The 144,179-nt window shown below is 34.8% G+C and overlaps 1 protein-coding gene across 1 annotated transcript; it reads right to left on the reverse strand.

Annotated features, from left to right (window-relative positions):
- Positions 1 to 18,636: 18,636 nt before the first annotated feature.
- LOC143640684 (uncharacterized) lies at positions 18,637 to 109,168 on the reverse strand. Its single transcript, XM_077108342.1, is given in 4 exon segments — positions 18,637 to 18,700; positions 19,736 to 20,677; positions 20,679 to 21,263; positions 109,041 to 109,168. Coding segments are annotated over 4 exon segments (1,719 nt in total).
- Between the last annotated feature and the right edge of the window lie 35,011 nt (positions 109,169 to 144,179).

The following is a 144,179-nucleotide window of genomic DNA, read 5'->3' on the forward strand; positions in this document are numbered from 1 at the left end:
ATCTAATATCCTTATAGTATTAGTTAGCTAAATTTACTTGCTATTTACCATATGTTCACCTATTTCTCCTTCTTACTCTTATTTTTCAGTTGCTTTTCCATTTTTAATCCAATGGAAAGCCTAATAATTCTACAACATATCTCCTGGTTTGTTGTGAGATTCAAATATTCTAATGACCAATGGATCCAAAACAGTTTGGAAAGGTTAAAAACACATTAGAGCTGTGAGATGTCATTTTTTCTCCTCTCTCAAATAGTAATCATCTGTTCTAACCTAGAAAAGAATGTAATTGTGTGTATATAAGTAAGCAATCACACTAGGAATACAGGAAATTCTAAAAGAAAGAACTATATTGGAACAACTGCTCTAGTGAAGCAAAGAGAGCGGTGATGAATTGGAGGAATCACAGGTCAGAACAAACGTTAGCATTCCTGTCAAGAGCTGGGGCGTCTCCCCAGGCCTCCCGCTTGGCTGTACCATCCAGGAACCAGCCCTTATTCTTGTTTTCTGTTGCCCTTTTAACTGACCTACTCCCTCTGGCCATTCCAGAGGCCTTCTCTTTGGTCTCCAGTTTCCTCAGAACTGAACACTTTTCTTTTCTCTACGTGACCTCCTCCCTCTAGCCTACATTTCTGGGCTTTTCTTGGATAAATAGATCTCTCCACCCAGAACCATTTAATTTCCCCTGAGGAAGAAAAGCTCTGCCTACCCACTCAATGAGTCAGTGATATTTTCCAAAACGGCCTCCATGTGGCTCTGCGAAGCTCCCTTGCTGACACAGCCATAAGACTGGCCACCTAGCTGCAAAGGTACACGTGCCACACAACCCGGTATCCAGATCACTAGGTACACAGGAGAGACTAGAATCACTCATGGTCTGACTCCAAATACTTGCCAGACTAAAATCATAGGTGAATATTTGCAGAAGAAAAAGTGATCTATTAAAAGACTCCCCAAGTCTGAAGCCAGCTCCTTAGTGGGATCCTGGCCCTGCAGGAGTGTTTTTGACAGAAGTCACTTTCCCCACCCTTAGGAGTCAGTGGCAATGCTGGCACTCAGAGATGACTGATTTTGTGTGGTTATTCAACTCCCTCTGAAAAGCAGGGTCCACGAAATGAACATTTTGATGTGCAGATGTAGAATGCAAATGGATAGGCTTTAAACATTCAAATTGACAGAACTCTAAGAGACAGGGAATGTCACAAAGCTATAAAAATGTTCAATTCTGCTCTTATGTGAAAGTACTAGACACTGAGCAAAGATAGATTTTTAAAAAGGCAAATATAGCCAGAAATCTCCAAAGCTGTAGTAAATTAAGAACTGAGTTGGATTGGGGTATACAAATGAAAACTGAATATTAGATCAAATACTTGTGATATGTCATTTCTTCCATAGCTTTAATTATTGAACACGCTGTAATTATCCTGAGAGTTTCTCCACGTATGAATAACTTGAATATCACTGGCTTATTTCATACAAGAAAAATAATTCACTGAAGCCCAATATTTTCTTTGTGTTAAACAGAATTATGGCCTTGTGGGTGTTTCAATTTGGAACTTTGTGCCTTTAAATTTGTTTTACTAAATACAGTCTAGAAATGTTAATTATTTCTATCTAGCTCTGTGTTCAGTTCCTACAATTATCAAGAGGAATTAGTGACTGCTAACAGCTCTTACATATCAGACCAAGAATTAAGTATCTCTGTGCACAGAGAACCAAGATCCCAATTATAATGTGTGACCCAGACCACAAATAACTGCTGTTCAAAAGAAAAATACCTTGAAAATGGTGGCAACAAATTTCTCTCTTAACTATATACCTGCCCAGCATAAATAGAAATCATATGAAATAAGCTAGAGGACCCATGGTGTCTGAGTTTCCTCTAAATTTAATTGTCTGAACTAAATCAAATTTGATTTCTTTCTCTTTTGTCTTAAGGATGAAATATTTGCTTTATCCCATTTACACTTTGAGCAACAAAGTTGCTTTTATTTTGTACTAAAATAAGTGCTATTTTTTAACTCTAGTAATCTAATTTTAACTGTTCTCTACTGCTATGAAAAACCAAAATTCCCAGTATGTCCTTGTAATTTCTTTCTGAATTTTTCCATCCCAGTTGTGAAACTGAAAATTAGAACTTCTATGTATATTTTTCAGAAACTGTACAAAATCATCAAAATTCTCCTAACATCACAAACATAACAAAATGTACCATCTTTTAAAATGTTTTAAATGCATGGCTCGTAAACAGTGCTTCCCATAACTCTCACAATTCACTCATTCATCAAAGAATGATCAGCAAAAACATTCTAGACCACTGATTTTGAAGCAGAGAACTTGAAAATGTCCAAAATACATCTGAAAGCACCACAGAATACCCAGACCCTAGCTGAGAAATGCTGATTTTCAGTTACAGCTCTGACCAGACAATTCCTAGAAGACAAAGTGGTCACAGATGCAGAGCTGACTTTATGTCATCCAAGTACAATGACACAAATAATAGATCGGTATACTTATAAAGAAATAGAGAAGAGTCCAAAAACAGGATCTGTTGGGAGTTTCATGACTTCAAATCCAGAATCTCTGTTTCCCCTCCATTAAAACGCAGCTTCTACCTCTGCCGCCCCTGGTCGCCCTAGGTAAACCGCCTTCCCATTTTATTCCTCATACCTTTTGCTTTCTTGCCAGCCCACATGCTAATTCAATCAACTGACAAAACATGGAATCTTTTAATGTCCTTTATGTCTTTACCTAACTGTTTTAACAGATGAAATAATTTGTAACAGTTGTTTTAATGTCCTCCTCTGCAAATTGTAACATTTATCTTTCCTAACCTTTACATCAGTTCCAGATGATTCTTCCCCTTCTTTTCTTTAATATATATATCAGTTGTAGGTGGACACAATATCTTTATTTTTATTTATTTATAGATGGTGCTGAGGATTGAACCCAGGGTCCCACTTGTGCAAGGCAAGTGCTCTACCACTGAGCTACAACCCTAGCCCCTTCTTCCCCTTCTTATAGATCATGTGTCCCTGTATCTTTGCACAGATACTAATTTTTGACTGGATGCCAGGCATTGTGAATGTTCCTTTGATGGGTGTTGGGTCTTTTTGTATTCTGATATGTTATTCTTGAGTTTCATTGGAACAGGATTGTTTTACCTGGAAGCAGGTTGATCCTTTCAGATCATACCTTCAAAATTTGTTGGGTGGGACAAGAGCAGCGATCACTCAAGGATCAAAACACCCCTCCACTGCTGCCAGACACTCCCGAGTACCCAGTACAGCTCGTGATGCCTCATAAAGCTTTCTGTTTTGACTGCAGGAAACAGTCGTTGTATGCTCCGGGTTCCTCCTCAGTGAGAGCATGCACTGTCTCTAACCCGTTGGATGGTTGTTCCCTGGCCTGGGGTAGTGTCTTCTTAGCCAGAACAAATGAGGAGACCTCTGTAAATTTCAAGTGCTCCCTCTCCCTCTCTGCCCCACCACATCCATCTTCTCACACCAGAAGGTCTCCAGTTTTCCTGGGCTCCCCCTCCACCAGCACCTGGAGATTGCCCCCACAGTAAGCCTGGACAGGTGCAGGCTCATCTTACTTGTTCCATCTCTCAGGGAACACTGCTTGGCATTGCCTCAAAAAAACATTATTTTCTGCATTGTGCTTGCTTTTCCTGGTTGTTGTGTGAGGGAGGGTGAATTTAGCCTCTATTATTCCCTCTTGGATACACGTGGAAGCCTGTAGTCATCTCACTAAATACTGAATTGAATTACACCAGAAGGAATTAAAATTCAAGAATCGAAGATAAACAACATAAAATAAATTCCTAGATAAATGGTACTCCAAAACCATATCAAAGCGTAAGCTGATAATTTAACAAAAGAAAATAAAAATTAGTGCTTCATGAGGTCATTTAGGATCTTTCTGGGACTACATGTGGCTGTTATCTTCTTAGTTGTCTCTAACCAACCATACTTCCAGACAAATCTTTGCTATTCTCTTTTGAAACAGAAAATGGGGACACTGAAACAGGTGACAATACAGATTTGGGGCCATATACATTTAAAAAACTGAATTAAATTAGATTCTCTTCATAGTTTATTTTTTCCAAAATAAAAAATAATAGCTGAAATTATTTTAGAATCTGAGGAGTAATAAAAATATTCTTCAACATTATAATAATTACCATATTGAAAGGCTTTCTATTGATCTGCATTCATTTCTCCCTTAAGTCTAACACTAAACTTCTTTATGATTTACCTAAAATTTTATAAATATTCATTTTGAAATAGACAATGCTCTAGGGTGAATTTTCTATCTTTAATCTGTTGTGGGGTTTTTGTTTTTGTTTGTTTGTTTGTTTTCTAATGAGGAAATTCTCAGAATTCTTGAGCTCCTATCAGCTCTCTATGCCCTACTGTACACTATCCTTCATGAATTCTGCAGACCTGGTGACTTACCAACTAACCCCTCCTCGATTGGTGCTGGAGAAAGTGAATCAGACAGCTAAACTTAGTGAGGCTGACGTGGGCCCACCCCTCCCAATCAGCTGGATGAATTACAGTTCAGGAAGACTGTACATGTAGCTTGACGGTCTAGAGAAGAGAACAGCTTAAAAGACACAAGCTGAGCAGGTAGAAAGGAGTGTGCTGTGACAGTGCCAACTCCACACCCAATCAGGCTTTCCTCTTAGGTGATCGAGACAACCTCCTCGAAGACTTGCTGGAAGCAGGAATTGCTTCTCTGCCAGCCCCATCTTTTAGTAACCAAGGATCCCCTCTGTTCAATTCCATCCCCTCCTACATTCAAAGAAGAGTTGGTCTTTCTTATTTTATAAATGTTGCCAGAGGCGTAGAGTCTTTTTGTTTTTTGTTTGTTTGGTTGGTTGGTTTTGTTTTGCTTAATATCTTGGATATCTGTTTCATGCAAAGTCACAAATTCCCACATTTTAATCTTCTAACCATAGAATATATGAGAGAAGTAGTTCTCCTTTAAATAAAAAGGAGTTTAAGACAAAGAAGGACACTTGTAAATTTTCTGTTCTCCCTCAAACGTCTGAAGCATAGATTGGTCAGATTATAGCCATAGCAAGACTCCCCATGGACACCTGTGAAGAATCTCTCATTGAGACCGAATTCTACATGGGGAAGTCTTGGTTCCAGAATCAACCTGGATCTCTGTCAAAAGCATATGACTTTCAAAAAGTATTTTCCCAGAGTGTTGTTGTGTTCCAAAGAAGGCAAAAGACTTGAAAGCAAGCTGTTTATTGTGTCTCTGTAGTGTGGGTTGGGGAGGCAGCAGGGGGACATTGGAGACTCTCAGGCTATTAGGAGCTTGACTTCTCACAGGCAAGAGCACAATCTAAGGTGTGGAGAAAATAAACCCAGCAAACTACTGCACTGGAATAAAATTTTACACTTATTGATGCAGTTTGGGGGATCCACAAGAGAAGTCATTTTGAAATTTGTAGCTGAGAAAATGTTTTCATTCTATGGGTAGATTCAAGTTTTCCATAGCTGAGACCTTGGATGACAAAAAAAGCATAGTCACTCTCTGATTGGGAGTTTTAGGAGCACCAGAGGGAGTAAGTCCTCTTGCCACTGAATTCAGGCCTGATGATCAGCCTCAAACTCTTGTGATGTGACGTTTCTTGTTCACTGAGCAAGTGCTCAAACTATTGAGACTACTGTGTAAGAAAGCTGTGTGTCAGCTCTGTGCTTGAGGTCAGCTTTTGGTGTCTTTATATTACAAAAACCCTAGGACCTCCTCCCCTTTGATTTTACATGCTTCTACCACACAACCAGAACTACTTTTACCTATTAGTGCAAGAAGGCAAATTAGACAGTTGCCCTGCACACCATATGCCTCTGGGGAAACTTGCAACCTTTTGGATTCTCCATCTCCACAGCATAAGGCAGGAGTGATGGTAGCTCTTCAATAATTAACTACCTAAGTATTGAGCAGAGGTCTGTGTGGTGTCTGGAGATATGACAGCCCATAAACAGAGAAGCCTCCTGCTCTAGGACTTGCTAATCTAGTCAAGTATGCCCTTTGTAACTCTCAAATGCCAACACAAGTAGAAAACTCTTCCCAGAGTTCCTGGCACACAATATTTGCATGTTATGTTTGCAGTATCATTTTTGTTTGGTGTTGGTGTCAGCAGCAGCATCACCAACATTTTCTTGAAGTTTTTTTTTTAAGTTAGCTGCTTATATAATATGATTGCAGGAGTCTCAGCAAGACCCATAAAAAGTGTTCACTCTTATTCCCTTTACGTGAGTCTTTAACAAAGTAGCCAAATCTAAAATTACCTGTGGGCAGCAACTTATCCTGGGGAATTGGGAGCTATATACATGAGGGAAGGTGCCTGGATTTGGGAGGAAACAGAAACTTATGGACTTTTACAAAGTGAAACACTATTAGAACTGGGAGGTCTGTGTTAAAATATGGACAAACTTATAATATTATTTGGATTTGAGTTGTGGAAGTATATTTCAAGCTTATTCTAAAGCTTGAAAGACTAGAGAGACTAAAGCTCAGGCTGATTCCAAATATTAGAAATTTTACTAAGGCTTTTATGTATATTCCAAATAAGGATCTTTAATTCAGAGTAGGCCAAGGATAAAAGACACTAAGTAAATTTCCGTTGATTCTTTGTGTATTTTAACCATAAATGTAGTTAATAGCAAACTATTGCTTCTTCCCACTTGTCATGTTCTAGCACTTTCCTCAATCATCTGAAGTTTATTTCCTAAGCACAAAAGACAAATGCCAAGAATTACATTTAAGATGTTTCATTGCTGCTGCATAGAGATAACAGGTGTGCCCTTTTCTCTTTAGACTCAACACAACAGAGAAATCAACATCACAAAGGCAGAACACAGTAAAGTTTGAGGGTTTTTTGTCTATTTTAATGGGTTGAAAGTCTAGCTTCCTTGTATTTTTTTATTATTTATCTATTTTTTTAGTTATAGATGGACACAGTACATTTATTTTATTTTTTGTGGTACTGAGGATTAACCCAGTGCCTCACACGTACTGGGCAACTGTTCTACCACTGAGCCCAACCCCTGCCCTGAGAGTCTAGCTTTCCTATAAGCACACTGAAGGGATTTATAAGACAGAAACTGAATAGACAAGTATTTTTTTTTGCTCCAGGAAATTGCTTAGCTTTCCTTTAATTAAAACAAATTCTTTTTTAAAGGAAGAAACATATTTCTGATTTTTATATTTTTCTGCATCCAAGAAGGGACTAATAATATTTGGCTTCCACAGGAGAAGCATAAACAGAGAAGTAAACATGGCAAAGTTTTACATCTCAGCCCTTGGGATGAATTGAGCAATGCCTGAGTGAGAAGGTCAATCATTTAAAGGCTGCAGCTGCTCAGGAATTATATCCTATGTAAGCAGCTCCCTGACTGATGTGAGGGAAGGCTCTGATGAGTCATTCCTGATGATTAATTCTTAAGAATCATTGTCCAGTAGTCAAACACTTCCATGTGGGAAAAATGTGCTTATGACAGTTCTTTTTAAGTCCTTCAGCTTGACTAGACCTGAGGGAGATACAACACACACAGGATCAGTGGCTTCTCCGTGTTCTGTGTAGTGAAAGCCTTCCTTCCTTTCATGGAGGATCACATCAGAATTTAGAAAGGAGATGGAGATAGAACATAGAAAAACACCCCAAACTTTATGGACCAGTGAAGTAGGAACAATATGCCACAGTCAATTGACAGAAGTCTCAGGGAGGGAAGTGCCACATGATACACTGATCCCACCTCTGAGTTATAAATCACTAACTTAAAACATATAACACCCACACCCCCATGCTTATTAAAGAGTTATTCACAATAGTCAAGTTATGAAAGTAACTTAAGTTTATCAACAGATGCATGAATTAAAAAAAATGTATGCATATGTATGCATAGGCACATATACTTATAAAAATTATTCTCCCTTAAAAAAGGAGGAAATCTTGCCAATTGTTACAGCATGAACAAACCTGGACATAAACCAGACTCAGAAAGACAAATACTATATGATCTCATCAATGTAAGGAATCTAAAAAAACTGTCATAGCCATTATCACAGAGAGCAAAATGATGGTTACAAGGGGTTAGGGCTTGGAGTAGGAGAAAGGCAAGATACTGTCAAAGGATGCAAACTTTCAGGTACAAGGTGAATATATGCCAGAGGCCTAATGTACCACATGTAGACTACTCAGAATAATTTATTACTTGTCTGAAATTTGCCAAGAAAGTAGATCAAGTGTTCTCACCACATGAAATGGTTAACTATGTGAGGTGGTGGATAAGCTACTTAGCTTGACTATTGCTGTGCTTGAGTGTCCTCCCAAGGTTGATGTGATATAAACCTGATCCTTAGTGCAAATATATTAGGACATGGGACCCTGAAGAGGTGTGCAAGTCCTGAACGAATTAAGGCCTTTACTACAGGAGTAGCTTCTTAATAAATGGAGATTTGCTTCCACTCTCTGCCACCCAATTCTCTCCCTGGACCCTTGTTTTATTCTGTCCCCCCTCACTGCCCCTGCTATCATGAAATGACAAAGAAAGATGTGGCCCCTTTATCTTGGTCTTCCCAGCCTCCAGAACATGAGTCAAATACATTTCTGTTCATTATCTATCCCCAGTCTGTGGTGTTTTATTATAGCGGTATAGAATGGACTAAGACAATTATGGTAAATATATAAAGAGATCAAATAATTTATACCCTACTCTGTACCATTGGTCTACATATCTATTTTTATGCCAATACCATGGCATTTTTGTTACCATAGCTTTGCAGTATAGTTTAAGGTCTGGTATTGTGATGCCTCCTGCTTCACTTTTCTTGTTAAGGACTGCTTTGGCTAATCTGGGTCTCCTATTTTTCCAAATGAATTTTTTGTTTTGTTTTGTTCCATGCTAGGGATGAAACCTGGGGCACTTTGCCACTGAGCTACATCCCCAAGCCCTTCTTGAGAGAGGATCTTGCTGAGCTGTTGAGGCAGGCTTCAAACTTGCTATTCTTCTGCCTCAGCTTCCCAGGTTGCTGGGATCACAATCTTGCACCACTGTGTCTAGCATGAGAGAAATTATTTTTATGAAAGCAAAACAGGAGCTGCTAGAGGACATCTCTCCTCCCCGGCCCCTGAAAATTACCATTTTTGTTTTTCTGCTTTTGTGACATTTGCTTTCTTATGTTTGTTTGATACCAGGTAAAGTGTGAACTTCCTAAGTGGTTGGTGGGGGAGAAGGGGAGAGAGAGAGAGAATATATAACCTTGCTTCCCGGATTTGTGTTAAAATTATGTTCCTCCTCCTTTCAGATTATTCTTTTCACCTAAAGTTTTATTCTATCCCTATTTCCTTAACGATTTACTTCAACACTGTTTTATCTTACTGTAGTGTTCATTTTTAAGCTGATAACTCTGACATCACTAGCAATTGAGTTTCAAATGCTACATGTGCAATCAAACTCACCCTGCTGTAGAAATAATCCTTTTCACTCTTTTCAGATACTGGAGGGTAATGCAAACTAAATGGAAACATCTTACCCTTGTTTAAGACACAATGCTTCTTGGTTCCTGTTTGCATCCCATTGATTCAGTCTACAGGTGCCCTTGACTTAGTACCAATCTTGGGTGCAACAATACTGAAGAAGACACCACTCAAGATTCTTTCATTTCTTCAAAATGCTGCTGAAGTAATGCTGTAATTGTAGTAGACAATTACTCCTCTGGAAAAAGGGCACTGACTTTGGAGGTATACAAGACCAAAGTAGAAATGCTTTATTTCATGCCACTTTGTAAATCACTGTAATCCCTCCTCAAAAGAAAGTATGTGAACATCTGTTTCTATTGCTAATGGCCAAATATGTACAAAAGTAAAACAAAACTGCAAAAGAATTCCCACTTCAATTGCAGTCTAGGAAAAAAAAATCACATAGAAATAAACATGTCGTCATAATGGCAAATTTTCAATAGTCTGGGGAATCCAAAGTACTGGTGATAAAGTGGGGCTCTAGGAACTCGGGTGCTATTAGTGGGAGCATAGGATGTAGGGAAAAAGGCATACGCATACATCAGCTGTACCAATTTGCAGTCCCGCCAGCAATCTAGAAAGCAGTATGGAGATTCCCTGGAAACTGGGGATGGAACCACCATTTGACCCAGCTATCGCACTCCTTGGTCTATACCCAAAAGACTTAAAAACGGCATACTACAGTGACACAGCCACATCAATGTTTATAGCAGCACAATTCATAAAAGCTAAATTGTGGAACCAACCCAGATGCCCTTCAGTAGATGAATGGATAGGGAAACTTTTGTATATATACACAACGGAACATTACTCAGCAATAAAAGGAAATAAAGTCATGGCATTTGCAGGTATATGGATGGAGTCAGGGAATATCATGCTAAGTGAAGCAAGCCAATCCCAAAACCAAAGGCCGAATGTTTTCTTTGATATGAGCTTGCAGATGCATAATGGCGATTGGTGGGGGGATCATGGGAGGGATGGAGGAACTTTAGATAGGGTAATGAGGTCTAACTCATTCCACCAGCATTCCTACTTTCCCCACTCCTTTCCTCTCCCTTCCCTTTGCCCTAAGTATATGTATAAGACACAAATGGTATGAAAATACTTTGTGTACAATAAGTGTCTCAAAACATTGTGTTCTATATGTGTAATACATAATGGCAGAATGCTTTTCATATAACAAATTGAAATTAGAATTTCAAGTGTAATTCTACTCAATTACCTAGAATACAGAAATAACAATTTTTACTGGCACAAATTAAACTAAAACTAGTAACTTAAAGATCATTGAACTAGGATGTCATCTAAGACAAAACTGAATCTGTTATAAGCTTGATGCTAAGAGAAAATGGGAAGATGCAGACAAAAAAAAACAATTAAGAATAGTACAACTCTAGAAAGCAGTACAGACACCCCCCTCCAAAAAAAAAAAAAAAAAAAAAAAAAAACTAGGAATGGAACCATCATGTGACCCAGCTATCCCACTCCTCAGTACTTATTCAAATGAACTGAAACCTATGTTACTATAGTGATTCAGCCACATCAATCTTTATGGCAGCACAACTCACAATAGTCAAGTTATGAAACCAGTCCAGGTGCCTGAACTGAAATGAATCAAAAAACATGATGTTTATATACACAATGGAGTTTTACTCAGTCATAAAAAAAAATTATGGCATTTGTTGGTAAATGGATAGAACTGGTTGAATCAAGGTTCAAGTATTTCTCATGCAGAAGCTTTACCAAAATAAAAAAGGGGGTGTAACACCATGAAAATAGAAGGGAGATCAGTGTAATAGAGGAAAAGTCTTGCTTGAGGGGAGGGAAGGATGGATGAGAAATGGTGGAATGAAATTGATATATATATATATATCAATTTCATATATATATATATATATATATATATATATATATATATATATATATATATATATATAAACTTTACACTCATAAGGCACTAATTTAAAAAAAATAATAAATAGAAGGAAGACTAGAATAGAGGAAGAGGAATGGGGAGGGAAGAGGGGGTTGAAGGATTGAAGTACAAGGGACTAAAATAGAGCAAATTATATTCCATGCAGGTATGATTATGTCAAAATGAACCACACTGTTACTTGTACTATAATGCACTAACAAACATTAAAAACACTTACAGAATTCTCTTGCAAAGCAGGTCATTCACATGTCCGGTGACTCGGGCCATTCCTGAGAACATACATACCGCTACACAGACCAAAGCAGAAACCACTAGCCAAGTGTGACTACACAAGATTTAATTTGAATTAAAATTAAATAAAATATACCCAGTAGTAATGAGAAGATCTAATACCCAGGTCTTGGTATCTGTATTTCAAAAAATCATACTGTACAAGATAAATACATGAAGTTTTATCAAATTTTAAAAACTTTTACTTCTCCTATTTTAGATTTCTCATTCTCATTACCAAGTGTTCTCATATTAAGCCCTTGAAGCTAGAACTTTCTGGTTTTCATGGATTTCACTATTTGTTTTCTGACCCTTTAAATGTCAGTTGCTATGCTCCCGAATTTGCATTACTATATTTTAGTCTGATTCACAGCTTTCAATTAAAGAAAAGTTTTTCTCCAGGCTTCTTTCTTCCCTATTGTTCTCTTCCCCTGAATGTCAGGGAGGTGTTTGCCTTAGGGCACTCCTTTGGGACTCCTCAAGAAAACAGTTTCAAATGGAAATGAAGAGGCCTAATCTGTGCCCTTTAATTAAAGTGCTTTGTAAAAGTTGTGTCTTAATCAGACTCTTGGCCCTGTGTGTGGCTGTGAATTACATTCTCAGCACCCCAGGAAACTCAATAAAAATCCCATGTGTCTATCCCAATCTAAAAGGATGAAAAAGAAGTGTACTATTGGATGAAGCCTCTTGCCTTCCTCTGGTCAGTGTCCTGACCCCTATGAAGTCAGAACAGGGATCCTCTGGGTCAAATGAGCTGTTGCAAGCCCTCCAGTAGAAACCATATCAACTAAGATACATTCCTTGATTGAGTAGAACAAGAACAGCCAGGTTATACATTCTAATTTCTTGAGGTTCCCTTGAGCAGGGATAACTTCTGATTGGCTACATGTACTAGTGGTTTGAATAGGCTGAACAGAATTTTGGGTGGGTATCAGATTATTGCTTATTTCTAAACTAAGTGTGGTTTATTAAACCAAGCATTTACCAGAGCCCCTTATGCTGGAGATACAAGATGGAACTGATCCTTTGTTTAAATTCTTCTGGTTGTTGAGTGCACAGGCTTACCTTTGTTTGGGTGAGTTTCCAGCATAAAACACCTCACATGCAAATCTTTATTTGAAAGTGATGAAAATGTGCATGCATCTTGTGAAAACATTTCATACCTGGACTCACATACTGTGGATAATGACCATCCTCACCTCATTGGTATTTTGGATGCATAAGTGGGAACCAAAGGTTTTTGCTGCACAGGAACTGGGCTCAACCTTATCTCCTGGTGGTCCTAACCACAGGTGTGTGAGGAAAAAGACAGTCACATCATTTAGCTTTATCTTAGCTGATCTTAGCTCTATCTTTTGGCTTTGCCTGAAAGAGCTGGAGACTACAATTTTGTAAAACTTGAAAAGGTAGGTGGAGCAAGCTTCATGTATATCATGAGAACTTTGTAAATGTTTAATGATACAAGGTTGGTGACTTCAAATAAACTGAGAAAGTAAGAAGGCCCCCTTTAAAACTCTAATTCTTTTAACTAAGTCAGAATGATTTAAGATATTTCACTCAGAATAAAAGGCGTGAGTTTGTTGAATAGATAAACAAGGAAAGGGGACACTCTCATAGTAGATAATGGGTCCTCTGAGAGGAGAGAGAGACAGTGTTTCTTTTATGCAATTTACTTTTGTTGGGTATCCCAGAGAAGTTTCCAAAGAGTCCCACACAGGCCTACTACTTGACTTTGAACTGACAGCTGGATGACATCCAAGTGTCAAGTCCCCACGCTATGATAACTTTATGTCACCTTGGCCAATGCAACTGATTCTAATTGGATTCTTAACCATAAATTCTTGCAGATTTTAGAGCTAGGAAAAATATTTTTATTTCTATGTGTTTCAGAATCTGGTATGTGGAAAGAGTCACAAAAGTTCCTTTCTCAAGTGTAACATGGCTTCCTCTTATGGACATTTATTTTATATCTGAGTTTCTCCTGCAGGTAACAGACAGTTTACTGAGAAATGTGTTATATCCTGTCCACTTAAGGCAGGCAGGGTTACAGGTTAATTTCTTCATGAAGAGAAAAACATGTGGGGGTCAGCACAGTGATCCCCACTTTATAGAATTATTCCCTGAACCTCATGCTCTCACCACTCACATCTGTCCCCTATCATTTAGCAAGAAGTAGTTTAGCCTAAACCATGCTGTTGTTGATCCTATGTCCCAAAGACTGCACCCCCAGACAAACATAAGTTTTACCAGAGAACTGGATAGAAATGTGGATTCTCAGGTTGCAGCTCAGCTTTATTATATGAGACTCAGGGTGGCTCACAAATCTTAATTTGTATTATCCATTCAGTTCCACGATTGGGGCTTATAATCTGTGTCCTGATTTGGTCTCTCTTAAAAGAGCATTTTTTTTTTCACCATTTTACAAAAAAAAAAAAATGTTATTATGACCTCACTAACTTACACCTTAATGACCTGCATCCAAAATTGTCTAATTTCAGCCCTGGTTGACAGACCCTGAGATCCAAGGGGCTGGGTGCATGGATCTCTCCTGCTGAAATGTTTAGGGAATCATGTTGCAATGACCTCATTAAGACCTTCAACCACAGCACCCACAGCTAAGAGTCAAACCCTGTAAACATTTTAACCTTTACTTCTTTTCCAGAGATTAAAGCAATAACCTAATCTCTTGTTTAAAAACTCTAAAGGGGGCTGGATTTGTGACTCAGTGGAAGAGTGTTCTCATAGCATGCATGAGGCATGGGTTTGATCCTCAGCACCACATAAAAATAAAATTTTATAAAAATTACATCCACCTCAAACTAAAAAGAAAATATTAAAAAAAAATTAAAAATCTCTAAAGGTCATGTTACTTCACTGTAACCCTGATTCGATGGACTATGGTTTTCTTAAAAAAGATTCTGGATCATGATGTGCAGATCCCCACAGTTGCCCGATAAGACCGCTAGATGGCGAGTGTGATTTTTATTTTCTTTTCTTTTGTTTTGCCAGTGGAGGCGCTCTGCAGGTGGCTGGGGGCTTCTCTTGGTTGCTCCCATCAGAGTCCCTGAAGTGACCCTATGCTGAGGCAGGTTTTACTGCAGATTCCAGAAAGTGAAATGAAGCCAGGGTCTTTGACTACAGTACTACTATAGTACTGTAGCAGGAAATTTATTGAAAATGGTGCAGGTCCTCCTCCTCATACAGGACAGGCTAATTATTTGCCCACAGCCTGAAGTTCTGGTAGTGGCAGGGGTATGGTCATAGGCCTTAATAATACCAATCTCGAAGAGAAAAGTAGAGTCAATATTTTCTTCTCCTGAAAAGTATACTCTGGTTTTAATGAACACCCAGAATACATGGCCTGCCTTTTTTTTTTTGATGCTTTAAAGTGTTTATAAGGAACATAACTGAGAAGATTGGAAGATATCTCGAATTAGAATCCAAGCCTAGCTCTACTCTGGACTATTGTGGACTTTATCTGCTAATGTACCACTTCTGCAACCCACATTTACAACAATGGTGAAAGAGACTGCATGCAACAGGAACAGTGCCTGCACAATTCCCACATTCCAGGTGTGGAGCCCTTCCTTTCCTCCCACCTCTGGAAGACTTTTGTGTTCCCCAGCACTAAGATGGGGAAGGCATAACAGAAAGGAGGGGCTTCGGTGCCTCCCCATGACAAAGTCCAAGTGGCACAGGTTACAGATGGAGTTGCTCTGGCCCTTTTGAGGAGATTTATAGATTTACCATTGTCATAATAGTGCTTAGGATTTGTTTTAATCATATATAGGAGATGCGAATGAACACATGCACTGTCACAGAGAGTTAGAGTTTTCTATAAACAGTAGTGAAAAACCATTTGGGAAGCTCCAGGCTTGGTCAGGAGATGAGGGTGTGGGAGGTGATAGAGACCATGTAAAAGAGACTTTCTTCTATTCATGCAGGAAGAAAAGTTGATACAGCATAAGTGGATTTAGGGTTATTATGTTATTATAATTTCAGTGAACTTTAGGGGGCATGAGCCATCTCTGTTATTCTGGTAACTGGACATGCCATTATTTGGTCAGACAAAAACTGACTTTGGATGCTGGGAGCATAACAGGAAGGATATTGGTAGTATGAAAATTTTATTAGTTAATTTTCACATGAACAACATGGGAAGATGGCTGACTATCTCTAAAAATTAGCTCTCTCCAGAAGGTCATGACTGGGTGAAGTGGTCCATGCCTGGGTGAGGTCCATGCTTATAAATCATGTGATTCAGGGGACCGATGCTGGTGGATTGTAAGTTCAGGGTCAGCCTGAACATTTTAGTGAGATCCTGGCTGATGGTAAAATTTTAAAATGGACTCTATCCAGCCTTGTGTGTGACTGTGGAGCAGCAGGACTTTTTGTTTTAATAGAGTGTCTTCCAGTAAGCCTTAAATCTTGGCCAGCAGAGCAGAGAATTCTGATGCCTGTCAACAGTCTCTCCTCTGTCTTTGATCCTCAATTTGTCACCAGGTGATACCTGCCTGGGGAAAACTCAGGATATATGGGACAAAGCAGACTACTCAGATACAGAGAAGATGGCAGTGGCAAGGCTTTGAATCTCACTTTAGCTTTTTTTCTCGCGGATAGCATCTTGGAAGGGGAAAGTGAAACACTGCACAGAAAATTCTGGAATGTGCAGGAGCAGAAGTCAAAGGTTTTTCTTGTAGATGTCAAGATATTGTCCCAAGTAACCAGATCCAGCATTGGGTTGCAGAATCTGAAGGCCTGAAAAATAATTTTGTGTGTGTGTGTGTGTGTGTGTGTGTGTGTGTATGTGTGTATGTGTGTCTCTGTGTGCACAAGAATGCAGGTGAAGTTCTCAATGACTCACTATTCATTATTGGAAAAGAACAGGTGGAATGACTGCTTACTCGATGGGGTTTCTGCTAAAAAAGGATCTTGTCTGTTATTCAAGTAGGGGCATCTGGCTTGATACTGACAACTGACATGAGACTGGTAAGGTTTGTGAAGGATGGTAGAACTCTTTGACAGAGAGTTTGTAGCAACACAATCAGGCCCAAATTAATAATTCTCCTGTCTGCAGGCTTTAGGTTTCTCCTGATAATATGCTGTGTGTCTCCTTCTGCTCCTTCTCTTGTTTCTTTCCTACCTTCCTCATTACTGGGAGACAATCATTGTGCTTAAAGCACTGGGAGAAAAAATAAATTAGAAAAATATCAGTTTTTTTTTTTTTTTAGCTGTATGATCTACCCTGAGCCTCAACATGGTAAAACGTAGAGACCAAAGGCTTGTTTTTGGTAAGAGGCTTGCCCATGATGATGATGATTAGTAATCCTATTCCCTACTTGAAAATAAAAATGCCTCTAAAATGCCCAGTGTCCACTGGGTGTATCCACTGCCAGTATGAGTTCTCTGATGTTGAATAAGGCATAAACTTTTCTTAAAAGCTTTGCCACCTTCTTTACATTTGTATGGGTTTTCTCCAGTATGAATTCTCTGGCGTTGAGTAAGGCATAATTTTTGAGTCTGAATTACTGAAACTTTCAGCGGTTACGTGCACACTTGTTGTGAGAGAGTAATTGAACAGAGGCTACCAAATGAATCCCTGCATCAACAGAGGCATCATCTTAATATTGTGGGATTCTTATGGAGCTATTTCCGTGACAGTAAAAGTTAGTGGAGATATCTGTGCTTTATAGTACTATGGTGATCACTAAGTAACTATAGCTAATATAATTAAAAAAAATAAAATAATGCAATTGTTCAGACTTATGTACTGCATAAACTGAGTCTTATGACCACAAAACCTGAGCCTCTTTGTCTTTTTTTTTGGTACCAGGGATCAAACCAAAGTGCTTTCTACCACTAAGCCACATTCCCAAATCTTTTTATTTATAGTTAGGATCTTCCTAAGTTGCTTAGATTCATGTGAAATTGCTGAGGCTGGTTTTGGAACTGTGATTCTCCTTCCTTGAACTCCCCTGCTGCTTGGATGAAAAGTGTGTACCAGTGTGCCCAGCTGAAGTTTGAGTCTTCCAGAATACTGAAAGAACCTGAAGTACTGCAGTAGAAGAGATTTGCTTATACTTTATTAACCATTAAAAACATCATTACTTGGTAGAAGCAACTTGAAGAACCGAGGATGGGTCCAGGGAAATATGTAACTTTCTGAGATTTCACAGTGTGGCTTGGGACAGACCTGCCTTTTCCTGGGTGACACAACTGTATCCTTGTAAGTGCTACTGGAAGGATGGACTCATCAGTTCAAACGCTTTTCATTGACACAATTATTTAACCATTCTTTTTTTTCAACTGTAACAAAATTGTTTTAAAAATATGCAGGGCTGTGGTTTTCTATTAAGAGAAAAAAGGGCAACTATGTTTCATTAGGTATATATGACATCTGTTTTAGAGAACATCAGTGTTCTCTAAAACAGATGTCATATATATGCAAGTAGAGCCACACTTTGGTACAAAGACACACAGTTCTTCCTCTGGTGTGTCTAGTTAATGCAATAGTATGTTTAAGAGTGGAAAAAGTTAGTATGCTTCACTCTCGTTTGTGCAGACCCTTTGAAGTCTCAGGGGCTCAAAATCTGAATGGAGGCTCAGGACTCTCAGAGGTCATGGACAGGCCTCTTGATGTCTATTTAGTGTGAGCATTTATAGCCACTACATGAGTGGATTTAACCACGCCATGTGTTGCATTTTGCTGTTCAATATCTTTGTTTCTCCACCATCTGGTTTCAAACTTTTGAACTCTGCATTTGATGTAGAAAACTAAGATGTATCATGCAGGACATTTTAAACGCCAGAATCTGATGCCTGAAGTGTGACAAAATCATCTTTTGAATCTTTTTATGGACATGAAACCCTGAATAAAATTTTTTAATTAACTACAAAACAAAAGACAATGATTTCTGGGTTCAGGGATGCATGCCTTGCATCCAAGTAGTGCAGGAGGCTGAGGCAGGAGAACCACAAGATCAAATCCAGTCTTTGTAGTAAAAGTGATACCTTAAGCAACTCAGTGAAATTGTGTCTCTAAATAAATACAAAATAGGGCTGGGATGTGACTTATTCGATGAGTGCACCTGAATTTAATCCTCGGTATACCCCGAAAATAAAATAAAATAAATAAATAAGACATTGACATAGGACCATTGTGTCCAGCTGAGATTATGGAAAAAATATTGATGTGATCATAGAATTCAGGCATAAGATAATTTTATTAATGAGTTGGTTTGGTACAAGTAGGCCTTTACTTCCAAATATAGCTTTTGAAAAAAAAAAGATGATTTGAATTCAATCAATACAGAGAAACTGAGGAAATGACAATTGAACCTAGAGAGGTACACAGAAGGAAAGAAACCAGATCATCCAATCATGCTTCCTGTCCACTTCCATGGGCTAATGAGTAATGGCCAGTTGGGCAAGGGTTGGAATTTTATGGAGTCAGTTCTGTGGAGCTATCTCTGGGCAATGGTAATTTTTCTTTCCAGTATGAACTTTCTGGTGACCAATGAGGTTTCATCTTACAGGAAATGACTTTTACAGTCTATGTATTTGTGAGAATTGTTGCAAGTATGAACGATCTGTTTGTTGTTAACACTTGAAGCATACTGAAAATTTGCCACATTCTTAACATTTACATGGCTCTTATCCAGTATGAATATTTGGTGAACAACAATACTTTTCCTAATAGAATAGCTTTGCCATATTCTTTGCATTTGTATGGTTTCTCCCCAGTATGAATTCTCTGGTGTTCAGAAATGTGTGATCTTTGATAAAGAGCATTGCCATATCCTTTAAACTTGTATGACTTTTTCCTAGTATTAATTCTCTGATGTCAAATAAGTTACAATATTTGATTAAAAGCTTTCCCACATTTTCCAAATTTCTATGGCTTTTCTCTGATATGCAGCCTCTGGTGTTGACTAAGAAGTGACCTTCAATTAGAAGATTTGCTTCATTACAGATATTTGTATGGTTTCTCCCCAGTATCAATTCTCTGGTGTTGAGTAAGGCATGATTTTTGATTCAAAGCTTTGCCACATTCTTTACATTTGTATGGCATTTCTCCAGTATGAAGACTCTGGTGTCGAGTAAGGTGTGATTTTCTATTAAAAGCTTTGCCACATTCTTTACATTTGTATGGCTTTTCTCCTGTATGAATTCTCTGGTGTCGAGTAAGGCATGATTTTTTATTAAAAGCTTTGCCACATTCTTTACACTTGTATGGCTTTTCTCCAGTATGAATTCTCTGGTGTTTAGTAAGGCAAGATTTTTGATTAAAAGCTTTGCAACATTCTTTACATTTGTATGGCATTTCTCCAGTATGAAGTCTCTGGTGTCGAGTAAGGTGTGATTTTCGATTAAAAGCTTTCCCACATTCTTTACATTTGTATGGCTTTTCTCCAGTATGAATTCTCTGGTGTTGAGTAAGGCAAGATTTTTGATTAAAAGCTTTGCCACATTCTTTACATTTGTATGGCTTTTCTCCAGTATGAATTCTCTGGTGTTGAGTAAGGCAAGATTTTTGATTAAAAGCTTTCCCACATTCTTTACATTTGTATGGCTTTTCTCCAGTATGAATTCTCTGGTGTTGAGTAAGGCAAGATTTTTGATTAAAAGCTTTGCAACATTCTTTACATTTGTATGGCATTTCTCCAGTATGAAGTCTCTGGTGTCGAGTAAGGTGTGATTTTCGATTAAAAGCTTTGCCACATTCTTTACATTTGTATGGCTTTTCTCCTGTATGAATTCTCTGGTGTCGAGTAAGGCATGATTTTTTATTAAAAGCTTTCCTGCATTCTTTACATTTGTGTGGCTTTTCTCCTGTATGGATTCTCTGGTGTTGAGTAAGACAGGATTTTGTATTAAAAGCTTTGCCACATTCTTTACATTTGTATGGCTTTTCTCCAGTATGAATTCTGGTGTTGAGTAAGGCAAGATTTTTTATTAAAAGCTTTGCCACATTCTTTACATTTGTATGGCTTTTCTCCAATATGAAGTCTTTGGTGTTCAGTACGGTGTGATTTTCGATTAAAAGCATTGCCACATTCTTTACATTTGTAAGGCTTTTCTCCAGTATGAAGTCTCTGGTGTTCAGTCAGGTGTGAATTTTGATTAAAAGCCTTTTCACATTCTTTACATTTGTATGGCTTTTCTCCAGTATGAATTTTCTGGTGTCGAAAAAGGCATGATTTTTGATAAAAAGCTTTTCTACATTCTTCACATTTGTATGGCTTCTGTCCAGTATGAATCTTCTGATGTCGAATAAGGCATGGTTTTCGATCAAAAGTTTTTTTACATTCTTTACATTTGTATGGCTTTTGGCCAGTATAAATTTTCTGGTGTTCAGGAAGGTGTAATTTTTTATTAAAAGCTTTGACACTTTCTTTATGTTTCCAGATTTTCTCTCCAGTATGATTACTGTAGTGTTTAAAGAGGTTTGAGCAACACTTAAAGACATTTTCACATTTCTTCAGTTTGTAAGGTTTATCTCCATTGTAAAGACTATTGTTTTTAGTAACACATAGAATTTGAGTAAAATATTTTTCACATTCTTTTCTTATGGAGGATTTATCACTGCTCTGATAAAGGATTGAGTTATTTTTAAATGCTTTTACATATTTTTTTAACTTGTAGAGCTTCCCACCAATATTAATTCTCTGGAGTTCAGGAATTTTTGTAGTTTTATTAAAAACGATTTCACATGCCTTATAGCTGTAATTTGTCTCTTGATTATAAAAGCTTGGATAAATAAATTTTGGGTATGGATTAAAAACTTTTTACTTTTGTCATTGTAAAGCTCTTTTAAACGATCACATGGGTGATTTCTAGGATTTAAAAAAGAAGACAATTTTAATGTCTTTCACAGAATTTACATTGTTTTACACCAAATCTACTATGCTGTGAATTACCTAGGGTAGAGACAGTCAACAGGTCCTAAAAGATTTATCATAAATATAGTTCTCTTTGAGTATCACTGAGGGTGTTTTTAAAATTCTTTCCACTTTTAAATAAAGCAATATTAGGAAAGTACAATTACTCCCACAGTCATTACAATTCCATGCATTGCCACAAGGAGAAACTGTTCATTTCATCATATTTGTAAAGTAATTATCAGGGAGACTACTAAAACTCAGAAATTTCTTCTTCTCCTTCTCCTTCTCCTTCTTTTTCATCTAAATTGTCTAAAGAAATCTTTGTGGATATTTACTCAATTGTGAATTGTAAATTATTCCAGTGACTAACTATAGCATGAAATAGACTCCATTGCATTTTTTTTTTATTTTTAGACCCATGGTATAATTACAAATGCTGTTCAAATATATTCACAAGCACCCACAAGTCCTCAAATGTGACTGCCATATGTGTTGTTGTCTCTCTCCAGCTTAGCCAATGTCCCAAATCCCTACAGATCCACCTTGCCTCCAACACACTATTGACTAGTTTTAATTTGTGGAAAATCCTGCAGGCACTGGGACATAATCATTGTCCTGATGTGTCAGAGTATTCTTCATTAAGCCAAAGAACAAACTTCATCTGAGCTGGGCTGCTCAACTTTCCAGCAAAAATATCTATCACTGAGGGTGTTTTTAAAATTCTTTCTATGTAACTAGCTCACTGAAATAAGTTAGAGAATACTACTGATTTGTCAAAAACATATTATTTTAGATGCACAGATAAGTAATCTTAGGACCTCAGAAAAATCTAATGGCAACAGGATTTAGTTCACTAGAAACATGTATAGGATCCAGGAAGTCTCTATTTCTCACACTTGGAAAATTTTTCCCATTCCATCCAAAATCACAAAAATGCATAGATCTTTTGGGATATTCACGAGGAGTCTGGTCAAAATACCTGTTGATATGAAAGATGAAGCAGTACATGTCAGATAGAGCTCCTGAAAGATATCTATAAACTGTGCATGAAATTAAAAAAAAAAGCATGGAAGTCTTTAGGGAAAAAAGTCTGGTATCTCTGAACTCACAGTTGAAATCCAGCTGGTTTGAGACTATCCAGTGTATGTTATATACTACCTAGTTTTGTCTAAATTCAACATGACACTGGAGATGCTATCAACCATTGGAGCCATATAGCCACTTAGCATGACAGAGATGGGTGAGACATGTCAGAATGTCAATCAACCTGTCTCAAGAAAGATTCTTACTGTTGAAATCTTATTCCTATTTTGATGCACACTCCCTTAAATAAAGAACTGGAAAAATTATCTAGCAATTGTTTTTCAGAACTTATGTGGTCTAGAGAATCTATAAGATGTTTTACCTCTTTTAACATAAGTTCTTGCCAGGTCTTATATTCCTTTACTAATTATTTCAGATACTTATTTTTTTTTCAGATGGCTCATCACCTTCCAAAAAACAAATTACTCAGGTGGGATGCTTGATGTTCCATGACATGGAGTAATTATGCTAACTTTTTTTTTTCTTTTGAGAGAGAGAGAGAGAGAGTTTTAATATTTATTTTTTTTTTAGTTTTTCGGTGGACACAACATCTTTGTTTGTATGTGGTCCTGAGGATCGAACCCAGGCTACAAGCATGCCAGGCAAGCACGCTACCATTTGAGCCACATCCCCAGCCCTAATTATGCTAACTTATGAGCCATAAATACATTGGTAACTACAAAAAGACTGCTTCAAGTTGAATTAAAATTATAAATAAATTTTTACAAGCACCTTTGACTCAAACTATCAAGTTTCAGGGAGAAGGTTGTACAGAAGTGGGCTTCTGAAATGGTAAACAGAATCATGAAATGACAAAGAGATTATAGATCTTTTTTTTCTTACAGAGGAGAAGTTTAATTGTAAGCCATTCCTCATTCAAAGGTTGTCTTAAATCACCACTGTGGCTGCTTTACTTTTCTCAAAGGGTTATACAATTATTAGCTTAAGCCCTTCATTGTTCTTAATTTGCCCCATACCATCCCTACTACTTCTATTCCAGGCATGTTTTATACCTCTTAGCACAATCCCAGAAAAGTGTCAGAAGACTTTCACAATTCTCCCAAGACCCTCATGTCTGCTTTTGGGGTGTTATGCATTCCTGCAAGCCATTTGGGCTGTGGGTTTTCTGGGAGACTGTGCTAAATGTTCCTGAGACTTTTCTGTGTTTTGATTGTCATACATGAGAGATGAGCTCTATGCTTATTTGATGTGTTTTAGAAAGATTAAACTGCTTCTCTATTCCTTTTTTTTCTTAATTATTATTGCATTTAAAAAGCAATACCTACCAAACTTTCACTGTAAACACATTTAATTACTGAATTGTTCTTTTCAACACAGATGTCTTAGTAAGGCTTGTTGCAGCATTTCTTAATCTGCATGTTTTTCTTTTCTTTAAGTAGAAATACTACACATGTGTTTAAATTAAAAGACAATTTGTCTATACTGTGTAGAAAATCTCCTTCTTATTACTTTATAAAAAAGACAGACTAGAATGCTGCAACTTTAAATTAATGATCCGTACACTTTTCTCTAACCTGCACTTATGTAGAGATAATCAAAACTTTTAAAAATGTAAATGATAATAAGCATTTTATAACTTTTTGAGTTTTTCATTATAATGCCTATTTCTATTCTAATCCTATTTAAAAGCTGAGCAAACTGGTTTAGTCTTTATTTTTCTAAAGATATTTTTAAGATACAGCTTCATAATGCCCTGTAAACATCGTGTAAATGTAATTTGATACATACTTTTGCAATTTAAAATTTTGTGTATTGCAAGTGGTTTTACACAAAATACTGAGTAGTAAAAATTTTAAAATTACAATAATGTAATTTAAAGTTTAACCAAATAAAAACTGAATGGCACTAGTTGAGCAGTCAGTCTTTATAGATGTTTGTAATAATATAAACTAATGAACTTGTATTTTTATGAATAAATAATTTTCATGTTTTTTTCCACTCATTCACACAAATTTTCTGAACTTCCCCCTCTTTCAATTTAAATTTCTTGTTTAAAACCAAGTATTAACTGTCCTGCTTTCCATACCTTTGCTTTTTCAAGTTTTGCAAAGAATATTTTATTTCTTGCTCTCCTGAAAATTTTTGGTTTTGATTAGAAGTCATACCTAAAAAAAAATAATAGAAAGTTATTTCACTTGCTATGTTGAATAACTCTGCAATTATATAAAACTTTATCAAAGTGGGGGGGAATAGCAAGAGAAAAGTATGATTCAAGGCCATTATTACTCAAAAATATATAGATTTTATTACAATATGATGACAAAAGCTTTGAGAATTTTGAAAATTACCATAAGAAATTATACCACCACAGATGAGGACAAAATACAAACTGACTAATATTAGTACAACAATTTCAAATCATAGCCCTTAACTTCAACATATTCAGACTCCACCTGTGACACAAATATTTCAGGAAATGTATATCTCTTATTTATTTATATTATTATCTTTGGGGGGATTTTTTCATAAGAGAACACAGGGGTATTGTTTCACCAAACTAAATCCACAGGCATTTCTGTATTTCTATATATCTATTTCTATATTTCTATATCTATATCTATATACTTTTTTTAAAGATAGCTTATCAAAAAGATGCTGAAATTTATTTTAAACTGGCATTCCACTGTCTCAGCTTTCTAGTTATATGGAATTAAATTTATATATCATTGCACATAACCTTTTTTTCTTTACTTTGAAATTCCAAATATTTTACAAAATGACTATAATAATCTAGTTGAACCAATTTTGAATAGAAAAATACCAATGAAAACAATAGCTCACACAATAAAGAGTATATTCAACCCCAGCAAAATTTAAAAATTATCTTAAAATTTATGAAATACAAATTAAGGCAGTTTTTTTATAGTAGATAAATTTATAAATATCAACAAAATTTGAAATCTAGAGAAATAAGTTCTTTCTCATCAGTAATTTATGTAGAAATAACCTAATTTGAAAACAAATAATCAGAGAACAATGTGATTAAAAGAATATATTAAAATAAAATAAAAATATATTAACTATGTCAGATGCAAATCTACATAAAGTTCTCTTAAGATATAAGGTAACAAAAAGACAAAAAACAAAATGATATAATATTACATTCAAAATTGCAAAGGTGATAATAATTATATAAATGAGATACAAAGTAGAATATCATATAAAGATAAATATGACTAATCACTGGAATACAATCATAGTAGAAACATTTGTAACTCAAATCATATTTTTATAGAAAGAAATCACAGAAAAACAATTCTAGAAAGAAATCACAGAAAAAAAAAATTCAACAGCATAAAAAACAACACAGTAATACTAGCATACATCAATCCCCAGTTGATGCAAATAAAAAAAATATGATTGCATTAGGTCCCAGAGAATGAAAAAACTTCAGAAAACATTAAAAACTAATTAGGTTTACAGAGGCAATCTTCTTTATAGTGTATGGAATATTGTTCCAAAGAGATCAGGTTAAAAATACAAAAAAGTTAAAGATATTAAAACATTGAAGTTGCTTTGTAACATAAAATAATAAATTGGAAGGAAAAAGTGACAGTGATATTCAAAATTTATGAATAAGTGTTTAAAGGTAAATTCAGCAATTAAGCAAGGCCCTAAGCAACTTACCTAGTCTCTATCACAAAATAAAATATAAAAATAGCTACCAGCTAGGCACAGTAATATACACCTGTAATTCAAGCAGCTTGGGAGTCTGAAACAGCAGGATTGTGAGTTCAAAGGCAGCCTCATCAACAGCAAGGTGATAAGCAAATCAAGGAGACCATGATTCTATGTAAAATAAAAAATGGTGCTTGAGATGTAGCTCAGTGGACAAGTGCCCCTGAGGTCAATCCCCAGTACCCTTCCCCAAAAAGAGTTATTGATGTGGCTCAGTGGTTAAGCACCTGCTCTAAAAAATAAATGCCAGTAGCATCCCCCCAAAACTAAGAAGTATATGTAACACCAAACAATCAATACTATTTTTGTGTAAACAAAATAAGTTATTTGAACAATTCTTTAGAATATTCTTGGTGCATCCATAACTACACATAAAAAATTAATAATGCTTCCTGATATAAAATAATAAAAGCTACAATATTCAATGGAATGAGGTTAAATGAGAAAGCCATGAGTAATAAAATTGAAAGTATATCAATTAGACCTCAATTTGATGGTCAAATCAAAATATATTTACAGACATATTCTCATTAAACAACATTCAAAAGAGATCAATATGGCAAGCCAATCAAATATCATTTCAAATGGCTACATGAAGGCAATTTTGAATGAAAAAGTTATAAATCTTTTCAAAGATAATAAATTATGTAATATCTACAATGATCAACATTCAGGAGAATATGTTAAGTAAAAGAGTAATTCACACTCCCCCCAAAAAAAATACCAGTTAATTCTACTTCTGAGAGATATCTACTATAGCCAAATATAAAAACCAAAAGAAATGGTATTAGGGATGAAAAAGTAAGGAAAAGGAGAACTTGTTTGAAGAAAAAATGTGATACAAATTCTCTAGAAAAAAAAAAGTTACAAAAAATTTTGAATGAACAGAACTAACAAGTATATTTAAAATATGTAAGATAATAAGTTCAGCAAAGATATACAGTTTTGACCACAATTACATATTTGACAAATATATAAAAGATAAAAGAATTGTAAACATCTTTATGGTACCTTTAAAAAGCTAAAGTCTTACTCCTAGACAAAAGAACAGATTTATATATGTAGAAATGATGAATATGCCATTAATTCTAGCTACTTGGAAGGCTGAAACATGGAAATACCATTCCAACTTTTGCCACTTAGCAAGAGTATATTTCAAACTAAAAGTCAAAAGGGGGTGATGACGTAGCTCAATATTACAAGAACCTCTGTGTTCAATCTGCTGTATGTGTATGTGTATGTGTGTGTTTGTATGTATGTATGTATTTGTATGTATGTATGTGTGTGTGTGTGTTTATATATTTAACAAAATTTGGATACATTACATGATTAAGCACAAAAGCAGAGTAAATAATCAAGACAATATACAATCATATATAAAACAGGGGTAATATTTATACTTGTAAGTAAAAGCATAGAAAACTTGATTGAAAATTGGCATATGGGTCACATGCAGTTTAATTTTACCTAATGTTGTCCTAAAGTGACAAGTCATGATAATTTCTATTCAATTATTACATATAGATATAAAAACAAAAACAGTATCATTAATGTGAGAAAACATAATGAACAACACTGAAGCTCTCTAAAGAGTGAGAGTCAAAAAAGACAAAGAATTAGAGAAATTTTACCTACAATATTATGAATAATTGTAATACAATAGAAATCTTTCTTTTAATTTTTTGTAGCTATAGAAACATAGAATGCATTTATTTCATCCATTTATTTTTATGTAGTACTAAAGATAAAACACAATGCCCTACATGTGTGAGGCAAGCCCTCTGTCACTAAACTACAGCCCCAGCCCTGAAAATTATTCTTTAAACCACACTGATCAGCTATACTTACATAACCACTAGGAGCAGGTATTGTTAAATACTGCTATTCATTATATGGTAAAAAAATTTTACAGAATATTCAATATAAGCATTCATATAAAGTTCTGATGAGAAAAATTTGAATGAATAAATATTTAAATTATATTAAAGAAACTCTCCTGTAATATTAATATCTTACAATGGTTTGCCTAGAGATATGTGGAAATGAGCAGATTTTTTAGGGAGCCTCCAAATGCAAATAAATGCCAGGTTATGCATATCCTCACAGTCATTGTGGAATAATTTGTAGGGGTGAAAATTCTTTCTTTCCCTGCCTTAGAATGCCCTCCAATTTTCCCTAGGAACTAGTCAAGTAATTAAATACATGTGCAATGTAAAGCTGCTATGGCAGTGCCCTGCTTGAAAAGGCTCTGCACTAGAGTGTTATCAGCCTGAAACATAATCTCTGGCCCACAACTCCTCAGAATAAAAAAAAACTCTCTTTTTAGACAAGCACAATGGTTCACTGAGTCTAAACCTGTCCATAAAACAGTAAGTTTATACAATGGACTTTCTTGAGAGCTACACAAAACTCCTAACACTGCACATTGCAACTTAGTATATAACTGAGAAATAAGCTGCATAATGTTGTTAAGTTTGTAATCTGCCTAGTAATAAAGTGAACAGTATGTACTAGTGATCCCAATGACCTAAATTAACCTGTTGATATAAATAAAGCTTGGCAATTTGGCCTCTCTGTCACTATGCCACATTTCCTGTCACTTGTCTGTGTCTTCTTTTGATTTTCTTTTTTTAAAAAAGAGAGAGAAAGTGGGAGAGAGAAAGAGAGAGAGAGAGAGAGAGAGAGAGAGAGAGAGAGAGAGACAGAGAGAGAGACAGAGAGAGAGACAGAGAGAGAGAGACAGAGAGAATGAATTATTTTTTTTTGGTGGACACAACATCTTTGTTTGTATGTGGTGCTGAGGATCAAACCCAGGGTGCATGCCTGCCAGGAAACCGAGCTACCACTTGACCCACATCCCCAGCCCCTCTTCTTTTGATTTTCCTACAATATTTTGTTAATTTAAATGTAGGGAGATCACTGAAGAACAAGAGGGAGCTTAAATAACTGATATGCATGGTAAATAGAAACCATGAAATGATCTTTAATGATTACAACTGAAACAAACCTAGGCTTGAAAAAAATATTTTCTGTCAGATTTAAGCTTATCAATTAATATTTTTAAATGTGAATTTCTCTTTAATTTTGGATCTCTTATTTGTATTCTTTGCTTCATTGATTTCTACCCAACTTGACATGTCTACTGTCACTTCTCTTCAAATCCCAAGGTTATTTCGTTGGAGACCAAGTGGTGACTAAATATTACATAGAGACATCAATACATTTTTGATGGAATATGTCATGTTTTGTTATTTTCTTGGTAACTAAATAAGTCTTTTTAGTGTTACCCTCATTAGGAAAAAAAGAAAGAGTAAATATCCTATAAGAGTCTACAAAATTATTTTCTCAAACATTTTTTGTCTAGACAAAGACACTAAAATACTTTGAAATCATTTTCATTCTCTACATTGTGAGCACTATTTGGAAAAGATAGGTTAAACATAAAAAAGAAAAAAAATTAACATTTTCTTTTCCACATAAACAAATGCCCAATCTTTGTACTAAAAACATGATACAAACTTTTTAATGCAGAATAGAATCTACCATAAGATACTCTATAAAGTTAAAAAAATAAATATTTGTTTTCATTTAAAAATTCTGAATGAAATTTAGGCTCACCAATAAAGAGTAGGTTTTTACAGATCTCTAACATCACATCTCCATACAAAGTCTGCTGAGAGGGGTCCAAGAATTTCCATTCCTCTTCCGAAAATTCAATGATCACATCTTTTAATGTCAATGGCTCCTGAAATAAAAATAAAGAAATACATATTACATAAATCATATGATTAATGACATAGTACTTAATTTCATACAAATATTAATGAGAGTTAAAAGAGGTGGCTTTCATATATGGTAGTGATGTCAACCATTCAGTACGATACTTTTTTTGTGGTGCCCGAGACTAAACCCAAGGCTTTTTGCATGAAAGGCAAGCACTATACCAACTGAGCTATATCCCCAGCCCCAATAATTCATTATAAGAAGTAAAATTGGTGGCTAATTTTGTTATAATGAAACCCAGGGAGCAGCACATGTGAAGCAAAACACTGAAGCACAAAAAGTGGGAAAAAATCCAACATAATTCCAAAGGATAAATAATAGTTGCAATTAGTTATTGAATATTCAAAAGAAGCACAACCAAACAAAGCAATGATACTTGAGATATGCATAACAAAATTATAAGTAATAACAATACTCAAATGATGGTGACTACCTTAGTGTGTCGAAGACATAAGATATCACTAAAGACACACCAAAACTTTCAACAGTCCACATAATTATTTGAATGTTTATCTCCAAAGTTGTCTATCTTCTCATTATTTAAATATAACATAAATCTACAGTGTATTTAAAAAATTACTTTTACAACATCCCAACTCACTTCTAAAACAAAAGAATAAAAATTTTAACTAGCAAACTATTACAAAACACTTAGGTACTTGGGTCAACTTGAATCACATGGCACAAAGTTATAACAACAAATAAAAATAAAAAAACAAATTAAGTGAATAGACTGTTAATCTCTCAGTTCATAAGGAAACTGACATATCAGGTTTAACATTCCCAGATTCATAAAACCACTCTCACTGTGTATCCTCACTTGGCTCATTTCAAAGTAGAAAGTGAGAAAATACTAAGCCATTAAGAAAAAAATTCTGAAAGGCTCTGGCACCCTAAATGCCTCTCTGATAGCTTGGAAATACTCCGTTTACCAGGGTATCAGTTATCACTAGTGAACAAACACATACATGAAGTTAGTTTAACATTCAGATCTGTGATGTCTTTCTTCTGAAACAGCATTTTTTTTTAAATTAGAGATTTAATCCAGGGGCATTCTACATCTGAAACGCATTTCAAAAAAATTTGATGTTTTTTTAATTGTGACAAATGGGCTTACAATGTTGCTTAGGGTCTCTAAATTACTGAGTCTTGAATCATATTTACTTTCTTCCTACCTAATTTTTCCACATAACAATGATTACAAGTTTGTGCAACATTTCCTGACTCTGCAACCACTTTTGATACAAAATGTGCAAGTTTGAGCAACAACCAATGTTTCAACAACTAGTAGTCCAATAATTCGGTTCTGATACCATCTAGTACAGATCCCACAAGTTTGGTGTTCACTGCCATCAAATTTTACTAACTTATGTACCAGTTTCAAGCCCCAGAATAGAACAATATTCATATTTATAATTAATTTCCTATAAATTAGGGGTCTCTACATTTACTCACTCAAGTTACTTATTCTGATAAAAAAAGAACACACTTGTGTATACCAGGTTGTTATAAATTATATAAATCTGGAAGTTGACAATTGAATCCTTGCACAGAATCTAAAAAAATGTCAGAGGAAAATGGGACTCAATATAGGACATTTTAGAAAATAAGTGGTTGAAGATATTACCTCCAAATTTTATGTTCTGCCACAGAAGAGCCCCTTTCCCAATAAGATTTAGAAGATCCTCACTATTTTAAATATGCTGATTCAGATACTCATTCTGAATATTCCCATTGTTTTACATAAAATAATATTAAATGAACACTTTTACATTCAGGGGTCAGAACAAAATATATGTTAAAAAAACAGGTTGGTATTCTTTAGATAATTTCCTTTATATGAAATTCTAAGAATACTGAGCCACCTCAGAGCGGCCCAAACCAACATACACACAATTTTCTTAAAACTCCTAAGTATTCATTGGCTTCAGGGTAAAGGATACTTCATTTGGAATTTTGATTTTTTTTTTGGTACAGTGGTATTCTACAACTAAGATATATTCTAGACCTTTTATTTATTTATTTTTTGAGACAGTCTCTCACTAAGTTGCTACACTAAGCTTCAGTTTTGATCTTTCATCCTCAACCTCCAGGTTGTTGTGATTTCTGGCATGTCACAATATGTCCAGAAAGATATGAATGCTCTAACTTCCTTTGGTCCATTTTCATTTCACCTTATTTATTTGCTATTTCTTCTGTTATATTTAAAGCTTCGTCCCAGGGTCTCATAAACTGACTTCCAGACCACTCACACATAATCGAATCAAGCCTTTATTGAAGCACACTGGTGGTGGCTGACCAGAACATAAAGCTGTTCCCCTGATCAGCCCCGCACAATTGCAAGGGCACTCCTTATAAGCCTGAAAACTGCAAAAGGGATGTTCAGGGGGTCTAGCCAATGCAAGCAAGCCAGGTTACAGAAGCGGGACACTGCAGTCAAGCGGAGGGAAGCCTAACCAATCACAGTTAGCCCAGTCACCCCAGTTACAGAAACAGAGCCCCGTTACCCTAGCTATAGAGACAATACCCCATTAGTTAGTTCCGTGTTCTTAAAGGTTTCTATAGCAAAAAGAAAAGAACATCTTGCTCCAGTCATGACTCTTCTACTTGGCATGGTTGTTTTACAGGATGAAGTCATAAAACAAAATGGAGTCACATTTGTTCCTACTATCACATTCCCCACTGGTTTTAGTAGGTTTGATGTCAATCTTGCACATCATAGGCCTCAGATTTTTTTTTTCCTTCTGTGTCTAAAGGACTATACTGGACTCACAAGACCATAATTCTTACCTCATCTACATTCTTTTGTAAGAGGCAGGGTCCTACAGTAATACCAATCAGGAGAAGGACTAGGGGCCTAACTTTGGCTAAAATGATGATAGCCAACCAAGGGGACTATGAGAATAGGTTTTGGATCCAATTGCCAGAAGCGTCTAGTGCTTCATCTCTTTCCTTTAACCTGTTTCTCACAAGCGCCCAACTGTCATTTATTATGCCAGAATGGTTTGCATAGAAACAAGTTTCTCCTGGAGCCATACAATGTCCTCCTTGTTTCAGAAAGAGACCATCTAGACCTCATCTGTTTTGTAAGACTACTTCTGTCAGAGAGTCTAGTGAAACCTCTAGTTTGGAGATTGACCTTTCTAGTTTTCCTAAATCTATATTTATTTGATGGCTGAGGGACTTAAAATTTTTAGAGCTTGTGACAAGACGTGCAGTTCCTAAAGCAGTAGATCCAGCTATTCCCAAAACAGTTAGGAGGGGAACTAAAATGGGGGCAGCCAGTCTATGTTGATAAATCAGTGGCGCCTGGCCTTTTAATAAGTCCAGGTGTTCTTTTCCCTTTTCTCCACCAAAATAGTAGGTTACATAGTTCAGAGTCATTGACAGTTTGGAGATTTAGTCAAGGAGTTCAACGTGGGACCCAGGAAGCACAATCTTTGGTGAATAGGGAGTTTTTCCACTTGTAAGTTGGATTATAGAAGCAAGTGTCTCTTTTTGGTAGATCACCTAGGGTGATATTGGAAGCAGTTTTCCAGGTACATCTTCCTGACCTAGACATATTGGTGAACATCTATATTGACCATAATTTTTCCTCTAATATTAGGGACCTCCAACTGCCATAAAAGAAAAGGGCGATGACCGTTCTTGCTACTTCTAGCTGAAAGGGGGGCTTTGTGCAGTGGGCAAGCAGTTTGGAGTCCCTTTCTAGAAACTGAGTGGGTCAAGGAGTACATGGTAAAAATCTGGTTCAGGAAGAACAGGATGAAAAGTCACCATGGGTGGGCACTTCTATGAGAGAAACAAAAAGACATGAGTGCTGAAGTAAGATTAATACAAAATAGCAGTGTTAGCATCTGGAACCTGTCCATGAATATCGTGAAAATGACAGAAATTAATAATTGTTTACCAGGAGGCAGAAGACCTGAGAAAACGTCCCCATAACAAGGCCTAATGAAGACTAATAAGGCACTTTTTTAGGGAATATAAATCTTTAACATTGTCAGAATTATCAGGAATGTAGACACAACATTTAGTTAAATTAGTTAATGTCATCTGATTTTTGTAAAAATACCTTTTTGACATGACCACTGTTTTCAGTAAAGATCCTTTTGTTAATTAAGGCTAGATAATTATATTAATAAATATTGATTACTGCTATCTGTGTAGGAAGTTAGGAAGATCTGTAGGCCTTGAACTGACTAAAAACTTCTGTCAGTTTTATTATTGGTAGTTATCAGGCATTTTTGCCTAAGAATTTTTCTGTGTTGCCTCCAGCCTTTCTTATTTTGGGAGATGCTAACACTAGTGTACATTTTAAGTTACATTAAAATAATTGTTGTTTCTTTTTAAATGTCCAGGAATGGCTGTGCTTTGGTTTTAAGTGTTTTTGCTAGGTGTTTAAGACCAAGCTGGACAAACTGACCTTGTTCCTATCTATTGGTAAGAGTCAGCTGAGTTTCCTTGGTGGACATTCTTGGGGGACATGTGAGCAGCATTTTAGCTCTGTTACTGTCATCTGCATTAGGATGGTCTTGCTGACCATATGGCTTCCCTTGGAAGCATCAGGCACGTCTCCTTTTTTAAATGACCCTCCTGTTTTGCAGCATATACACTCATTGGCTTTCTGTTCTCCATTGGTCTCATTAATCTCCCTTATTGGGAGGTTATGTGGCCCGAATCTGCAAAGCTTTTTCCCCTGTCCTGGGTTCAGGCTGACTTAGAGAGCAAGAGCCAAATATTGGTTTCTTCGGCTCTTTTATTTTCCCCTTAATTTTTAAGTTTGGCCTTAAACATCCAGCAAGTCAGTTTTATCAGATTTAAAGTAAGAATGCTGGGCTTTGACTTTAATCTTTATAACTTTTCAGTTAATTTTTAATATAACAGAATATCCTTATTTTATTTATTAATTTACATAATGCTGAAGATCTGCCTGAAGGCAGAAGATGACACCTTAGCAATCTAATGTATGATCTCATCACTGTACACCAACAAGGCAGCTTGTAGATACAGAGAGTCCATTAGATTTTGACTATAAAAACTCTCTCTTGCCAGGTCATTCTCTCTTGCTCTCTCCTTTTTCTCTCACTTTCTCTCTCATTCTCCCTTATTCTCTCTTTTGCAGTTCTCTCTCTCTCTCTCTCTCTCTCTCTCTCTCTCTCTCTCTCTCTCACTTTGTGTTAATCAGACACTGTCACAGTAAAGGTCTCTTGGTTGCTCTTAGTGTAGTGGTCACATTTTTTAGTTATAATGAGAATACAAAGTGAAATTAACAATAGTAAAAACATATTTAGCTTGTATATAATTTTGAACCGTGGCTGAGTTACACATTATATTTTTTATTAGAGATCACAGTAATTTTTGTAATAAAATTAATCGTTGAATATAAGTTTAAATTAACTAAAATCTGGCCTACTTTGAAGTTATTTTGATATGCTGTAAGGTGGGAGGCAGAGCCTTATCTCAGGTAAGGCAGGGCTTTTTACAAATCTTAGTGTTTTAGTGCTAAAGCTGATCTTTGTTTCTCTTTTTAGATCTAGTTTTATAAAGTTTACACATATTGTTTTGTGACTCTTTATGAATGTTAGCTAGCACAATATGACATACATCTAAAACATTAATTAAAGAAAGGCTGAGAACACTTAACATTTTTTTTTAATGTGGAAAAGTGGCAGAATGTTTTATAATATTTAACCTTTAAATAGAATAGTCTCTCATTACTTTTTAAATTTAGGGTAAAAGGTAACATAAGATTTGGTTGCACAATATCAATTGATATAAATAAATCTCCAATAAAATCTATTATCTCTATAAGTTTAAATTACCAATACATACAATTTTAGTTTGGAGAATACCACCTTGATAAAATGTTTCCTTAAACCTTTTACCTTAAAGACTTGTATCCCTGAGAGATATGAAGACACTTAATATGTAAAAAAGAATAATGTACCACACTTTTATTGATGTTTTTAAATTAACCAAGGTTAGCTTTTAAAGGAAAATCTAGACTTTGTAAAGTAAGACAATACTATAAAATAACAGTTGCTGTTTAGCCACAGATGTACAAACCTTAATTTTTCTAAGATTACTTGTTCTAGGGGATAAAACTTAAGAGACATAATGTAAATAATTAATAAAAATTAATATTTTTAGAAGTTTTTGTCAATTTGACATATAAATATATCAGAACATTATTATTTGTCCTTAGGGAACAACCTTGAATAGTTTTAAATATTTGTGTTACATATATATAACCAACTTAGTTACATATAAACAATTTAATATTTGTCTTTTATTATAGAGCTTTATATTACTTAATTAGACCTTTTTGTTGTTTACTTAGATGTATTATAATTTTAATTTACCACATAAAAACTTTTAACCTGGAAAGATTTTTCAGTAAATATATTTTTATATTTAGAACTTTTTAAATAAACTTTTAACCCATTGCTCCTTTTTTTATACCTTGAAATAACCCTTATATTTTTTTGAATTTAGACAAATTAATCCCTTTTAATAATATGAAATATTTGTTACTTAGAGTACTTTAATTGAAATACAATTGAAGAATCTTGACTCTTTGTATGTAGAATTATACCTGTTGGGACTTTGTAATTTATAGTAACCTTGTTTTTACAATAACACAAAATAATTTTAAACTTTCTTTATGTTTACCAATTTATGAAAACACCAACATTGTTTAAATATTTTACCTTATGGAATTTAAAGATTTAAGAGTATTTGATATTATATTTAACAGTTAGCATTTTAACTTTGTACCAATAAGATGTCTTTAACAAACACATCCATGATTAATCTTATATACTTTTAGATGAAATTTACATATCTTTCTTTTCAAACAATGTATCAGACAAGTGCATTGAATAGTATTAGTAATCTTTTGTTGTTGTTGTTGAATAAAAACCCTAGAGACAATGAATATCAGACACTTTATAGACATTAACATTTTAACAGCTCTTTAAACATCTAGAAAGAAAACTGTGCATTAGTAACTTTAAAGACATTTGTACTTTTATCTATTTTCCCAATTTAAATTGAATCTTTTAAATTATATTAACCAAAAGTATTTGGATCCATTTTTTTAAATTTTAATTTATGAGCTCATATGTCAATTTTGTTTTTGTACCAAATATATGTAGACATGGCAATACACATATAGACAGACTGTGCACTGGTGCACCCACACAAAGCAAACAGACAATAAAAGCCTTGTAGCTTATTTTTTAAAACCTATTAGATTGAGAGTTAACCCTTGTAAATTGGCCTCAGAATAAAGCAGAGGGTAATCAGAAAAACATATTAACCTAGGCATAAAACAAATATAGAATTTTAAATATTTTTTGACCTTTTTCCTGAGGGGGTCTTGTTCATGAAAGCTGAAAAGAGTTGAGGGAACATAGACCAATGAAGGGGGTTTATTTTTCCCTGGCGGAACTTCCCAAAGATGCAGTTTCATTGGTCTCCTTGGGAGAGTCCCCCAGGTTGGGGTCCCATTCTAAACTGGTTTTTCTGGTTTCTTGGATAGTGGCCACCAACTTTTAGCCTGACATTGAAGAATCTTTAGACTATTTTTTAATAGTTGGGAATTATTCATGCTTGTAATTACTGAGAGACAAAAGTCAAATTTCCTAGACAAAATTATGTTTTTTGTTATACACTTTAGCAATAATAATTTTATAAAACACTTTAGTTTTAATCTGTCCTCTATAGGACAGTAAGATTGGAAGCCATTAGGAAGTCAAACAACAACAAGTGCTGGCGAGGATGTGGGGAAAAGGGTTCACTTGTACATTGCTGGTGGTACTGCAAATTTGTGCGGCCAATTTGGAAAGCAGTATAAAGATTTCTTGGAAAGCTCGGAATGGAACCACCATTTGACCCAGCTATTCCCCTACTCGGTCTATTCCCTAAAGACCTAAAAAGAGCACACTATAGGGACACTCTTTGTCTGTAGAATTATACCTGTTGGGACTTTGTAATTTATAGTAACCTTGTTTTTTATAATAACACAAAATAATTTTGTGTTATTATAAAAAAAACCCTGCTACATCCATGTTCATAGCAGCACAATTCACAATAGCAAGACTGTGGATCCAACCTAGATGTCCTTCAATAGACGAATGGATTAAAAAAATGTGGCATTTAAACACAATGGAGTATTACTCTGCATTGAAAAATGACAAAATCATAGAATTTGCAGGGAAATGGATGGCATTAGAGCAGATTATGCTAAGTGAAGCTAGCCAATCCCTTAAAAACAAATGCCAAATGTCTTCTTTGATATAAGGAGAGTAATTAAGAACAGAGTAGGGACGAAGAGCATGAGAAGAAGATTAACATTAAACAGGGATGAGAGGTGGGAGGGAAAGGGAGAGAGAAGGGTAATTGCATGGAAATGGAAGGAGACTCTCAGGGGTATACAAAATTACATACAAGAGGAAGTGAGGGGAAAGGGGACAAAAATATAAGGGGGAGAAATGAATTACAGTAGAGGGGGTAGAGAGAGAAGAGGGGAGGGGAGGGGGGAGGGGGGATAGTAGAAGATAGGCAAGGCAGCAGAAAACAACAGACACTAGTATGGCAATTTGTAAATCAATGGATGTGCAACTGATGTGATTCTGCAATCTGTATACGGGGTAAAAATGGGAGTTCATAACCCACTTGAATCAAAGTGTGAAATATGATATATCAAGAACTATGTAATGTTTTGAACAACCAAGAATAAAAATTAATTAAAAAAATAAAATAAAATAAACTACTATCAATTAAAAAAAAAGAAAATAAACCTTAAATATACGGACTATTATTGAGCAATTATTCAAACCAGAGTGCCAGTATTATATTATTGATATCCTTTGCATGCACTGATCATTGAGATTCATTTTGCTAATTTAACTCAGTTAAAAACATACTGGGAGGGCTGGGGATGTGGCTCAAGCGGTAGCGCACTCGCCTGGTATGCATGCGGCCTGGGTTCGATCCTCAGCACCACATACAAAAAAAGATGTTGTGTCTGCCAATAACTAAAAAATAAATATTAAAAATTCTCTCTGTCTCTCTCTCTCACCTCTCTCTTTAAAACAAAAACAAAAACAAAAACAAAACAAAAAAACCTTACTGGGAATACACCAGGCACCGTTTTAAGTGCCTTGATTATGAACCACATCATTTTATCAAATAATGTAATTGGAGAAAATTATTAAAAAAATGTGTTAAGCCATGTGTTGTACTTCATGCCAATAATCCTAGCAATAAATGTGCATTATGCTTTTGGATTGCAAGTTCAATGACAGAATTCATAACATAGTATGGTGAATATTTTACCAGTGAATGTGTGTGTGTGTATGTGTGTGTATATATATATATACACAAACATATGTATGTATGTGTGTGTGTGTGTGTGTGTGTGTGTGTGTGTATTTGGTGATACTTACTTCCATCCTCTGTACTAAGGGAAAAAATGAATAAAAACAATAATGTTTACCAAATGGTTGCTGAATTAAATAAAGTATGTCCAAGTGTTAGAACATGGGTAAATGTTTGAGAATGATAAAATATTAAAATAGAAAGATAACCAATTTGAGATTTATACCAAATCATAAATTGTTACTAGTATTCTGAGAAATATAATTATTTCAGAAACATATCTTTTAAAATTTTCATTAAAGTATGATGCACATGTAAAACGACAAAAAAAAACATTTATGTAAAGATTCAGAAGTTATTCAAAAGTAAACAAATTTTGAATCAGCCTTGCTCAGGACAGTCTAAATCAGTTTTTTCATCTACTATCCCAAAGACCAAAAAGGTTCTTAATAACTAGCATGAGAATTTTTTATTACATAAATGTAAAATGTACCTTAAAAAAAGTAAATATTTTACCAGGTTCCCAGATTTAATACCTGCCTATTATATGCCATTTCTAATTTTTCTATGCTTCTACTCATTTCACAACAAAGGCCAGCCATCCTCCTGTATATTTATTTTTTGGTGATGTCCTATGTACATATCTTGAATGTCATAGAAATACATTATACAGTTTTAACAAATTAGAATGTTAAACATATTCACTAGTCTTAAGCAAAGAGTATTTACATAATTGCCCCCCCGCCAAAAATTTTTTTTTTCTTTTACATGCAACTTTGCTTTCCCCAGAAGGATGTTACTGTAATGTATTATAAAAACTATAATTTTACTTTGCCTGGCATAATGCAATATAATTTTAAATTCAGCTGCTGTAAGAGTCAATAAACATGTGTGCTTCAGTAAAGTGTTTCTTTATATTGATGACTGATTTTGTATTTTATGGATGCAGTACAAATTGTTCATTTCAACAATCAAGAACATTTGAGTAATTTCTTATTTTGGACCATTAGGATGAGTGGTGACATCAATAATTTTAGACAAATAATTATTCCACTTAGCTTATTCTTTCCTAGTATTTCAATGACACTATATTTCGTTTTTACTGGTTGATAAGAAAATTATAATTTCCATCTTATCATCTCAATTTAATTATAGACAATATTATATGAGTTTACTAAATACAAAATAAAAACCTTACCACAGACTGTTTATTTTCTTGTACACTTTGTGCAAATACTATAAATGTTTATGTACACATTATACATTCCAAAATACATTGAATAATTTTTGTACAAAATAACCATAGGTTATTAAAAACAAAAAGAAACAAGTGTCAATCTTAAGGTTGCTAATATATGTTAGACATGGTGGCACACACCTATAATTCCAGTGACTTGGGAGGATGAGGCAGGATGATAACAAGGTCAAATAGTGCCTCTGCTACTTAGCAAGGCTCTAAGTAATTCAGCAAAACACTGTCTCTAATAAAAATATAAAAAGGGCATGGGAGCACAGGATTTGTCTCAGTGCTTAAGTGTACCTAGGTTCAATCAATGGTACCAAAAAAACAGAAGATTTCTAATATATTACAAAATGTAGGCAGTGTGGAAAAACTTTGACAATAATAAAGCACATGCAGAATTTAATAGATAATACTGAGAAATAATAAAATGTTATTAGTGACATTTTGGCTGGAATATTAATAGGTATGCAGTTTTTGGTAAATTTTCTTTGCTATGTGCACATATTTCTAAGTATAGATTTTTAATATCACTATTCATAGGTTGAGATACCATTTAAACAACAGAATATAGTATTCTTATATATGATTATTTTATGTTTTACAAGACACTTTTTCTCAGCTTTTTAAAGTTTTCAGGAAAGAGAATTCATAAACAGTTTCAAAGTCACTGAACACTACACAATAAGGAGTATAGTAATCCTTTAATACCCCTGGTAAAAACTTTAAGACACATTAGAGATGAAAAACAGTTCTATGTGACCATTCTGAATTTAAGTCTTCACTCTGAATTTTTTATGTACACAATGACAGCACACTTTAGATAACATTCAGCCAGAAATTCACCACATTAGTCTGAAGCCCAAGTGTATATATTTTGTTGACTTTTACATTTTATCTAATTTTTTTCTATTTTTACACACTTCCTTTATGGTAACCTTGAAAATATCTACTTTTTATCTCTGTTATAACTCATTTGTTGAAAAAACAAAATTAAATAGCAAGAGACACAATTAAGCTACTAGTGTATATCTTATTTTACCATATTAAAAACATTGGTTTGAATCTCAAAAATCTACAATTCAGATACAAAACAAAACAGAAAAAAAAGACCACCAAAGAGACACAAATATATCCACTCAGTGAAAAAAGTGAAAGAAATATGAACCAGTAAATTTTCTGTTCTCAATTAAGTAGATGACAGAAGCAATAAAGAATTCCTCCCATTTTAAAAAATAAAAACATATTTTTAGGAAGTTTGTCAGAATCAGCCCTACACTTTTGAAAACTGCAAAAATAAAATATATTAAAAGGTATTTTAGAACAAAATATTTTATAAAGAATGAGAAGTTATATAAAAGATAGAGTCAAATCTACAGTAAGCAGCAGGTAAGATGTTAAATAAATATATAAATAAATAGATAGATGGATAAATAGATAGATAAATGAAAGGCTGAAGAATTTGCCTAACCAAGCTCATTCTGTTTCTGAAAATATGCTAGGCAGCTTTCAATTAAACTTGCAAATATATATAAACAACCTGGACAACCAGGATTTATATTTGATACCTACCACTTTAGGAGGATTCAGTTTGGTTACATTGTCAATTAAACTTGCAAAAAAAAATCCCTAGATTCCTATTGCTACTAAAGGAAATAATCACAAATATAACAGCTTAAAATAATAAAAACTCATTCTTTTATAGTTATGGATTTTTTAATATCAAGACAGAGTATTAATAACAATTTTTAGCAAAGATACACTCCTTCCGAAACTCTGGAATAAAATAATTCCAGCTTTTAATGGCTATTCTATTTTTTTCTGTGGTTACAAAGGTTTCCCTTCTCCTAGTAGTGATACAGTCTTCAAAAGAATAAAGAGAGACCACATACACACACACACACACACACACACAGAGAGAGAGAGAGAGAGAGAGAGAGAGAGAGAGAGAGAGAGAGAGAGAACGGTGCTGTCATAACAAGTTACAACATTCAAGCCTCATAGAATCTGAAAACTATAGCAACATAGATGTTAGATCCTTTGTTGAGCTTATTTTTATTTTTTCACAGAGTATTTGACAGAATCACAAAAAATAAAATTTCATGCACAGTGGATGAAGGAAGAGAGGGGACACTGATCCAGGAGAATGTAGCAAGACAGGTTAATTATGCACAAAACTGACTATGACAGATTAAAACGTGACATCATACACTGTCTCCAGATGCAGAGCAGAGGACATAGCTGTGTACAGAGTGGAAGTCTTATTTATTTTTTCTTGAAACCCTGTAAACCACTCAATAACATGGAGCTTTGTATTATTCCAACTAATACCCTATTTATACTTTGTCCCTATTCTTGGTCATCCTCTTAAAATGAATGTGCATGGAACTTATTTGAATACTGGGAAAAGAGAAACTATATCAGTGATCTATATTACTCAAACGTTAAGATGCTTTCCTGTTTATTTTCATGGATTTATGTATGTGAAGGCCAATTTTTAATATTGTAGATAAGGAACACTCAGGTATCCAAGATAAAATATAAAGTGAGAGAAAATACTTGCAAAGTACATGTGTAGCAAAAAGTTGATATGACAGAATGAAAGTGGTTTATATTTGTGAGGAGAAGAAGGCATACCAAAAGTGTATGTTACAGTCAAGATATTTCTAAATTCACTTAATTAAAGAGGAAATATTACACCATTATGTAAATTTACAAAAAGGGGTATAAAATATGACTATAGAGACAAGTTTACAAAAACCAAATTCACTATTGCATATCAATCAGGCAGGAGAACATAAAATAAAAAGGTAAAAAATAATAAATGAAATTACAAGCCTTGTGGAAAATTGATTTGGTTATGCCTACATAGGTATACCTCAATGGGTCATCAGTTCTACTTTTGGACACTAAATATTCTGAATTTTCCAACAGGTTACTGCCACTGCTGTTTTCATAATGAAAATACACTGCTTCTGCTGCCATCTTTCACTGTCCAGGTTTTCTAAGTCAGGGCCCTGGTTACCAAGATTCCCATGAGCTCATGCCCAGTCCCACAACAATGTCAGAGTATAGCATAAAAAATGTGGCATCCTTGAGAATCAAGGATCTGAATGTGGACACAATGAAAGAAAAAGCAAATTGGAACAAGTAGAAGAAAAAATGGTGAATGACTAAAAGAATGGATCTAAGAAGGATGAATAAAATGCTAACTGTGTATTATATAAGAAAATATGTTGATCCCATGGGAAAGAAGACAGGAAATATTGTGTCAGCAGGATACTTACCACATTCGCCTCATATTTGGACATTCCTGAAAACCAGAATGATGTAATCAATCAAGTATGCCACACACCTGGCTTCCTGATCATAGAGCTTTACCAGAAATGTCACTCTCCTTTTCTTTCAAGACTTTGAATTTATCCCTCTCCAGGCACTGATCATCCAATTTAAATCTGCTGGTCCTCTACTTCTGAACCTGTTCCATCTGACCTCTCTCAGATTGTCTCCATTAACTCATACCTAATCTTTTATTTTTTTCTTTTTCTTCAAACAATCCCACAATCCTTATACTCAAGTAACCTCTCAAAACTGAACTCTTCATGCTCCATCCCTGATATTTTGAGCTACCCTCTTTTTTATGACTACTGGATCACCCCGCTATTTGCTCCACCAGAAAAGCTTCAGGCATAATTGGTGTAAGATTTTCTTTCCTACACAATGAGATACATATTTTATTCAATTCTTGTACAATTAATAAAATAAATAATTGGTCACAATTGTTTTTTGTTTGTTTGTTTTTTTTGTTTGTTTGTTTAAAGAATAATACTTTAAAATAACTAGTTGAAACAAAAAAGTTGAAGTTACCACTAGGGTGACTGGAGTGTATACTGAAAGAAAGAGGACACGAAGCTGTTCTCAGCATCATTAATGTTCTATTTCTTAATAGAAACAGTAGTCACATAGTATGTTCCACTTGTAATAATTCATTGATCGGAAGACTGTGATGCTGATAAAGTATTTGCATTGTTAAATATAATCAATTAATTTCATAAAAGTTGGTGGGGAAGAGCATAAGGGAGACAAAAAAATTAAGGTACTAGAAATTACACTATTAAATGATTAATTCAAAATAAAAGTAAGAACTAATTCAATAAATATCAGTCTCAATATTTTGAGAAAGGCAATTTTTATAGGTAGAGTATATAGGAAAAATACTAAAAAAGGAGTAATATTTGAATATATTAACAGTGAATATAGCATAAACAGTATCAGTAATTTCAAATGTTGCATTGAGAAGACAACTAAAATTAAAAGACCTCTGGTAAATTTTATAAGTAAGATTTTTATATTATTTATATATTATAAACTTGTATAATATATGGTATGTATAATGATGGCTCATTAAATTATGTGGATACATTATAGAAAATTCACCATAAGGTGATTCTGTTATCTTACTAATGATGCAGGGTACTTACTTAATTCTACATGGTATATACCACTACACACCTAGGTTATAATTTAGCCATTAGAGTACATAAAGTCCGTCATTAATGAAAACATTGTGCTACATATGACTATTGGATTTAACACTATAGCAATCAATATTGATATCATGATGAGGTGAGTTATTAGCCCTGTGGAACTAAAGACAGAATACTTAAGAAGACTCTGGTGATTTAGACAATGATATAACACAGAAACAGAACTACCATAAAGGAGAAAAAAAGATAAACTTTCCAAAAAAATCTGTTTAAACAATGGAGTATCTGCATAATAAAAAAATGCCATTGTATCATTTCCTGGTATTATTTAATAAATCATTCACTGGTAAAATATACCTTAATATAAAAGAAAAATATAAGATATTCCAAAGTTTTCACAAGAAAGAAATTTATACAGTGTACATAAAGGTTGGTGATTGTAATACCAGCTACTTGGAAGAAAAAGAAATATTGCAAAATTAAGATCAGCTTAAGCATCTTAGTGAGATGCTTACTCAAAATAAACTTTAGACATGGCTGTGAATATGTCTGAGTAGTATGACACATCTTTTTTTAATCATGAAGAATAATAAAATAATAATAACATTAAGAGACAGAAATATGGTTGTTTATTTTCAAAGTGAAATGATACCTTTATTTTTTTGAGAGAGAGAGAGAGAGAATATTTTAGTATTAAATTTTCAGTTTTTGGAGGACAGAACATCTTCATTTTATTTTTTTATGTGATGCTGAGGATCAAACCAGGCACCCCACGGATGCCAGGTGAGCGTGCTATGGCTTCAGCCACATCACCAGCAACTAAATGATACCTTTATAACAAAACTGGAAAATACTTAAATGCAAATCATATTTATAATATGATATCATTAAAGGGTACAAACTGAAGTAACGAGTTGGGGAAAAAACTAATTGCCTCACATATGACAAAATGTATGCCTCACATAAGAAAAAGGTGTAACAGAAACTAGGGCAAGAGGATTCCAAGCCTTAGCAACACATCCAAGACCATAAGCAAATTAGAGACCCTGTCTTAAACTTAAAAAATAAAATAAAAATATTAGGGGATGTTGCACAGTAGTTAAGAATCCCTGATTTTAAAACTGGGCACCAAAATAGTAAATAAAAATAGAAAGAATATCAAACACAGAGACTCCAAAATAGAGAAAGTAAGAGCTATGATTGGTGGCATATTTTTATACTCCCAGCAGCTCAGGATACACAGGAAAGAGAATTGTGAGTCCAAACCCAGTCTCAGAAGTTTAGTAAGGGCCTAAGCAATCAAGTGAGACCATGTATCAAAAAAAAAATTTTTTTTAATTCTCGGATGTTGTTCAGGGGTTAAGTGCCTCTGAATTCAATGCTCGGTGCCAATAAAAGGAAGGGAAGAGACTTTAATAGCCACCTTTGAAAAGGAAACATATTGTTCAATACATAAAAAAATAGCTCAATAGCTTTAAAAATTTGAAAATGGTAATTAAAATCATATCTGTGGCACAAAAATAAAATAGTATAAGTAAAAACATGGAGCAAGTAAATTGTCAGGAACTAAAGAGAGAGTAAAAATTGTAATTTATTTTAAGAAATGGCTATTGAAAATACATTGCCGCAGTCTCTCGGCTGGGCACAAATCACGAGTCTCCACACAGCTTGTAGATTCAAACAGCAATTCTTTATTCCCGAACTCACACCGGCCGTCTACAAACACGTTCTGGGGGAATCCAGGTTCTCTGCCCAAATCCAATCCGCCCAAATCCACTCCTGCCTAAATCCACTCCGCATGGGCTTCTGTCTCCCAAAATATACTGTCTGACCCTAAGCACTCAAGAGGAACTCAGCAGCAGGATACGCCCTATTCCAAAAGAGGAACACCCTAATCTCCTATTACTAAACCGCCCTATTCTAAAGGGGAAACACCCTACTCTCCTATTATGCTAAACTGCCCTATTCTAAAGGGGGAACACCCTAAACACGGATCCTGCCCTGGTCCTTGAGCAAGGTCACCTTTCAGAAGTCCTTCCACTAGACAGCATGGGAGTAAGCTGGCAAGGAATTTGTCATACCTACTTGGCTGATGGCTCCCAGCATCTCCCCCCTTCTGATTAATTAAACAACAAGTAATGTGGCTTAAGGACCGTGCCTGGTAGGTTGTCCAGTTCAACATATGGCTCTTACCCGTCATCGGAAAACTGACCTTTAGGTAACTGACCTTTAGGCGTCAGCCTCCTGTCTTAGGTTGATACCATTGCAACTGGATCATACCCGTCACTGACTACCGGTCCAGCATACAGCCATACTTGTGGATAGGTCTATGCACCAGTGGGGGGGTGAGGTTCTTTGCCTCACCTCTGTTGGCCCCCAAATTTGGCCTTGGTGCCAGTGGGGGAGTGAGGTTAATGTGGCTTAAGGACCGCGCCTGGTAGGTTGTCCAATTCAACATATGGCTCTTACCCGTCATCGGAAAACTGACCTTTAGGTAACTGACCTTTAGGCGTCAGCCTCCTGTCTTAGGTTGATACCATTGCAATTGGATCATACCCGTCACTGACTGCCGGTCCAGCATATAGCCATTGGCCCCCAAATTTAGACCATCACTAGCAGAAGGGAGGAGGATACAGAAATGCCACGACACCAAGCCAATTGACAGTTCCTTTGGAAAAATTGCATCATTGGTGACACCATCAGCAAAGATCACTGGTGACACCATCAGCAAAGATATGCCAGCATTACCACAATTTGCTGCACTAAACGTAGTTACATAGTCCAGGCAAGTTCTGTAAGCAGTTCAAAGGGGAGGAATCTATCAATCTGTCCGTCTCCTCCCAAAGTCCGTTTCCTCCCAAAGTAAGTTGACTCCTTGATTGAGCATACTTGTTGAGTTATATTCATTGGGATGAAGATAGGAATTCTGGCAATGATGCTAAAAAGACATTAACCTGAAAAGAATTATTAAATATAATGAAAAGGAAAGGTGAAAGTAAACAAACAGATCTGTTAACCTACTTAAAAAACAATCCTTAACAGCTGTTTACCTGATTTAAATTAGTAAACAAGCAGATATGTTAAGCACCTTTAAAAACAATCTTTAACAGCTGTTTACCTAATTTAAATTAAACCATTTAAATCACGTGAATAAAAAAATAATAATAATAATTTGGATCCATTTTCTCATGAGCGCTCCTCATATATGAAATACGCACACACAGACATACAACACAAAACACAAATGTGCAAACAAACGTACAACACATAAGATAATAATAAAGGCCTTGTAGCTTTACCTAGGTGAAATCTCCATTGCAATGTTTAAAAACTCCACAGTCAAAAAATAAAACTGATCAGAAAAACATTAACCTAGGTTTGTATGAGCTCAAAAAATAAAAATAGAACCTTATGATGTGGGAAAAATGCAATAATAAAATAGATATTGAAAAAAGCATTATGGTTAATCACTGTTGCAGATGTAAGAATGGCCAAGCTGGAGTTCTGGATATCAGCTGTTATGGATTTGAGTCAAATCATCTTCTTTTCGATCTGTAGAAATCGTTTTAGTTAGTCTTTCTGGAATCCAAATCGGCTGCTGTTCTCCCTGTGGAAACACACAAACAGAGCCCCGACTCCAGACAATCACTGGGTCTGGACCTTTCCATTGTCCTGTTAGAATATCTTTCCAAAGAACTTTAGGCTTATGCACATTTTTTGGATACATATGCCTTTCCGCAGCACTAAGTCCTGATGAATCCAAATTTAAAAAGTTTAGAGTAAAAAGTGTTATTTTAAGTTTATCTTTGGGGGATATATACCCCTTTCCAATTCCCTCTTTTTGTTTTAGTAAGTACGTTTTAATAGTTTGATGAGCTCTTTCAACTATGCCTTGTCCCTGTGGATTGTATGGAATTCCTGTTATATGAGTAATACCAAATGATGAGCAAAATTGTTTAAAAGAGGTAGAGGTATAGCCAGGACCGTTATCAGTTTTTAACTGTTTAGGAACGCCCACAGTGGCAAAATTTTGTAAGCAATGAGCTATAACATCTTTAGTTTTTTCTCCGGCATGAAGGGAGCCCATCAAAAATCCGGAAGAAGTATCAACTGTAACATGTAAATATTTTAATTTTCCAAATTCTGGCAAGTGTGTGACGTCCATCTGCCAAATATGGTTAGGTATCAGTCCTCTAGGATTGACTCCAAGATTAACTTGTGGTAAAAAGGTCACACAATTTTGACATTGTTTTATTATATGTCTGGCTTGTTCCTTAGTTATTTTAAAACGCTTTTGTAAAGTATTAGCATTAACATGGAATTTTTTATGAAAATTCGTAGCTTCTTCTAGTGTAGAGAAAATATGTATGTCATGTGTAGTTTTATCTGCTAAATCATTGCCCAAACTAAGGGCTCCAGGCAATCCTGTATGTGCTCTAATATGTCCTATAAAGAATGGATCTTTTCTGTCCCAGATTAGACTTTGTATAGTGGAAAACAAAGAGAAAACAGTAGAAGAAGGGGAAATCCTACCAGCATCTTCAAGAGATACTATAGCATTAACTACATACTGACTATCAGAAAATAAATTAAATACAGAATCTTTAAACATTAAAAAGGCTTGTAATACTGCATTAAGCTCTACCTTTTGAGCTGATTGTTTGGGTACTAAAAATGTAAAAGTTTGATCAGGGGTAACTACTGCTGCTGTACCATTATTTGACCCATCAGTGAATATATTTGGAGCATTCATGATAGGGGTTTTTCTTGTCATTTTTGGAAAAACTACAGGATGCTTAGACCAAAAAGACAACAAAGGATTAGATGGTAAGTGATTATCAAATGAAACATTAGATTTACACATGATTATTGCCCAAGTATTTAACTCATTAGCTAACTCATCAATTTGATCCATAGTATATGGAGTAATAATTTTATTGGGAGAAATTCCAAACACTCCCTTCGCTGCTTTTATTCCTTTGAGTATTAATTGTCCTACAGCCTCAGGATACCTAGTAAGAATAGTGTTAGGAGAATAAGATAAATGTATCCACAATAATGGACCTTCTTGCCAAAATACTCCTGTAGGAATATTTTTTGTTGGTAGTACAATAAATAATAAAGGCAAACTTATATCAATTCTATCCAAATGTATATTTTCCATATATGTTTCAATAATTTTCAATGCCTTTCTTGCTTCAGGAGTTAACATGCGAGGTGAGTTTGGATCTGATGGACCTTTTAGAATATCAAATAAAGGTCCCAACTCTCCTGTTGGTATGCCTAGATAAGGCCTTAACCAATTTATGTCTCCCAATAACTTTTGAAAGTCGTTAAGTGACTTGAGTTGATCTACTCGTATTTGAATTTTTGGTGGACGGACCATGGTTGAGGATAATAGAACTCCTAAATAATTAATTGGAAAATTTAATTGTACTTTATCTATTGCTATCTCTAGATTATAATTTTTTAATAAGTTTGTAAGTGTGGCATAACATTCCAGCAATATGTTTTTATCTTTATGTGCCAATAATACATCATCCATATAGTGAAATATTTGTAGTTCAGGATTTTGATTTCTAAGTGGCTGGATTGCTTTATTAACATATATTTGACACATAGTTGGACTGTTAGCCATCCCTTGAGGGAGTACTTTCCATTCATATCTCTGATCAGGACCTTCATGATTTAATGCAGGGATAGTAAATGCAAAACGTGGACTATCCTCGGGATGAATTGGAATTGAAAAAAAGCAATCTTTAATATCTATGGCTAAAACATGCCAGGTTTTTGGCAAAGCAGACAATTGAGGAATCCCTGATTGAGCAGGTCCCATAATAACCATCTCATTATTAATGGCTCTTAAATCTTGCAATAATCTCCATTTACCAGATTTCTTTTTAATGACAAAAATGGGAGTATTATGGGGAGATATGGAAGGTTGTATATGTCCTTCCGCTAATTGTTGTTTGACCAGATCATGGGCTACTTGTATCTTTTCTTTAGTCAGGGGCCACTGAGGAACCCACACTGGTCTTTCTGATTTCCAAGTAATTTTGATTGTCTCAGTGGCCCTTTCTGAAAATCCAACCCATGTCTGTCTGTTCCTTGATCTATTTGAATTGGTGCTGCTATACCTTGTCCTTGTTTTCCTAATCTTTTTTCTTTCCTAAAACCTTGTCTAGCCCTAGTAGTGGGCGCATTAGGATTGATGTTATTTGTTAATGTCAAACCTAATTGATCTAGGACATCTGGTCCCCATAAATTTATAGGAAGATGATCCAATACATAGGGCTGTATAGTTCCCTCACAACCTTCAGGATCCTTCCAATCTAATATCATTGCACTTCTATGGGGATTAGTAGCCACTCCTAGGCCTCGAAGCGTTTGAGTGGCTTGTTGTAATGGCCAATGTTTTGGCCATTCCTTACTAGATATGATGCTAAGGTCTGCACCTGTGTCCAGTAGCCTATTAAAGTCGTGTCCTTGAATATTTAGTTTTAACATTGGGCGAGAATCTAAATTTAAAGACAACATAGCCCAATCTACACCTGTGGAGCCTAATCCCCTGGAACCTCTTTTTACACTATGACTAGGAAATTTATTATGTAGGCTGGGTATTATTAACAACTGTGCTATTCTATCTCCAGGTGAAATTACTGATATACCTCTTGGAGAACTAGCTATAATTTTTATTTCACCTACATAATCGGGATCAATTACCCCGGGACTTATCATAAGTCCTTTTTATGTAGATGAACTACGTCCCAATAATAAGCCTACTGTCCCTTGGGGAAGAGGTCCTTTTATTCCTGTGGGAATGATTTGAACTCCCATCTCTGGAGTTAGTACTGCTCTGGCAGAGGCGCAGATGTCCAACCCTGCGCTCCCTCGGGTTTGTCTGATGAGGGATTTAATGGACAATGTGTCCTGGGCACTACTCTGATGGTGTTGCTGGGTTCCTCCACTGCCCCGTATATTTGTGGTTGTGGGCCCCGGAGCATTGGGCCCGGCTGTCCGTTTTTTGGCAACGGAGCCTGATGCCTTTCTCCACGGTATCGTGGGTAAATACCTGGTCCTTTTCCGTTTTTTGGTAAGGGAGTACCCTCTATGGTAGTTTGAGAACGGCATTCATTAGCCCAATGTCTCCCTCTACGGCATCGTGGGCAAATACCCGGTATTCTATTTCTTTGATACCTAGTTTTGTTAAATCCTCCTCCTATGGGGCAACTCCTTTTAAAATGTCCTGTTTGTTCACAATCATAGCATGTTTTTGGCCTGGTATCTAAAGCCTGTTGTACTGCAGCTGCCAAGACTTGCCCTTGTTCATTAATATCTCTACATAATTTAATATATGTGTTTAAATCTTCATGTCTCCATGGTCTAATAACCTCTCTGCAGCAACGATTTGCTTGGTCATAAGCCAGTTGTTTTATTAATGGCATTGCTTGTTCCGTATCCCCCAAAATTTTGGCAGCCGTTTGAATTAGCCTATCTACAAAGTCAGCGTAAGGTTCATTAGCTCTCTGTATTACCTTAGATAGCTGACCTTGTAAATCTCCATGTCCTTGTAAAGTCTTCCATGCCCTAACTGCGTCTGCAGCAATTTGTGCATATATAGCAGGATCATATTCAATTTGTTGCCGCTGACCCTCATAAGGTCCTTTTCCTAGCAACATTTCTAAATTTCTTTGAGGGTAACCGGCTGCTGCATTTCTCCTAGCTGTCTCTGCACAAAATTCCTCATTGGCAACCTTCCATAACAAATATTGTCCTCCATTTAGCACAGATTTACACATGCTAGCCCAATCTGCTGGCGTCATGTCCAAGTTAGTAATGGACTCGACCATGCTCACCGTGAAGGGAGCTTGGGGACCATAGGTTGTTACAGCCTCTTTTAACTGCTTCACTGTTTTAAAATCTAAAGCACGGTGAATTCGCTGCCCTCCTACCTGTTCAAGTACAGGGCATGCTAATCTTTGAGGTCCTGTCTCAGGATTCCATTTATCAACTACGGGGTTTGAGGGCCACTCAGCTGTCTCTATCGGTGGGGCTGTTGGTTGAATTAAACCCTCTTGTGATAAAACGGAGTTAGTAACAGCCTCCTGTTGTGGCCTTTTTCCTAACAACCCCTTTTCCTTTAAATTTTCTTCCTCTCTCTGACTAGCTGGAGAGACCTTCTCTTTTGCTTGATCTAAAATGTCTTTCACCATGTTCTGAACCTCTAACAATTTACTTAACATCTTTTCAGTTTGTTTTAATCTACTGTAAAGATAACGCAACCCAATAAGATAACACAAAACAAAACCGAAACTGAATGAAGCAAAAACAGAATAAAAAATCGTTGTATCAATTTTCTCTTCCTCAGGGCCGACAAACTTCAAACCTTTAGTCAACCATTTTTTCCAGTTTGCCTGAGAAATTTCTAGGGATAGGCAGCTTGAAAGAAAAACAAAATAAATCAAAAGAAGAACACATTGTTTTCTGAAATGGTCACCCATTCTCTCGCCTTCCCTCAGGGGCGAGCAATTTCACTTACCTCCAAGTTTCAGACGTTCCGCGTACGGGCCACCAGATGCCGCAGTCTCTCGGCTGGGCACAAATCACGAGTCTCCACACAGCTTGTAGATTCAAACAGCAATTCTTTATTCCCGAACTCACACCGGCCGTCTACAAACACGTTCTGGGGGAATCCAGGTTCTCTGCCCAAATCCAATCCGCCCAAATCCACTCCTGCCTAAATCCACTCCGCATGGGCTTCTGTCTCCCAAAATATACTGTCTGACCCTAAGCACTCAAGAGGAACTCAGCAGCAGGATACGCCCTATTCCAAAAGAGGAACACCCTAATCTCCTATTACTAAACCGCCCTATTCTAAAGGGGAAACACCCTACTCTCCTATTATGCTAAACTGCCCTATTCTAAAGGGGGAACACCCTAAACACGGATCCTGCCCTGGTCCTTGAGCAAGGTCACCTTTCAGAAGTCCTTCCACTAGACAGCATGGGAGTAAGCTGGCAAGGAATTTGTCATACCTACTTGGCTGATGGCTCCCAGCAATACATGTCTATTCCCCAGCAGAAGCATATGCTCATTAAAATTACAGCATATCTGAACCATGATAACATATAAGGATATGGCCATATTGGTCCAAACAGCTAAAATCCAGGACATGGAGAAAAGGCAATGTACATTGAGAAAGATATAACAAGAATAGTGTTAGAAAGGCAAAGGGAATACAGTGAGAAAATGATTTTCAAAACCCATTTTCATCAAAATACATCCAGTTTGACAAATATGTGAGTCATCACATAATTTTATGTAGATGTCACATATATGTGTTATTTTGCATTCATGCATGTATAAAAATATGTAGAGTTTGTGAAAACAAAAATATACAAGAGAACATAAAAGACTTTATCATACAAATCATTGTGTACATGATAAAACTCATCATTACCAAGATGTAAGATTTCCCCTAAATCTACAATATCACTTCATTAAAATATTAGCATATTTTACTTTTAACGAGAGAAGTGACCAGAGAAAAAATTCTAAAATTCATCCGGAATGTTATATGTTATATATAAAACCAGCAACCCAAAAATTCTGAATTTAAAGAAAAACTTATTTTATATTAATAAAAAACAAAATCCATAGATGAATGTATATGTATGTAAAATTTTATGTATACTTAATAGGAATTTAAAGGTCAACATAAATCGAAACACCTCAAGAACAACATCACATGTGAATGGTTAACATGGTCAACCTGAAGAAAGATAAACGTGGGGGCAGAATTCACTGGCATAGTTTGTGTACAATCTGCAAAACACAGGATTACAATAATAGCCCAATGATAAAAGGCATACATTATGTGAGGGCACTGTTGGAAATACAAATAAGTAGTAGCTCCTGATTCACTTTCCATTAATGAATACATTAAATGGAAATATTATATTTCAAGTTCCTCTTAGGCAAAGTAAAAAAAAAATGAGTTGAAAAATTTATAAAAACTGCACAATTTGGAAAATGTCTACCCTTTGATGATCTTAAAATGCTAGTGTAGGCTTGGATCTCAGTCCAGCCTTAGGCAATGTGCTATGTAATTGAAACAGAATTACCAACAGCTAGTGAGACCCCAAGAAGAGGAAGATTGGGACTATATATTTAACACCCTACCTCTAAACTGTTTTCTGTGCTTTAGATCTTAATTTTGCTTGTGGTGAAGAAGGATCTGCACATTAATACCACTAAGAATACAGAAAAAAAAATAATAGTTATCTATGTTCTTCCAAGGGCTTCCAAGGGCTTAAGACCCTGGGATTGGGAAAGAGAAGTTAAATCACAAATAACTTAGTTTATGCATTTATGGGTGTTCAGCACACAAAGAACTCCAGTCTTCAGCTTGCCCCTCTAAAAATTTCATGACAGAAAATTTTTCCCAGCAGGAAAATTTTTCTTTATTGAGTTATTTAATATCTCAACATCTTCCATTCAATAGAAGAAACTTATTACCTCACATATAAGAAAACACTCTAGAGAAAGAAAAGTTGGAGGCTTTGGCAGAGGACCCCAAATAAAAAGCCATTCCATATGCTCAAGTTCTGGGAATAAAGCTTACTGATCATAGGCAAATCTCCCCTAGATAACAAAATATTTGGTTACTATTGATCTGCAAGCATCTAAATGGATTTATAAAATCCCATGCAGTAGTTCAGATAAGGGGTTATAAAGTACATATATTTGTTAATTCCAGAGAAGGTTTCCACACACTCTCTCTGTGAATACTTGACAAACTGGGCTCCACAATCTTCCCTGACATATTTGATAAGCAAGTCAAATAGTGGACAATTGTATACTGAACACAGGTGTTAGAGTAGTTTTGTCACCAGTCACAGTTGCACATACCTGTAATCCTGGCAGCTTGGAAAGTTGAGAAAGGAGGGCCTTGAGTTCAATGCCCAGACTCAGAAAAAGTGAGGCTTTAAGCAACTCAGTTAGATGCTGTCTCTAAATAAAATACAAAATAGGGCTGGGGATGTGCGTCTTAGTTAAATCCCAAGTGCCTACCCCCCCCCCCCCAAAAGAGAATAGTTTTGTCAATAATCAAATACCAAACAAAGAGTCAAGAAACTATGGATATGAAAAAAAGAAAACCCTTGCACTCTGTTGGTGAAAATGTAAGTATAAAAAAGTCACTTGTGAAAATAATGAAAACTCCTTGAACTATTTAAAACAGAAATAACATATAACATGGTTAAATTAATTCTGGATATAAATTCAAGGAGTTAAAATGAGTAAGTAAAAGAAATGACTGCATGCCCATTATCATGTAGCAGTATTGCCAATAGTCAAAAAAAAAAGGATTAAGTGAAGGGTGTCTCAAGAGACTTATTTCAGGTGCAGGGCATCCAACTATGCTCCAGATAATCTCCACACAATATTTCAGAGGACTTTTCCCTTTCCAGTGTACAGATACGGTCTTAATACCCTGCACAGTAACTATTGCCTGGCTTTCAGAAAATGACTTGCATTTTCCCAATAGATTTTATTATGATCTAGGTGGAAGGAGAACCTCAGTCTCCTGAGCACTGTGAAGAAAGGCTAGAAATGAATCTGAAAGAATGACAAGCTCCATAAATTAAAATTTGATCAGATAGTGTAAGTCATAGCTTTTGTAATTATCATATGTTGGATTAAACAATTATCATCCAAGAGCACCTGATTGGAAACTGCTTCTCTCCTAGTCTGAATCCACTGAGCCTACTGTCTAATAACTGTAGATGGCATCAACTCCAGGAATGAATGAGGCCAGAATGAGTCAAGATAGGCATGTTCTTGTGTGCATTTACTTCATTATTTAAAGGTGATTATAATTGAGTACAGACAGCAGCTTTTTTAAAAGGCAAGTTTATTTAAAAGTTATGGAGTCTATACTGGCAATAGGATATTTACATTAAGCCTTTTATATAGCATAATATCAATGTATGAATTAAATGCATACATACTGTTAATTACTGAAAACTATATAATGGGCAATATTTTATTTATTATAGTCTCTTGATCTAATTTCTAAAGACACTTAGAGCTCTCAACTGGGAAGCACTCCCTAATCTCCAACTACAAATAATGTGTTAGGCACAGGTGTACATTTAACTATTTTAGTATATAAAATAAAAAAAGACATAGTTGAAATTTATTTTAATCACAAAACTGAATTTATCTACAGTATTCTTATTATGAGAAAAATATAAAATTACTAATAAAGAATATATATGTATTTAGAACTCAATCCTGACAACTCTCTCAATTTTAATGCTCTAGCACACTTTATTCATAATGATCACATTCCATTTTGAGAATATAGCTTCTCTGTCTTTGGGGAATCAAAGTGCCTGGACTCCTGAATTCCATACAGGAGATATGAGAATACACTTTCTAATAAATACTTTCCCACAAAACCAAACAGCAGTAGTGGCACTGCCCTCAGAAAGAGAATGAAGACCAAAAGACAAGGTATAAATGATAATGATTTTTTTTTCTATGTGATGCTGGACACAGAATCATTCCCATTTCAGATGTCAGAGAGCATAACAGAGAGTTCCAAGAGTTGGATGTCTCATTTTGGTATATCTTTTCACAGCCTTGACTCTAAAACTTAAATATATTAAAGACAATCATCTTATTTTGTAACTTAGCCTTTGACCTAATGCCTACCTAGGCTGTGGTATTGTTTCCTCAGTTTGTATATGGTATTGTGACAGTTTTTGCATCAATCTGATGTATACATGTCTGCATAAGCTAATAGCACCTCAATAATGGTCAAGAATTAACTTAGGGAAAAAGGAAAGGAGTACCAATAAGGCAACTGCTTTTTTCCACAGAATTTTCTCCAAGTATGTGACAGAATCTTGGTTTCCAATTATAAATGGTGAATAATTCACTCTAAAGCTTATTAGATTATGATTGGGCTGCCTTATTATTTTAAGCTGGGATTATCTGGGTTTTTCTGGTAGAAAAAGTTAGCTGATGGCTGGTGAACTTCAGAGTGTTAGCTATCATCCTCACAAGCAGCACAATGATTCTCTGCTTTGATAATTCCTCCACTAATGCAGGCTTGTTATTTTGGACACAACAGGATTTGAAAAGTAAAATCAAAAGAAATCAAGATCTTCTGAGTGTAGGTACTATACTATTCACTTTCATCGTTACTGATTCCTATGAGCCACAATAAATTAAAAAAATGCAAATATCAGTGGTGGGTGCCTGAACAAAATACAAGTGTCTCAGGAGACTGTGGCAGGAGAATACTTAAAAAAATTCTTTAAACTGAACCTCAGCAATGTTGAGAGACTAAGAAACTCAGTGAGACCATGTCTATAATAAACTACAAAATAGGGCTGTGGATGTGTCTCAGTAGCCAAGTGCCACTGACATAAATTCCCGGTACTCCACCCCCACTCCAATAAAAAAAAGAAAGAAAAAAAAGGAAAAAAAAATACTACATAGACTTATGAATTGATTCTGCATTTTAAGAGGTGAAGATGAAAAACACAATATGTAGTTTATAAAGGCAGAAAATAAGAAACAATTGCTGATATCAAGCACTCTATATCATTCAACCCTACTTTATACATGAAGCTTATATAATGGTTTGAAGGAAAGAATGTGTTTGTTTATACACAGCTATTAAGCAGACAAGGTAGAATTCAGAATCAACTATGCATGACTCCAAATCCCAAAGATTTCCACTAAACCACATACTACATGCAAATTTGCTTACTCTCTGAGGTTTTGGACAGAGACATACCAAAAAGAGCAGGATCTGTATCCATACTGTGTACATCACCAGTGGGGATAAGATACTCAAGAGTGTTCTTCTGAGCCTTCTAAAAAGAACTTGGAATAATTTTGAGTAATGGCTGATGTCTCAATTTAAAAAAAAATCAGTAATCAACAATATATTCTTAATTTCTTACCTTGTGAGAAATATGAAAACACTACAATGCATCCTACAGGCATGGCATTAAAATATTCTATGGACATTTTAGAAAAAGAATACATCATCTGTGACCCAAAAGTACTAAAAATGAAAATTTAAAAACCCATGAAAGAGTGTAGAAGAACACAGCAGTTTTAAACAAGATACCACAGAATACACTGTAATTCCCTGATGAGATTATTATCTGTCCCTTTCTATATAAGAACATAAAGCTACATGGAACTTGTGTCAATACAAAAGGATTTCAAATAAACATAATTGGGAAATGCATTCCATGATTATGATATATATGCATTGATAGAGCAGTATTTTAAATTTAATTGCAAGAATTATTTTAAATATCATAAGAGAAATCCATATATGAGTTAGAGTAAAAAAATAATATAAATGAATAGCAAACAAATAATAATTTAAATAAAAATCAATTCTAAAATAAACGTCAGGTACATAAACCCCTTCCGTCACAAGAGTAATTCCTGGTATATAGATAAAAATTCAGTTCCAGCTATTAACTAAAGAGGCCACATTTATCCTAAAGTTTTCTGATTATTAACACTTCTGTTAATAAGTGAGAATGATTTTCAATAATGCAAGTAAACAATATTTCATCTTTATAAAATACAAAAACTAACAAAACATGGTGGCACATATGTAAAATCCCAGTGTCTCAAGAGGTAGAGGTAGAAAAATAATATATTTAAAGTTAGCATCAGCAACTTAGTGAGGCTCTAAGCATCTTTGACAGGTTCTGTCTCTAAATAAATATGAAAAGGTATGGGGATGTGAATTAGTGGTGAAGTGCCTCTGGTTCAATCCAAGGTAAAAAAAAAGTGTGTTTTTTTTTCTAAAAATGTTGTACTTCAATTTCTTTTCACTAGTTGTATTTGTTAATGTCTCATAAAATTAAGTAAAAATGTTCTGTCATTACAGATTATATCGTACTGACATTGACATATCCTATTACCTTAATCATTATAATTATTTGAATATTCAGGTAGTATATATACAAATAAGATTGAACAACACAACAATGGATGAAAACTAGAAGTCTGTAAGTAAACTCTATACCTCTGGTCAATTTAATTTTGAAAATTGTGTCAGAGAAGTTAAATGGAGAATAAGTAGTCTCTTCTTTAATGTAGATTTGATATACATGCATGCTTATATTTTAAGTGATGTTATTGGATTTTACATGAGATTATGTACAATATTTAACATAAAATGTGTTTTACACTAGAATATAAGAACTAAAACTATAAAAAATTAAGAAGAAAACAATTACATATTTATAGATCAGATTCAGCTGTGGAGTCTTCCTTATGCTTCCAAAGTAAAAATAAGAATTAAGAAATTGGACTTGAAAAAACTGCTGTACAAATATAACCTCACCATGAACGTGAAGACATAATTATCAAGTTTTCCTTTTTGTTTTCAAAAACCTATCTTTTCCAAGTTTTTAGCCTTGTCTAGAGGGCAGTCCATTCCTCCTTATTGAGAGGCTGATTGAGCTGAGAGCCCAAATAATCACCTTTTAAGGCTCTCATACTCCAGTGCCAAAATGCACCCTTCATAATTACCCAACAATAAGGGTCTAAACCATTGAAAAAAATGTTATACATCCCAGAGACCACAAATTTTTAAAGCTGTTAATTCAATGATAATTACTAAAATCTAGATTACTTCATAGTACATAGTATATGGTAAAGATTACATAAAACTGCTACCACAGTTCTAATATGTCTTTGTTATACATTTGAATGAACAACTATTTGTTTATTTTTGACATTATTCTTTTGTTCCTTTTACCTATCCAAAGCCACTGTTTTATATTATGTAAAAAAATTATAAATATTTCAAAAATACCCTAAAATAAAACAATATGGAAAAGACAAAAATGTAAATATGCAGAATATTGAAAATTCCATGCCTCTCTGATACAAAAGTAAAATTACATTGATGGTTTCTTGGTAAAATAAAGAATTACTAGATGAAAAATCATTTATTTCAGAAATATACCAAAAGTAACTAAAAATGTATTGAGACTGTCATTCATATAGGAATATTAATTACTGAACTATACATAAGAGCCAATATATAAAATCAATACAAGGTAAATAGATAAACAGAAACATGTAAATCCTCACAGTAGACTGTTAATCAGGAATATTATATTTGTGTTGCTAGAAATTGAACTCTGGGCCTCACACAGGTTAGGAAAGCACTCTACCTCTGAGTTATTATCCCAGCCACATTGAGCAAGTAGGATTCATGAGAGCACTAAATGTTACAATGAATGTGAACAAGGAAACCTTTAGCTAATTGAAAGTAAGCAGAGAAATTGTAATGTGATTTACAATTAATATTATATTTAAGTTTTTGCACAAGTAAATTAATGAATCCAAAACACATATAAGTCATTGCCTAGAGCTATGTGAAAAATAAAAAAAGGAAAGACGGTTAGCGGACACTAATTTCTTTTCATCTAAATTAGTTTCTGAAACTAAATGCTGGGGATGGTAAACATGTGAATATACTAAATGATAAAGAATTACACCCTGAAAATACTTATAAAGTTAATTTTAAGTTCACATGTGCTTTCTAGAAATGAAAAGATAAATAATTTATGGAATTCATAAAGCAGCCAAAATTAAAGCCTGTAAAATAGGAAAATAAAAATGTAACTTATTACTGTTAAATAAAACCCACTGAGTTTTCATTATGAGATCCACTTACATATATGTGAATATACTGTGACTTTTTTAATTTTCATTTTTACTTTATAATTTGTAATAAGTAAATAAGAAAACTAGGTCTATACATCAACCACTATTGTAAAGTAGTCAAGTTTTAATATTCTTATATGAATTAATATTCATTTTTGTGAGTGTGTGTGTGCATGCACCAATGGAGATCAAACCCAAGTTCTTGCACAAGCATGGCAGGTGTTTGACTGTTTTGCCACAAGCCTTTAAAATGTATATTTTTAATCTTGGTTGTCTCTCTCTCTCTCTCTCTCTCTCTCTCTCTCTCTCTCCTCTCTCTCTCTCTCTCTCCCCCTTTCTTTCTGTCTCTCTTTGTCTCTCTCTTAGACCCTCACTCTCTATTTTTCTCTCATTCTTTCTGTTTTGTATTTTTGGTAACAGAGGGCACCCTAGGGTCATTTACCAGTGCACTATATCCCTAGTCGTTTTGATTTTTTTGGCAGAGAGTTTTTTTCTAAGTATATTAGGCTGGCCTCTAATTTATAGTCCTGGGATTACAGGCATGTCTTGCAATATATGTCTATTAATCTTTTTTTGAAAAGATATCTAATGTCAATTTTCAACTGTATTGAACTGTCAATTTTCAAATATATATATATATATATATATATATATATATATATATATATATATATATATATTTCTTATTATAAAAGTGAATATTTATTATATTCTAATTAACATTCTAATACTCTTTTGATTGTTTTTGTTGTTTTATAAGTGAAAAAAATTCACATGATTAACTAGTATCTTCTAATACTTCACATATATGCTTTCTTGTATTGCCTATTTATTTTATGTAGAATATAAACTTGCTCTCCCTGATGATTAGTGTGCTCAGTCCCACACAATCCTCAGTTCTCTGGACTCCTCAGCCTCCTCACTCCTGCTTTTGTTCTAGTTCAGTGTCGGCAATCTCTCTTACCTATGCTCTTGCATATGTCATGGGTCTTACTCTAACATAGCAGGGAAAAAGTCTGCATTAAAAAAGCCAAAAATCATCTATAATTCATAGCCATGTTTTCAGACAGAAGAAACTATGCATAGGGACAGTCAGATTTATGAAAAAGAAGTCACAAGGCTTTTACTAAAAGACCAAATGAAACCTGAGAAATAAGATCCTGAGCATAAAGTTTCCTGACACGTTATTTACACATAAGTTACATGAGTAATACACAAAGATGCAAATTACACAATTTATCATACATTGGTAAAACTGGCAATTTTGGATTCTGAGGTCAGAGGATTACAAATACAAAGCAAACTAAGCAAGGTCATTCTATTTCCAATAATGCTCTCTTAAAATCTAATAACTTTAGGGGGCAGTGGAACACTACTGTAATCACAGAAATGTTGAAGGTTGAGTCAGGAGGTTTGCAAGTAGGAGCCAAACTTCAACAACTTAGTGAGGTCCTATGCAACATAGAGAGACCATGTCTTAAAATTGAAAATTCTCAGGCTGTGACTCATTGGTAAAGTGTCAATGGGGTCAATCACCAAAACCCTTAAAATGACTAATATCTGAAATTTACTAAAAATGAATTAATTATCTAATAGTTATTTAAATTACAAAATTAGCACTTAGGTGAAACAAATATGGCCTACAAGTTTTTTAGCCTCTACTTTAATTTCTATTTGAAGGAGATAACTAACAGTTGCAAATCAAAGGAACATGATATATATTGTCAATAACTGATGAACTGTAATCTCCTGAGACCAAAACATATACATTACTTCTAGTTCATTATCCCGTTTTATAAAGCCTAATTATAATAGTATGGGTTTAATAAACAATTTTATTAACAAATATTAATTTAGTAATAAAATACAAAACAAATGTGAAGTATGTATGTTGCTGTGGATGGACTTTTAATTTTTATTTATTTATGAATATGTGATCCTTAGAATTGAACCCACTACCTCAAATTTGCTCAGTAAGCACCAGGCATGATGGTGTACATCTATAATTTTAGTAAGTTGTGATGGTGAGGCCAACCAAATAAGTACAAGATTCGTTGTTATGATGGTGAACTTCTGTAATACCATAGCTCAGAAGGAAGAAGCAGGTAATTCTCAAGGTTAAAAGCAACCTCAGAAATTTAACCAAAAAAAATGTTTTTCAAGTAACTCAATGGTTAAGTTCCTCTGGGTTTAATTCCCGATACTAATGAAAGTACAAGACTAATTGTGAAACTTAGGCAGAGATGATTTTGCTCAATTATAAAGCACTGCTAAATTTTATCCCCAGTACAAAGAAGAGCAAAAATAAGAAGAATAAAATAAAGAGCCACACATTTACTAAAGTCAATAACACAGTAAAATTAAAAATTAATTAATTAATTAATTAATCAGGGCCTTTTGAGTACTGATTTCCATTGGTGAATAACTAATTTGGCACTAAGTACATGCTAGACTAGAAGATACACATCCTGAAACTTTTGGTTGCACTCTGAACAGTGCAAATTAGTAGAATTAAACAAGGATTTTTGTACCAAGACAAATGTATGTGTGTGGGTGATGAAAAAAAAATGTTAAACACTTCAGTCTGAAGACACTCTCTATTTTTTACATGTTTTTCTTTAGAAATCTCAAAATATGTGTCAAACAATATAAAGAAGAATACTAAGAATGCTTACCACATAGTGAGAGGGGTTTTTTTGTTTGTTTTTGGTTTTGTTTTTATTTTTCAGGTTAGGCTTTTTGAGGAACTAGGGACATATATTCTAAATATGCAGTTTTATATGTTGCTTTCAATATCCATTAAGAAAGTAGAAAATGTGTATTTCTATTGCCTTTTATACTTTTGTTTATACCTTTACTTGTCTATTTTCTTGATCTGCTTTTCTGGACCAGCAATTATAAATAGTTGGAATTTCTTTTCTGTTCACTAGTTCTGCTGGGCTAACCTTTCATGACTATCTTCATGCTGCCATGCTAAAGGTCTCTCAAAATATCATATTTTAATGAATGTACACTGATTAAATTATGAGCTGTTTCTAATGGACACATTGTGGTAAAATATTAATTACTGAAACAACTCACAATCACCTATGAAGTAGTCACACTACTATTTTCTTTAAAGGCTTATCAGATGTGATGATAATCTGAATAAATACAATTAAATACTTATATTTTGAAGGAAAATAAATTTTGTCTTTGGACTATTCATCATAAAATGACAAATTTGAGTACAAACAGTAAAAAGTGTGTCTGAAATTAGCTACATTGGGGTCATATAAGATTGAAGAAATATGAGCTTATTCATTTTTAGTTACTACATAGCAACAAAAATATTAAATGTTGTAAAACACTGTCAATAACATGACATTAACATGATATATTCTTAATTTAATAAGTAAAACAGAATAAAATATAGAGAAACATTTCCCCACCCAAAAAAAATTCTTACCACAATAATAGTTGCATAATGAATGGAAATATATTTCTGTAAGTGCAACATACTTGTATTTGCAAGTTTAAAATGACATCAAATTACAACATGCAAGATCTAGCTGGGTAAGGTGGATTAAGCCTAGAATCCTAGTAGCTCTGGAGACTGAGGATGGAGGATTTCAACTTCAAAGCTATCCTCAGCAACAAGGCACTAAGCAAATCTGTGAGGCCCTGCCACAGAATCAAATACAAAAAAGGTCTGGGTGTGAGGCTCAGTACTCCAGTAGCCCTGAGTTTAGTTTCAAGTTATTCTCACCACCAATCAGAGACATTGATGGGAAACTTTGAAGAAACCAGTATCAATGAGGTAGAAAAGTAGAGAATGGGACAATAAATTGATCAAACTACATTCACTTGATGAAACAAATGATAGGAAACTAGCCAACAACTTGACCAAGTTTAATTTGAGTAGGTTAAAAAGTTGACAATAAAACAGCCAATCTCTAAAATATAAAACTAGAATGATCAGAATATATATATATATATATATATATATATATATATATATATATATATATATATATATTTGGAAAAAGCAACAAAAGTGAGTTCAGGACTGGGCATTCCAAGACTTAGCTGACAAAATACCCACCTAAGCTTATATATATATATCAGTAGAAAACCTCCTTTTTTGAAAAGCATTTTTTTTTTGTTCCAAATAATAAAAAGTATCCCTATTAGGTTCATAAGAAAATAATACTTAAGGCAGAAGTTATCAAAAGTAACTAAAAGCAAAGAGAACATGTGAGTACCTAACATGAAGAGAATGGTTTAGCAAAGACCACCAATAAGTTACATCATAAAGGAACAGGTCTTTCTCTCTCTCTCTCTCTCTCTCTCTCTCTCTCTCTCTCTCTTTGTGTGTGTGTGTGTGTGTGTGTTTGTGTGTGTGTGTGTGCTAGGGATTGAAATCAGGGCCTTATGCATGCAAGAAAAGCACTCTACCAACTGAGCTATATCCTCAGCCCTTGAAACTAGTACTGAAAAAAATGAATCACAAATAAACTTACATTCTATTCAGAAATTTGACATTGATTTATCAACCTGATTCTTACACTCAGAAAAGGCAGGGAAGTTTCAATCATGTTTTAAAGCAACTGTGTTCAATGTTCTCTTAATTCCTACTTAATTCTGATCACATTATCATGATGGAAATTTGAATACATAGATTTAATTTTCAGTAATTTTTGAATTTTAATATAGCTAAAAAAATTAAGTCACTTATAGGAATAATATAACCAGAAACTATTTCTTACAATTATGGATTATTTAAATACAAAACTTTCATAGTTTGAATGACTGTGAGTATATAAATTTTTTTCAAATTGATGAAATAGCCATACTGCCTTTAAAAGTCTAAGAGAAAATTATTTCTTGCATTTTACCAAATCTTATAGCTTCTAGTGTTCTTTAGCTTGTGACCACAAATACTTCTCTCTGAGTTGGTGGAATACAAAAGATAGATAAGCCTTCTCACAGTGAAGATGATTGTAAAACAGCAGGGAACTAACCTCAATTCCCACAGGGTCTGAGAACCATATTATGTGATATGGAAGACCCTCCTATAGACTGACTATTCCAAACATTGTTTGCAAAGATGTAAAAGAAGTCAGTTTGTTGAACAAAATGAGTGAAGTGGGTTTGTGCCACTGCAGATGAGAATAAGTTTTTAAAAAGCAACAAAAGTGAGTTCAGGACTGGGCATTCCAAGACTTAGCTGACAAAATACCCACCTAAGCTTATTTGAGAGAATCAAATTCAGATGAATAGCAGAGGAAAGAGGCATACCCAAAGGGGTATAACAGTATCTATTTTTATTAAATTTTTATTATTATTCCCCACAATTATACAGTTCTGAATCACCTCAAATACTATTTTCTTGATATTTTAGGTGCCATCATTACCTTGTACATACAACTCATGCTATTATAATTACCTTGTACATACAACTCATGTACACTGAATTTACCTTTGCATTTATGAGCTTATCATTTATCTTTTTCTCTGTATAACTGTATATATATATATATATATATATATATATATATATATATATATATATATATATATGTGTGTGTGTGTGTGTGTGTGTGTGTATTTTTATCTAACATTTACAGGGTTCTGCCATTAAAATTTCTTTGATACCACCTCCATGAAATGCATTTTTGTCACTTCCGTTTAGTATATCTAAATGTTCTATTCCATGTCATTGGAAAAGATGGGGCTATTTCAAGGTCTTTCTTAGTTTTCTAATTATCCGCTAGAATTAAAGATCAACCTTGGTGCCTCCAGAGGATTTAATTCTCATTCACCTTTTTTATATACATAGTGTTTTATTTTTTATGCAAGCAGCAAAAACTGTATTTAAAAGGTGAATAAAAGATTCTCATATGGACATGGTGCTTTAGAGGTCCCCAAATCCCTAGGGTGGTGTTCTGACACCACCTTACCACTGAAGCATCTTGATTGCATTCCACCTTGGACACTGGCACTATGCTTCCACTGAAAGTGATTCATTAATTATGAATATTGTTCTTTTTCTGCTCTCAATACTTTTGGAAATGTTGGAATTCATGATAGGTTTAGAATCATAATTTTCAACACACTTATCATAGACCCATTTGATAACAAGAGACCACACATATCTGAGAAGAAGAAAGAAGAGAAAGAAGACCATTTAACAATCCTAAAGAGGTAACAGAATAAACTCTGGGAATAAAATAATAGTCATCTAATACATTTGTTTAAAAAATATATTAGATGGTAATATATTACTGCATTAGAAAAGAGTGATGTAAATGCAATTTCAATTATTAGAGTTATTAGAGTTATGACTGATTATTTTAAAGAGAGTATCAAAAGCTGTGTGCAGTGGTGCGTTCCTGTAATTCTAGAGTCTTCTGAGGTTGTGGGTGAAAGATCGCTAGTTCAAAGCCAGTCATCCTCAGCAACTTAGTGAGGCTCTAAGAAACCCCACAAAACCCTTTTTCTATATAAAACATTTTATAAAGGGCTGAGGATGTTTCTTAGCAGAAAAGCATTCCTGGGTTCAATCTGCAATCTGTAATATAAAACAGGGAGAGAGAGAGAGAGAGAGAGAGGTGAGGGGGTAATCAGTGAAACTTTCAGGGTCAAGGATATAAACAATTTTAAAACAATAGTGGGTTTGGTGATGAAAACTCATATATATTTATTAAATGCTGCATTGAGAAATTAGTATGTTCTCAAACATTTACAAGTGAGAGAGGAGTCCTACTGTAATGTGTAAATAGGAACAAAGAAAAGATTTCACACAGCTTTTAACTGACCCAGATGCCCACTTTAGTTTGTGATTGGAATTATGTTCAGGAGATAGATCCTTCAGGTGTTTAAAATAATGTGTTTTTATCAAGTATTTATAAAACAAGATTAAGATATAATATAAATCAGGCTTGGCAAGGGGGAAATTGTTCAAATAATAAGTATATACATAAACACAGAAACCAACATTGAAGAAGTTAACATTTGGGATATTTATACCATTATATAATCACTAATAATGTAAACACAATGACAAGAAAAAGTGGTAAATAAAGAACAAATAAATAAGTGAATGAATGAATGAATAACTAAAAAGTACAAAGATTTAATGTGACTGCAATTGTAAAAGAGAGCTTGTAGCCTTGAAAAAGTGTAAAGGTACTTAGATATGGTGTTTGGCTACATACTGAGGCATACCTCATGAACTGTCAATTCCACATATAGATGGGAAGAGTTAAAAACAGAACCCACTCAACTGGCTCTCTCACTTGGGAATAGTGCATCAGTTACCTTTTTCTTTCTTCCCAAATTTTATTTCTGTTTCCAAGAACACTACCCCTCTAACCTCATGATGCCATTGTAGACTTGTTGCATCTGAACACTTCTGCTGCTCAAGTTTTTTTTTTCATTGATCTTTTTCTCCCTACCCCCATATATTCCACAATTTTTTATGTGTTTATTTTCAGTTATAGTTAAACACAATATCTTTATTTTATTTATTTATTTTTATGTGGTGCTGATGATCAAACACAGGGCCTCTTATGCGCTAATGTCCAGAAATCTGGAGCTGAGCCCAGCCCCTCCACCAATACTTTTAAAAAAATAATGTCACCTACATACTTAGCATCCACCAGTCTTACATTATGATCCATCCATTTCCTGCTTTTTGAATGAATAATTTTGAGATTTTTTTTCTTTCAGACATCAATAGTCCAGAGTGCTCAGAATTTGAAATAAATTTTACAAAACATTAGAGGTCAATTTCAGAACATTAAAACTTTATATAATAAGATGCACGTAAAGCTGAGAATAAAAAGAAAATCTACAGACTTCACTAGTTATAATAAAAGGTCAAAAATTCAGGAAAATGAATAATTTTGAAATGACAATTTCATAAAAAGGAGAGTAAAGGGCAGAACACACAAGCAAAAACAAAATTTTCACACCACAAAAAAATGTCCATCTGCATAGAGTGTCATGTATGGGTGCTTCCATAAGACAAATTAAATTGAAAGAGATATGATTTATTTGAGATGTAGCAATAAAATATTAATTGTATATAATAGTAATATATATGTACCTGAACCAAATATGCCTCACTTAATAATAGGTATATATTACAATAAATAAACTCTAAACTTTTTTAACTTTGTTTTAAAAAATTTATCTTATTTATTTTTATATGTCATAGTGAATACTGACATCTAGAATTATGTATTGCAAAATGTTCAGAGTACATATTATATTTATTTGAATTATATCACTGAACAACAGATGAATTTTACCACACATGTTTGCACAATATGAACTTATAGAAATAAGTACATACCTTATAATAATATGAATAAACAGATGTGTGTAAATAACATATATCCTGTATTGTGAAAAAGAAAATGAAACAAAACAAAACAAACAACAATAATTTGAAATTTAGAGAAAGTGTGAAGTGTTTTGCAGATATAGAAATATGACATTATTTCCCAAAAAATCATTGGGACAAGAAATTATTTTTGGGGAAAACTATATTATATGCTTTCTTTCTTTTTTAAAGAGAGAGTGAGAGAGAGAGAGGGAGAGAGAATTTTTTTAATATTTATTTTTTAGTTTTCGGCAGACACAACATCTTTGTTTGTGTGTGGTGCTGAGGATCGAACCTGGGCCGCACGCATGCAAGGCTAGCGTGCTACCGCTTGAGCCACATACCCAGCCCCATATATTATATGCTTTATTAATACCAGAAGAAACTCATTTTCAGAATTATTATACATTTCAATATAAAAATAAAATACAGCTGTGGATGGTATTACACAAATAACCTCAATGACTTGGGAGGTAGAGGCTGAAGAACCAAAAGTTCAAAGAAAGCCTTGTCAACATAGGAAGGCCATGAACACCATGACGAAGTTTCTGCCTCAAAATAAAATATTGAATGGCCTGGGTATATGGCTGTGGCTTAAGGGTATATCACCCTTAGATTCAATAACCCATATGTATCTGTCAAAAGTTACTATAACAAGGAATTTATGCTAGGTTTGGTGGCACATGCCTGCAATTCCAAAACGCTGGAGACTGAGGCAGGAGGATTGTGAGTTCAATGCCAGCCACAATAAAAAGAGCCACTAAAATGCTCAGTGAGGCCCTGTCACTACATAATATATAAAATAATCCTGGGAATGTGACTCATTTGTCAGTTTCCCCTGCATTCAATGCCCAGCATGAAAAAAAGGATTTATATTGCTAATGTCATAATACTTGCCTCTAATGCCATCTGTTTGGAAGACTAAGGCATAAAGATTAAAATTTCAAGGTTAGCTTGGCCACTTGCCAAAAACTTGTCTCTATATAAGATTTTTTTTAAAAAATGCCTGGGGATGTTCATGAGTGTAATGGCAACTTTGATTTAAATCTCAAGAACCACAAAACAGAGCAGTTATTTATTTTCAGAATGTTACATAAATATGTTTTTAAAAAAACTATAAACTGGGCAACATTAAGAAAAAAACTTTTTTTCATTAAGTGGTACAAAGATGGGCTGGAGTTCTGGATCAGGAGGAGATCACTCACCTGGCACATGTGAGGCCCTTGGCTCCATCCTCAACACCACATAATAATAAATAAACAACATAAGGGTATTATGTCCAGCCACAACTTAATAATAACATAATTTTAAGAAAAGGTATAAAGAGAAGGGGGAGAACTCATGAGCTCACATAAAAGTTAAGAATATTTAATAAAAAAATGACACTTATGGTAGGAGAAATGTTCAAAAATCAAAACCTCATAACATCTTAACAAATTAAAAAGATGCAAGCTAACATCTAATGCCAAAAAAATTACACAATATCGATGAGGACAAGAAACAATTTCTCTTGAATTAGAGAAACTATATAAATTGCTATTATTTTGTGGAAAGTGTTTATTTAATATATATGATACTCCTCAAACAGTAGCAAAGCCTATATAAAATACTGTGTTTCTGATCCTGATAATATGTAGTTATATGATAGCATAAGGCTACAGATAGGTTCATCCATGCTGGTGAAACCAGAAAAATAGGTGAAAAGAGTAGGTACATTCAAAATAAAACAAATGCTATAGTTTGAAAAAAATTGCTTTGTTGGGATCAGACACAATTTTAGTTTCATTGAAGTGGCTCCTGTTTTCTCCACATTGTCTCAAAATAAAACATAAAAAGGACTGGTGATGTGGCTCTATGGTTAGCACTCCTGGGTTTATCTCCCAGTGCCAAACCAACTAAGGTGAACAATTTCTGAAAGATTACAATTATGCCAGTGTACATATACATGCAAAAATATTAGTGAAAATTTAAAAATTAATAAATATATTTTTTGAAAAAAAGTGTTAAGGTTCTTCCAAAATTCAACATAAAAATGACATATAATCCACTAATAATAATTTTGGGTAGTAAAGCAAGGCTGCACATGCCTATGCTCGAGTGGCTCAGGAGTATAAGAAGAAAGAATCTCAAGTTCAAGACCAGTCTCATCAATTTGGCAAGGTTGTAACCAAATGAGTGAAATGCTGTCTCAACAAAGGGTACAGGTTGGTGTATAGCACAGTGAAAAGGTGCCCATGGGTTAATCTATAGTGACTCAATAAATAAAAATAATAATAATAAATCTGGCTAAAAAGTGCCATACAATCCAGTAATAATATTTCTGGGCATACATCTAAATGAATTGGAAAACATTTCTCAAATAAATAACTGCAATTCCATTTTTATTGTAGCTTTATTCACAGTATCTAATATAAAAATGAAATGCCAGTCAGGCATGGTGGGAAATGCCTCTAATCCCAGGGGCTTGGGAGTTTGAGGCAGAGGATGGAGAATTCAAAGCAGCCTCAGCAATGGTAAGGCACTAAGCAACTCTTTCCAAAAAAAAAAAAAAAGGTAAAATAGGGCAGGGGATGAGCCTAAGTTGTGGAGTGCCTCTGAGTTTAATTCCTGGTTTGCACCTCCCAAAAAACATCCTTTTAGATGAAAGGAATATCAAAAGATTTCTTCCAGCTTCACAGCATCCAACTACTCCCCTTAGATGCTACACACTTATAGTTCAAAATGATCTATAGAAGACAAGACTCAGATAATGATATTTTCTAAATAGGCTAAGAGTCATTGATATCTGTGGACACCTTATGTCAGACTGTTGTAAAACCAAGGACTGGGCAAATGTGGGAGATTGGAATGAGAACACAACACAGAGTTAAGTTCTTCAAAGTGGAAATCTTAATTCAGACACTGAGATATCTGAAACCACAGTTGGAGATAAAATTAGATTCTTTCCTTCACTGATTTCTGGGTTATTAATTCAATCCAAACAGATATTGAAAAAGTGTTAAGGCTACTGGTTAATGTCTATATAAAACAGATTATTAAAAATGTATCACATTACGGCTGGAGTAACAGAATGCTTGCCTCGCATGGGTGAGGCACTGGGTTGGATCCTCAGATCCACATATCAATAAGTAAAATAAACGTCCATTGATAACTATTTTTTTGTAATTGTACCAGGTTTCTCACATGGCTTTTGATGTTCAGATTCACTATGTACTCTAGTCTTTGTGATTAAACTTCCTTATAATTTAAATCAAGTCCAGCCCCATCTTTATTTTCCTCCACTAGGAAAATAACATGTTTCCTGGATATGTTTGGAATGCTTCTACACGTCATTTTAATAAAGTGGTCTTACATATATGGAGGGGAAAACATCAACTAAGGTCCTGTTACATTTTTAAAAGTCTTTAATTGGGACTGTGAGAATGTTAGGCCTGAGCTTAAACAACTCCATTTTAAAAATTCCAGTTTGAAACATGCAGTGGCACCATGCACACCAATACAGTCCTCCAGTATGGCCTAAATAATAGTTACTTCCCCTTAACTTGATAAACAGAGGGAAATATCTGCTAGGCTATACTTTCCCGATGATAGAGAGAGAGACAAGAAAATCAGAGTGGAGACCACAAGACCAGAATTTTCTGATCCCAGGGTAAATAATGTCATGGAGAAATCCCATGAACTTATAGAAATAATTGCATACCTTATAATAATATGAATAAATAGATGTGTGTAAGTAACACAGAACATTTATTAAGAAAAAGAAAATGAAACAAAACAAAACAAACAACAAGAAACTTAAAATTTGGAGAAAGTTTGAAGTGTTTTGCAGAAATAGAAATATGGCATTCTTTCCAAAAAAATCATTGGGACAAGAAATTATTTGGGGGGGAAACTATATTATATGCTTTCTTAAAACCAGAAGAAACTCATTTTTAGAAGTATTATATACTTCAATATAAAAATAAAATAGAGCTGTGGATGGTATTATACAAATAATCTCTATGACTTGGGAGGTAGAGGCTGAAGAACCAAAAGTTCAAAGAAAGCCTTGTCAACATAGGAAGGCCATGAGCACCATGACAAAGTTTCTGCCTCAAAATAAAATATTGAATTGCCTGGGTATATGGCTGTGGCTTAAGTGTATGCCACCCCTAGATTCAATAGCCCATATATATCTGTCAAAAGTTACTACAACAAGGACCTTATCCTAGGTGTGGTGGCACAAGCCTGCAATTCCAAAACTCTGAAGACTGAGGCAGGAGGATTGTGAGTTCAATGCCAGTCACAATAAAAAGAGTCACTAAAAATCTCAGTGAGACCCTGTCACTACATAATATATAAAATGATCCTGGGAATGTGAATCATTTATCAGTTGCCCCTGCATTCAATGCCCAGCATGAATAAAAATGGATTTATATTGAAAATGTCATAGTACTTACCTCTAATGCCATCTATTTGGAAGACTATGACAGAAAGGTTAAAATTTCAAGGTTAGCTGGGCCACTTGCCCACAACCTGTCTCTATATAAGATTTTTTAAAAGTGCCTGCGGATGTTGATGAGTGTAATGGCAACTTTGTTTTAAATCTCAAGAACCACAAAACAGAGCAGTTATTTATTTTCAGAAAGTTACATAAATATGTTAAAAAAGTATAAATTGGGCAACATTAAGAAAAAAACTTTTTTTCATTAATTGTTACAAAGATGGGCTGGATTTCTGGATCAGGAGCAGATCACTCACCTGGCAAATGTGAGGTCCTTGGTTCTGTCCTCAACACCACATAACAATAAATAAATAACATATGGGTATTATGTCCAGCCATAACTAAATAATAACATAATTTTAAGAAAAGGTATAAAGAGAAGTGTGAGACTCATGGGCTCACATAAAACTTAAGAATATTTAATTAAAAAATGACACTTATGGTAGTAGAAATGTAAAAAATTAAAACCTCTTAACATCTTAACAAATTAAAAAGATGCAAGCTAACATCTGATGCCAAAAAAAAAAAAAAAAAATACACACAATTGATGAGGACAAGAAAAAATTTCTCTTGAATTAGAGAAACTATATAAATTGCTATTATTTTTGTGTAAAGTGTTTATTTAAAATGTATGATACTCCTCAAACAGTAGCAAAGCCTATATAAAATACTGTGTTTCTGATCCTGATAATATGTAGTTATATGATAGCATAAGGCTACAGATATGTTCATCCATGCTGGTGAAACCAGGAAAATAGGTGAAAAGAGTAGGTACATTCAAAATAAAATAAATGCTATAGTTTGAAAAAATTGCTTTTTTGGGATCAGACACAATTTTAGTTTCATTGAAGTGGTTCCTGTTTTTTCCACATTGTCTCAAATTAAAACATAAAAAGGACTGGAAATGTGCTCTGTGGTTAGGACACCAGGGTTTATCTCTCAGTGCCAAACCAACTAAGGTGAACAATTTCTGAAAGATTACAATTATGCCAGTGTACATATACATGTAAAAATATTAGTGAAAATTTAAATTTAATAAATATATATTTTTTAAAAAGTGTTAAGTTTCTTCCAAGCTCAACATAAAAATGACATGTAATCCACTAATAATTATTTTGGGTAGCAAAGCAAGGCTGCACATGCCTATGCTCCAGTGGCTCAGGAGTATAATAAGGGAGAATCTCAAGTTCAAGACCAAGGTTTGGCAAGGTTGTAACCAAATGAGTGAAATGCTGTCTCAAAAAAGGGGTACAGGTTTGTGTACAGCACAGTGAAAAAGTGCCCATGAGTTAATCTATAGTGACTAAATAGATAAATAAAATAATAATAATAAATCTGGCTAAAAAGTGCCATAAAATCCAGTAATAATATTTCTGGGAATACATCTAAATGAATTGGAAAACATTTCTCAAATAAATAACTGCAATTCCATTTTTATTGTAGCTTTATTCACAGTATCTAATATAAAAATGAAATGCCAGTCAGGCATGGTGGGAAATGCCTCTAATCCCAGGGGCTTGGGAGTTTGAGGCAGAGGATGGAGAATTCAAAGCAGCCTCAGCAATGGTAAGGCACTAAGCAACTCTTTCCAAAAAAAAAAAAAAAGGTAAAATAGGGCAGGGGATGAGCCTAAGTTGTGGAGTGCCTCTGAGTTTAATTCCTGGTTTGCACCTCCCAAAAAACATCCTTTTAGATGAAAGGAATATCAAAAGATTTCTTCCAGCTTCACAGCATCCAACTACTCCCCTTAGATGCTACACACTTATAGTTCAAAATGATCTATAGAAGACAAGACTCAGATAATGATATTTTCTAAATAGGCTAAGAGTCATTGATATCTGTGGACACCTTATGTCAGACTGTTGTAAAACCAAGGACTGGGCAAATGTGGGAGATTGGAATGAGAACACAACACAGAGTTAAGTTCTTCAAAGTGGAAATCTTAATTCAGACACTGAGATATCTGAAACCACAGTTGGAGATAAAATTAGATTCTTTCCTTCACTGATTTCTGGGTTATTAATTCAATCCAAACAGATATTGAAAAAGTGTTAAGGCTACTGGTTAATGTCTATATAAAACAGATTATTAAAAATGTATCACATTACGGCTGGAGTAACAGAATGCTTGCCTCGCATGGGTGAGGCACTGGGTTGGATCCTCAGATCCACATATCAATAAGTAAAATAAACGTCCATTGATAACTATTTTTTTGTAATTGTACCAGGTTTCTCACATGGCTTTTGATGTTCAGATTCACTATGTACTCTAGTCTTTGTGATTAAACTTCCTTATAATTTAAATCAAGTCCAGCCCCATCTTTATTTTCCTCCACTAGGAAAATAACATGTTTCCTGGATATGTTTGGAATGCTTCTACACGTCATTTTAATAAAGTGGTCTTACATATATGGAGGGGAAAACATCAACTAAGGTCCTGTTACATTTTTAAAAGTCTTTAATTGGGACTGTGAGAATGTTAGGCCTGAGCTTAAACAACTCCATTTTAAAAATTCCAGTTTGAAACATGCAGTGGCACCATGCACACCAATACAGTCCTCCAGTATGGCCTAAATAATAGTTACTTCCCCTTAACTTGATAAACAGAGGGAAATATCTGCTAGGCTATACTTTCCCGATGATAGAGAGAGAGACAAGAAAATCAGAGTGGAGACCACAAGACCAGAATTTTCTGATCCCAGGGTAAATAATGTCATGGAGAAATCCCATGAACTTATAGAAATAATTGCATACCTTATAATAATATGAATAAATAGATGTGTGTAAGTAACACAGAACATTTATTAAGAAAAAGAAAATGAAACAAAACAAAACAAACAACAAGAAACTTAAAATTTGGAGAAAGTTTGAAGTGTTTTGCAGAAATAGAAATATGGCATTCTTTCCAAAAAAATCATTGGGACAAGAAATTATTTGGGGGGGAAACTATATTATATGCTTTCTTAAAACCAGAAGAAACTCATTTTTAGAAGTATTATATACTTCAATATAAAAATAAAATAGAGCTGTGGATGGTATTATACAAATAATCTCTATGACTTGGGAGGTAGAGGCTGAAGAACCAAAAGTTCAAAGAAAGCCTTGTCAACATAGGAAGGCCATGAGCACCATGACAAAGTTTCTGCCTCAAAATAAAATATTGAATTGCCTGGGTATATGGCTGTGGCTTAAGTGTATGCCACCCCTAGATTCAATAGCCCATATATATCTGTCAAAAGTTACTACAACAAGGACCTTATCCTAGGTGTGGTGGCACAAGCCTGCAATTCCAAAACTCTGAAGACTGAGGCAGGAGGATTGTGAGTTCAATGCCAGTCACAATAAAAAGAGTCACTAAAAATCTCAGTGAGACCCTGTCACTACATAATATATAAAATGATCCTGGGAATGTGAATCATTTATCAGTTGCCCCTGCATTCAATGCCCAGCATGAATAAAAATGGATTTATATTGAAAATGTCATAGTACTTACCTCTAATGCCATCTATTTGGAAGACTATGACAGAAAGGTTAAAATTTCAAGGTTAGCTGGGCCACTTGCCCACAACCTGTCTCTATATAAGATTTTTTAAAAGTGCCTGCGGATGTTGATGAGTGTAATGGCAACTTTGTTTTAAATCTCAAGAACCACAAAACAGAGCAGTTATTTATTTTCAGAAAGTTACATAAATATGTTAAAAAAGTATAAATTGGGCAACATTAAGAAAAAAACTTTTTTTCATTAATTGTTACAAAGATGGGCTGGATTTCTGGATCAGGAGCAGATCACTCACCTGGCAAATGTGAGGTCCTTGGTTCTGTCCTCAACACCACATAACAATAAATAAATAACATATGGGTATTATGTCCAGCCATAACTAAATAATAACATAATTTTAAGAAAAGGTATAAAGAGAAGTGTGAGACTCATGGGCTCACATAAAACTTAAGAATATTTAATTAAAAAATGACACTTATGGTAGTAGAAATGTAAAAAATTAAAACCTCTTAACATCTTAACAAATTAAAAAGATGCAAGCTAACATCTGATGCCAAAAAAAAAAAAAAAAAATACACACAATTGATGAGGACAAGAAAAAATTTCTCTTGAATTAGAGAAACTATATAAATTGCTATTATTTTTGTGTAAAGTGTTTATTTAAAATGTATGATACTCCTCAAACAGTAGCAAAGCCTATATAAAATACTGTGTTTCTGATCCTGATAATATGTAGTTATATGATAGCATAAGGCTACAGATATGTTCATCCATGCTGGTGAAACCAGGAAAATAGGTGAAAAGAGTAGGTACATTCAAAATAAAATAAATGCTATAGTTTGAAAAAATTGCTTTTTTGGGATCAGACACAATTTTAGTTTCATTGAAGTGGTTCCTGTTTTTTCCACATTGTCTCAAATTAAAACATAAAAAGGACTGGAAATGTGCTCTGTGGTTAGGACACCAGGGTTTATCTCTCAGTGCCAAACCAACTAAGGTGAACAATTTCTGAAAGATTACAATTATGCCAGTGTACATATACATGTAAAAATATTAGTGAAAATTTAAATTTAATAAATATATATTTTTTAAAAAGTGTTAAGTTTCTTCCAAGCTCAACATAAAAATGACATGTAATCCACTAATAATTATTTTGGGTAGCAAAGCAAGGCTGCACATGCCTATGCTCCAGTGGCTCAGGAGTATAATAAGGGAGAATCTCAAGTTCAAGACCAAGGTTTGGCAAGGTTGTAACCAAATGAGTGAAATGCTGTCTCAAAAAAGGGGTACAGGTTTGTGTACAGCACAGTGAAAAAGTGCCCATGAGTTAATCTATAGTGACTAAATAGATAAATAAAATAATAATAATAAATCTGGCTAAAAAGTGCCATAAAATCCAGTAATAATATTTCTGGGAATACATCTAAATGAATTGGAAAACATTTCTCAAATAAATAACTGCAATTCCATTTTTATTGTAGCTTTATTCACAGTATCTAATAAAAAAATGAAATGCCAGTCAGGCATGGTGGGAAATGCCTCTAAACCCAGGGGCTTGGTAGTTTGATGCAGAGAATGGAGAGTTCAAAGCAGCCTCAGCAATGGTAAGGCACTAAGCAACTCTTTCCAAAGAAAATGTAAAATAGGGCTGGGAATTAGCCTAAGTCGTGGAGTGCCTCTGAGTTTTATTCCTGGTATGCATCCCTCCAAAAAACACCCTTTAGGTAAAAGGAATATCAAAAGAATTCTTCCAGCTTCACAGCATCCAACTACTACCCTTAGATGCTACAAACTAATAGTTCAAACTGATCTCTAGAAGATAAGACTCAGATAATGATATTTTCCAAATAGGCTAAGAGACATTGATATCTGTGGACCCCTTTTGTCAGACTGTTCTAAAACTAAGGACTGGCAAATATGGGAGGTTGGAATGAGAACACAACACACAGTTAAGTTCTTCAAAGGGGAAATCTTAATTCAGACACTGAGATATCTGAAACCACAGTTGGAGATAAAATTAGATTCTTTCCTTCACTGTTTTCTGGGTTATTAATTCAATCCAAACAGATATTGAAAATGTATTAAGGCTACTGGTTAATGTCTATGTATAACGGGTTATTAAAAATGTATCAGATTATGTCTGGAGTTTCAGCTCAGTAACATAATGCTTGCCTAGCTTGGGTGAGGCACTGGGTTGGATTCTCAGATCCACATATCAATAAGTAAAATAATAGTCCATTGATAACTAATTTTTTTCAAATGTACCAGATTTCTCACATGGCCTTTGATGTTCAGATTTACTATGTACGCTAGCATTTGTGATTAAACTTCCTTATCGTTTAAATCAAGTTCAGTCCCATCTTTATTTTCCTCCACACTAGAACAAAGATGTTTCCTGGAAATGTTTAGAATGCTTCTACAGGTCATTTTAATAAAATGGTCTTACACATATTAAGGGAAAAACCTCAATTAAAGTCCCATTACATTTTTTAAAAGTCTTTAATTGGGACTCTGAGGATGGCCTTAGTCCTGAGCTTAAACAACTCCATTTTAAAAACTCCAGTTTGAAACATGAAGTGGCACCAGGCACACACACAGAGTCCTCCAGTGTGGCCTAAAAAAAGTTACTTCCCCTTAACTTGATAAACAGAGGGAAATATCTGGCAGACTATACTTGCCTGATAAGAGAGAGAGACAAGAAAATCAAAGTGGAGACTACTAGACCAGGTTTCTGACCCCAGGGTAAATGATGTCATGAAGAAATCCCATGAGAGCTAATAACAATTGAAAAAGAGTTTAAAAGCCTCCAAATTTAGCATAAATAATAGAGCTAATGAGCAGGGATTTAGCCAGCAAAAACTAGCATGCACTCAAGCTGAAGAGCCTGATGAGGACCTGACATCCCATCACTTGTCTTTGTTCTTCTGATCCTCTGCATGATTTTCTCATCTCTCAAACTCTACCACTTCATCTGAATTTTGGTGAAAGCCACAACTTCTCCATAGGTTCTCTCCTCAACCTGTTGTCCACTCCAAGCCTGCCTTGGTTCTGGACCTGGTCACCATGGCCTGAGTGAGTGTGCATCTGCTAGAGTAAAAGGCTAAGGCTTAAGAATTTTGTTCTGACATTTAAACTTAGTACACAGAGGGAATGTCTGTCACTAGCCTGTCTTGTTTAAGTTACTTTTGCAGTGTCTAAAATTAATCTAGACTTCTAAGCAGTAAATTAATCAACCTTTATTTTTTTTGCTAAGAATGGATTATCACTATTAAAGTGCCAAGCATTCAGGATACTTATTTTCTTGAGTAAGAACCAATAGAGTATAATTGCATTGAGCAATTTGTGTGAATAAAGCATTAAAAGGGGCAGAAGCATTTGGACATTTTTTATTTCTCTCTTTGACTGCATATGTCGCAATTTTGTCCCTGGCGACTGGGACACATTGACTATATTATTTTATTAAGAAAAAAGTCATTATTTTTAATGTCATCTAATTTTTTCCTGCTTTTTTCTTATGTGAAAGTCTCACAAGGATAAAGCAAAATCTTTTAAAACTGCCATCCAGTTCTTGGAGAAAAAAATACAAATAAAGCATGCCTTTAAAAAAAACATGGGAAAACATAAATATGTTGAAACTGAAGTTTGAGATGAAACTAAATTTCCCATTTAACCAATTTTCTCTGGGATTTTGTCTCACAAGTTCTGAAGAATAAAATCTCTGAACACTCAGTGAAGGTAATATTAAAAAGAATATGATTTATTTTAGCAAGAAAAAATACAACTCCCAAAATGCGGGAGAGGGCACGTAAGCAGAAGAACCCATTTCGTTGTGTGTCAGTTTTGAAGTTTAATATGGTTTTTGGCAGTGCTTTGGTTAATATCTATTTAAAATGAGTATTGAAAAAGGCATTTTTATTAAAAAATAGGCTCAAGTTTGTCCTTAATGAATCCCATCCTCCTTCCAGTGACTTCCAACTGGGTTCACCCCAAGGAAAAAGAATTTGGTTGAAGGTATTCCCATAAATGAGTCTCAAGTGTTTTTTTTTTTTAATTTGAATAAGCTATAATGGTGCTCATTAACATATTTATCCCTTAACCTTCAGGTGTGGTTAAATAAGATATCCATGATACAGCTGCCTTGTAATTTTAGTATCTATTTTATTTTATTTTTTCTCAATCAAGTTGAGCAAGATCCCTGCCTTTGAGAATGTGAAGGGAGCTGGAAATTTGGGATTTAATCTCAGACCAATAAATAGCTAAACTATCAGATAACCATTCAGGATTTGAGATACTTCTTAGTCTACATTTAGAAAGCTCAGGAGGGATGAGGATGTTGAGTTCAAAACCAGTTTGAGCAATTTAGTGTGGTTTTAAGAAACTCAGTGAGACTTTGTCTCTATAAATATATAGAAAAAGGTTGAGAATGTGGGTCAGTAGATAAACACCCATGGGAATAATTCATGGTCTAAAATAAACAAACATATAAACAACAAAAATAAAAACTTCGGAGGAACAATAACAGGGGTCCCTAAAAAAGCCACAGCTTCTCCTACACAGGAACACAACTAATGAGGTTGGGGTCCTCTGCTGATGATTATCCCAGTCTTCACCACACATTCTGGGGACATGCTTAGCTAATGGCACACAGATGCCCACATAGGAATTCAGGAAGGCCCTGAAAACCCCATACAATTATGGAACAAAAGACTTGAGGTCTAAAATACTGATCTAAGCTCCACTATACTAGTCAGGGAAAACTAAAGGCTAAGCTGCCAAGGAGAGAACCTCTATCCACCAGACTCTGGAGACAATTATGAGAAGTTTCCAGCCAACATTGCCAATCCCAGTGGTTTCAAACAGCCTCCCAACCCAGTCTTAAAATAAGAACACACACTTACCATTTTCTGGATTTCAGGATGCTTAGTGATCCCCTTATATTTTTCTCAGCTCCAGTGTAGCACAGAAAACTGGAAGCAGAGAAATGGATTCAATGAATGGCAGGCTCCAAAAACAAAAGGAATAGAAGACTGTGGAGGTCCGTCCCCTCATCACTGGCTGTGTCTTGATTGGACAGTTCTCACCCAAGAGACAGATTGGAAAGGGCTTCAGGAACTTCCTGCAAAATTGAGCCTGGTAGTGACACCATTGGTTACTGGTGACAAGTCTTACTTTTCCACATGTTGAAGTTTGAACATTAGAGAAGCATGTTGAGGCAAGCATACAAAGCAGGGATTATTTAGAAAGGGTAACATGGACTTCTCCCAGAAGGGAGAAGGGGGGCATAACTGGTATCAGGGTATCCCAAGAAGCAAGGAGTTCTGCCTTCTTTATATGTCCTAGGTTTCCTTTGTTCTCCTGCCTTTCCCCCCATATCTTTCTCCTTCCTGAGGACAGGTCTAGGCCCAAAATGTTTGGTGGAATATCCTAAGGTTGCAAAATAGGTGGGTCTTAGGGGGAAGGGCAGAATGGAGTACAAGGACATATTAACAATCTTAGGGCTCTCTGTTGAGAGGGGAAATTCCTGGGTCAGTTTACCTTGGCAACAGGTTGGAGCAGGATAATATTCTTGATATTATCCCTCAGAGGACAGTCTCCAACTTCCCAGATTCACTCAAAATTGGCTTCCTAGATTCAGCCTGACTCGATTTACCTATCTACACTGACTGCCTGTCTAATTCAGCAGGCCTACTGTTTGAGTAATAGTAAATTTCATCCAGATCAGAATTTAATAAGGACACAAAGACAGGTTTTTGTCTGCTCTGTTTTTCTTGCTCAAACACTGGGGATCTACCACATGCAGGGGTACATGCCTATAATCCAAGCAACTGGAGGGGCTGAGGCAGGAGGACAGTGAGTTCAAAGCCAGCCTCAGCAATGGCAAGGCACTAAGAACCTCACTGAGATGATGTGTTTAAATAAAATAGAAATAGGAGTGTGAATGTGGTCTCAGTGGTCATGTGCCCCTGAGTTCAATTGCCAGTAGAAAAAGAAATACTGGAGACCCATGGGTATTATTCTCTACAGAGTCCCAGGACCACAGATGAATGGATTGATGGATGGATAGAAACATAGACAGTGTCCTGGGGAAGGGTCTCAAATTCTCCTGTGATGGCTTTTTCAAGTAACTGATGTTACAATATTACAGGAATGCTCCACAGCCTAGGAATATTTATTATTATTATTATTATTATTATTATTATTATTATTATTACTATTATTATTTTGCTGTGAATTTCATTAATGCCTCAGAATAAAATTATTTCATGGTTTACTCCCAATATTTAGATCTAGCCAAGACAGAACTGCAATTATATAAAAATTAAATATCACAATTACTTTAAAATTTTATTTAATATTTCTGTTCTCTGGCCTTATGAGAAAAGAGCTTGAGACTTTAGCTCATAAGGTATTCCCTGAGGCAGGATTGCCCTTAATCCCCTACAAAAAAATGGGGCAAAAATAAAGTTTTAATGTTTCTAGTTTAATAAAATAAACAAGAGGTGAATGGTGCCAAGTCTCTAGATCTCTCAGTATTCCAGAACCTAGAGAATAAGGAATTAAAAAATAAATTACTTGCAATTTTGCCTTGAGCATAATAATAGAATTGTGATGTCTGTTTTTTCTTTGGTATGGGGTACTATGAGAATATTAGCACAAATCACAGGCATTATTTATATATATATATATATATATATATATATATATATATATATATATATATATATATATATTTTTTTTTTTTTTTTCTATAATTCATCAACAGAGTCAACTTCAAATTTAAATGAAGAAAAATTTAATTATTATTTCCAGGGTCCAGCTCTAGCAGGAAGCCAGGTGTCCTGAAGTATGAATGGCATTGGGTACTGAAGGATACGTGGCCTCAGCAAAAGAAGAGGAGACAGGATGACAGGTTGCAAATTACAAGCAGCTTTCAGAAGAATCTGATGCCCATAGAGGGGCCTTTATTTTTATACCTTTTTTAAAGGTATTTATTCATGAAGTTAAAATTACATCAAAGCCCAAAACTTCTTTCATTTATATAATTTTTAAGAGTTGCTATCTTTTCTGACATATATTAAATTCATAATATATTGAACACATTGTTTAAAATATGTTCCAGTAACCTTTGCCAATCATGATTAAGCTTTTACATTTTCACTTTAATCACTAAGTACTAGACTATTCAACTTGACTACGTGTATCATGACCTATTAACTTTAAACTTTAAAGCACATGTATAATTATTGGTAAGCTTTTTTGCTTCTAAACTAAAGTCCTAATAATACACACTTAAGACAGTGAAAGCCTATTACTTAAAAGCCCACTCCTCTGAACTGACTCTAAAATATATCTGTATAAAATTTTACATTATTCTCTTTTTCCAAAGTAATTTTCTTTTTTCACATGACCTATTTAACTGCTTTTTAAAAGAGTTTCTTTGATCCTTCATCAAATTATGAATTCTTATGTCTTTATAATTTTTAATTAAAGAGCAGGCTCTGCACTTCAACTCATTTGCTATTAGTATTAACTATGTGTTTCCTATTTTCATCATGAATTCCTGTGTAGGGAATGAAGGCTCTGTTAGTAAAGGGAATGTATGTTGCACAGGTTGTGGCTTTAGAATGAGGGACTTAGTGTAAATTGTTAAGCTTTTCTCAGGAACCTTGATTTGCAATCTTTTCCCTGTGAATTTCTTATGAAAAACACTATTGTTTGTATTGTCAAAGATACGAAAATACAACTCAGGACATATCTTATTTGTATTATTAATTTCATTCTGGGAATTTTCCTGCAATCTCAGGCAACATGTACTTTTATTATTGATTGTTGTATGCCCTATAATCTATCTCATGAGTATCATAAACAAAACACTTAACATTCCCCATAGTACTGGGTTCCAGGTGGTGCAGCCCTGCCACAGAATCCCCCACACTGTGACCCTGTAAGACAGGATGTGTAGGAACATCTTCACCACACTGTCTGTAAGATACTAGCTATTTTCCACATAGAAACCAGTTGGTATCTTGTGGTTGAATAATGGCATCCAGTCAATAGTGAGTGGATTAATTATCTGACAATGGATAACAAGTCATTCTAAAATATATTCACTCATTGGACCCCTGTGCCAAATCCCCAGCCCTATTTTTCATTTTACTTAGAGAATGATTCTCACTGAGTTTCTTAACACCTCATCTATGCTGAAACTAAAATTTAACTAATGATCCTCATGCTTCAGCCTTCCAAGATACTGGGATTACAGATGTGCACCATTGCACTTGGCTCTGTTCACATATTTAATGCCAGCATTCCCTCTTTGTCTTGTCAACTGTTTTCTTTTCTCTATTTTACATTTCAAATAAATGAAGTATTTCTATTTTTTTCCAAGAACTGGATGTCAGATTAAAGATTTTAGTTTCTCTTTGTGAGCATTTCACATGAGAGAAAAGCAGACAAGTGTAACTTGACAGTTTGAAAAATAAGAACTGTTTTTCTCTGCTCTCTGTCTTCCCATGTACAGACACCTTATCACAATATCTGATTTGAAATTCCTCCTTTAAGATTTTCCTGTGTGATGTGTCCTCATTCTAACCTCCTATATTGTCCTACTTGTGGGTTTCATAACTGCTTGACAAAAGGCTTGAAGAGCCACCATGTCTAATTTCTTTTGGAGTGTCCAGTGAATATCATTCCCTGGGTCTCTCCACCATGTCTAAATTCTTTTGAAGTGTCTAGTGAATATCATTCCCTGGGTCTCACCATCTAGAGAGCAGTATAAACTATGAAGTGAAGACACTCCAGGGAGTCTCTGATAGCCCTACAGCCTGCAAGGATCTTTTAATGATACAGTGCTGGGACAGTCTGAAAAATTGAGGTAGAATGAAGACAAATACCTTCAAATGCAAACTTTTTTTTTCAATCAAGACATAACTTTCAATACTTATCAATCAGAGTGGCAGGCAATGAGTTTATTAGAAGTGATGTGAAGGAAGAACAGGGTGATATTCTGACAGAAGAATGTGTGTTCTCTCTGAAAAGATAATAGCATGGCTCTCTAGAACTTCACTTTTTTTTGAAGATCTATAACAAGATCTCAAAGAGTCCTGACCAGGTACAGTTCTTGACTATGGACTGACAGCAGGCTAACATCAACCTCTCAAGTATCCTCTGCCATGGAAACTTTAGGTTAATTAGGCTCATATTCACCATTTCTAATTGAATTCTTAAGCATAAACTCTCACAGATTTTATGGTTTCTATGAATTATCTTTATTTCTCTGAGTTCCAGAATCTGGTCTATAGCAGGATCACAAAACTCTTCACTTCAGGGTAACTTAAGTTGGTCTTATAAACATTATTTTTAAACTGCATTTCTTCAACAGATAACAGTTTGTTAAGGAATGTAACATATCCTGTCCAGTTCAGCCAGAATTTTCTTGGAAAATAAAGCTGGGGTCAACATGTTGGGCCTATTTATTTATATTACTACATGTTGAAAAAAAAGCTAGTCTACCACTGAACTACGTCATTGTCACCCTTGCCAGATATAAAGTTGCATGGGGATGCAAGTTTCTCAATAAGGCAAAGGCAGTATCTAATTGACATCATATTCTGGAGCAAAGAATCATAAAAGAGGATTCCTTTCAAATGTTCTATGCCACCTTTGAATTAGATGTGGTTTAATTACAATTTTCAATAATTCCAGGAAACCACTTTGAAATCACAAATTTTATTTACCTTCCAGTCTTCAGAGAGTCATGTTCTTCTCAGGTAGATCCTAAGCTCCACATAAAAATAAATAAATTAAAGGTATTGTGTCCATCTAAAAAAAAAAAAAAAAACAGAAAACTGGGCACACAGGTGCAAGCCTATAATTCCAGCTGCTCAGGAAACAGAGGCAGTAGAATCATAAGTTCAAGGTCAACTTCTGCAACTGAGACCCTGCCCCAAAATAAAAAGGGCTGGGGATGTAGTTCAGTGGCAGAGCATCCCTGAGTTCAATCCATGTCACTGCAAAAAAAGCAAAAGAAAGTGACAACAAAATTAACACTTAGAATTTTCTCTCCGAAAATTTTCCACAGATTTCAACAAAGTAAGGTACCTCAGACATTAGTTTCTCCTAGTTCCTCTTTTATTTAATCCTTATTTATTTACTTTTAACCTTAATTTTTTTTATTTTTATGTGGTGGGAAGGATCAAACCTAGTGCCTCATGTGTGTGAAGAAAGCACTCTACCACTGAGCTACACCACACTTCTCTGTGCCTCAATATTGTTATGTCTCATGGAGGAAACAATTTAAATCACAATCTTCAAAGAACCACATTTTATGTATAAAAATTTAAAATATGGCAAGAGAAATAATTAAATCACATGTAGAGGGCAAATGGGGAAGAGAAGTAATGATTTAAAGAGCAGAAAGATCAATAAATAAACAACAGAAAACAATAGAGAAAAATAAACTAATTAAATGCTGGTTCTTGGGCTGGGGTATAACTCAATAGTACAGAGTGTGCTTACCATATGTAAGGTCCTGTCTTGATCCCAAGCCTCCCCCTTCAAAAAAAAAAAAAAACAAAAAAACAAATGAACAAAATACAAAAACCAACCACTTATTCTTTGAGAAGACAGAAAAAAAGTGGAAACCTCCAGTTGGGCTAATGAGAAAAAAAAAGAGACAATATACATATTACTAAAATCAGGAAAGAAAAGATATCACCATAGTTTGTAGAGTATTGAAAAGGATATATGCCAAAAAATTCATCAACCTAAATGAAGAGAACAAAATTTCTAGAAAGATACCACCAAACTCACCTACAATGAAAACCTGAATTGAATAGTCACAGGTTTATATTTTAAAAAATTTGTAGCTTGAAAATCTTATCTTAATTTGTTTTTCAGATCCAGATAGCTTCACTGGAAAATTCCTACAAACATGTAGAAAAAAATAATAATATACAAATTCTACAAGAAAACTGAATAGGAGGAAATACTTCCTAACTTATTCTGAGGCCTGCATTAACCTGCTATCAAAGCCAGACAATGACATTACAAGAGTTTGGGATACCCCTCATGAACACAGGTGCAAAATCCTATACAAAATTGTGAGGGGGTGGGTGGTTGTAAAAAGGATAGAACCCAGGGCTTTACAAATGCTAAGCTAATGTTCTAAGGTGGCTAGGCTAATGCCACATCCTCAGTCCTTTTTATTTTCATACAGGATCTCACTGAGTTACCCAGCCTAGGCTTGAACTTGTGACCCTCCTACCTCAGACTAGCTGGGATTATAAGTGTATGCAACCACATCCAATTCCCAAGCAAAATTTTAATGAATTAATTATAATAATATATAAAATGAATAATACATCATGACTAAATGAGATTTATGCTAATATTGCAAAGCTGGTTTGCCAGTCAAAACACAATGCACATCATTATAGTAGCAAACAAATAATAACAGTCCAATACCCATTCTTAGTTCAAAAACAACAACAATAAAAACCTCATGAATATAACAGACTCATTCTGATAAAAAGAATAAAAAAAAACCTACAGTTAACACGCATAATAAAAAAAGATTGAATTTTTTTTAATATAAGGAACAAGACAAGGATGACCACTCCAATTATTTCATCCAACAATATACCAGAGATTCCACTTAGATTAATAAGGCAAGAAAAAAATTGACATTCAAGTGATAAAGGAAGAATTCAAACTATATTTTTTAAATGATGAGATTATCTATATAGAAAAATCTGATGAAATATGCCCCAAAAAACCTACTGCTAGAAGGTGAGTATGGCAAAGCTGCATAATACAACAGCTAGATACAAAATTGAATTGTTGTTCTATGTTAGCAATGAAACATTTTATATTGAATTTTTTAAACATACTATGATAAACCAATAATGTCAAATATTTAAGACAAATTTGAAAGGGATATGCAAGACTTCTACTTTAAAAGATTGCTGAGAGAAATTAAAGGAAATCTAAACAAATGGGAAGAAATAACATGTTCATTTGTTGGAAGACTCAATGATGTTAAGAAGTCAATTCTCTCCAAGTTGATTCATAGATTCAATATCTCAGAATCCCAGCAGGCTTTTTTGTATAAACAGTTAAGCTGATTATAAACTTCCAATGCATATACAAAGGACCCAGAGCAGTCCAAAAAAAACTTTGCAAAAGAAAAAATCTGGAATAAAAACACTATTACAAAGCTAAAGTAATTCAGACAATGTGGTACTGATATAAACAAGTAGATCATGATACAAAATAGAGGCCAAAATAGACCCATGTACACAAAAAACTGATTTTTGGCAATGGTACAAAGGCAATTCAGCAAAGACACAATGTTCATTTTTAACAAATGGTGCTGGAACTAAATACCCATATACAAAAACTTATGAATTTTGACCCCTGCCTTGCACCACATACAGAAATTAACTCAAAATGGGTCATATACCTAAGTGTAAAACCGAAAACAATATACCTACTCAAGGAAACAGGAGCTAACTTCTGTGACTTAGGGTTAGGCAAAGAGTTCTTAGATATGATACCAAAAGTGCATTAAAGAACAATTTGTAAATTGAATTTCATCAAAATTAAGAATATCTGTTCTTTGAAAGACACTGCTAGTGGAATGTAAAACATGTCAGACTGGGACAAAATATCATAAATCTAATAAAGAATTTGTATCTAGAATACAAAAAGAACTCTTAAAATTTAATAAGAAAAACAAATACCTCAATAAAAAATAACATACAAGATTTGATACTTTATCAAGGAATGGCAAAGAAGCACATGAAAATATGCTCAACATCATAATCAGCCTATAGGAAAATGCAAATTAAAATCACAATGAGAGGCTAGGGTTGTGACTCAGTGGCATAGCACTTGCCTTGCACATATAAGTAACTGGGTTCAATCTTTAAAACTGCATAAAATAAATAAACAAAATAAAGGAATTGTGTATATATACAACTAAAAAATTTTTTAAAAAATCACATTGAGGTAATACTATGTATCTTTTAAAGGACTAAAATTTAAAAAGACTACCAGAGTAATATTTATGATAGAGACTTGGAGCCACTGATTCCTCATTCACTGCTGGTAGGAATGTAAAAGGAAACAACAGCTTGGAATACAGCTTAGTATTTTAAAAAATTAAAAATATACATAGCACATTATCTACTCAATTCACTTCTGTGTATTTACCAAAGAAAAATGACAGCCTAAGTCCACACAAAGATCTGTAATACAGTTGTTCAGATGGGTTTTAATTCTAAGAGCCAAATGCTGGAAACACCCAAATGGCTGTCAGTGGTGAACAGGCATATCCATACAATGGAATACTTTGATCACTTAAAGGAACAAACTACTGATATAATCAGAAACAGAGACAAATCTCAAAATAATTACACTGAGTGAAAGAGCAAAGAGAGAGAGAGAGAGAGAGAGAGAGAGAGAGAGAGAGAGAGAGAGAGAGAGAGATTTCATTTACGTAAAACCATAGAATAAGCAAATTAACCTACAGTGATACCAGATCAGTAGGTTGGTGGTTGCCTGAAGAAAGGGACAGAGCAACTTGAGGATAGAAGAACAAGGAAATTTGGGGTGGTGATGGATCTGTTCATTCTCCTTATTTTGATGATGGTTTCTTGGGTGTGCACATGTGTCAGAACTGATTAAATCATACACTTTAAACATGAAGTTTATTGGATGTCAATTAGACTTCAATAAAACTGTCTTTTAAAAGAGCTACCTGAATTTTATAATATCAATTTTAAATTGTCCCTTTTCCATCAGCATACCAAAAATCTTTCACTGTAGCAAACTAACTCATGTAACTGCTTCAAATACACCTTTTCTTTTGACATTTACTCTACCTAAGCAGGATTGTAAATCTAAATTACTGGCTGGGGATGTGGCTCAAGTGGTAACACGCTTGCCTGGCAAGTGTGGGGAACTGGGTTCAATCCTCAGCACCACATAAAAATAAAATAAAGATATTGTGTCCACCAAAAACTAAAAAATAAATATTAAATCTCTCTCTCTCTCTCTCTCTCTCTCTCTCTCTCTCTCTCTCTCTCTTTCTCTCACCCCTCTCTCTCTTAAAAAAATGTAAATTACTATGGGATAGAAAAGTTAACAATTGCACAGTTGTCTGTTTATTGGCTTCAAATGAAGTCAGAATGTTTAGTTGAATTACCAGTACTGAAGGGCTCAGTCACTGAATATTGAAAACATTACTTTTGCAAGCTGCCCTAAAACAATTCATTAATTCAAATAAATGTTTACTGCACATGTGCTCTCTGTATGCCACTGTTGAAATGGCTGAATTTCATGCAGAATGGACAGTACCAAACTACAAAGTTATTCCATGTCTTCTTTTGGAAGAATTTGTAAGATTTAGAAACACTTAAATCACATGATGAAAGAATAGCAATGGAAACAGGCCACAGACATCCAAGAACAGTGACTCTCCTAGTTAAAAGTTAAAATAATAAATTTCAATGATAATATGACTGAAGAACTGTATCCTAACAGCTTAATTCCAACATTACAAGTATTTCTCATATCTTAAGTGAACTCAGAACAAAGATTACAAATTACTTCCTCACACAGTGAGTATGAAGTCTGCCAGCTCTAAGAAGTCATTCTGCTTAGAAATATGAAAGGATGTGAAAAGACAGAACCCAAATGATTTTTTAATACCAATAACAAATAGGAAGTTTTAAGTGAATTCTCTAACAGTTGGTATCAAAGATAATACTCTGTAGCAGCATATTCTTCATTACTGAGTTCAGTTAACTGGACCAAGAATGGAAATTAATATATATTATAGAAGATACAAGCTTAATTATTCATCACACATAAAATCATCCGTAGCTCTGCCACAATATAAAAGACATTTTACAGCTTAGCAAGGGAATTTATTTGTAAACCTTCCGCTATCTTTTTCCCTTGAAATGATACTGTCCTTTAAGTTGTTTCTCTAAAAGAACCCAATATGTGCTCCATTTGTATACAATGAATTTAAGCATTTTCTACGTCATGTATAACTGATCATAACTAATTTCTTCAGGTTTTTCAGAACTGTCATGTTTTGTGTTCTCAAAGATAGAGTTTTGCTGAACAATAAGCTTTTAGTAAATTTTGACTGACATGTTTCCTCTGTATTTGTTCTAAACACATCATACCCAAATTCATATCTACATTAAACACTACTAATCCTTAGTGTTCAGTAACCATGGAATGCAGAACACGAGTTCTGAAAGCACAATATCCAAGTATTCTCATCTTCATGGAGAAGAAATATCCACTAAACAAAAGATGAAACAAACCATAGTATTCAGTTATTGTATCTTCTATTTATTGATTTTTGGAGTTTTACAAATGCAAATGGTTTGCTTTAAGTAAATTGGTGAAAAAAGCAAAGACAATTAAGCATTTTTAATTAAAATTATGAAAATTTACTTCTCACCTCTGATACTGACTTTAATTAAAATTGTGAAAAAATATCTGCTACAGCTTGAGTTCCATTGAAGCTAAGATCCAATTTGTGGTTCCTCATGATACGTCCAGTGTCAATTACTGCCCTCCTGTGGCATTTTACCATGAAGAAAAACACTGTTTCATGGAGTAAGATCTACTTGTAATTTGTAATGTGCTTGGCACTGTGCTTACCAGTTTATATGCAGCAGCTGTGCTCATCCTCAAAACAATGCTACAATGGAGAATATCTTAGAAAGGTAGAGTGTAACTGACCTTAAATAACTTGTCCAAGGTCACTGAGCTACTTCCCATTACTGACAACACAGAGTATATCTTATACCTTTTAACAAGAGGGCCCCAAATTGGACCAAACCTGCCAGAGAAATTGGATTCATCCCATCATGAGTAACTCCCATTTAATCTCAGTACAGTTATTTTTCTCTAATTCACCTTAATCTGACCATCTGCCTTGGCATGGAGGAGAAACAACTTAGTGGCAGAGCTGGATGTGTGCAACAAATTATCGTCCAAGTTTTGGCTTTCAGCTAGCCTTTATTGTTATATCTTGGAAAGTTAGGCAAGATCAAGATCCTTAGTAAAATGACATCTATAGAGAGGCCTTACCAGAAGTATTATTATTAATCCTGACCATGTTTAAACTGACATTAAATATTCAAGACAATTCTGATCTTAACTATAGCAGTGTTTTTTACATAAGTAAATGATTCATGTCATGTTATAACAAATGAGATATATAAATAAGTAATTTATACTTTATTCCTCCAAAAATGACTTTGTATTTCATTAATGAAAACATAGAACAGTGATTTGTTTCTGGAACTGAGTATTAAACCCAAGGCCTCAAACATGTGAGGGAAGCCACATCCCCAGGCAAGAATGCTTGTTTTTAAATGATGCTGTTGGTGTAACAGTGTAGTGCCAGTCCAGCCTTCCACTGTCCTCTGACAAGAATTTCTATTTAACTGCTAAGCACACTGATGTTTCATGGATAACATCAAGAAAAGTAGTTTAAAGAAACCACATAACTTCCACCCTTTTAGTCTTGCTGTACAATATTGTGTTCTCTTTGAGATGCATAAAGAAATTTAAATTCACACTTTACTATCATAGGAGCAAGAACCACTTAAACAGCATCTACTGTTTTTTTTGTCCATTAAGAAAGATTGTTCAACCAGGTTGGTGGAACACACCTGTAATCCCAAATGGCTTGTAAACCTGAAGCAGGAGGACTGCAAGTTCAAACCAAGCCTTAGCAATTTAGTGTGGCTCTAAGCAACTTAACAAAACTCTGTCTCAAGAAAAAAGAAAAAAAACAGTTGGGGATGTGGCTCAGTGGCTGACCACTGTGGGCTCAATTCCTAGTAGAAAAAAAAAAGGCAGAAAAGAAACACAAAAAGCTGCACTGTATAAAATGAATTTTAATTACTTTTTCTAGGAGCTGATAAGGGTACCTCTGAAAATCCATGCTGGAAAGTCATAGCAAAGAAAATAACCAGTCTCTACAGGGGAATAGTCACAAAAACATAACATCTGAAGAGTCACATCCCAAACAAAGCTGGTCTAGAGGTGAATTTTCTGCGTTCTAGTCTACTCACTTATGAACCTTGTTCTTGCACAGAAATGCTGTCATCGCAGGCTATCCAGGCCACAAACTTCTGAAGTATTCTCAACTTTCCTCTTCAGAACTTAACAATTGCCCAAGCCAGGATGAATTACCAAAGAGAAACATATGGATCTCCTCCACAATCCTTCCCCTCTTCTTGGAGTGCTAGTGATGATGGCAGGAAGCTCCCAGCAAAGCTTCTGCCTGAGCAGGGAGCACAATACCCAAGGCTAAGAGTGATCTTGAGTGCTGTGATTGTGGCTAAAAGTTAGAGCACTTGCCTAGCATGTGTAAGACACTGGGTTTGATTCTTAGCATCACATAAAAGTAAAAAAAAAAACATATACAGTTCATCAACAAGTAAAGAAAATTATATATATATATATATATATATATATATATATATATATATATATATATTTTTTTTTTTAAGAGTGCTCTTGAGATTTTCAAAAGCACAGCTGGGAGGAGACTCTCTTTCCTCCCTCTTGTGGGAGTTATGGGAGAGCCTGAGAATGGCCCCCTGCTCTGTCACTTTTTACCCCCAAGGGCCTAAAATCATGCTGGCTTCTGTGGCATTTTATTCCTTTGAATCCTTCTTCAGAAATCTTCCTTCTTCAGTAATCCTCCTTCCAATTTATGATTGTTGATTTCAATCAAGCATCCAAACTTGCACCTTCTAAATATTTCCAATCTGTGAATCCACCTCTATCATCTGTCCCCTTAGCTCAGGTCCTCATTGGCTCTCATCTGGAGTAGTCCAACAGCTCCACAGGTCTCCTATCTCTAGTCCTCACAACCATCATCTGTGGTACAGTTAATAGGAGAAACCATATTACCCATATACACCCAAACCCATCAATGGCTCTCCATTATTAAAGAAAAATCTAAATTCCTTAACAGTACACACCGCTATCTATATACACAATCTTCTCTCCAGCCAAATAGCTGTTCCTCCTTGCCTCACATTTCAGCTCTGATTACCCAGAACTGCTTGGGTTTGGGCTGGAACTCAGATACACACACACACACAACACTGAATTAATTAGTAAGTCAGAAGTTCCCATTCTTGAAAACCTGGAGAAGTCAAAGAAAAGTGGCTTTCTTTAGGCTTTCTTCTAAGTATCAAAGTCATCACATTGATATTTACATTTCATTACATCAATATCCCTAAATATTGCTATTATAGATAACTGGTGCCAAGGTACACAACACAAACAACAGCAAGTGTCTGAAAAAAAGAATCATATACTATAACTAAAGGTTCTGATCAACCATACATCTCTGCAGACAGAATACCAGCAACGACTCCCTGTGAGGCTTTCTCACCAAGACAGTACCCCTCCTCCTCCACTGGTGCCACTACACTCTGTAGAAATGTGTAGCCTGGCACATGACCACTTGTTTTTTAAGGAGAAAATCCATGTTACAAGCATTCCTGGATTTCCAAGCCAAGTCAACTCATCAGAATACTTTAGGCATTTATAAATGTTTACAGAATAATATGTGCATTCTGAGCTTAGCAGAACACTCAAAGACATTTTTTGATTTTTAAAAAAGTACACTGAATATCAGGTTTGAAAACTTTGGCTTCACCCAATAAATTTGAAGAAAATATTTGAAAACACAAAATATTTTCTAATATCTGTAACCTATTTTGTAGTTAAAGGAATAATCATGTTTCTGTAGAAAAAAAAATTTTAACAGGAGATGTTGAGAAATAAGGTCTTTTTTTTAACTTATAGAAAATTTCAGAGAAAACTGCATAAGCAATCAAAAAAACTGATAAATTGGACTCCAACAAAAAATCTATTTGCTTCATAAGAAGTGAAAATACTATAGAATAAGAAAAATTTTACACTTCTCATATCTCATAAGAGTATATTTGTGTATATCCAGAATACATATGAACTATTACAAATGAACAAGAAAAGGACAGCTCAATTTTAAAATGCACAAAGAATCTAAATAGGCATTTGTATAACAAAGATAAATAATGGCTAAAAAGTACATGAAGATATTCAATATCATTAGTTATCAGGGAAATGCAAATCCAAACCACAATGAGATGCCACTTCATACCCATTAGGATGACTACTATGAAAAAAAAGTACCATGGAAAACTGTTGGCAAGAATATGGAGAAATGAAATCTTCAAACATTGCTGATGGGAATGTAAAATGATAGAATCACTTCATAAAAGAGTCTGGCAGAGTTACTTATGGTCCATGAATTTCACTCCTGAATATCTACCCAAAGCAAACATAAGTCAACTAAAAAACACAAATATTCACAGCAGTATGAACTTAAGAACCATATAGTGCAAGTCATCCAAATATCCATCAACTGAAAAATAGATAAACAAAGTGTAGTGTACCCATATAATAGAACACTATTCAGCAATAAAAAAAGGAATAAAATTCTAATTTGTGCTAACTCAAAAATAGGCTAACAAGCCAGACAAAAAGGGCCATATATTGAATGATTACATTTATATAACATATCCAGAACAAGTAAATCCACAAAGAGAAAAAGGAGATTCATAGATACGTAAAGCAAGAGTGAGTGGAGAGTGATGAGTAAAGGGTATGGGTCTTCTTTGGAGATGAAAAAGTGTTTCAGAATGAGACAGAAAGATAGGCACACAACTATGTGAATATACTAAAACTCAGTGAATTGCACTTTTCAGGAGTGATCTTGATGGTAATGTGAATTATATATCAATAAAACTGTTATTTTTGAAATGGTTGCACAAAGTCATATAGTAACAACTCTGCATAAGGGTCAGGTTGAATCACTCTGCGTGTGACAGAATAATCTGTCATAAAAACACACAATCTGTTCAAATGGGGAAATAATCTATATTCCTACCAATAAAATCCTATTGAAACCAACCATAAAATCAGATCCAAAGTAAAAAGAGCAAAGAACAAAAGAGCATGCAATTCACAATTAGCTGGCAGGTTACAGAATGAAATTAACCAAACACTACAATGAAAAATTGTTTATTAAGACTGCCCATTTCTTTTCAATTACATGGATTTAAACGAATCAAAATCCATTACATTTCTAAGAAAATCTTCCAGATTCATTAGCACATAGCAAGGAAAAACAAGCATTCTCTCCTATAACCAAATTAACAATGCACAGAACGTTTGTTTGTACTTGGCAGCATGAATTTTTCATTTTGGAGTGCTGCTAAATTATACAAGCCTATGAGCCAGACACCCTGGCATTATCCTAGACTTCATTAGCTGATGCTGAAGAACATTAAAAATAAAGAGGATAGTATTAATAATGGCAGTGGTGATGACAGAATAAAGTTATTGTCAGTCTTTTCAACACTTCCATTATCTAGACTACAACCATGAAAACATTCAAACAACTTTCTCCTTTTTTTCCTTCTTTTTTTTTCGGTGTGAAACTGAGGATTGAACCACACAGAGATGTACTACCTCTGGCTACATCCCCAGACCTTTTTATTTTAATACAGGGTCTGACTAAGTTGCTGAAGCTGGCCTTATACTATCTATCTTCCTGTTGCAGACTCTGAAATCGCATATAATTTTCTAAGCTTCTACAAATACCCTTTTCTGTATGAATATGAAAGCACTGGACCTTAGAGATAGAGAGAAATGAATTCAAGTGATAGTTTTTGTTTGTTTGTTTTTGTTTTTTTAAACATGCTTGCTACATGCCCAAGGACAAACTTCACAATTTTACTGAGTCCTTGCTGTATTGAGAACAAAATTAAGTAATGCACACAAAGAGCACAGTGCAATGCTCAATCCACAGCCCACTACAAAAATCCTCACTGTTTACAACTCTTCACAGCAAATACTCATTTCAGACCTTAAATCAGAGTAGGGATGATTAACATTGGCCATCCTTCTACCTTGTGGACATATAAAGATCTATGAAGATTTCATATTGAATGAATAATCATTCTCCTTCATCCACCTCCCACATAGGTTTTTTGAAAAAGCTATCAATAAAGTCTCTTTTAAACATATTACATCAGGGCATGACACAAAGCATTCATTCACCTAAGAGGTATTTCAGAGGACTGAACTGAGAGAGAAAAAGAGAGACATGGAGAGAAACACTCTCTATTAGAAAGAAATGACTATTTTGCAGTGCAATAATTGGTAACTTTTCCATAAAAAATGATACAATCTGATTATAATTCCCAAGTGTCTGTTATCTGTTCTTAAAGAAAAAGAAAAAGGAAGTGGGATGGTTTCAAGTACCAAGAGAAGATGTGGGAAGATATCCTTTCCCATTGACAGCAATTAATGTTTGAGTGATGGCTGCTAGAATGTTCAGACTGAAAAACTTTCTTATATTAGAACAGACTGAAATATATCTAAAACAAAACACATGGGGTTTAACATACACAAGCACAAGCTTCACAAAGGTGTCCTCTCTATACAAACCAAAGAAGGAAAAGCTTGTGTGACATTTTAATTGTACTGCTATAGATAAGGTGTGAGGAAGAGGATAGTGGTTTTCAGCCATACTCCCATGCTGGATGTCTATTTAAAGACACAATCTAGACTCTGTAGTAAGAGACTCACTCTGCATAGCTCAACACAAATTTGCATCATGCCACACACTAGAAAAAAATTTCAGTTTTAGAAGAGAGGGAATTCCTAAGAGGGATGGGAATTTTTTAGAACTTTGTAATATCCCTAAGGAGTTTCACTAAGCTCTGAGCTCATTATGAACCATGTGCCCAAAAGCTACTGCTCTTCCCTCCCTTTTCTAAAAGTCCACGCATAAGACATTAAGTTAACAGTGCACCTGGGGGAGACCTGGTCAGTTGCAGTTTACAGAAAGAAACCCTGAGCGGCTCTCATCTACACTGTACATCAGCACTTGGCGTCTCTCCTCAAACTGCACCTCAGTGCTACTACTCTGACTGCATAGCTGTTCCATCTCAAAGGGTATAAAGTCTTAAATTGTGCACAGGAAGACTGAAGTCTACCCAACTTTCCAATTAAACGATCACTTACCATGCCAGTCTAAATTAAGCTTTATGCTTAATATAGGAAGAAACTGTTCCAAATGCACAAAATCCAACCCATTTAATATGTAATAAAGTCTTTTTTTGGTAGTTGTAGATGGACATAATAGCTTTTTGATTGATTGATTGATTGATTGTGGTTCTGAGGATCTAACACAGTGCCTCACACATGCCAAGCACTGAGTCATAATCCCAGTCATGTAATTATGTCTTAATATCTATTTAAATGTAGTATAAACATTTTTAACAAATGCAGCTAACAGGAGAAATAAAGAATAAAAGATTAAGGTGGACACAATACCTTTATTTTATTTTTATGTGGTGCTGAGGATCAAACCCAGTGCCTCATACATGCCAGGTATATGTGCTATGACTTGAGCCACATCCCCAACCATCACAACATAGGAAAGCTGCTTGAAGTGACAGACACTGGTTTTTACTGGGGGTATAACATATCTTAAGTGGCAGAATTAGGTGTGACAGATTCTGGGTGGAAAGGATGGCATCATAGGACACATGGGGCCTTTGGGGAATGCTGAGTAGCACTGTTATTAGCGTGCACACAAGAGAGCAATAAACAGGAGGGCCTTGAAGACAAGACTGTTTGTTTCCTTTCTGAAATGCACTGATTATCTTTAAACTGAAAACTGAGAAAGATTTTAGCTTTAACTTCAACTCCAATATCTTTTTATTGCCTTGCTTTTCTTTCTCTCTTTAAAAGTGAGAGAAGTACAATCAGGAAAAAATCACCCCTCAGCACATGGTGGTGGTGGAAGAGACAGTGAAGAGTTCCACACATTTTTGCCTTTAATTTTCCCAATATTCTTAAAAAGACAGTATTGTTCTTCTCACAGATTAGGAAGCTGAAGTTTGGAGAAGTTAAATAGATTTTAAATGTATACAATTATCTGATTTTTATTTCTTTTAGGTTTTTATTTTTCTGGAACTAGACAAAACAGTTCTATAGAACTTATGGAAAGATAAACAAGCAAGAATTGCCAGACATATGAAAAGCAAGAAGGGGAAACTAGTTAGTTTTAAAAATATTAAAACTTTTATAAAGCCAATAATGTGATACTGGTACATGAAGAAAAAGTCTAATAGCATACAAACCCAGAGACACTCCAGTACATCCAAAATTTAACAATACAATAAGAGTGCTCAAAGAAGGGCTCTAAAACCAACAGATGAAAATAACAGGCACACACAAAAAGATAAAGTTAAGCCTACACATCATTCTGAACACCAGAATAAATCCTAGTTTTAACATTTAAATGTAAAAAAGATGCCATAAAAGTACTAAAAGAAACCATGGGCAAATTCTAAAAATCTTGGAAGTGTTTTAGTGACTTAAAATCCAGATATCATAATAAGTAATATAAACTGTGAAATTCAAAGAAAAAAAAAGTAAGACTTTTATATAATATTTTTATATTAAAAGATGTGAAGGTAAATGAAATAAGTGAAAATCTGGGGAAAACTACAATTTATATCACACAAGACTAATCTCTCCAATTTATAAATTTCTAGAAATTGAGAAGGGAAAAAAAGGAATCCAAAACAAAAATGTGCAAGACACATGAACAGAGAATTCACAGAAAAAGACATACAACTAGTTTTTAATGCTCAGCCTCATAAATAATGATAGCAATGCACATTAAAACTACTTTATATTGATAATTCTCATCTATCAAACTGTTAATAAATTCAAGGGTTGTAAACATAGTACATTGGAAAGGTGCCAGGAAAATAGGAACTCTCTCATACACTTGAATCGGCCCTCTTGTATCTGTGGTATCCAGACTGGATTCGACAATCATAGGTGAAAACATGTTTTTTAAATTGTCATGCTGAACACATACCAACTTTTTTCCTTGTCATTAGTCCCTAAACAATAACAACTATTTGCATGGCATTTACATCATATTAGGTATTCTATGAAATCTAAGGATAATTTAAAAGTATGTGGAGGATGTACATAAGTTACATGAAAATACTAAGCCTTTTTATGAAAGAGACTCAAGCATCCTTGAATTTCAGTATCCAGAAACAACCAATCCACCATGGATAAAAGGAGAAAATGTACTTTTGGGAGTTCAAAATGGTGCAATACTTAAGAAAGGAAGTATTTAACAAAATTATAAATGCAAAGCCCACTGGTGCAGTGATCCCACAATGTATCCCACCTGCACATGTATAAAATGATATGCACACAAGCTGTTTCACCACAGTATGGTCTGTGATAAACATAGAGATGACCCAAATACCCACCAAGGGGGCTGGTGAAATAAACAAGGTACTTAATAGATGCTGTATAAACAAAGCTGTTGTTAAAAAAGTTTTTTCTATAAACAAATATTATATTCTTTCTAAATAAATAGTAAAAGAAAAATATCTCAAGAGCATATAAAGAAAAAGTCATGGAACAGAATTAGTAACATAGTATGCTACATTGTATATAAAAATAATATAGTATACTGGCATTTCTCCTACTATAAAAGGAAACAATTGACATCTATGAGAAATCAATTAAAAGAGGTTATCAAAGAAAGAGGAATGAAGGGGGGGGGGAAGCTGTTGGAAATCAGATTTTCCCAAGCATGCCTGTGCCATTTTAACTTTTGGACCATAACAATATGTTATCTATATTAAAAGAATTTTTAAACATTAAAAAGAATACTTACAGAAAGAAGAGAAAGAGACACATATAAATAAGACTTAAAACCAAGCTTTAAAGAGATTTTTTGTTCTGAAATTAGATGCTGAAAAGCAATCTTAGTATGGTCATTGCAAAAAAAAAATTGCTTTTTCCCCTTTCAATCAAGTTAAAGGATATGGTAGTCTGTTTTAAAAAAGCTATTTGAAGGAGAAAGAAATTAGAAAAGAGGAGAGAAATGTACAATGAGGGCACTCTAGTATAATAGTTCTTCATGTATCATTCCTGTACCAGTAGCATCAGCATCATGTGATAACTTGTTAAAATTAAAATTCTCAGTCTCACACCCAGACTACTGAATCAGAAACTTTGTACTAGTCCAGCAAGGCTGGTAATACCCTCAAGCATGAGAGTCACATATGTTGTCTGGTGCTTCCCACAGGTTCACAACAGCACTTGTCTGCATTTCAAACAAGCTCCAGGACCTAGGACCACACTTGGATAAGCACAGCTGAAGTCCTTCTAGGGAAAAAGGTATGTAACCTTCATATGGTTGAGTTTCCTATGAAATTTGTCCTCACTATCAAATGAAAAAAGTCCTTTTACAGTCGTTCTAACCAATATATAACATGGAGCTACTTTCCCACATAAACTATGTACACAGAGAATAAATGTTTTCGAATACATTCTTATAAAAACAATAACAACTATGAATCATCAAAATTCAACTTAAGGATGTCTTTAAAAAAGTATAAGTGGACCTACAAGCTTTCAGAAATAGGAGAAAGAAACAAAAATAATCCATATTTCATAAACTCTGCTTGTGTTTTCTGAACAACTTAACTTCAAATGCATTAACTGCCCACCATGTGCTCTCCATGAAAAAGAACCAAGAAGTTTGTTTCCCTCAAACACTTTTCAAAAAAAAAAAGGTACTCATGTTTATGAACGATGGTTTTCCATTTGTTTTACATGAGGAAAAAGATCTCTATAGGAATCTTCTGAATAAAGAATTCTAGTTTAGACAGAAGTATTTAGAAGTCAAATGTAGTGGCACATGCCTATAATCCCAACATCTCTGGAGACTGAGACAAGAGAATCTCAAATTCAAACCCAGCCTCAGCAACAGTGAGGCACTAAGCAACTCAGTGAGACCCTATCTCTAAATAAAATATAAAATAGGGCTGGGGATGTGGCTCTATGCCCCTGAGTTCAATCCCTGGTACTCACCACCTCCCCCACAAAAAAAGAAGGATAAAGAAATGTGTATCTTCATTTTGCAAGTAACCATTGAATAGTTTTTTATGCTAAAATTAACCAATAAATTGACATTTTTATATATTTCCTATTTCACTGCCTCTGAGATGCAATCACCTTTAAGACACTAGAATATTCTCATTCTATGTACCACTCAGAAGAAAAACTGCCATGTGGTTTCAACATGCCAATTTTAAGATTCCATCCATCTCAGATGTGCATCTTAAAAATCAATGAAATGCCTTAATTATAAACCACAGAATTGTAGGGTAAATTATTTGTTTTCCTCCTAACTAACTCTTACATCTCTCAAATGTATAACACCATAAAGGCATGCGTGTTTTGTCCATTGAAAACACATCCTCTATGCTTACAAACTGAAACATTTTCAAAATCATTGTAATTTGTTATTTATTTAGTTTACTTAGGAACATGTGAATATGAAAAAAAAGGAATAATTTTTAACAGTAATTTTAACAGTACTGACTTCTTTTGCTCTGGAACATTTTACTTGTTCAAAATAATAAAAATAAAATATTTTCAACTTGGCTGACTTCTCATGTTAAAAAGATTCAATATATCTCTAGACAATTGAAAATATATCCTCATCCAAGAAGTCTTTACTTAAATGTTTGTTTACATAGCACATTTCAATAGTAATAAGCAAAAAACACCTTACAAGATTTTTTTAAAAATCAAAATAAATATCCTTTTTAGAGTTAAACAACTTGAAGAAATTTTTGTTACACTTTAGCTAGTTTAAGCTAAACTTTATTTTATTTTTTCTCTATCATAACTAGCAGTGTTTCAAATGAAAAGATAATTTGTAATGAGTCATACCATGAAGACTGGTATATGTACATTTATCTACATTTCCAAATTTGCTAATATGAACACTAGTAAGTAGAAAGGGTTATTTTAAAAGTGATTACAGCTGGGCATGTTGCTGCTTGCTTGTAATCCCAAAAATCTGGGAGGCTGAAGCAGAAAAATCCCAAGTTTAAGACTGCTTCAACAGCTTCAGAAGATCCCATTTCAAGAAGGGGGAAAGGTCTGGAATTCAGAGGTAGATTGTCATTGGGTTCAATCCAATCCCTATAAGTAACCCAGCCCCTAAGTGATGACACGAATGTATATTCTACTCAACTCAGACATGCTATTATACACACTGTCACTTCCCAACTCTTTTCTCACATCAAACTGATAAAATGATTCTAGTGGTTAGTTGTCAACATTTCTAATGTGAATTCCCATCAAACACAGACAAAATTTTGTGACAGAAAAAAACCTTGCCTCCCAAGATTTTAGAATAATTGACAAAAGTGTCACTAACCAAGACCATGTCAGACACATCAGAAAAAATGATAATTTTCCCAGAAAAAAAGTTATCAAAGAGTTTGGGGGACACCCTGGGCATCTAGTGTTTGGGGGCCAGGATCTAGGCTTCAAACAATGCTTGGGTGGGATGGATCTGTATTATCAAGGTTAATGCTGGTCACAAGAATTTTGATCTTAAAAATAGTTTAATCAAGCCCACTTTAAATGAGCATTTCTTTAAGACATAATATTTAAAAGTTTTCATAGAAAAACCCACAGCTTGCCTCAAATTATGTAAGACAAACTAATAAGGGATGCTTCAGGAGAATAAGGAAATTGAAAATTACTGCTCATTTCTTCACACTACACATTAACTCAACATAAGTTTTAAAACTATAATGAGTATACATAGACTAGTATATATGCTAACAGTATGAGATGGCACATAAATTGCACCCTAATAAATCCAAAAATTTCAATCTTGTTAATATTTTACTGTTATTACTAGCAACTGAAGGAATTCGTTACTGTTCCTTCAAGTAGCAGTACCTCAAACCACAAGACACAAAGGATGTGTTGCAACATGGTGGGGAATGGGATCCATGCAAGGGCAATAGTGGATAGAGTGAGGCAGCCTGTAACTGACCTTGGCATGTCATCCCTACTTCAATCTAGACTCTGCTTTTTATTACCTTAACTTAGGTTATCCCAATGCTAAGTGTTTTCTCCCTAGTTTCCATCTCCATCTCTCTCTTTGATTTTCTTGTTTGAACTAGATCCTAATACTTTTTTATTTTAAACCAACTCAAACTTCTTCATTAGCAGCAGTTGCAAGCACTTGAATTCATACTGTCATCCACCACAACTGAAAGTTCTGCTTATAAGTGAGACAGTACTGCATATCATACATTGTTCTCCCTTTATTTTTCTTCTACATGTAAGTGAAAGTATCATACCCACTTTCACTTATGTGTGTAGGCAGGTTCTGTTATTTATGAACCTCACTGCTCAGTAGCAAAGTAGGCTCCTTAAACTTTCAACACCAAGGACAGGAGCTTTGATTTTGTGGTTGACAACCACCTGTACCAGACTAGAATCACTTGCTTCAAAGGGAATCAAAGTTTCCTTTGCCTGAGGCAAGCCTTGGGCTCCAGTATTCCACTTTTATTGGGCTACTGACCCCACCCCTAGCACACAAAAGTCACTCTAATCCCACCTCTGCTTTCTCACAAAGGCCAAAAAGATAGTTTAGGTGTGGAAGATCTTCTGGGAATCAGACAAAAGGCTTGGAAAATCCTGTCCCAACAAACTCACATTCCATGCTGCATCTAATTTCAGAGTGGGTCCCAGACACACCCTTTGAAGCCCCACCAGGACCCCAGAGAACCAGTTGCAAGCATTGCTGGGAGTAAAGCCATTTACAAGGAAGGGGCACAGGCCTGCATGAGTGTTGAAAACCCCATCCCACCACGTCCCAGCAATGCAACTTTGGGCAGGGCGCTGCCCCTCTCTGTGCAGCCAGAGCATGGAAGTGCACAAGCGCCTGGCACACAGCAAAGTGGAGCTGCCATGGCCAGCAGAGTCAACCCCGCCACCCTGGGAGCCTAAGGTGGGACCGGGGTTGCACCAAGAGCGAGGTCTGACTGGGCAGGGGGACTGGCCCCTGGCCTAGCCACCCCACCCAGAGCAGGTCTGGGATGGTGTAGACCAGGCGGTGCAAGTGTAGCAGCGGGGCATGGGGAACTGCCTCAAAAGAGGCTGGCCACCCTCATGCCCACCCCGCTCCCCTTGCCAGGGGCCTTGGTCTCTGCCACGCTCACCCTCCTCAGTCCCCAAGGGCCTCCACGCCACCCACAGCCAGCTGCTCACCTCTCATGCTGCCTCCTCCGCGGCCGCTACCGCTAATGCAGTGAGATCTCGCAAGACTTTGGTCGTGCCCTCACTATTCCGCCCTCACTGCTGAGTGAACCCGCCCTGGAAATAACTTGGCCACTCCCCTTTACACTGCCAAGCGCGCCTGCTGGTCAGGAACAGCTGTTCTTCTGACCTTCTATCCATAGCCCCACCCCTGAATCCACTCGGCCCACCCCGTGACCCCAAAGGATTAAAACCCAGGTGCTAGGCAGCTCCTTAGTCTCACTTGGCCGCCAGGTTTTTTGTGCGCATTTGCCTGTCTGGGTCCTGGACTTGGGAGCCTCAGCCCCAGCTTGGACCACAGGAAAAGTAGTAAAAATAGTAAGCATAGCAGCTGAGATCTTTAACGACACCCCTAGGGTCCTCACAAATGCGAGAAGAGGGTATTATTGTCCTCCCTGTTTCACAGTGGAAAAATTGGAGTGGCAAGATTATGCAATGGGCTCCAATCACAAAACTGGGAAGTGGCAAGAGACAACATGGGAATCTGGGCTGCTCTGATGTTCATACCAGTGCCCTCCATGACAACCTCCAGGCTCTGTCCCTGCTTGCACCATGGGTACTGCCTCTTAGCCCCAGTCTCTACTTCCAACCTCATCCCTGGCCCCAATGTTCAGCAAGGTGAACAGAGACACACCTAGGTGGACATGTGCTACAATATTCCTGGTCTGGATAAAATTGTTATCAATAAAATGTTTCAGCTTTATTGCATGAATTTCCTAAGGCCTCCCTGCGACATTTCTTGGGCAGGACCCAGAAAATTATGAGACTGTATTGAATTCTGTAGTCTCCTTAGATAACATTTTTCTGATACAAAGTATGATGGAATGGCATAGAGGACATAAAATATACATGATGTTAGGGAGAAGACACATGGCACTTCTTCGAGGGGAAATCATAATAATTGTTTCTAAAGAAGAGGAGCTAAAATTTATTGAAGGTATATATTCTTCCAGTCCTTGAGATGAAGAAACTAGCATACGTGTTCATAGTTAGTCAGAATTTGAATCTAACTCTGAGTTTGACCCTGTTCCACAAGACAGCATAGTCTACTTCTTTTGGGTCAGGTTCTGTAAAATCATGAGCCTTTAAGGTTCAGTTTACCCCTTTTTTGGAGTCTTCCTGGGATACAGCAGCTTACATGATAGTTATGTCTGTTAGAAAATGCAGGTCCACTCACCCTCCAAGATAGTTCAGTCTCCAGGAAATAGTTCTGCTATATGAGCCAGAGCATATGAGTCTCCTTCTACATATCACAAAACCCAATCCACCAGCTGAAAGAGTGGTTAAGGAGGTAAAATCACATCAAAGGGGCAGCTACAAGGTGCCTAGCAAAACTCCAAGTGCTGTCCACTCACTAACTCATCCAGTCTGATAATTCTGGATCCGTTAGAATAAGCAGCACTGGGCTGACAGCAGCAGGAGTTGAAGCAAGGGAAGGCTCCTGGCACGTGGCAATCCAGGGAAGCAAGGGAGAAGCCGTCATTAGTTCATCTGGTCAAGCCTGCATGCGGTTTGGGGCATTTTTCTTTGAAGCTTAGCCTCAAGTTCTTTTCTCCAGCCCTACCAATTATTCATTGGGATGCCTAGCATCCTCTAGTGCACTACCCTTTCTACTTAAAGCAGCTAGTATTTCTACCCCAGAACACTGGCCTCTTATAAGCCAAATTCCTTTAGAGCCCAGGATATTTTGGGGAAGCTTACTAGAGACAATGGTAAGAGAAAATTTATCTGCTTTAAGAAAGAGCCCAGAGCAGATGATGTGACACATGCCTGTATTCCCAACGACTTGGAAGGCTGGGCTAGGAGGATGGCAAGTTTAAAGTTAGCCTATGCAACTTAGTGAGACCATATCTCAATATAAAAAAGGGCTGGAGATATAGCTTAGTGGTAGAGTGAAGAAAGAAGGAGGAAACATCAGCTTCTTACCTCCTCTGAGCCTCAGTGTTCTTACCTGCACAATGGCATGATAATGTTACCCTGGCACCTGATATTCAGGTAGTCAAGCATATTGGTAGCTAAAGCACTTAGCACAATACCTGGTACCTGGAAACATTAAAAAATTGTTTTTTTTGTTTCCTTTTTCCAGACCCTGTGCTATGGATGCAAGAAGATTATATGAGATGTAACTTTGTCTCTAAGAACTCAAGATCAAGTGAAAAACACAATGAACCATCTAGTATATGGGGGTGGGAAGAGAAGAGCACACAGTGGGCACTTAAACCTAATGAGGGTATCAGGGGAGTCCTCCACAGAAGGTGACATTCAAAAGAAGACTGAAAAATGACTGCCTTTGCTACTTTGGCAATCCGACCAAAAGCATATTAAAGCCTCGCTGGACAACATTGATATCCATGACTCCCATAGACCCTGACTTAATCATTCATTCATTCTTTCATTCATTCAATCAATCAACTAAATATCCATAAACACTTCCTGGTGACATGATATAATTTGAGCATTAAAATGAGGTTTGTCAATCACTTTCCAGTAATTGAGTCCACACCCTGGTCCCAGCTGGCTCCAGGCACAACTCTCCATGGGAAGTATCCATGGGAAGCCAGCATTATGGAAGGGAAGATGAGAATGGAGGTTCCCTGTCTAGACTGTGATGTTTGCCAACCTGCTTCATGGCTCTGCCCGTCATCCATCCTGTTAACACGGGGAGGTGTCCTTTTTCTCATTGGAAAAGTAAAGATGCTGAGGCCCAGAGACAGTGTGTATTTCCATGGTGCCTTCCACTTTGTTTGTCTGAGAGACCTGGAGGAAGGCCGTATCTGCCATAGCAGGACCAACCATAAGCATGCTCTCCCTACAGCTTGGGTTTGTGGAGCTAAGCTGCTTCTGTGACTCCCCCAGTATTCCTCCCAGACTCAACCCTCTTTTGTGAGAAACTAGAACTTGCCTGCAAATGGCTGCTCAATGACCCATGTTCTCTTGGTTTGAAAGGTTGTTCACCAAAAGACTTCATTGTTTCAGAATTCCTTCCTCTCTGTTTCATGAAGGTGGTATGGGGTTGTGGAAGGGAATCCAAGACCTCAAACTACTGCTCTGTAAGACCTCACCAGCCTCTGGGACAGTGACCTCCTTGCTCTCTGTCACTGGCTCAGAAGGCTACAGTTGGAGGGCCTAAAACTGCTTGACTCCTAAATAGTGGTGGTCCACTCAGTCCAATCCAAGCAACTTCCAGTTAACCAGCCCTACTTTTCTGGTGCTTATTTTCTGCTAGAAAACTTGTTGCCCTGCCCATTTCCCCTTGGTCATCTCTGGTCACCTATAGCTCTCAGTCCAGTGCCACTTCACCCCTCCCACAGCAACTCCCATTAGTCTCACTACCACAATCAGTTCCTTTCTGTATCCCTCTTGAGACACATGGAACTTTCTAGAAGCTTCTGGATGCAAACTCCAAACCCTTCTTCTGCCTAACCATTTGTATCTTTTTTTTTAAAGATAGAGTGAGAGAGGAGAGAGAGAGAGACAGAGAGAAAAAGAGAGAGAGAGAGAGAGAGAGAGAGAGAGAGAGAGAGAGAGAGAATTTTTTAATATTTATTTTTTAGTTATCAGCGGACACAACATCTTTGTTTGTACGTGGTGCTGAGAATCAAACCCGGGCCGCACGCATGCCAGGTGAGCGCGCTACCGCTTGAGCCACATCCCCAGCCCGACCATTTGTATCTTGATTTTATTTTGCCATTGTCCCTATTCAAAATTTCATATAGGAAATGATGCCAAATCTTCTCTGTTTTGGACTTTTCCATGCCCTCTATCTTCAATCTTTTGCTAGGAGTTCTGCCTAGATGGACATCTAAAAACCGACCATTTCTCCACCTGTCTCACCTTCTTACACACTCCAGGCTCCACTGGACTGGACAGGGGATAGCCTTTGGAACTGACAGAGAGGTGACCCAAAAGAAGACTCCAGATGATCAGAGAACATTTGGTGGCAGGTATCAGAAAATTTTACCTGTTACCCTGCCCATTGAGATTCTTGAGAGGACTAAGTGGAATTGTGCAAATATGTGCTATCTATTCAAACAAGAATAGACCAAAAGAACAGATTGATTGGATTCACATTTGACCTTCATCAACAGAAACCTGTATGACTTTTGACATTTCATTTAAACTCTCTAAACCTCAGTGTGCTTGGTTGTAAAATGAGAATAATATTAACCCCCACCTCACTGAGTCCTGAGGTGAAATAACATCTCTGAGTCCCACTTACACGTGTGTTTGGATGGTAGTGACAAACTTTAAGTGCCAGTTTTGGAGGAATATGTGTTCTTTTGTGCCACACTAAATAAAAGTGAGTTTTTCTTCTAGTAAGAAAGAAGGAAATAGATGCAGGCTAAGTTCCTAGTTAAGTGGCCCTCAGTAGAGTGCCTACTACACTAGTGCCTAGTGTCTAGTACACAGAGTAAGTACTGGAACTATTAGTTAGTGGCAGTAATACTGATCATGAACTAATCCACATAGGACCTAAAATTTTGGATTAGTGTCTACTTAGTGACTAGTCTATTATGAAAGAAAGACTGTGGAGTCCATTAGAATTGCTTGGGAGAACCAGACAGCTGCACAGGTCTGTTCCCCAGCCCAGATGTATTAAACTAGGATCTTCTGGACTGTGACTTGAGCTTTTGTTCTTGACCAGCTGGGCAAAAAAATGTTTGAATCAATGAGTAAATAATTATACTGTACATACAATTGTCCCTTGGTATCCTTGAGAGACTGGTTTTATGACCTCTCCTGGATTCCCAAATCCATGGATGTTCAACACTTTATACAAAGTGGCATAATATTTTTATAACCTATAAATATTTTTGATACATTTTGAATCACCTCTAAATTATGTAGAAACATAGTACAATGTGAATTCTATGAAAATAGTTGTTATACTGTATTGTTTAGGAAATAACAACAAGAAGAAATGTCTATACATGTTCAGTATAAATGCAGTTGTTAAAATATTTTTAGTTACATGTGGACACAATACCTTTATTTTATTTGTGTTTTATCTATTTTTTTTAAATGTGGGACTGAGGAACAAACCCAGTGCCTCACATACGCTTGGCAAGTGCTCTACCACTGAGCCACCACCCCATCCCATAGATGAAGTTTTTAAAAATATATTTTAATTTTTGTAGTTGTCAATGAACAGCATGTCTTTATTTTGTTTGTTTATTTTTATGCAGTGTAACGGTCAAACCCTATGTCTCACACATGCTAGGCAAGCACTTTGCCACTGAGCTATAGCCCCAGCCCTCAAAGTAGTTTTTTTTTTTTTTTAAGAAAGTTTTTGATCCTCAACTGGTTGAATTATGGATATAGGAGGCCAGCGGAATTGATCAAGATAGACTACAACATGCTATGATAGTTATTAACCCCCAAATTTCAATAGCTTAAAATCAAAAAGGACTGTGTTTTGCTCACATTATGCGACCATGATAGTTTGGTTGAGGGCTCTGCTCAATGGAGAAAACACCATCATGGGCATAATTGTTTGTCCTATCAGAGAGACATATCTCAGGTTAATCTCTCACTAGCATTAAATGCCCCACCCAGAAATGGCACAAACTTCTTCCATGCACATTCTTTGGTCAGGACATGTCACGGGACCAGGAAGTGCAATCCTGCAGGTGTCCAGAAGGGGGAGAGCCAGAAGTCATTGCAGTTCTAAGGATTGAACCCAGTTACTTATATGTGCAAGGCAAGTGCTATGCCACTGAGTCACAACCCCAGCCTCTCATTGTGATTTTAATTTGCATTTTCCAATAGGCTGATTATCATGTTGAGCATATTTTCATGTGCTTCTTTGCCATTCCTTGGTAAAGTATCAAATCTTGTATGTTATTTTTTACTGAGGTATTTGTTTTTCTTATTAACTTTTAAGAGTTCTTTTTGTATTCTAGATACAAATTCTTTATTAGATTTATGATGTTTTGTCCCAGTCTGACATGTTTTACATTCCACTAGCAGTGTCTTTCAAAGAACAGATATTCTTAATTTTGATGAAATTCAATTTACAAATTGTTCTTTAATGCATTTTTGGTATCATATCTAAGAACTCTTTGCCTAACCCTAAGTCACAGAAGTTAGCTCCTGTTTCCTTGAGTAGGTATATTGTTTTCGGTTTTACACTTAGGTATATGACCCATTTTGAGTTAATTTCTGTATGTGGTGCAAGGCAGGGGTCAAAATTCATAAGTTTTTGTATATGGGTATTTAGTTCCAGCACCATTTGTTAATAATGAACATTGTCTCTTTCCTGAATTGCCTTTGTACCATTGCCAAAAATCAGTTTTTTGTGTACATGGGTCTATTTTGGCCTCTATTTTGTATCATGATCTACTTGTTTATATCAGTACCACATTGTCTGAATTACTTTAGCTTTGTAATAGTGTTTTTATTCCAGATTTTTTCTTTTGCAAAGTTTTTTTTTTTTGACTGCTCTGGGTCCTTTGTATATGCATTGGAAGTTTATAATCAGCTTAACTGTTTATACAAAAAAGCCTGCTGGGATTCTGAGATATTGAATCTATGAATCAACTTGGAGAGAATTGACTTCTTAACATCATTGAGTCTTCCAACAAATGAACATGTTATTTCTTCCCATTTGTTTAGATTTTCTTTAATTTCTCTCAGCAATCTTTTAAAGTAGAAGTCTTGCATATCCCTTTCAAATTTGTCTTAAATATTTGACATTATTGGTGTTATTATAGTATGTTTAAAAAATTCAGTATAAAATGTTTCATTGCTAACATAGAACAACAATTCAGTTTTGTATCTAGCTGTTGTATTATGCAGCCTTGCCATACTCACCTTCTAGCAGTAGCTTTTTTGGGGCATATTTCATCAGATTTTTCTATATAGATAATCTCATCATTTAAAAAATATAGTTTGAATTCTTTCTTTATCACTTGAATGTCAATTTTTTTCTTGCCTTATTAATCTAAGTGGAATCTCTGGTATATTGTTGGATGAAATGATTGGAGTGGTCATCCTTGTCTTGTTCCTTATATTAAAAAAAATTCAATCTTTTTTTATTATGCGTGTTAACTGTAGGTTTTTTTTTTTATTCCTTTTATCAGAATGAGTCTGTTATATTCCTGAGGTTTTTATTGTTGTTGTTTTTGAACTAAGAATGGGTATTGGACTGTTATTATTTGTTTGCTACTATAATGATGTGCATTGTGTTTTGACTGGCAAACCAGCTTTGCAATATTAGCATAAATCTCATTTAGTCATGATGTATTATTCATTTTATATATTATTATAATTAATTCATTAAAATTTTGCTTGGGAATTGGATGTGGTTGCATACACTTATAATCCCAGCTAGTCTGAGGTAGGAGGGTCACAAGTTCAAGCCTAGGCTGGGTAACTCAGTGAGATCCTGTATGAAAATAAAAAGGACTGAGGATGTGGCATTAGCCTAGCCACCTTAGAACATTAGCTTAGCATTTGTAAAGCCCTGGGTTCTATCCTTTTTACAACCACCCACCCCCTCACAATTTTGTATAGGATTTTGCACCTGTGTTCATGAGGGGTATCCCAAACTCTTGTAATGTCATTGTCTGGCTTTGATAGCAGGTTAATGCAGGCCTCAGAATAAGTTAGGAAGTATTTCCTCCAATTCAGTTTTCTTGTAGAATTTGTATATTATTATTTTTTCCTACATGTTTGTAGGAATTTTCCAGTGAAGCTATCTGGATCTGAAAAACAAATTAAGATAAGATTTTCAAGCTACAAATTTTTTAAAATATAAACCTGTGACTATTCAATTCAGGTTTTCATTGTAGGTGAGTTTGGTGGTATCTTTCTAGAAAATTTGTTCTCTTCATTTAGGTTGATGAATTTTTTGGCATATATCCTTTTCAATACTCTACAAACTATGGTGATATCTTTTCTTTCCTGATTTTAGTAATATGTATATTGTCTCTTTTTTTTTTCTCACTAGCCCAACTGGAGGTTTCCACTTTTTTTCTGTCTTCTCAAAGAATAAGTGGTTGGTTTTTGTTTTTTGTTCATTTGTTTTTTTGTTTTTTGTTTTTTGTTTTTTTTTGAAGGGGGAGGCTTGGGATCAAGACAGGACCTTACATATGGTAAGCACACTCTGTACTATTGAGTTATACCCCAGCCCAAGAACCAGCATTTAATTAGTTTATTTTTCTCTATTGTTTTCTGTTGTTTATTTATTGATCTTTCTGCTCTTTAAATCATTACTTCTCTTCCCCATTTGCCCTCTACATGTGATTTAATTATTTCTCTTGCCATATTTTAAATTTTTATACATAAAATGTGTTTCTTTGAAGATTGTGATTTAAATTGTTTCCTCCATGAGACATAACAATATTGAGGCACAGAGAAGTGTGCTGTAGCTCAGTGGTAGAGTGCTTTCTTCACACATATGAGGCACTAGGTTTGATCCTTCCCACCACATAAAAATAAAAAAAATAAAGGTTAAAAGTAAATAAATAAGGATTAAATAAAAGAGGAACTAGGAGAAACTAATGTCTGAGGTACCTTACTTTGTTGAAATCTGTGGAAAATTTTCGGAGAGAAAATTCTAAGTGTTAATTTTGTTGTCACTTTCTTTTGCTTTTTTTGCAGTGACATGGATTGAACTCAGGGATGCTCTGCCACTGAACTACATCCCCAGCCCTTTTTATTTTGGGGCAGGGTCTCAGTTGCAGAAGTTGACCTTGAACTTATGATTCTACTGCCTCTGTTTCCTGAGCAGCTGGAATTATAGGCTTGCACCTGTGTGCCCAGTTTTCTGTTTTTTTTTTTTTTTTTAGATGGACACAATACCTTTAATTTATTTATTTTTATGTGGAGCTTAGGATCTACCTGAGAAGAACATGACTCTCTGAAGACTGGAAGGTAAATAAAATTTGTGATTTCAAAGTGGTTTCCTGGAATTATTGAAAATTGTAATTAAACCACATCTAATTCAAAGGTGGCATAGAACATTTGAAAGGAATCCTCTTTTATGATTCTTTGCTCCAGAATATGATGTCAATTAGATACTGCCTTTGCCTTATTGAGAAACTTGCATCCCCATGCAACTTTATATCTGGCAAGGGTGACAATGACGTAGTTCAGTGGTAGACTAGCTTTTTTTTCAACATGTAGTAATATAAATAAATAGGCCCAACATGTTGACCCCAGCTTTATTTTCCAAGAAAATTCTGGCTGAACTGGACAGGATATGTTACATTCCTTAACAAACTGTTATCTGTTGAAGAAATGCAGTTTAAAAATAATGTTTATAAGACCAACTTAAGTTACCCTGAAGTGAAGAGTTTTGTGATCCTGCTATAGACCAGATTCTGGAACTCAGAGAAATAAAGATAATTTATAGAAACCATAAAATCTGTGAGAGTTTATGCTTAAGAATTCAATTAGAAATGGTGAATATGAGCCTAATTAACCTAAAGTTTTCATGGCAGAGGATACTTGAGAGGTTGATGTTAGCCTGCTGTCAGTCCATAGTCAAGAACTGTACCTGGTCAGGACTCTTTGAGATCTTGTTATAGATCTTCAAAAAAAAGTGAAGTTCTAGAGAGCCATGCTATTATCTTTTCAGAGAGAACACACATTCTTCTGTCAGAATATCACCCTGTTCTTCCTTCACATCACTTCTAATAAACTCATTGCCTGCCACTCTGATTGATAAGTATTGAAAGTTATGTCTTGATTGAAAAAAAAAGTTTGCATTTGAAGGTATTTGTCTTCATTCTACCTCAATTTTTCAGACTGTCCCAGCACTGTATCATTAAAAGATCCTTGCAGGCTGTAGGGCTATCAGAGACTCCCTGGAGTGTCTTCACTTCATAGTTTATACTGCTCTCTAGATGGTGAGACCCAGGGAATGATATTCACTAGACACTTCAAAAGAATTTAGACATGGTGGAGAGACCCAGGGAATGATATTCACTGGACACTCCAAAAGAAATTAGACATGGTGGCTCTTCAAGCCTTTTGTCAAGCAGTTATGAAACCCACAAGTAGGACAATATAGGAGGTTAGAATGAGGACACATCACACAGGAAAATCTTAAAGGAGGAATTTCAAATCAGATATTGTGATAAGGTGTCTGTACATGGGAAGACAGAGAGCAGAGAAAAACAGTTCTTATTTTTCAAACTGTCAAGTTACACTTGTCTGCTTTTCTCTCATGTGAAATGCTCACAAAGAGAAACTAAAATCTTTAATCTGACATCCAGTTCTTGGAAAAAAATAGAAATACTTCATTTATTTGAAATGTAAAATAGAGAAAAGAAAACAGTTGACAAGACAAAGAGGGAATGCTGGCATTAAATATGTGAACAGAGCCAAGTGCAATGGTGCACATCTGTAATCCCAGTATCTTGGAAGGCTGAAGCATGAGGATCATTAGTTAAATTTTAGTTTCAGCATAGATGAGGTGTTAAGAAACTCAGTGAGAATCATTCTCTAAGTAAAATGAAAAATAGGGCTGGGGATTTGGCACAGGGGTCCAATGAGTGAATATATTTTAGAATGACTTGTTATCCATTGTCAGATAATTAATCCACTCACTATTGACTGGATGCCATTATTCAACCACAAGATACCAACTGGTTTCTATGTGGAAAATAGCTAGTATCTTACAGACAGTGTGGTGAAGATGTTCCTACACATCCTGTCTTACAGGGTCACAGTGTGGGGGATTCTGTGGCAGGGCTGCACCACCTGGAACCCAGTACTATGGGGAATGTTAAGTGTTTTGTTTATGATACTCATGAGATAGATTATAGGGCATACAACAATCAATAATAAAAGTACATGTTGCCTGAGATTGCAGGAAAATTCCCAGAATGAAATTAATAATACAAATAAGATATGTCCTGAGTTGTATTTTCGTATCTTTGACAATACAAACAATAGTGTTTTTCATAAGAAATTCACAGGGAAAAGATTGCAAATCAAGGTTCCTGAGAAAAGCTTAACAATTTACACTAAGTCCCTCATTCTAAAGCCACAACCTGTGCAATATACATTCCCTTTACTAACAGAGCCTTCATTCCCTACACAGGAATTCATGATGAAAATAGGAAACACATAGTTAATACTAATAGCAAATGAGTTGAAGTGCAGAGCCTGCTCTTTAATTAAAAATTATAAAGACATAAGAATTCATAATTTGATGAAGGATCAAAGAAACTCTTTTAAAAAGCAGTTAAATAGGTCATGTGAAAAAAGAAAATTACTTTGGAAAAAGAGAATAATGTAAAATTTTATACAGATATATTTTAGAGTCAGTTCAGAGGAGTGGGCTTTTAAGTAATAGGCTTTCACTGTCTTAAGTGTGTATTATTAGGACTTTAGTTTAGAAGCAAAAAAGCTTACCAATAATTATACATGTGCTTTAAAGTTTAAAGTTAATAGGTCATGATACACGTAGTCAAGTTGAATAGTCTAGTACTTAGTGATTAAAGTGAAAATGTAAAAGCTTAATCATGATTGGCAAAGGTTACTGGAACATATTTTAAACAATGTGTTCAATATCTTATGAATTTAATATATGTCAGAAAAGATAGCAACTCTTAAAAATTATATAAATGAAAGAAGTTATGGGCTTTGATGTAATTTTAACTTCATGAATAAATACCTTTAAAAAAGATATAAAAATAAAGGCCCCTCTATGGGCATCAGATTCTTCTGAAAGCTGCTTGTAATTTGCAACCTGTCATCCTGTCTCCTCTTCTTTTGCTGAGGCCACGTATCCTTCACTACCCAATGCCATTCATACTTCAGGACACCTGGCTTCCTGCTAGGGCTGGACCCTGGAAATAATAATTAAATTTTTCTTCATTTAAATTTGAAATTGACTCTGTTGATGAATTATAGAAAAAAATATATATATATACATAATGCCTGTGATTTGTGCTAATATTCTCATAGTACCCCATACCAAAGAAAAACAGACATCATAATTCTATTATTATGCTCAAGGCAAAATTGCAAGTGATTTATTTTTTTAATTCCTTATTCTCTAGGTTCTGGAATACTGAGAGATCTAGAGACTTGGCACCATTCACCTCTTGTTTATTTTATTAAACTAGAAACATTAAAACTTTATTTTTGCCCCATTTTTTGTAGGGGATTAAGGGCAATCCTGCCTCAGGGAATACCTTATGAGCTGAAGTCTCAAGCTCTTTTCTCTTAAGGCCAGAGAACAGAAATATTAAATAAAATTTTAAAGTAATTGTGATATTTAATTTTTATATAATTGCAGTTCTGTCTTGGCTAGATCTAAATATTGGGAGTAAACCATGAAATAATTTTATTCTGAGGCATTAATGAAATTCACAGCAAAATAATAATAGTAATAATAATAATAATAATAATAATAATAATAATAAATATTCCTAGGCTGTGGAGCATTCCTGTAATATTGTAACATCAGTTACTTGAAAAAGCCATCACAGGAGAATTTGAGACCCTTCCCCAGGACACTGTCTATGTTTCTATCCATCCATCAATCCATTCATCTGTGGTCCTGGGACTCTGTAGAGAATAATACCCATGGGTCTCCAGTATTTCTTTTTCTACTGGCAATTGAACTCAGGGGCACATGACCACTGAGACCACATTCACACTCCTATTTCTATTTTATTTAAACACATCATCTCAGTGAGGTTCTTAGTGCCTTGCCATTGCTGAGGCTGGCTTTGAACTCACTGTCCTCCTGCCTCAGCCCCTCCAGTTGCTTGGATTATAGGCATGTACCCCTGCATGTGGTAGATCCCCAGTGTTTGAGCAAGAAAAACAGAGCAGACAAAAACCTGTCTTTGTGTCCTTATTAAATTCTGATCTGGATGAAATTTACTATTACTCAAACAGTAGGCCTGCTGAATTAGACAGGCAGTCAGTGTAGATAGGTAAATCGAGTCAGGCTGAATCTAGGAAGCCAATTTTGAGTGAATCTGGGAAGTTGGAGACTGTCCTCTGAGGGATAATATCAAGAACCTGCCCCTGCTCCAACCTGTTGCCAAGGTAAACTGACCCAGGAATTTCCCCTCTCTACCAAGAGCCCTAAGATTGTTAATATGTCCTTGTACTCCATTCTGCCCTTCCCCCTAAGACCCACCTATTTTGCAACCTTAGGATATTCCACCAAACATTTTTGGGCCTAGACCTGTCCTCAGGAAGGAGAAAGATATGGGGGGAAAGGCAGGAGAACAAAGGAAACCTAGGACATATAAAGGGGGCAGAACACCTTGCTTCTTGGGATACCCTGATACCAGCTATGCCCCCCTTCTCCCTTTTTTGAGAAGTCCATGTTACCCTTTCTAAATAATCCCTGCTTTGTATGCTTGCCTCAACATGCTTCTCTAATGTTCAAACTTCAACATGTGGAAAAGTAAGACTTGTCACCAGTAACCAATGGTGTCACTACCAGGCTCAATTTTGCAGGAAGTTCCTGAAGCCCTTTCCAATCTGTCTCTTGGGTGAGAACTGTCCAATCAAGACACAGCCAGTGATGAGGGGACGGACCTCCACAGTCTTCTATTCCTTTTGTTTTTGGAGCCTGCCATTCATTGAATCCATTTCTCTGCTTCCAGTTTTCTGTGCTACACTGGAGCTGAAAAAAATATAAGGGGATCACTAAGCATCCTGAAATCCAGAAAATGGTAAGTGTGTGTTCTTATTTTAAGACTGGGTTGGGAGGCTGTTTGAAACCACTGGGATTGGCAATGTTGGCTGGAAACTTCTCATAATTGTCTCCAGAGTCTGGTGGATAGAGGTTCTCTCCTTGGCAGCTTAGCCTTTAGTTTTCCCTGACTAGTATAGTGGAGCTTAGATCAGTATTTTAGACCTCAAGTCTTTTGTTCCATAATTGTATGGGGTTTTCAGGGCCTTCCTGAATTCCTATGTGGGCAACTCTGTGCCATTAGCTAAGCATGTCCCCAGAATGTGTGGTGAAGCCTGGGATAATCATCAGAAGAGGACCCCAACCTCATTAGTTGTGTTCCTGTGTAGGAGAAGCTGTGGCTTTTTTAGGGACCCCTGTTATTGTTCCTCCGAAGTTTTTATTTTTGTTGTTTATATGTTTGTTTATTTTAGACCATGAATTATTCCCATGGGTGTTTATCTACTGACCCACATTCTCAACCTTTTTCTATATATTTATAGAGACAAAGTCTCACTGAGTTTCTTAAAACCACACTAAGTTGCTCAAACTGGTTTTGAACTCAACATCCTCATCCCTCCTGAGCTTTCTAAATGTAGACTAAGAAGTATCTCAAATCCTGAATGGTTATCTGATAGTTTAGCTATTTATTGGTCTGAGATTAAATCCCAAATTTCCAGCTCCCTTCACATTCTCAAAGGCACAGATCTTGCTCAACTTGATTGAAAAAAATAAAATAAAATAGATAGTAAAATAACAAGTCAGCTGTGTCATGGACAGCTTATTTAAACACACCTGACAGTTAACGGATAGATATGTTAATGAGCACCATTAAGGCCTATTCAAATTAAAAACACACTTGAGACTCACTTATGGGAATACCTTCAACCAAATTCATTTTCCCTGGGGTGAACCCAGTTGGAAGTCACTGGAAGGAGGATGGGATACATTAAGGACAAACTTGAGCCTATTTGGTAATAAAAATGCCTTTTTCAATACTCATTTTAAATGGATATTAACCAAAGCTCTGCCAAAACCCATATTTAAACTTTGAAACTGACACACACAAAAATGAGTTCTTCTGCTAACATGCCCTCTCCCACATTTTGGAAGTTGTATTTTTTCTTGCTAAAATAAATCCTATTCTTTTTAATATTACCTTCCCTGAGTGTCCATAGATTTTATTCTTCAAAACTTGTGAGACAAGATCACAGAGAAAAGTGGTTAAATGAGAAATTTAGTTTCATCACAAAACTTCAGTTTCAACATAATTATGTTTTCCCATGTTTTGTTTTAAAGGCATGCTTTATTTGTATTATTTTCTCAAAGAACTGGATGGCAGTTTTAAACGATTTTGATTTATCCTTGTTAGACTTTCACATAAGATAAAAGCAGGAAAAAATTAGATAACATTAAAAATAATGATTTTTTTTCTTAATAAAATAATATAGTCAATGTGTCCCAGTCGCCAGGGACAAAATTGCGACATATGCAGTCAAAGAGAGAAATAAAAAATGTCCAAATGCTTCTGCCCCTTTTAATGCTTTATTCACTCAGATTGCTCAACGCAATTATACTCTATAGGTTCTTACTCAAGAAAATAAGTATCCTGAATGCTAGGCACTTTAATAGTGATAATCCATTCTTAGCAAAAAAAATAAAGGTTGATTAATTTACTGCTAAGAAGTCTAGATTAATTTTAGACACTGCAAAAGTAACTTAAACATGACAGGCTAGTGACAGACATTCCCTCTGTGTACTTAGTTTAAATGTCAGAACAAAATTCTTAAGCCTTAGCCTTTTACTCTAGCAGATGCACAGTCACTCAGGCCATGGTGACCAGGTCCAGAACCAATGCAGGCTTCTCCTGGCTTGGAGTGGACAACAGGTTGAGGATAGAACCTATGGAGAAGTTGTGGCTTTCACCAAAGTTCAGATGAAGTGGTAGAGTTTGAGAGATGAGAAAATCATGCAGAGGATCAGAAGAACAAAGACAAGTGATGGGATGTCAGGTCCTCATCAGGCTCTTCAGCTTGAGTGCATGCTAGTTTCTGCTGGCTAAATCCCTGCTCATTAGCTCTATTATTTATGCTAAATTTGAAGGCTTTTAACCTCTCTTTTAATTCTTATTAGCTCTCATGGGATTTCTTCATGACATCATTCACCCTGGGGTCAGAAACCTGGTCTAGTAGTCTCCACTCTGATTTTCTTGTCTCTCTCTCTTATCAGGCAAGTATAGCCTGCCAGATATTATTTTACTTATTGATATGTGAATCTGAGAATCCAACCCAGTGCTTTGCCCATGCCAGGCAAGCATTATGTTAGTGAGCCAAATCTCCAGACCTAATCTGATACATTTTTAATAACCTGTTATACATAGATATTAACCAGTAGCCTTAATACTTTTTCAATATCTGTTTGGATTGAATTAATAGCCCAGAAATCAGTGAAGCAAAGAATCTAATTTTATCTCCAACTGTGGTTTCAGATATCACAGTGTTTGAGTTAAGATTCCCCTTTGAAGAATTTAACTGTATTGTGTTCTCATTCCAACCTCCCATATTTGTCCAGTCCTTAGTTTTATAAAAGTCTAACATAAGGTGTCCACAGATATCAATGTCTCTTAGCCTATTTGGAAAATATCATTATCTGAGTCTTGTCTTCTAGAGATCAGTTTGAACTCTAAGTTTGTAGCATCTAAGGGGAGTAGTTGGATGCTGTAAAACTGGAAGAAATTTTTGATATTCTTTCATCTAAAAAAGTGGTTTTTTTTTGGGGGGGGGTGCATACCAGGATTTAAACTCAGAGTCACTCAACAACTTAGGCTATTTTACATTTTTCTTTCCAAAGAGTTGCTTAGTGCCTTACCATTGCTGAGGCTGCTTTGAACTCTCCATCCTCTGCCTCAAACTCCCAAGCCCCTAGGATTAGAGGCATTTCCCACCATGCCTGACTGGCATTTAATTTTTTATTAGATACTGTGAATAAAGCTATAATAAAAATGGAATTGCAGTTATTTCTTTGAGAAAAGTTTTCCAATTCATTTAGATATATGCCCAGAAATATTATTACTGGATTGTATGGCACTTTTTAGCTAGATTTATTATTATTATTTAATTTATTTATTTAGTCACTATAGATTAACCCATGGGTACTGTCTCACTGTGCTATACACCAACCTGTACCCCTTTTTTGAGACAGCATCTCACTCATTTCGTTAAAACCGTGCCAAACAATGGTCTTGAACTTGAGATTCTCCCTTATTATACTCCTGAGCCACTGGGGCATAGGCATTTGCAGCCTTGATTTGCTACCCAAAATTATTATTTTTGGATTATATGTCATTGTTATGTTGAGTTTTGGAAGAACCTTAACACTCTTTTCAGAAAATATATTTATTAATTTTTAAATTTTCACTGATATTTTTACATGTATATGTACACTGGCATAATTGTAATCTTTCAGAAATTGTTCACCTTAGTTGGTTTGGCACTGGGACATAAACCCAGGAGTGCTAACCACAGAGCCACATCCCCAGTCTTTTTTATGTTTTATTTTGAGACAATGTGGAGAAAACAGGAGCCACTTCAATGAAACTAAAATTGTGTCTGATCCGAACAAAGCAATTTTTTGAAACTATAGTATTTATTTCATTTTGAATGTACCTACTCTTTTCACATATTTTTCTGGTTTCAACAGCATAAATGAACATATTATTTGGATCAGGAACACAGTATTTTATATAGGCTTTGCTACTTTTTGAGAAGTATCATATATATTAAATAAACACTTTACACAAAAATATTAGCAATTTATATAGTTTCTCTAATTCAAGAGAAATTGTTTCTTGTGCTCATCAATACTGTGAAATTTTTTTTTTGGCAACAGGTATTAGCTTGCATCTTTTCAATTTGTTAAGATGTTAAGAGGTTTTAATTTTTGAATATTTCTCCTACCATAAGTATCATTTTTTTATTAAATATTCTTAACTTTTATGTGAGCTCGTGAGTCTCCCACTTCTCTTTATACCTTTTCTTAAAATTATGTTGTTATTTAGTTATGGATGGACATAATACCCTTATGTTATTTATTTATTGTTATGTGGTGTTGAGGACAGAAAAAAAAATCTTATGTAGAGACAGGTTGTTGGCAAGTGGCCCAGCTAACCTTGAAATTTTAACCTTTCTGTCTTAGTCTTCCAAATAGATGGCATTAGAGGTAAGTACTATGACATTTTCAATATGAATCCCTTTTATTCATGCTGGGCATTTAATGCAGGGGCAACTGATAAATGAATCACATTCCCAGGATTTTTTTATATATTATGTAGTGACAGGGTCTCACTGAGCTTTTTAGTGACTCTTTTTATTGTGGCTGGCATTAAACTCACAATCCTCCTGCCTCAGTCTTCAGTGTTTTGGAATTGCAGGCATGTGCCAACACACCTAGCATAAATTCCTTGTTATAGTAACTTTTGACAGATATATATGGGTTATTGAATCTAGGGGTGGCATACCCTTAAGCCACAGCCATATACCCAGGCAATTCAATATTTTATTTTGAGGCAGAAGCTTCGTCATGGTGTTCATGGCCTTCCTGTGTTGATGAGGCTTTCTTTGAACTTTTGGTTCTTCAGTCTCTACCTCCCAAGTCATTGAGATTATTTGTATAATACCATCCACAGCTCTATTTTATTTTTATATTGAAGTATATAATACTTCTGAAAATGAGTTTCTTCTGGTATTAAGACAGCATGTAATGTAGTTTTCCCCCAAAATAATTTCTTGTCCCAATGATTTTTTTGGAAAGAATGTTATATTTCTATTTCTGCAAAACACTTAAAACTTCCTCTAAATTTTAAGTTTCCTGTTGTTTGTTTTGTTTTGTTTCATTTTCTTTTCTTAATAAATGTTCTGTGTTACTTACACACATCTATTTTTCATATTGTTATAAGGTATACAATTATTTCTATAAGTTCATGGGATTCTCCATGACATCATTTACCCTGGGGTCAGAAACTTCTGGTCTTGTGGTCTGCACTCTGATTTTCTTGTCTCTCTCTCATATCAGGAAAGTATAGCCTGCCAGATATTTCCCTCTGTTTATCAAGTTAAGGGGAAGTAACTATTTTTAGGCCATACTGGAGGACTAAGTTGGTGTGAGTAGTGCCAATGCATGTTTCAAACTGGAGCTTTATAAATGGATTTGTTTAAGCTCAGGGCTAAGGCCATTCTCACAGTCCCAATTAAAGACTTTTAAAAATGTAATGGGACCTTATTTGAGGTTTTCCCTTCTGTACATGTAAGACCACTTTATTAAAATGACCCTTATAATCATTCCAATCATTTCCAGGAAACATCTGTGTCCTAGTGTGGAGGAAAATAAAGATGGGACTGGACTTGATTTAAATTATAAGGAAGTTTAATCACAAAGACTAGAGTACATAATGAATCTGAACATCAAAAGCCATGTGAGAAACCTGGTACATTTAAAAAAATTAGTTATCAATGGACTTTTATTTTACTTATTGATATGTGGATCTGAGGATCCAACCCAGTGCCTCACCCATGCTAGGCAAGCATTCTGTTATTCCAGCCCTAATCTGATACATTCTTAATAATCTGTTTTATATATACTTTAACCAGTAGCCTAACACTTTTTCAATATCTGTTTGGATTGAATTAATAACCCAGAAATCAGTGAAGGAAAGAATCTAATAACTGTGGTTTCAGATATCACAGTGTCTGAGTTAAGATTTCCCCTTTGAAAAACTTAACTGTGTGTTGTGTTCTCATTTCAACCTCCCATAGTTGCCCAGTCCTTAGTTTTACATCAGTCTTACATAAGGTTTCTACAGTTATCAATGTCTCTTAGCCTATTTAGAAAATATCATTATCTGAGTTATGTCTTCTAGAGATCAGTTTGAACTACAAGTGTGTAGCATCTAAGAGGAGTAGTTGGATGCTGTGAAGCTGGAAGAAATCTTTTGATATTCCTTTCATCTAAAAAGATGTTTTTGGGAGGTGCAAAGCAGGAATTAAAGTCAGAGGCAATCCACGACTTATGCTAATCCCCAGCTCTATTTTATCTTTTTTTTTTTTTTTTTTAGAAAGAGTTGCTTAGTGCCTTACCATTGCTGAGGCTGCTTTGAACTCCCCATCCTCTGCCTCAAACTCCCAAGGCCCTGGGATTAGAGGCATTTCCCACCATGCCTGACTGGCATTTTATTTTTATATTAGATACTGTGAATAAAACTGTAATAAAAATAAAATCGCAGTTATTTCTTTGAGAAATGTTTTCCAATTCATTTAGATGTATGCCCAAAAATATTATTACTGGATTGTATGGCACTTTTTAGCCAGATTTATTATTATTATTTTTATTTATTGAGTCACCATAGATTAACCCATGGACACTTTTTCACTGTACTATACACTAACCTGTACCCCTTTTTTGAGACAGCATCTCACTCATTTGGTTACAACCTTACCAAATTGCTGAGACTGGTCTTGAACTTGAGATTCTCCCTTCTTATACTCCTGAGCCACTCGAGCATAGGCATGTGCAGCCTTGCTTTGCTACCCAAAATTATTATTAGTGGATTATATGTCATTTTTATCTTGAGGTTTAGAAGAACCTTAACACTTTTTTTCAAAAAATACATATTTATTAATTTTTAAATTTTCACTAATATTTTATATTTTTACATGTATATGTACACTGGCATAATTGTAATCTTTCAGAAATTTCTCACCTTAGTTGGTTTGGCACTGGGAGATAAACCCAGGAGTGTTAACCACAGAGCCACATCCCCAGTCTTTTTTATGTTTTATTTTGAAACAATGTGGAGAAAACAGGAGCCACTTCAATGAAACTAAAAATGTGTCTGATCCCAACAAAGCAATTTTTCAAACTACAGCATTTATTTCATTTTGAATGTACCTCCTCTCTTCACCTATTTTTCTGGTTTCAACAGCATGGACAAACATATCTGTAGTCTTATGCTATCACATAACTACCTATTACCAGGATCAGAAACACAGTATTTTATATAGGCTTTGCTACTGTTTGAGGAGTATCATATATAATAAATAAATACTTTACACAAAAAATAATAGCAATTTATATTCTTTTTCTAATTTAAGAGAAATTGTTTCTTGTCCTCATCAATACTGTGTAATTTTTTTTGCCATCAGATGTTAGCTTGCATTTTTATAATTTGTTAAGATGTTAAGAGGTTTTAATTTTCGAACATTTCTCCTACCATAAGTGTCATTTTCTTTTTTATTAAATATTCTTAACTTTTATGTGAGCTCATGAGTTCTCCTACTTCTCTTTATACCTTTACTTAAAATTATGTTATTATTAAGTTGTGGCTGACATAATACCCTTATGTTGTTTATTTATTATTATGTGGTGTTGAGGATGGAGACAAGGGCCTCACGTGTGCCCGGTGAGTGATCTGCTCCTGATCCAGAACTCCAGCCCATCTTTGTACCACTTAATGAAAATTTTTTCTTCCTTAATGTTGTCAATTTATAGTTTTTTAACATATTTACGTAATCTTCTGAAAACAAACAACTGCTCTGTTCTGTGGTTCTTGAGATTTTAATCAAAGTTGACATTACACTCATCAACATCCCCAGGCATTTTTTAAAAATCTTATATAGAGACAGGTTGTTGGCAAGTGGCCAAGCTAACCTTGAAATTTTAATCTTTATGCCTTAGTCTTCCAAATAGATGGCATTAGAGGCAAGTACTATGACATTTGCAATATAAATCCCTTTTATTCATGCTGGGCATTTAATGCAGGGGCAACTGATAAATGAATCACATTCCCAGGATTATTTTATATATTATGTAGTGACAGGGGCTCACTGAGCTTTTAAGTGACTCTTTTTTATTGTGGCTGGCATTGAACTCACAATCCTCCTGCCTCAGTCTTCAGCATTTTGGAATTGCAGGCATGTGCCAACACACCTAGCATAAATTCCTTGTTATAGTAACTTTTGACAGATACATATGGGTTATTGAATCTAAGGGTGGTATACCCTTACGCCACAGCCATACACCCCGGCCATTCAATATTTTATTTTGAAGCAGAAACTTCGTCATGGTGTTCATGGCCTTCCTGTGTTGACAAGGCTTTCTTTGAACTTTTGGTTCTTCAGCCTCTACCTCCCAAGCCATTGAGATTATTTGTGTAATATCATCCACAGCTGTATTTTATTTTTATATTGAAATGTATAATACTTCTGAAAATGAGTTTCTTCTGGTATTAAGAAAGCATATAATATAGTTTTCCTTCAAAATAATTTCTTGTACTAATGATTTTTTTGAAAAGAATGTCATATTTCTATTTCTGCAAAACACTTCACACTTTCTCTAAATTTCAAATTTCTTGTTCTTTGTTTTGTTTAGTTTCATTTTATTTTTATTAATAAAGGTTCTGTGTTACTACACACATCTATTTATTCATATTATTATAAGGTATGTAATTATTTCTATAAGTTCATATTGTGCAACGATATGTGGTAAAATCCATCTGTTGATCAGTGATGTACTTCAAGTAAATATAATATGTAGCCTGAACATTTTGCGATAAAAAATTCTAGATGTCAGTATTCACGATGACATATAAAAAATAAATAAGATAAATTTTTTTAAAAAAAGTTTAAAAAGTTTATATTTTATTTATTGTAATGTATGCCTATTATTAAATGGGGCATATTTGGTACAGGTACATACATATTACTATTATATACAATTAATATTTTATTGCTACATCTCAAATTAATCATATCTCTTTCAATTTAATTTGTCTTAAGAAAGCACCCATCCATGACACTCTATGCAGATGTACATTTTTTGTGGTGTGATAATTTTGTTTTTGCTAGTATATTATGCCCTTTACTCTCCTTTTTATGAAATTGTCATTTCAAAATTATTCATTTTCCTGAATTTTTGACCTTTTATTTAACTACTGAAGTTTGTAGATTTTCTTTTTAATCTCAGCTTTAGGTGCATCTTATTATATAAATTTTTAATGTTCTGTAATTGACCTCTAATATTCTTTAAATTTACCTCCAATTCTGAGAACTCTGGACTATTGATGTCTGAATGAAAAAAAAACTCAAAATTATTCATGCAAAAAGCAGGAAATGGATGGATCAGAATGTAAGACTGGTGGATGCTAAGTATGTAGGTGAGATTTTTTTTTTAAAGTATTGGTGGAGGGGCTGGGCTCAGCTCCAGATTTCTGGACATAAGCACATAAGAGGCCCTGTGTTTGTTCATCAGCACCACATAAAAATGAATAAATAAAATAAAGATATTGTGTTAAACTATAACTGAAAATAAACACATTAAAAATTGTGGAATATATGGGGGTAGGGAGAAAAAGATCAATAAAAAAAAAAACTTGAGCAGCACAAGGGTTCAGATGCAACAAGTCTACAATGGCATCATGAGGTTAGAGGGGTAGTGTTCTTGAAAGCAGAAATAAAATTTGGGAAGAAAGAAAAAGGTAACTGATGCATTATTCCCAAGTGAGAGAGCCAGTTGAGTGGGTTCTGTTTTTAACTCTTCCCATCTATAAGTGGAATTGACAGTTCATGAGGTATGCCTCAGTATGTAGTAGAACACCATATCGAAGTACCTTTACACTTTTTCAAGACTACAAGCTCTCTTTTACAATTGCAGTCACATTAAATCTTTGTACTTTTTAGTTATTCATTCATTCATTCACTTATTTATTTGTTTTTTTTTATTTACCACTTTTTCTTGTCATTGTGTTTACATTACTAGTGATTATATAATGGTATAAATATCCCTAATGTTAACTTCTTCAATGTTGGTTTATGTGTTTATGTATTTACTTATTATTTGAACAATTTCTCCCTTGCCAAGCCTGGTTTATATTATATCTTAATCTTGTTTTATAAATACTTGATAAAAAACACATTATTTTAAACAGCTGAAGGATATATAACCTGAACATAATTCCAATCACAAACTAAAGTGAGCATCTGAGTCAGTTAAAAGCTGTATGAAATCTTTTATTTTTTCCTATTTACACCTTACAGTAGGACTCCTCTCCCACTTGTATATGTTTGAGAACATACTAATTTCTGAATGCAGCATTTAATAAATATAGATGAGTTTTCATCACCAAACCCACTATTGTTTTTAAATTGTTTATATCCTTGACCCTGAAAGTTTCACTGATTACCCCCTCACCTCTCTCTCTCTCTCTCTCTCTCTCTCTCTCTCTCTCTCTCTCTCTCTCTCTTCATATTACAGATTTAACCCAGGAATGCTTTTCTGCTAAGAAACATCCTCAGCCCTTTATAAAATATTTTAATAGAAAAAGGGTTTTGTGGAGTTTCTTAGAGACTCACTAAGTTGCTGAGGATAGCTGGCTTTGAACTGGTGATCTTTCACCACAACCTCAGAAGACTCTAGAATTACAGGCATGCACCACTGCACACAGCTTTTTATACTCTCTTTAAAATAATCAGTCACAACTCTAATAACTCTAATAATTGAAATTGCATTTACATCACTCTTTTCTAATGCAGTAATATATTAACATCTAATATATTTTTTAAATAAATGTATTAGATGACTATTATTTTATTCCCAGAGTTTATTCTGTTACCTCTTTAGGATTGATAAATGGTCTTCTTTCTCTTCTTTCTTCTTCTTAGATATATGTGGTCTCTTGTTATCAAATGGGTCTATGATAAGTGTGTTGAAAATTATGATTCTAAACCTATCATGAATCCCAACATTTCCAAAAGTATTGAGAGCAGAAAAAGAACAATATTTATAACTAATGAATCACTTTCAGTGGAAGCATAGTGCCAGTGTCCAAGGTGGAATGCAATCAAGATGCTTCAGTGGTAAGGTGGTGTCAGAACACCACCCTAGGGATTTGGGGACCTCTAAAGCACCATGTCCATATCAGAATCTTTTATTCACCTTATAAATACAGTTATTGCTGCTTGCATAAAAAATAAAACACTATGTATAAAAAAGGTGAATGAGAATTGAATCCTCTGGAGGCACCAAGGTTGATCTTTGATTCTAGTGGATAATTAGTAAACTTAGATAGACCTTGCAATAGCCCCATCTTTTCCAACGACATGGAATAGAACATTTAGATGTACTAAACTGAAGTGACAAAAATGCATTTCATGGAGGGAGGTGGTATCAAAGAAATTTTTATGGCAGAATCCTGGAAATGTTAGATAAAATTATACACATACATATACAGTAATACAGAGAAAAAGATAAATGATAACCTCATAAATGCAATGGTAAATCCAGTGTACATGAGTTGTATGTACAAGGTAATGATGGCACCTAAAAAATCAAGAAAGTGGTAATTGAGGTGATTCATAACTCTATAATTGTGGGGAATAATAATAAAAATTTAATAAAAATAGATACTCTAATATCTCTTTGGGTATGCCTCTTTCTTCTGCTGTTCATCTGAATTTGATTCTCTCAAATTAGCTTAGGTGAATATTTTGTCAGCTAAGTCTTGTAATTCCCAGTCCTGAACTCACTTTTGTTGCTTTTTTAAAATTTATTCTCATCTGCAGAGGCACAAACCCACTTCACTCATTTTGTTCAACGAACTGACTTTTTTTATATCTTTGCAATCAATATTTGGAATAGTCAGTCTATAGGAGGGTCTTCCATATCATATAATATGGTTCTCAGACCCTGTGTGAATTGAGTGTAGTTCCCTGCTGTTTTAGTATCATCTTCCCTGTGAGAAGGCTTATCTATCTTCTGTATTCCACCAACTCAGAAGAGAAGTATTTGTGGCCACAAGCTAAAGAAAACTAGAAGCTATAAGATTTGATAAAATGCAAGAAATAATTTTCTCTTAGACTTTTATAGGCAGTATGGCTATTTCATCCATTTGATAAAAATTTATATACTCACAGTCATTCACACTATGAAAGTCTTGTATTTAAATAATCCATAATTGTAAGAAATAATTTCTGGTTATTTAATTCCTATAAGTGACTTAATTTTTTAGCTATATTTAAAATCAGAAATTACTGAAAATTAAATCTATGTATTCAAATTTCCATCATGATAATGTGATCAGAATTAAGTAGGAATTAAGAGAACATTGAACAAAGTTGCTTTAAAACATGATTGAAACTTCCCTGCCTTTTCTGAGTGTAAGAATCAGGTTGATAAATCAATGTCAAATTTCTGAATAGTATGTAAGTTTATTTGTGATTCATTTTTTCAGTACTAGTTTCCAGGGCTGAGGATATAGCTCAGTTGGTAGAGTGCTTTCCTTGCATGCATAAGGCCCTGAGTTCAATCCCTAGCACACACACACACACACACACACACACACACACACACACACACACACAAAGAGAGAGAGAGAGAGAGAGAGAGAGAGAGAGAGAGAAAGAGAGAGAGAGAGAGACCTGTTCCTTTGCGATGTAACTTATTGGTGGTCTTTGATAAATCATTCTCTTCATGTTAGATACTCACATGTTCTCTTTGCTTTTAGTTACTTTTGATAACTTCTGCCTTAACTATTATTTTCTTATGAACCTAATAGGGATTCATTTTATTATTTGGAACTAAAAATTCTGCTATTCACAAAAGGAGGTTTTCTACTGTTTTATATATATATATATATATATATATATATATATATATATATATATATATATATATTCTGATCATTCTAGTTTTATATTTTGGAGATTGGCTGTTTTATTTCAGCTTTTTAAACTATTCAATTTAAACTTGGTCAATTTGTTGACTAGTTTCCTATCATTTGTTTCATCAAGTGAATGTAGTTTGATCAATTTTATGGTCCCATTCTCTACTTTTCTACCTCATTGATATTGGTTTCTTCAAAGTTTCCCATCAATGTTTCTGATTGGTGGTGGGAATAACTAGAAACTAAACTCAGGGCTACTGGAGTACTGAGCCTCACACCCAGACCTTTTTTGTATTTCATTCAGTGGCAGGGCAACACAGGTTTGCTTAGTGCCTTGTTGCTGAGGATAGCTTTGAAGATGAAATACTCCATCCTCAGTCTCCAGAGCTACTAGGATTTTAGGCTTAAGCCAACTTACCCATCTAGATCTTGCATGTTGCAATTTGATGTCGTTTTAAAATTGCAAATACAAGTATGTTGCACTTACAGAAATATATTTTGATTCATTTTGCAACTATTATTGTGGTAGCAATTTTGGGGGGGCTAATGTGTCTCTCTAATTTTTTCTGTTGTACTTATTAAATTAAAAATATATCATATTAATGTCATGTTATTGACAGTGTTTTACAACATTTATTATTTTTGTAGCTATGTAGTATCTAAAACTGAATAAGCTCATATTTCTTGAATTTTATATGACCCCCAATGTAGCTAATTTCAGACACACTTTTTACTGTTTGTACTCAAATTTGTCATTTTATGATTAGTAGGCCAATGACAAAATTTAGTTTCCTTCAAAATATAAATATTTAATTGTATTTATTCAGGTTATCATAACATCTCATAAGCCTTTAAATAAAATAGTAGTGTGACTTCTTCATAGGTAATTGTGAGCTGTTTTAGTAATTAATATTTTATCACAATGTGTCCATTAGAAACAGTTCATAATTTACTCAGTGTACATTCATTAAAATATGATATTTTTAGAGACCTTTAGCATGACAGCATGAAGATATTCATGAAAGGTTAGCCCAGCAGAACTAGTGAACAGAAAAGAAATTCCAACTATTTATAATTGCTGGTCCAGAAAAGTAGCTCAAGAAAATAGACAAATGAAGGTATAAATAAAAGTATAAAAGGCAATAGAAATACACATTTTCTACTTTCTTAATGGATATTGAAAGCAACATATAAAACTGCATATTTAGAATATATGTCCCTAGTTCCTCAAAAAGCCTAAACTGAAAAATAAAAACAAAAACAAAAACAAACAAAAAAACCCCTCTCACTATGTGGTACGCATTCTTAGTATTCTTCTTTATATTGTTTGACAAATGTTTTGAGGTTTCTAAAGAAAAACATGTAAAAAATAGACAGTGTCTTCAGACTGAAGTGTTTAATATTTTTTCTCATCACCCACACACACATACATTTGGGTTGGTACAAAAAACCTTGTTTAATTCTACTAATTTGCACTTTTTTTCAGAGTGCAACCAAAAGTCTCAGGATGTGTATCTTCTAGTCTAGCATTTACTTAGTGCCAAATTAGTTATTCACCAATGGAAATCAGTACTCAAAAGGCCCTGATTAATTAATTAATTAATTAATTAATTTTTAATTTTACTGTGGTATTGACTTTAGTAAATATGAGGCTCTATATTTTATTCTTCTTATTTTTGTTCTTCTTTGTACTGGGGATAAAATTTAGCAGTGCTTTATAATTGAGCAAAATCATCTCTGCCTATGTTTCCCAATTAGTCTTGTACTTTCATTAGTATCAGGAATTAAACACAGAGGAACTTAACCACTGAGTTACTTGAAAAACTTTTTTTTTCTTGGTTAAATTTCTGAGGTTGCCTTTAACCTAGAGAATTAACTGCTTTTTCCTTCTGAGCTATGGTATTACAGAAGTTCACCATCATAACAATGAATCTTGTACTTATTTGGTTGGCCTCACCATCACAACTTACTAAAATTAAAGACGTACACCATCATGCCTGGTGCTTACAGAGCAAGTGTGAGGTACTGGGTTAAATTCTAAGCATAACATGTACATAAATAAATAAAAATTATAGATGTACACCTTCATGCCTGGTGCTAGCTGAGCAAGTTTGAGGTACTGGGTTCAATTCTAAGGATCACATATACATAAATAAATAAAAATTAAAAGTCCATCCACAGCAAGATAAATACTTCACATTTTTTTAAAAATTTTATTACTAAATTAATATTTGTTAATACAATGGTTATTAAATCCATACTATTATAATTAGGCTTTATAAAACTGGATAATGAACTAGAAGTAATGTACATGTTTTGGTCTCAGGAGATTACAGTTTATCAGTTATTTACAATGTATATCTTGCTCATTTGATTTGCAACTGTTAGTTATCTCCTTCAAATAGAAATTAAAGTAGAGACTAAAAAACTTGTAGTCCATATTTGTTTCACCTAAGTGCTAATTTTGTAATTTAAATAACTATTAGATAATTAATTCATTTTTAGTAAATCTCAGATGTTAGTCATTTTAAGGGCTTCGGTGATTGACCCCATTGACACTTTACCAATGAGTCACAGCCTGAGAATTTTCAATTTTAAGACATGTTCTCTCTATGTTGCATAGGATCTCACTAAGTTGTTGAAGTTGGACTCCAACTTGCAATCCTCCTGACTCAACCTTCAACATTTCTGTGATTACAGTAGTGTTACACTGCCCCTAAAGTTATTAGATTTTAAGAGAGCATTATTGAAAATAGAATGACCTTGCTTAGTTTGCTTTCTATTTGTAATCCTCTGACCTCAGAATCCAAAATTGCCAGTTTTACCAATGTATGATAAATTGTGTAATTTGCATCTTTGTGAATTACTTATGTTACTTATGTGTAAATAACATGTCAGGAAACTTTATGCTCAGGATCTTATTTCTCAGGTTTCATTTGGTCTTTTAGTAAATGCCTTGTGACTTCTTTTTCATAAATCTGACTGTCCCTATGCATAGTTTCTTCTGTCTGAAAACATGGCTATGAATTATAGACGATTTTTGGCTTTTTTAATGCAGACTTTTCCCCTGCTATGTTAGAGTAAGACCCATGACATATTCAAGAGCATAGGTAAGAGAGATTTCTGACACTGAACTAGAGCAAAAGCAGAAGTGAGGAGGCTGAGGAGCCCAGAGAACTGAGGATTGTGTGGACTGAGCACACTAATCATCAGGGAGAGCAAGTTTATATTCTACATATAATAAATAGGCAATACAAGAAAGCATATATGTGAAGTATTAGAAGATACTAGTTAATCATGTGAAATTTTTATTCACTCATAAAACAGCAACAACAATCAATAGAGTATTAGCAGAATGTTAATTAGAACATAATAAATGTTCACTTTTACAATAAGAAATATATATATATATATATATATATATATATATATATATATATATATATATATATAATACAGTTGAAAATTGGCATTAGATATCTTTTCAAAAAGAGAAAAAAAGACAGATATTGCAAGACATGCCTGTAATCCCAGGACTATAAATTAGAGGCCAGCCTAATACACTTAGAAAAACTCTCTGCCAAAAAAATCAAAAGGACTAGGGATGTAGTGCAGTGGTAAATGACCCCAGAGTGCCCTCTGTGACCAAAAATACAAAAGAGAAAAAATGAGAGAAAGATAGAGAGTGAGGGTCTAAGAGAGAGACAAAGAGAGACAGAAAGAAAGGGAGAGAGAGAGAGAGAGAGAGAGAGAGAGAGAGAGAACCAAGATTAAAAATATACATTTTAAATGGGTTGTGGCAAAACAGTCAAACACCTGCCATGCTTGTCAAGATCTTAGGTTTGATCTCCATTGGTGCATGCACACACACACTCACAAAATATGAATATTAATTCATATTAGAATATTAAACTTGACTACTTTACAATAGTGGTTGATGTATAGACCTAGTTTTCTCATATACTTATTATAAATTATAAAGTAAAAATGAAAATTAAAAAAGTCACAGTATATTCACATATATGTAAGTGGATCTCATAATGAAAACTCAGTGGGTTTTATTTAACAGTAGTAAGTTACATTTTTATTTTCCTATTTTACAGGCTTTAGTTTTGGCTGATTTATGAATTCCATAAATTATTTATTATTTATCTTTTCATTTCTAGAAAGCACATGTGAACTTAAAATTAACTTTATAAATATTTTCAGGGTGTAATTCTTTATCATTTAGTATATTCACATGTTTACCATCCCCAGCATATAGTTTCAGAAACTATTTTAGATGAAAAGAAATTAGTGTCAACTAGCAGTCTTTCCTTTTTTTATTTTTCACAGAGCTCTAGGCAATGACTTATATGTGTTTTGGATTCATGAATTCACTTGTGCAAAAATTAAATATAATATTAATTGTAAATTACATTACAGTTTCTCTGCTTACTTTCATTTAGCTAAAGGTTTCTTTGTACATATTCATTGTAACATTTAGTGCTCTCATGAATCCTACTTGCTCAATATGGCTGGGATCATAACCCAGAGTTAGAGTGCTTTCCTAGCCTGTTTGAGGACCAGAGTTCAATTTCTAGCAATACAAATATAATATTCCTTAGTAACAGTCTACTGTGAGGATTTACATATTTCCATTTATCTATTTACCTTGCATTGATTTTATATATTGGTTCTTATGTATAGTTCAGTAATTAATATTCCTATATAAATGACAGTCTCAATACTTTTTTAGTTACTTTTGGTATATTTCTCAAATAAATGATTTTTCATCTAGTAATTCTTTATTTTACCAAGAAACCATCAATGTAATTTTACTTTTGTATCAGAGAGGCATGGAATTTTCAATATTCTGCATATTTACATTTTTTCTTTACTGTATTGTTTATTTTAGCATATTTTTGAAAATATTTATAATTTTTTTACATAATATAAAACAGTTGCTTTGGATGGGTAAAAGGAAGAAAAGAATAATGTCAAAAATAAACAAATAGTTGTTCATTCAAATATATAACAAAGATATATTAGAACTGTGGTAGCAGTTCTATGTAATCTTTACCGTATACTATGTACTATGAAATAATCTAGATTTTAGTAATTATCATTGATTTAACAGCTTTAAAAATTTGGGGTCTCTGGGATGTATAACAATTTTTTCAATGGTTTAGTCCCATATTGTTGGGTAATTATGAAGGGTGCATTTTGGCACTGGAGAATGAGATTCTAAAAAGGTGATTATTTGGGCTCTTGGCTCAATCAGCCTCTCAATAAGGAGGAATGGACTGCCCTCTAGCCAAGGTTAAAAACTTGAAAAAGATAGGTTTTTGAAAACAAAAAGGAAAACTTGGTAATTATGTCTTCACTTTCATGGTGAGGTTATTTTTTGTAAAGCAGTTTTTTCAAGTCCAATTTCTTATTTCTTATTTTTACTTTGGAAGCATAAGGAAGACTCCAGAGCTGAATCTGATCTATAAATATGTAATTGTTTTCTTCTTAATATTTTATAGTTTTAGTTCTTATATTCTAGTGTAAAACACATTTTATGTTAAATATTGTATATAATCTCACATAAAATCCAATAACATTACTTAAAACATAAACATGCATTTATATCAATCTACATTAAAGAAGAGACTACTTATTCTCCATTTAATTTTTCTGAAACAATATTCAAAATTAAATTGACCAGAGGTATGGAGTTTACTTATAGACTTCTAGTTTTCTTCCATTGTTGTGTTGTTCAATTTTATTTGTATATACTCTACCTTTTGAGACACTGGAATTTTAGATATGTGCCACCATGTTTTGATAGTTTTTGTATTTTATAAAGATGAAATATTGTTTACTTGCATTATTGAAAATCATTCTCACTTATTAACAGAAGTGTTAATAATCAGAAAATTTTAGGATAAATGTGGCCTCTTTAGTTAATAGCTAGAACTGAATTTTTATCTGTATACCAGGGATTACTCTTGTGACAGAGGGGGTTTTACGTACATCATGTTTATTTTAGAATTGATTTTTATTTAAATTATTATTTGTTTTCTATTTATTTATATTTATTTTTTTACTATAACTCATATATGGATTTCTCTTATGATAGTTAAATAATTCTTGCAATTAAATCTAAAATAGTGCTCTATCAATGCATATATAACATAATCATGGAATTCATTTCCCAATTATGTCTAATAGAAATCCTTTTGTATTGACACAAGTTCCATGTAGCTTTATGTTCTTATATAGAAAGGCACAGATAATTATCTCATCAGGGAATTCTAGTGTATTCTGTGGTATCTTGTTAAAAAGTGCTGTGTTCTTCTACTCTCTTTCATGGGTTTTTAAATTTTCATTTTTAGCACTTTTGGGACACAAATAATGTATTCCTTTTCTAAAATTTCCATAGAATACTTTAATGCCATGCCTTTAGGATGCATTGTAGCATTTTCATATTTCTCACATGGTAAGAAATTAAGAATATATTGTTGATTACTGATTTTTTTTTAAATTGAGACATCAGCCATTACTCAAAATTATTCCAAGTTCTTTTTAGAAGGCTCAGAAGAACACTCTTGAATATCTTATACCCACTGGTGATGTACACAATATGGATACAGATCCTGCTCTTTTTGGTATGTCTCTGTCCAAAACCTCAGAGAGTAAGCAAATTTGCATGTAGTATGTGGTTTAGTGGAAATCTTTGGGAATTGGAGTAAGCATAGTTGATTCTGAATTCTACCTTGTCTGCTTAACAGCTGTGGATATACAAACACATTCTTTCCTTCAAACCATTATATGAGCTTCATGTATAAAGTAGGGTTGAATGATATAGAGTGCTTGATATCAGCAATTCTTTCTTATTTTCTGCCTTTATAAACTACATATTGTGCTTTTCATCTTCACCTCTTAAAATGCAGAATCTCTTCCTAAGTCTATCTAATATTTTTTTTCCTTTTTTTTCTTCCTTTTTTTTTTTATTGGAGTGGGGGTGGAGTACCGGGAATTTATGTCAGTGGCACTTGGCTACTGAGACACATCCACAGCCCTATTTTGCAGTTTATTATAGACAGGGTCTCACTGAGTTTCTTAGTCTCTCAACATTGCTGAGACTGAGTTTAAAGAATTTTTTAAGTATTCTCCTGCCACAGTCTCCTGAGATACTTGTTCAGCCACCCACCACTGATATTTGCATTTTTTTATTTATTGTGGCTCATAGGAACCAGTAAAGATGAAAGTGAATAGTATAGTACCTACAGTCAGAAGATCTTGATTTCTTTTGATTTTACTTTTCAAATCCTGTTGTGTCCAAAATAACAAGCCTACATTAGTGGAGGAATTATCAAAGCAGAGAATCATTGTGCTGCTTGTGAGGATGATAGCTAACACTCTGAAGTTCACCAGCCATCAGCTAACTTTTTCTACCAGAAAAACCCAGATAATCCCAGCTTAAAATAATAAGGCAGCCAAATCATATTCTAATAAGCTTTAGAGTGAATTATTCACCATTTATAATTGGAAACCAAGATTCTGTCACATACTTGGAGAAAATTCTGTGGAAAACAGCAGTTGCCTTATTTGTTCTCTTTTCCTTTTTCCCTAAGTTAAGTCTTGACCATTATTGAGGTGCTATTAGCTTATGCAGACATGTATACATCAGATTGATGCAAAAACTGTCACAATACCTCATACAAACTGAGGAAACAATACCACAGAATAGGTAGGCATTAGGTCAAAGGCTAAGTTACAAAATAAGATGTTTGTCTTTAATTTATTTAAGTTTTAGAGTCAAGGCTGTGAAAATATATAAAAAATGAGACCTCCAACCTTTGGAACTCTCTGTTATGTTCTCTGACATCTGAAATGGGAATGATTCTGTGTCCAGCATCACATAGAAAAAAAAATCATTATCTTTTATACCTTGTCTTTAGGTCTTCATTCTCTTTCTGATATATTTCTATATAGGGACAAACACAGACATACTGACATACAACACGTAACACGAGTGTAACACAACACAATAGTAAAGGCCTTGTTGCTTTCTCAGGTGATATCTCATTGCAATGTTTAAAAACTCCATAGTTGATCAAAAATAGAACTTATCAGAAAAACATTAACTTGTCTGTAGGATCAAAATCATGAGCTCAAAAAAATACAGAATCTAAGAAAAAAGCAAAAGTCATAGAAAAAATTGACCTGCCTGTAATTACTCTTTGGTTTAATCTAGTTTGAGTTCCCATAAAAAGACACTTTTACCCCTTTTTTTTTCTTGCGTCTCAGATCTGTCTCCTACTGAGTGCTCCAGGCTTCTTCTATTTGCATATCAATTTAAGTCCTGGCTGAGGTCTGGAAGAAACTGGGAAAACTGGAATTTTGAGCACAAACCTCATGCCTAAGGCATTTTTACCATAAGTCACAATTTTCAGGTTTGGATGTTGAAAATTATGATACAAGTTTAAGACACAATTTATAAAATTTCATACCTTTACATCTTTCTACACTAGAAAAAACTTGCTCACACAAAACTGAAAATAGGATCTTGCTTAATAATATAAAGCTACCATCAGAAGAGATCCCTTCAGGATCATTAAGCCACTTTCTTTGTTCTGAAGTTTCTAAAGTAGTACTAAGTTACATTAAATCACCTGAAAAAATTTTAAAAGAAAACTACACACTGCCTTGTATATCCAAAATTAAGCTTTAAAAATTTCCAAGACTGTTGCTATTCAATGTTATTTCAATAAGCCAGACCAACGTCCCAATCCAACATTTTCTTTTCCTGAATCTTACACACTATGGGGAACACATACCAAGTTATAATTTACTATCCTTGCCCAAATTAATGCACTGATAGATCTAGTGAAATCTTTTCAGGCTACCCAATTCAAAATTGATGAAAAAATAAAACTGAATGATTGGGAGTTACTTGCCAACTTGGAAGTAGAGTTCTTTTAATTTTCTATCCTAAGTATCTAAGTTCTCTGGCATGAATTATCTGAAATCAAACTAAACAATTACCTAACCCTAACTTTTTACTGCAAGATTGTGCAATGCTTCAAACTCATTTAGATACCAGATGTTACAATGAAACAACATCTTTTAGACACACATTTAGCCTAGATTATCCCCAAGAAACAATCAGAAAACTAGATAAGAAAATATCTCTCCAGGTTTTGAACTTCCATTTAATTATGACTCCTATCAGTGGCACCATAGATTTCCCCATGAGTGGACCAGATGTTTTCACATAGGGGCAACTATAGGTATAAAATTAAGGGCCTCAGTGTGACTGACTTTACTGCATTCAGGTGGAGTAATCCTTGCAGTACAGGGAAAGAATGAGGAAATTCCCCAGAGCGAAGATGGCTCTGGCAGCTGCTGAGAAATCCTCAGTCTCCCCTTTACTTATAGGATTAGCACCTTCGGATAGACCCAATCCCAGGCAATCTGGCATATCTCCTAACTTTCCAGTAGAGTCAGTTTTCATCTGCCTTAGGTCTTGAAGGGGGAAGAGGGTATGTACTTTGATCGGCTCAAATTTTTCTCCTGATTTTTTCCTCAGTGAGTCCAAGATTTTTTCTCTTCATAGCAGATATCATAGCTAAGTCTACTTTACACTGTTGGCATAATTTAGGATTTTCCCTTAGAGCAACGAAAATCTGAACATCTCTTTTGTTGCCTTTGCTCTGTAGACTAGCAGATTACCTGAGGAATTGATTCTAAAAATGCCTCTCTAGCAGCTTAAAGAGAACACAGCCCATTTTAAACATTGGGCGGTAAAACAGACTATTGAAAGTTACCTATGAACCTTAGGGAACCTGGGCAGATTTTACTAATTATCTCATGCCTTTCTCAATCCTACAACCTGAATTGCTAACATTTCTGACCTGTGAAGGAAGAGGAGCATCCAGGAGGGATTGGCTGCGGGGTTTGGAGTGTTGCGTAGCCCATATGGAGGCAAATGTGATTGGGGCTTTCCCTCAGTGCCATTCATCTACCAATCACCCTAGATACCCCTGGGGGCTATCGGGAGGAGGCTCAAGAGAAAGGAACCTTAAGAATCATCTGAGAGTAGCCCAGACCGGAATTCCGCAGTTGTTCCAAACTCCTTCCCCCACCTCCACGCATCCG

The sequence above is a fragment of the Callospermophilus lateralis genome, unplaced genomic scaffold (assembly GCF_048772815.1).
Source record: "Callospermophilus lateralis isolate mCalLat2 unplaced genomic scaffold, mCalLat2.hap1 Scaffold_564, whole genome shotgun sequence".
In the NCBI taxonomy this organism is placed as follows: Eukaryota; Metazoa; Chordata; class Mammalia; order Rodentia; family Sciuridae; genus Callospermophilus; species Callospermophilus lateralis.